At 33.0% G+C, this 142,586-nt stretch overlaps 16 protein-coding genes, 2 long non-coding RNA genes and 2 pseudogenes across 23 annotated transcripts in view; 8 read left to right on the forward strand and 12 right to left on the reverse strand.

Annotated features, from left to right (window-relative positions):
• The first annotated feature begins 552 nt into the window (after positions 1-552).
• Positions 553-1,599, forward strand: LOC106799631 (uncharacterized). Its single transcript, XR_001389320.3, has 3 exons — positions 553-793; positions 1,024-1,110; positions 1,242-1,599. It is a non-coding gene; the product is annotated as an uncharacterized lncRNA (long non-coding RNA).
• Positions 1,600-11,463: 9,864 nt separating this feature from the next.
• Positions 11,464-19,002, forward strand: LOC100301878 (lectin). The gene is made up of 10 exons (NM_001248793.1): positions 11,464-11,518; positions 11,952-12,117; positions 13,046-13,161; positions 13,764-13,768; positions 14,230-14,298; positions 14,902-15,012; positions 16,817-16,924; positions 17,391-17,599; positions 17,976-18,324; positions 18,847-19,002. The coding sequence occupies exons 1-10, from the start codon at positions 11,464-11,466 to the stop codon at positions 19,000-19,002; spliced, it is 1,344 nt and encodes a 447-aa protein (NP_001235722.1).
• A 2,769-nt stretch (positions 19,003-21,771) lies between these two features.
• On the reverse strand, positions 21,772-33,534 carry LOC100793111 (eEF1A lysine and N-terminal methyltransferase). Its single transcript, XM_014778880.3, has 15 exons — positions 32,979-33,534; positions 28,282-28,348; positions 27,842-28,023; positions 27,323-27,571; positions 26,552-26,635; positions 26,406-26,453; positions 26,244-26,308; positions 25,837-25,885; positions 25,167-25,425; positions 24,103-24,224; positions 23,832-23,912; positions 23,631-23,705; positions 23,017-23,207; positions 22,718-22,868; positions 21,772-22,254 (listed from the first exon to the last, which is right to left on the reverse strand). The coding sequence occupies exons 1-15, from the start codon at positions 33,447-33,449 to the stop codon at positions 22,057-22,059; spliced, it is 2,292 nt and encodes a 763-aa protein (XP_014634366.1). The 5' UTR covers positions 33,450-33,534; the 3' UTR covers positions 21,772-22,056.
• Positions 33,535-34,867: 1,333 nt separating this feature from the next.
• LOC100793642 (geranylgeranyl transferase type-2 subunit beta-like) lies at positions 34,868-38,260 on the forward strand. Of its 2 annotated transcripts, NM_001255107.2 has the most exon segments (10): positions 34,933-35,024; positions 35,187-35,252; positions 35,355-35,505; positions 35,594-35,710; positions 35,982-36,048; positions 36,136-36,284; positions 37,055-37,188; positions 37,264-37,362; positions 37,477-37,552; positions 38,005-38,260. In NM_001255107.2, coding segments are annotated over 9 exon segments (954 nt in total). In that variant the 5' UTR covers positions 34,933-35,024; positions 35,187-35,198; the 3' UTR covers positions 38,112-38,260.
• Positions 38,261-38,533: 273 nt separating this feature from the next.
• On the reverse strand, positions 38,534-41,243 carry LOC102668981 (cation/H(+) antiporter 4-like; annotated as a pseudogene).
• Positions 41,244-42,364: 1,121 nt separating this feature from the next.
• Positions 42,365-63,293, reverse strand: LOC100780184 (protein NO VEIN). The gene is made up of 13 exons (XM_003532696.5): positions 62,757-63,293; positions 61,978-62,318; positions 60,548-61,412; positions 59,845-59,949; positions 58,752-58,926; positions 56,203-57,977; positions 55,528-55,740; positions 51,726-53,984; positions 50,893-51,008; positions 48,699-49,092; positions 48,312-48,629; positions 46,298-46,555; positions 42,365-43,953 (listed from the first exon to the last, which is right to left on the reverse strand). The coding sequence occupies exons 1-13, from the start codon at positions 63,180-63,182 to the stop codon at positions 42,841-42,843; spliced, it is 8,358 nt and encodes a 2,785-aa protein (XP_003532744.1). The 5' UTR covers positions 63,183-63,293; the 3' UTR covers positions 42,365-42,840.
• A 2,760-nt stretch (positions 63,294-66,053) lies between these two features.
• On the reverse strand, positions 66,054-72,120 carry LOC100527736 (uncharacterized). Its single transcript, NM_001249700.1, has 8 exons — positions 72,003-72,120; positions 71,840-71,905; positions 71,691-71,743; positions 71,460-71,487; positions 67,711-67,785; positions 66,798-66,902; positions 66,625-66,714; positions 66,054-66,273 (listed from the first exon to the last, which is right to left on the reverse strand). Exons 1-8 carry the CDS (start codon positions 72,003-72,005, stop codon positions 66,184-66,186), a joined length of 510 nt encoding a protein of 169 aa, NP_001236629.1. The 5' UTR covers positions 72,006-72,120; the 3' UTR covers positions 66,054-66,183.
• A 1,466-nt stretch (positions 72,121-73,586) lies between these two features.
• On the reverse strand, positions 73,587-78,599 carry LOC100780720 (TBC1 domain family member 13). The gene is made up of 9 exons (XM_006586308.3): positions 78,081-78,599; positions 77,878-77,970; positions 77,133-77,237; positions 76,556-76,705; positions 75,915-76,013; positions 75,681-75,809; positions 74,853-75,032; positions 74,253-74,369; positions 73,587-73,988 (listed from the first exon to the last, which is right to left on the reverse strand). The coding sequence occupies exons 1-9, from the start codon at positions 78,366-78,368 to the stop codon at positions 73,827-73,829; spliced, it is 1,323 nt and encodes a 440-aa protein (XP_006586371.2). The 5' UTR covers positions 78,369-78,599; the 3' UTR covers positions 73,587-73,826.
• A 1,506-nt stretch (positions 78,600-80,105) lies between these two features.
• Positions 80,106-81,843, reverse strand: LOC100306317 (uncharacterized). Of its 3 annotated transcripts, none has more exons than XM_006584430.4 (4): positions 81,700-81,843; positions 81,447-81,548; positions 80,941-81,090; positions 80,106-80,298 (listed from the first exon to the last, which is right to left on the reverse strand). In XM_006584430.4, the coding sequence occupies exons 2-4, from the start codon at positions 81,540-81,542 to the stop codon at positions 80,224-80,226; spliced, it is 321 nt and encodes a 106-aa protein (XP_006584493.1). In that variant the 5' UTR covers positions 81,543-81,548; positions 81,700-81,843; the 3' UTR covers positions 80,106-80,223.
• Positions 81,844-84,044: 2,201 nt separating this feature from the next.
• Positions 84,045-86,854, reverse strand: LOC102666016 (small ubiquitin-related modifier 2). 2 transcript variants are annotated; one of them, XM_006585093.4, is made up of 4 exons: positions 86,535-86,854; positions 85,503-85,586; positions 84,680-84,829; positions 84,045-84,320 (listed from the first exon to the last, which is right to left on the reverse strand). In XM_006585093.4, exons 2-4 carry the CDS (start codon positions 85,575-85,577, stop codon positions 84,249-84,251), a joined length of 297 nt encoding a protein of 98 aa, XP_006585156.1. In that variant the 5' UTR covers positions 85,578-85,586; positions 86,535-86,854; the 3' UTR covers positions 84,045-84,248. The 2 variants fall into 2 exon arrangements, with proteins under 2 accessions (XP_006585156.1, XP_006585157.1); XM_006585094.4 differs by having other exon boundaries at positions 85,503-85,624.
• Positions 86,855-87,834: 980 nt separating this feature from the next.
• Positions 87,835-91,088, forward strand: LOC121175289 (uncharacterized). The gene is made up of 2 exons (XR_005892541.1): positions 87,835-88,883; positions 89,465-91,088. It is a non-coding gene; the product is annotated as an uncharacterized lncRNA (long non-coding RNA).
• On the reverse strand, positions 89,409-95,939 carry LOC100794161 (UV radiation resistance-associated gene protein). The gene is made up of 6 exons (XM_003531181.5): positions 95,566-95,939; positions 93,290-93,496; positions 92,645-92,825; positions 91,970-92,118; positions 91,165-91,386; positions 89,409-89,815 (listed from the first exon to the last, which is right to left on the reverse strand). The coding sequence occupies exons 1-6, from the start codon at positions 95,746-95,748 to the stop codon at positions 89,693-89,695; spliced, it is 1,065 nt and encodes a 354-aa protein (XP_003531229.1). The 5' UTR covers positions 95,749-95,939; the 3' UTR covers positions 89,409-89,692.
• Positions 95,940-99,585: 3,646 nt separating this feature from the next.
• LOC100794687 (UBX domain-containing protein 1) lies at positions 99,586-106,066 on the forward strand. 2 transcript variants are annotated; one of them, XM_003531182.4, is made up of 12 exons: positions 99,586-99,894; positions 100,005-100,158; positions 100,605-100,700; positions 101,430-101,506; positions 101,704-101,783; positions 102,404-102,464; positions 103,506-103,573; positions 103,664-103,745; positions 104,251-104,337; positions 104,416-104,493; positions 105,449-105,568; positions 105,693-106,066. In XM_003531182.4, exons 1-12 carry the CDS (start codon positions 99,727-99,729, stop codon positions 105,867-105,869), a joined length of 1,248 nt encoding a protein of 415 aa, XP_003531230.1. In that variant the 5' UTR covers positions 99,586-99,726; the 3' UTR covers positions 105,870-106,066. The 2 variants fall into 2 exon arrangements, with proteins under 2 accessions (XP_003531230.1, XP_040874039.1); XM_041018105.1 differs by having other exon boundaries at positions 99,589-99,894; positions 103,506-103,745.
• A 1,291-nt stretch (positions 106,067-107,357) lies between these two features.
• Positions 107,358-111,434, reverse strand: LOC100795214 (PLASMODESMATA CALLOSE-BINDING PROTEIN 3). Its single transcript, XM_003531183.5, has 3 exons — positions 110,780-111,434; positions 110,654-110,687; positions 107,358-107,899 (listed from the first exon to the last, which is right to left on the reverse strand). The coding sequence occupies exons 1-3, from the start codon at positions 111,099-111,101 to the stop codon at positions 107,677-107,679; spliced, it is 579 nt and encodes a 192-aa protein (XP_003531231.1). The 5' UTR covers positions 111,102-111,434; the 3' UTR covers positions 107,358-107,676.
• Positions 111,435-118,474: 7,040 nt separating this feature from the next.
• On the forward strand, positions 118,475-120,850 carry LOC121175324 (gibberellin-regulated protein 12-like; annotated as a pseudogene).
• A 2,991-nt stretch (positions 120,851-123,841) lies between these two features.
• LOC100499687 (uncharacterized) lies at positions 123,842-125,111 on the forward strand. The gene is given in 3 exon segments (NM_001251433.1): positions 123,842-124,207; positions 124,448-124,546; positions 124,851-125,111. Coding segments are annotated over 3 exon segments (582 nt in total). The 5' UTR covers positions 123,842-123,870; the 3' UTR covers positions 124,997-125,111.
• Positions 125,112-127,462: 2,351 nt separating this feature from the next.
• LOC100797337 (uncharacterized) lies at positions 127,463-129,558 on the reverse strand. Its single transcript, XM_003531187.3, has 2 exons — positions 128,917-129,558; positions 127,463-127,786 (listed from the first exon to the last, which is right to left on the reverse strand). Exons 1-2 carry the CDS (start codon positions 129,397-129,399, stop codon positions 127,742-127,744), a joined length of 528 nt encoding a protein of 175 aa, XP_003531235.1. The 5' UTR covers positions 129,400-129,558; the 3' UTR covers positions 127,463-127,741.
• Positions 129,559-135,022: 5,464 nt separating this feature from the next.
• Positions 135,023-135,764, forward strand: LOC100797883 (uncharacterized). The gene has a single exon (NM_001254328.3). It carries the CDS (start codon positions 135,072-135,074, stop codon positions 135,546-135,548), a length of 477 nt encoding a protein of 158 aa, NP_001241257.1. The 5' UTR covers positions 135,023-135,071; the 3' UTR covers positions 135,549-135,764.
• Positions 135,765-136,856: 1,092 nt separating this feature from the next.
• Positions 136,857-138,839, reverse strand: LOC100796276 (berberine bridge enzyme-like 8). Its single transcript, XM_003531185.5, has one exon. The coding sequence runs from the start codon at positions 138,680-138,682 to the stop codon at positions 137,075-137,077; it is 1,608 nt and encodes a 535-aa protein (XP_003531233.1). The 5' UTR covers positions 138,683-138,839; the 3' UTR covers positions 136,857-137,074.
• Positions 138,840-141,235: 2,396 nt separating this feature from the next.
• LOC100796811 (F-box/kelch-repeat protein At1g55270) overlaps positions 141,236-142,586 on the reverse strand; it is a 4,872-nt gene continuing 3,521 nt past the window's right edge. The window contains exon 3 of the mRNA XM_003531186.4: positions 141,236-142,586. This exon is cut by the window's right edge and continues 287 nt beyond it. Coding sequence (XP_003531234.1) covers positions 141,623-142,586 — 964 coding nt within the window. The 3' untranslated portion in view covers positions 141,236-141,622.

Consider the following 142,586-nt stretch of genomic DNA (forward strand, 5'->3'; position numbering starts at 1 on the left):
TTCAGAAGAATGGGGAAACCAACCTCGACGATATTGAAGCTGTCTTTAAAGATTCTGAAGTATGTTGAAGATAATTAGACATGATATTGATATTGATTTTCTGTGAGTTCTGGAATATTATCTCATAAAGGATTTTGCATGTGTTTTCAGGAGCACCATGTGACGGAGAAGAACGAACAGCAGTCAACAGCAATGAATGCATTTGAGTTAATTTCTATGTCCAAAGGGCTGAACCTTGAAAACTTGTTTGATACAGAGCAGGTATCAAGCTGATATCATTGAATTGGGGAGGAAAATAACAAATGACAGGGACTTGTTTCATTTAGTGAACTAAATGAAAAAGTCAATTTGATGAAAAAGGTAAACAAGTTTTATTAAGTGGAGTTGTTTCTCCTTACCCCCTCTACCAAACACACCATTAAATAAAGTTTCTTCATCTATAAAATTTCTTATTTAAATAAAGTACTTAAAATTATATTTTTATAAATTTCTTTATTCTGGAACACATTCTGATTTCTTGATTTTCTTATTGGTTGCAATGTGAATAGAATAGTTTTTAAGTGTTATATTTTCTTTGATTTTCCAATCAGTTTTTAAGTGTTTGATCAATTGCTTTGGCACTTGGCTGAATTCAGGTGCTTATGGGCAGAGAGCAGTTCTCAAGTTTGCTCAGTACATTGGTGCTTATGCCATTGCTGGAAGGCATACCCTTGATACTTTCAACAATTAGCTTCAAACTTCCTTCAGTGAGCATCGCCTTCTCATCCTCATCGATCCAAGAACAGATCACCAGGTTAAAAGGAAACGAGTTTGACTTTAGCCACATTTGATTTGGCTTTCTTGCATATTTCGACCTCTCTTTTTGAATATTAAAAAAATGATACTGGAGTATATTAATTCTCTGTTCTAGAAAATTGGTTATGACAAGACAGTAGTAGTTTCCAAATATTACATGATGTCAAATGTTAGATTTAGACCCCTATACTAATTTACCTTGTGTTTTACTTTTAATTCACCTTGCAGTCACCATTACTTATCACATCCTTGAAACCAGTCAGTTTCAAGATTTAGACAACCTACAAAGAGGGAACTACTCTTAAGGAAATACAAGTACGTTTAATTTCTTTATTCTGGAACACATTCTGACATGCTTACAAGTATGTTTACAATTATGAAGTTTCTTCCCGTTACTAGCTTGCTTTTAGTGAGTGATACTTATGTATGGATCTTGAAACATGTAGATGAGATGCTTCAGAGGATCATCCCCCAACTTGATTTGTTTATGAACACAGTGGAGGGTAGAGATAAACTTTAAGGTGGAGCTACTGAAATCTAAGGTAAAAGCTTTACTAATTTTACCTTAGACAATAATGCAATTTTCACTCTTCATAATATTTTGCTTTTGTATTTCTGAATCATAAAAAGCTTTCTCTGGATTGTCCACTCTAAGGATCAAAGTAAGAATAAGGTTAACCATTTCTTTTATTCATTCCTTTAATTTTCTGTGTACTGCAATTCCTCAACCAACTCTTCTATTTTCTGAGTGTTTAGCTGTGTTGTAGTAAAGATATTGCCATTGGAACACATGGTTTGATATCTGTTTGAGATTTTAAGTTTGGTAGTTTACTTTAAATTTGTAAAAAATACTTGTGGCAACTCACAAGTTAATATGTTGATATATATACTTTCTACATGGTAAGATCAAGGGGACGTGACAAACATAAGGATCCATTTAGGAAAGACTCTACCAAACCGACTTTTAAGGTGATGATTTTTTCCCACTTATATAGTTTATCTCGACACTATCTATATTCGATGTGGGACTTCAACATTAAGTAAACATAGAAAATGTTCTTTCTACCTTGATTATTTGAAGAACTATATCTTAGTTGACACAAAAGTTAGGACAACATTATAAAAAAATGCTCCGTAACACTTACTAGGTATAGTGTAGGCTCCAAGGTTAGAATTAGTAGTTGTATTCAGAGATGTATTGATTGGTCCTTGACTAAATTGGATTAGTCATTACTTGCTATAAATTTAATTAGAAATAAACTACGATTCTGTTAGTGCGTGAAATGAACCATTATTTGGCAATTTTAAACTATGATAGAGGCAATCTTTCCTACGTGTTATTAGTGACTAGAAGTGTCATTGATCATATTTATTGTATCAAAGTTTATGTTTTTTGTAGTACAAAAACAGATTGTGATTTCTATTGAGTCAGGGGGTTCTTTTAAGTTTGCAAAGTTGTCAGCGAAATGCAGAGATACAGAATTTGTAGTGAGAACAGAGGCAGAGTATTATTTGATGGGTCAAAGTTCTTTTAAAATAGTTTAATGGTCACTGATGGTGTAAAATAGTTTTACATCATTATCCAATCACAAATTATTGTTGATATAACTTTTAAGTTTTAAAATAATTTTAAAATAGTTTTACTATATATGGTAAGTTGTAATTGGATGACAGTGTAAAACAGTCTATAATCCTTTTTCTCTCTACAATATTAAGTTTAAATATTAAATATTGGGAAAAGGAGGAAGAGAGCATGATTGGTTAATAGCATTTTTAAAGGGCTGGTAAAACATCTCTTAGAATTCATTGTGAAATTGTAAGGAAAAGAAAGGAGGCTTTACTATGGGACAAGAAGAAACATCCAGAATTTCTCCACAATCCACTTGAAGTATATAGCCACAAAATGATTAAGTTTTTATTCTTCAAATTATGCACATGTTAATTGTTCATGCGGGTGTTCTGTTTTAGTGAGGTAAGTACTAAGTATAAGTACACTTATGATGGTGAGTTTTCTTGTGTTAAGTTCTGCACCTAGATTTTTCATGGTAGTACATGACAATTTTCTGCAGCAGTTATTGTCTTACCGAAACTTTAAACAAGTTTCATGTGTAAGAATACAATTAAGCTGTGGCCATTTACTGAGATATATATTTGAATCTCATTGCTTGTTATTTGTTTCCTTACATGAGAGGTTAAAGTTTAAGTTACAGCAAAGACATTGTGTCCCTAACATTCTACCGGTGTTATTACAGTTTTGTGTTAGAAACGTAAACAAACAGATTAGATAAAACAAGTGGCACGTTTTGATGTAAGTATATTGTAAACACATTTGGTTTTATGCATGTTAAAGTGTAAATTTGCTGGCTGTGTATATAGGGATTAAATATAATTAGTTTTCTTTTAATTTCCTGTTGTTTATAAATGTAAATGTAAATTATGCATAGGATTTAAATTATTGTGTATATCTTTTCTCAGTTTATTGCTTATAAGTTTATGTGTGGCTTTTCTAATCCAAGAGTGCAGTTTGAACCTAAAATCATTAAATTATTATAATTACAAAATTATTTATTTGCACGAAGCAGTATATCTTATACAACTTATTCTGTATATCTTTTTTTAGTTTATTTCTTATAAGTTTATGCGTGGTTTTTTTAATCCAAAAAAGTGAAGTCACATATCTCATACGACTTATTATCTTTTTATAAAAATATTCAAACTTGTCTATGTTTAGTTTTTCTTTCACACCAAAAAAAAGTTTTTCCTAATAAAAAAGATAAGTGGTGACTGTGGTGTATGAGAAAAATAGTCCTAAAGTAATTTTTTTTATAGAAAATATACAAGTAGAACATAGAACGAAATCAAAGTCGTGCTTTGTCTAAGTTTTAAATTTTTTAAAAGGAAAATTGTTAATTAAAATTTGTATTTTTAATTGACACGACATTCTTACCAAAATAAAACAGCACCTTACCAAAAAATAAAAAAATTGACGCAACATTAATTAAAATTTGATTTTATTTGGTGTCAATATACCATGTTTGCAAGTACGAGAGACAGGTGTCAGACCACCAAAAAAAGAGACAGATGTTAGTTTGGTGTGCATTTTCTTGGGTTAGTGAGATTTCCATTTCCAAATCATAATGAATGACTTTTTTTTTTTACGTGAAACACATGAATGATTTTGGATTGTCCAATTTTTTTGGGTAATGTACTAATGTCGATAATTTGAATAGAATCATCTCTATTGATTTTCTGTCCAAAAAAAATTCATCTCTTATGATTTCCAAGACAAATAAAGATAAAAAAATTAGAAACGAAGAAACCTAAAAATTAAAGGATAACATAGCTCACATTAAACAAACGTAGCTGACAAAAACAAAAGTTTGCCTAATTTTTTTATTTTTTAAAATTGCAAGTATCTTCTATCGAAGACGATCCTATTTAAATTAGTAGGAATCCGACGCGAAAGTTGATCCACGCTTGATGGTTGCCTAATATTGAAGATAAACGTTAAAATAAAAACAATGGATAAGACTAGAGCAACCCTAGATTGTCTTATTTAATAAACTTGTGTATCAGTAAGTACGGAGCTAGGAGAAAACAAGCATCCGTTTATTCCAATTATATTATATAGTTTTCAACGGTGGTTGCAGTTGCGAACTAGGCACGAAAGGTTGAAGAAGATGCTGCGTAATTCCAATTCCAGAGGAGGATTTGGATCAGGAATGGTAGTGGCAGTGGTATGTGTGTGTGTTTGCGTAGTAGCAATGGAGTATGGAGTAAGAGTGACGGAGGGGGAAGAGTATTTCAAACCGTTCAACGTGAGCTACGATCACCGCGCTCTCATCCTCAACGGCAAACGCCGCTTCCTCATCTCCGCCGGAATCCACTATCCACGCGCCACTCCCGAGGTCAATTTAATTTAATTTAACTCATCATCAGTCATCAACTAAAATAACACTAACATGCAACCACAATTTAACTCAATTATCTTTTTTCTCTTTTCCATCAAGTTGAGTTACAAGCTTGTTTGCTCTGTTTTTTTTTTTTTTTTTTTGCTTCTGTTTGTTTCAGTGCCTTAATGAATCTCGTTCTGGTTCGTTCTCAAAAGTCAAAATCCTATTTGCGTGTTTGGATTACTTTATTTTGAAGAAGATAATCACTGTTTTTTTTTTCTTCCTGAGCATCGCGTTATGACATTATTATCAGCTTTTGAGCTTTAGTTCTTCTGAATTTCTTCTTCTTTGTACGATTAGCGAATTGAAAATTCTTCTGAAACAAAATCAACAAATTAACCGCAGCTCTTATTATCAGTCTCCGTCAACGTTTTTGCCAAATTTGGAGCAGTGCAATATAGTCTAATAATAGGATGTTAAATTCTGTGATGTTAACTTTATGAAATTTATTTTGTTACCGTGGCTTATTATACATTTGGTATGATTTTAGATGTGGCCTGATTTGATTGCAAAGAGCAAGGAAGGTGGGGCGGATGTGATTGAAACTTATGTTTTCTGGAATGGGCATGAGCCAGTGAGAGGACAGGTGCAAAATTATACTTCTCACTACGTCTTGTTTCTTCCGACTGTAGATTTGATATTTGTTTATTAATGCTGAAATATTAATTTCTTTTTCATTTAGTGTGCTTTCTCTTGTGCAGTATAATTTTGAAGGGAGATATGATCTTGTGAAGTTTGTGAGACTAGCTGCATCCCATGGACTCTATTTCTTTCTCCGCATAGGCCCTTATGCGTGTGCCGAATGGAACTTTGGGTCTCAGCCTTTTCTCATATTATCATTATTTGATGTTTCCATTTAGATAAACAACTTGAAGAGATTGCATGATGATAGTTAATTAATTACATTTCTAAACAGGAAAATTCCTTAATCGTGTAGTTTCCACGGATTTTTTATGCTCCGTTCTAGGATTTTTACATTCATATCTAGTTGAAAGTCATCATCGTAATATTTGGTGTGAGACTGAGTAATAGTTTTCATTTAGTCATTTACCTTTGATGCCAATATTAGTTTATCTTTGCTGATTTATATATGTCAAATTGGAAGTTAGTAAACTTTTTGGTTTAGACTGTAAATTAATGGTGGAAAGTAGTGTTAAAATATGACAAAATAATTTCAACTTTGTCCAAAAGAAACTAAAATGGATTGTGCAAGTTGTACCTTAAATTTTGCAGAGAATTCACACACGTTTTTAGTTTTAAAACTGTGCTTTTTACTCCTGTTTAATGTTTTGTTGTAAATTTATCTGAATTGTGAATCAGCTTTAAGTTTTTTATGAAAGAAGGCTGTTTTAAAAAAGAAAAGCCAAATCAGAATAATTTATGCTTTGCAGAAAAGAAAAAGCACAGACTTTGAACAATGCAGTTAATATTTCTGGTACTTTGGTTAAAACATAAGTTAAGTTTTTCTTTGTGATCAATACTTGCCTATCTATCCTATTTCTCCATCTGAATATTGCCTGTTTTACAACACCACTGTCATGATGCTATCCATTTGTTATCTATCGAAGCCTGTGTAGAGTTGGAAAAGTATTCATAGGGATTTCAGATTGCACATCCCTGCTACACCCTTAGTTTCATCTGCTTCTTTTATTTTGTTTGTGTTTTAGTTGTTTTCTTTTTTACTTTTTTTTCTCTCAAAAGGGATTATTATTTTCACCCCTGGTTTGCTTATTTCACTTCAGTAATGCTTATTTTTCTTTTAAAAAGTAAATAACTATTTGACAACTTGTTCATTGATTTATGAACTATGTTTGCAGGGGTTTCCCTGTGTGGTTGCGTGATATCCCTGGTATTGAATTTCGAACAAACAATGCACCTTTCAAGGTGAAATCCTTTGTTGGTTGGCATTACTGTCTTTTATGTTTGTTTTGTAAACAGATCTATATCATTTGTTTATGCTTATTTGTGATTATTCCATTTATTCAGTGTTCTCAGTTTTGAACTACAATTGACATGGCAAACGCTTGTTCTTGGTTGCACTCATTACTTTATGCAGGGAATTATGTCAAATTTCCCCCTTTTTTGTGTTTTTTTATATCACGTAATGCCCCTCAATGTTTGAGGGCAGGGGTGGGATTTTTTGAACTGTCCCAAAATCATAGAATAAATGATAATGTGCTCTTAACATCCTATTTTTTTTAAAAAAAAATCCAGGAGGAGATGAAGCGCTTTGTCTCCAAGGTGGTGAATCTGATGAGAGAGGAAAGGCTGTTTTCTTGGCAAGGTGGTCCCATAATTTTGTTGCAGGTAGGAAAAGAGTGTGGGTTTTGGGCTTTATATGCATTAAAGCCATTAATTGGTTTTACTTTTCATAATTTGAAGCATATTCATAGTCCTGCCGGGGTATCCAAAATTAGCAGTGAAATTACAACTGTCTCTATACTGTTGTTTGCCTTATTGAACTTGTGCTTCTCTGCCTAGGTAACTTTTATTTTTGGCAGGAGTGAACTGCTTATACCAGATTATGGATAACTGGATATAACACATTCTCTGGATTTTTCTCTAATTTCAATGTCTATTGGAATCACCTAATGTTATATAATGTGTGTGATATACGCATGCTAGTAAAGATAGGTCTTAGGTATTAGCTCCCACATATATTAATAGAATGTGTGTGATATACTGCATGTAAGATTTTAGTTGTTGATTCTTGTTATATGTTTCATTTTTTGTATTGATGTATTCTGATTATAATATCCAATATTCAAATTACTTAGTTCTCCACCTCATCAGCAGACTTAATTATTTTGTGTTAGATAATTGTTGATTATGCTTTATTCTGTTATCTTGGAATTAGTGCATGCAAGTTTTTAATTTGATGCTTCCCTTTCTAGAATGCAATGTTTAACTAAGCTTGTGACTGAATTTTATCAGATTGAGAATGAATATGGGAACATTGAGAATTCCTATGGTAAAGGAGGTAAAGAGTATATGAAATGGGCGGCTAAGATGGCTCTAAGTCTTGGTGCTGGGGTTCCATGGGTCATGTGTAGACAGCAGGATGCTCCATATGACATTGTAAATTATATCCCTTTCCACTATTAAAAAGAACTGTTATTGGCATTACCTGTACTTAATAAAATAAAAATGTGTTCAGTTCTCTCTTACAGATTTTGAAAAAATAACAAAGGGAAATGTTAAAATATTTCGTGATTAAAATAACTAACAATTCAAGTGGTTAATAAATCAATATTGTTGTACACAGATTGATACATGCAATGCATACTACTGTGATGGATTTAAACCAAACTCTCATAACAAACCAACGATGTGGACAGAGAACTGGGATGGATGGTATGAACAATCACATCCTTCAAGGGTACATGTGTGATTATATAGTTAATGACAATATAAATACAAGTTTAGGAGTCAATATTATATAAATTGATCATAAACCTTTCAGGATAACCAATATATTTGTGTTCTGTGCTTATGTGTGTTATTGCATAAACCTATGTCTGTTGAACTGTTGATAAGAAATAGAAGATAAGAGAAATAATGTTCTGAGAGTTGATTCATTATTTGGCTGTGGTGATAAATATTTTGATTGCTTCCAGTTGACATTTGAAGGTATACACAATGGGGTGAAAGATTGCCTCATAGACCTGTTGAAGACCTTGCTTTTGCAGTTGCACGTTTTTTCCAACGTGGAGGAAGCTTTCAAAACTATTACATGGTATGATAGTTGAAGTTTTTTTTTATTTGTATTTTTGGCCTAACAGTTCACTTTTGGCTTCTTTGCTATTCTAAGCTAATGGTTATCTCATGGAGGATTCTTGTCCAATGTCTGTATTGGATGGCTTTATTATACTGCTGTACTTTTGCCATATTTTGTTCTGTATTGCCATGCTTTTGTTTTACTATTTCCCTGTCTTTTATTAATAAAATTGCTTTTTATTTTAAATATCCAATTGAAACTCTACTGTAAGATGTGAATGGCCATTACCGGTTTAGAAGCATAAAAGATCTCTGTCTTGATACTGAAAATGCAGAATAAAAGCATATTAAAAATTGAACAGGAAAAATTTGGATAGGTAGAAACAAATATAGGATTCAATGGAGGGATGCCTTTGAGAGGTAATATACAACAGCTGAGTAAATACATCCTCACAGGATGGGAAAATGGAAGTAGTTTGATCTATGCCTTTATTAGCAATTGTTTAGAATCATTTTCTATACTGCCTTAGGTAGCCATCAATAGATGTGGAACTTGTATAGGGGACTGCTGAAAAAATAGAAAAATTATACAGTGAGGGAAGGCCTCTTGAAAAGATGAACCCCTTATGTAATGTTCCTCTCAAAATCTAATTCAAGAACCATTGCCCAGTTTTAAAGTGACTGGGAAAGTGAAGGAATATATATTAATAAACATTACTAAGGTCTTTATGCCATTGATGCTTTAAATGTCTTATTTTGCTTTTTCATTCTATAGGATGCCTTGTCCTTTGTTTTGTACTTCCATTTATTTGTTTCTGGTAATTTATTTTCAATGAAAAATAAACTTAAAAGTCAGTGAGGTGATATCTTCTAATTGCCACTTTTCTTTATATATTTTAGAATTATTTAGGATGAATATATATGTATTATACAAGGTTTTATCTATATCTGATGTATATTTTAGTCTTTGAGTATCTGTAACCCAGATCTTGACAAGCCCTTTTATGTTACAGTATTTTGGCGGAACAAATTTTGGCCGCACTGCAGGGGGACCCTTGCAAATTACAAGTTATGATTATGATGCTCCAATTGATGAGTATGGTATGTAGAAGAATAACAATAAGACTGTTGTTTAGATGGTAGCTAATGGGATTCATATAGGCTATAGCAGTTGACATGATTGATGACACTCGATGAACCTTGTTTTTCTAGGTCTGCTGCGTGAACCAAAATGGGGTCACTTGAAAGATTTACATGCTGCTTTGAAGCTTTGTGAGCCTGCCCTGGTGGCCACTGATTCACCAACATATATAAAATTGGGTCCAAAGCAGGAGGTATGAGCCTAGGCTGAAATAGATATTTCATAAAAATTTCAAGCATTATGGCTTATTACATTTAATATTTTATTGGTAGTTACAGTCAGAGACCTACTCTCCTAAAGCTTAAGCTATTAGGTAATATGTCACCAATGGCTTATATCTCTACTACTAAGTCTTTTGATGCAAGTACCTTTGGGTTTGAAGTGTATACAATGCATAGGCCACTTTACCTTCTGCTAAAATTCAACTTATAAGAGTCTCAAAGATAGAAGTCCTGATCATCTGGTCATACAGTCTCTCATTCTCATAGCATATTATGAATCAACTCTCCTAAAAGCTTAAATTATTAGGAGAAGGCGCATGGATTTTTTTACATCTCAGCAGTCACCTTGATTTTCTGATCTCTGCGCTTCTTTCTATAAAATTGTCGGTTCCTGTTTTCTGATCTTATCCAAATGGCCATGGCTTGGGGTTCAATCCTTGAAGGGTCATTTGAGGTGCCCTCCAAACCTGAAATAACAATTCAACCATCTGTGGTTCATACCTGACACTCATTCTCTCCAAATAACTGCAACAGAAAAACCCAAAAGTCCAATTTCCCCACCTCAACCCAAAGCATTTTCTCCAAAATCATAAGCTTTCTCAAATCTAACTTAAAAACCCAGCTTCGTTTCCTCTGGACTCTAGCATCATCTAGTACCCTTTTAGCAATGAAAGCATTACCAATAATTTTTCTACTAGTAATAAAAGATAAAATGATTCTCAGAAATGGCGTCTGAAAGGGCTTCATTCAATCTGGAAGCAAGTACTCTTGTGTGAGTTGTATCTATCCTATAAACACTAGAAACCGAGTTAATGTTGAAAAAAATCCTTAACTTTGACTGACCTATCCTTTTTATTTGGGTTCATACAAATTCCTTCTATTGGGGTTCTGAGAGATTTTGGGGTTATGCTGGACCAAAAGGCAAAACCCAAAGACTGTGAGCAGAAGCAGGATTGTAATCTGTTAAATCCTTTATTGATTTTCAGTTTTGCACTCAGCTAGCTCATATTTATATACATAAAATAATGAATGCATCTTATATTTACAATTCAAGAACTATAATTAGGAATAGAACTGTTCCCTATGATCCTAGTGATCCCAACAATATCCTACTCCTATTATTTCCAAACTTATTACTGTTATCATTCCTCTTAGAATGTGGGTTTGACCCTAACTCAACCCCAAAAGCTAATTCATAGGATGAGGGCTTCCCCCCACTTATACACTCTATATTGGCCTTATCTCTAGCCAATGTGGGACTTGGATTTCTCCAAATAATTCCAAACATTTACATGCAATCTTCTTGTGGTGAAATAGATATTATATATTTTACCTTGTGAGAATAGTTGTGTATATTTATCTACTTTGATTAATACATTATGTCTTCACAAGAACATGTAGCCAATCCTACTTTGTGGGATAGGTATGGAAAAATATATGGGTGACTTTTTATTTTTTTCTGAATCACATTTGTTCATCAATTTCAGGCACATGTGTACCAAGCAAATGTTCACCTTGAAGGGTTAAACTTGTCTATGTTTGAATCTTCAAGCATATGCTCAGCATTTCTTGCCAACATTGATGAATGGAAAGAGGCAACTGTGACCTTTCGCGGTCAAAGATACACTATACCACCATGGTCTGTGAGTGTTTTGCCAGATTGCAGAAATACAGTTTTCAATACTGCCAAGGTTGGTCTATGCTATGGATCATTTTATTGAACATTTTTTGTTTCTTTTGCCTCTTTTGTTGAATTGAGTCAACCTCCCCCCCCCCCCCCCTCCTTTTTTGGTGTAATGATGTACAATCTTTGTTTTTTAGCTGATGGTTCTTTTGGGGGGATCTCCTTGATGAATTATAGAGTGATTTGACAGAACCTTTGATTAAATAAATTTTAGTATTACCTTTGTGCTTGGTTGTTTGCATTTTGGCTGTTAAAGTGAAATCCTTGTTGTCTATTCTTTTTGCAAGGTGTACATCTCCTTGCTAGACTTGTAGTAATGTTATATTATTTTTGAGGTTGTCTGAAACTTTCTTTCTTCTTTATATTTGTGCAGGTTAGAGCACAAACTTCTGTCAAACTGGTAGAGTCTTATTTGCCAACTGTCTCTAATATTTTCCCAGCCCAGCAATTGAGGCACCAGAATGACTTTTACTACATCTCAAAGTCTTGGATGACTACAAAAGAGCCACTCAATATATGGAGTAAGAGCAGTTTCACTGTAGAAGGTATATGGGAGCACTTAAATGTTACAAAGGATCAATCTGATTACCTTTGGTATTCAACCAGGTAATTATGCACTTCTAAATACTCCGCAGTGGTACCAGGTGTCACAAGATATTTTGTGGCTTGTTTTACTTTTAATTTCTGATATATGTGGTGTGTTGTATCATGCCTTACTTTTATAAAAAAAATAAAAATGCATGCTTTTATTGATGTTTACAGAGAGAATTTAGAAGGAAAAAAAACTGTATTATTGATGATACTAAAAAATGAATGTCTTGCATCTAAATGAAGAGATACAGAAGGTATTTATAAGCACCTAGATACAGCTGTCATAGTGACAGCTGTATCTAGGTATTTATAGTGACAGCTGTATCACTGACTTTGTAACAACCTAACCATCCGAACAGTTCTCTGTACCATAATCAGTTACTCACAGCTTTACTTGTCATCTGTCTTCTTTTAGATAAAGAGTAATTCATTATAGCTCTAGGTTTCAGGGACCAACTTTCTTTTAAAGCTTAAGCTTTTAGGTGAAAGGTCACAGTGTTGAAGTGTGGTTTGTGTGGGCAATGCACAGGCCCACACTTCCATCTTAAATTTAACTTTTTCTATTACAGTGACAAGCACCGAACTACTTGGTCATAGAATGTTACAATGTTAAGGACCAACTTTGCTAAAAGCTTGAGATAGGTGAAGGCTAATGAATGTTTTTATATCTATCAAAAGGAACATGAAAGATTACGTATAAGATATCCTCCATATCAAAATTAAAAAGAAAAGATATAAGATGCATCAAAAGACATCAAAACTCAAAACTAAAGAGCACGACAGTTTTCCCTTTGTATATCTTCCAAAGGAATTCCGCAGCAGAAACCATGTTCTGAATTCCATAATGCTGCAATGAAATTAAAAAACATCCTCAAAATTTCTTTTAAATATTGATTCAATGGTTGTCTAATTGAATATCCATTAATTTGTGTGTATAATGCAGAGTATATGTTTCAGATAGTGACATCTTGTTTTGGGAGGAAAATGATGTCCATCCAAAACTTACTATAGATGGTGTCCGTGACATATTGCGTGTATTCATCAATGGCCAGCTTATAGGTAATTGATCTGATAGTGTTATATGTATGCTGTATTTGAATACGAGCAAGCAAGTTTCTATTTTTTTTCCTTAAGTTAATGGAAGTTCTATTATGAATAACGTGCGCTCCACTTTATTATGTAGTTACCCTAGCTAGACTCTTTAACATTCTGCATTTTCTGCTTGAAGTTCAGTAATGCTTAAGAAAATAGAACTTGTGAGGAGTTATTAAGATTAACTTGGTGGTTGAGAAGGAGAGTTTAAGGGTTGAAGGGAGGAGGAGGAGGAGGGGGAGAGGTCGTGGGTTTAAATCCTCCCACTAACATTCTAACAAAAACTAGCCACTAAATTGTCTGACAAAAAAAATAGCACTTGTGATCTATGATAGTGTTTGTATGACAATTGGGAGTGAAAACTTGGTTGTCACAGCCCAGATGATAAATTTTCAGGAGTAGGTAGTGTCCTTGTCTGTTTAAAGCACTATCCCTAACTCCAGACAATGGGTCCCCTTTTTTTTCAAATCAAAACATCAGTTATATCATAATTCTTGTGCTTTAGAGGTTTAATATTTATTTCTTTTGTCTACATATTTATAATCATATAGTTTCATTTCTTTTCCAAGTGAAGGTAATGTTGTTGGTCATTGGATCAAGGTGGTCCAGACTCTTCAATTTCTCCCAGGATACAATGATTTAACACTGTTAACTCAAACAGTGGGTTTACAGGTGAAATTCCTAGTATATTTTTAACATGTTTCCTTATATATAATGCCAAAACCTTAAATTATTTACAGTCGCTAATTTGTGTGTACTGTGTTGTGTAGGTATTTGGCAATTGTGTAAAATTTCATAATTCTACTGTTATGGTCTTTGACCAATCAAATTTGGTTGTGAAACTAGTTCCTTTAGATAAGAGGTTTATTAGTAACAGCAAAGGAAGAATTGAAGAACGTAATGTCAATTATTTTGCCTACATAATGTTTTTCTTATATAATAAATAATTTAATGTCTTGGAACATGGAAGTTACTGCTACGTGTTAGTATGGCAGTTTCTTATGTTTGAATAATTCTATAACTGCTTTTTCTTAGGATGAGCAATTTAAAGCAGTTATTTCTGTAAGTATTGGAAAAAACGACTGTACCGCAGGCTCTATAAATGTAAGAACTAAACACCCAGTTCATCAAAATATCAACTAAACAGATTCTTAGAAACTCTGGTTTTTTACTTTCAATTTCTTACATTTTCCTTTTTTTATTAGTAGTATAAAATATTAACCGCGTCTATTAGTCCATTATTTCATTGCAGTTTATTAAAATTTGTATTTAGGGCTTAACTCCACCCCACAAAACTGGCTTGAAAGGCAAGGATTGCCCAAATTTTATAAGCATTACTTGAGCCTTATTTCTGTTGATGTGGGACTATATCCACCCCTCGCCTATCACAATGAAGGTGCATGAGACCGCAAATTAAGGCAGACCAAGGGTGTCCGCATCTAAGGCAACTTTCCAACACAGTTGTTAATTGATACCCATATAATTAAATGATTTTCTTTATCTGCATACCCGTTCATTAGTGAATTGATGACAAACGATTACCCAATGTGTTCACATTAATATTAACAGCATATTCCTTTCCATCTGTATGCTTTGTGACTTTTATATCTATTTTCTTATATTTCTTTCAACTTACTCTCCTATCAAACAGTTGAGGGATAAAGATTACTGACTATACATATATTTTCATTTGAAACAATGTTACAGAATTATGGCGCTTTTCTTGAGAAGGATGGAGCAGGGATTAGAGGTAAAATAAAGATCACTGGATTTGAAAATGGAGATATAGATCTTTCAAAATCATTATGGACCTATCAGGTATGTATTTAATATTTAAACCCTAAATTGATCCAAAAGAACTGTAATTTATTAGCTGGTTTTTAGAGGAAAATACTATTAGATGTAGTAGACTACAGATATATTCTGTAAATCTGTACAGTTAGTAAAAATACAGTAAATACACAAGCCAAATGCACGTGTTTTCTCTTTCTCTCATTTCCTACATGGTACCTTCTGGAATCTGGACATATTACAATTGGTCTTCTTCTGAATTCAAATGACCATCTAGCAAACATTTTCTAGGGTGAGTCAATTAGTTAGTCCATACATAGTGTAAGTACTAGGTGTACATAAGCTGTTTAGGTATACTCCAGTTGCATTCTCTTCGTAAATAAACCAGTGTAGTTAGTATAAATATTGTAAGTACTTAAGCCAAACATTTGTGTATTTTCATTCAATAGGTTCTCTCATTCTCTCTATTGTGTGTGTGTGTGTGTGTGTGTGTGTGTGTGTTCTGTGATATGGATTCTTATTTCTGGTATTTTGGCTCTTTAACCTTTAAAATAATTAGGGTAAGCAACAAAGAACACATTTCAGTTTATTGTAATAAAAAATAAACCACTTATGTAGAAGCAAATAAGAACTGCAAAAGGATGAGTGCAGTAATTATTGATTATATGTAATCCAATCAGGGTTTGGTTTTGCTATTTGGGAATTCATGCTTTAGATGTTTAGGTCTTAGTGTCTTACAATATCTATAAGCAAATGAGAAAGGAATTTTTTTCTCAATATGCTTGAGTGTTTTTTCCACCCAGCAGATTGGGCTTATTTATATTCAAGAGTATTTCAAAGACAATTAACGCCCAAACAATTTACCAGAGAACAATGAAGATACCACTACTTCCTAAGATGCATTGAACCTAGCTATACCAGAAAAATTCTGATGGCAGGCAGAAAAATTGCTGTAAGAGTTCTGATAGTGGGCAGAAAAGTCATCGTAAATTCTGACAATCACTGGAAATGTTGCTGGACAATTCTAGAATTTTTGGATGTCTGACAGCTTCAAGAGCCCAATCAGACGGAGACCATTTTTTTTGCAGAAACACCCCCTCCCCCCAGATTAGGATCTTTAATACCATGTGAGAAAATGGGGGGAAAAAATCTCAATGTGCTTGAGTTTGTTTTCTTTCCAGCAGAATGAACTTATTTATGTTCAAGAGTATTACAAAGATAATTAATACCAAAACAATTTACAAGAGAATAGTTAAGATATCACTACTTCCTTTTTATTTTAAAGGAGGCATCCACTACTTCCTAAGATGCATTGAACCTACGTATACCAAGTACCTAGGCTACTTGCTAAAATAAACATAAAAAATGCTCTTATCTCCTAAAATATTCCTAATTCCAACAATATCTTACCTTAGTATAAATTGGATTGAGATTCTATGTTCCTGTATGAAATAGGCTTTTGAATCTTAAGTTTGGGTTACATGCCCTTGTAGGAATAGGTTGTTTAAGTTGCTTATTTGAGATTTTTTTATGTCAACCTTGACATGGTAATTAAAAGATATAAATTTGAAAGGAAAAAAAAATCTTGGTTTTGATTCTTTGTTCAACATCAGTTGGTCTAGTTCTGCCTTCACTCCAAAGAAACTTAAAATGCTGCTTTAATGGCGTGTTTTCTTGGTGTGTCTCAGCTTCATTATATTTATTCTAAGTTTATTTGCTTGTTCTATAATTTTCATCTTCATGTCATCACTTTCTATACTTGTGGGATTGTACTTTTCTTAGTCCGAGGAATTTGAAAATACTAACTCCACTTTATTCATTTGTATCCCAGGTTGGGCTTCAGGGTGAGTTTTTAAAATTTTACAGTGAAGAGAATGAAAATTCAGAATGGGTAGAGTTGACCCCTGATGCCATCCCATCCACATTTACATGGTACAAGGTAACTATGAGCTGTTGAAGTGATATATGAGACTGCTTTTTACTTATCCATGAAATTAACTCAGGATCAAGAAACAAGCACCATTTAAGATTAAAAAATTTCCTACAGTGGACAAATTCATGAATAATAGAAAGAGTGTACGGTCAATGAAAAAGATGATTATAAATTTATGCACATGCTGAATTCCTTTAAGGAAAGCAGATGATTTGGAATGAATATTTTATATATGCCCAGGACATTTGTTTGTTCTCTGTGTTGCCTCTGAAATTGTTCAATTATCTATTTATTGTAATTAACTAATTATTATGCCCAACGCACTGCCACAGAGTGAGTGAATCTATAATCATATCACGACTGAGATTTCATGAAGGTGCTATTAAGCCCACTGATCATTCTTTCCCAATGCTATTTTTCTTTTTTATCACAACAGAACAAAGTATAAATAACACCTATTTGTTTAAAGCAGACATATTTTGATGTCCCTGGTGGCATAGATCCGGTTGCTCTAGACTTCAAAAGCATGGGAAAAGGTCAGGCTTGGGTGAATGGTCAACATATAGGAAGATACTGGACTCGGGTTTCCCCAAAAAGTGGATGTCAACAAGTCTGTGATTATCGTGGAGCATATAATTCCGACAAGTGTTCAACAAATTGTGGAAAACCAACCCAAACCTTGTATGTAGTCTCAAAGTAGCTAAAACTGTTGGTTTCATGATTTCATGACTCCAAAAGACTTTATCGATTAATTATGAAAAGTCACTCAAAGCATCATTTATCTCCTGTTGACTTACACCTTTATGTACAATATTTTAGTTGAAAAACTTTAAATTATCCTAACCCTAATAATCCTATTAATTACCAAATGAGGAAAATATTGAATTTTTTTATATTCCTATTATATTAAATACATCAGCTTTTTAATTTAATACTTTCCTTATAAAGTATTGGAAGAATTATTGTAAAGATTTTTTAGGAGAAATCAGCATTACTTATTGTACTATCATACTTATCATTGCACTTTCCTTAACTTGAGTTATTGGTCAATCTCCAGGTACCATGTGCCACGATCATGGTTGAAAGCAACCAACAATTTACTTGTTATCTTAGAGGAAACCGGAGGAAATCCCTTTGAAATTTCAGTTAAGTTACATTCGTCCAGAATAATATGTGCTCAAGTGTCAGAATCCAACTATCCACCTTTGCAAAAGTTGGTGAATGCAGATCTCATTGGTGAAGAAGTTTCGGCAAATAATATGATACCTGAACTGCACTTACATTGTCAACAAGGACACACAATTTCCTCCGTAGCATTTGCAAGCTTTGGTACTCCAGGAGGTAGTTGTCAGAATTTTTCTAGAGGAAACTGCCATGCACCTAGTTCAATGTCGATAGTTTCTGAGGTAAACTCTATATTGGGTAGCTTTTCACTCTTAACTATTACCTTAGGGGAAAAGAATTGTGGACATAGTTCTCTGCAAGAAAGCAAAAGCTCCACATGATTTTGGCATTGTGGACTTAGATAAAAGTGATGATGCAAGACATTTTCCAAAATGCTTATACTTTAAGTATTACGATTACAAATTTATTGTTATCACTGAATAAACATTTCTGTAGGCACTAGAAAATTGATGAGAACTTGTATGTTAAGAAAAGTGTAAGGTCTTGGCTAATGTTGATATGTAGCATGGAAGAAACAGGGCTGTAGTGTTTTGCGGCTTTTTAGCTGCAGGCTTTTAATGTTTTGATGAAAAATATTATGTGGTGAGCATGGAGATGCTCCATACTAATACATGTCTGTATCAGGCGTAACAGTTGTGGGCATGGTTGACAAAACCTAACTTTTCTAGTGCCAAAATTAGTGTGGCCATTCTAAGTGATCTTGTTGTTGACCCTCTTCATATATACTTTTTTATATTTTGCAGGCTTGCCAAGGGAAAAGGAGCTGCTCCATCAAAATCTCAGACAGTGCATTCGGGGTAGACCCGTGTCCGGGTGTGGTGAAAACATTGTCAGTGGAAGCAAGATGCACATCACCATTGAGTGATGACTTCTTTCAAGAGGCTGTTAGCAGCTTCTAAAATGAGGTTCGGTATGAACCTTGTGAACACAAGCCAACCAACTGGACAATGTTACTAACCAGAAATGGCCATTAATTGTGTTCACTCGATTGTGTATATATAAATGTCATGATTTAGTGCATAAGACTTGGTCTTTTGACATTGAACAGCAAATAAGTAATCTCTGCTGATCAATGATTCTCCTTTGTGCATGCAATACCATGGGTTCTTTGATCTGATGATCCGTTGTGGGCTAATGCTGATGAAGGTTGCATAATCAGCACCTCTTTCAATGTACAAGATCTTTGAAACAACGAAGGATTCCCGAAGCAATAAAAAAACCGAGCAATTTTAAAAAGTTATATCTACTTTAATTTTTAATTAGTTGATAATGTAATTTTTTACACTATATATCAGCTAATTGTATATAGAAATTAAACTAAAATTTCAAAACTTCCATACCCAACACGTACATTACATTTGCATATAAAAATAATAGCATTTATTGGTGTCGTCCCAAAAACTCAAACTATCATTACAAGTAACAAAAATAGGTTTCTCATACAAATCGTTTTGAAAATGTATAAATTTAAGAATTTATTTTTTATGCATCGTCTTTTAGTTTAAATTTTAAAATGTTTACATTGTTAACTAATTAAATTTTAAAATGTTTACATTGTTAACTAATTAAATTTTTATAATTAATGTAGCTTTTGAAACAATTATTACAAAATCCAATATATCATACGTGATTTCTAATAATATAAGTAGATGACAGTGAGTATTTAAAACTATAAATAATTTATTCTAAATATTCATAAAATGTTTTTCATATTGATAATCGCGAAATTTGATTTAATTTATAGTCAATTTTGATTAAGAATGATTGTAATTTATTTACTTTACTGTTGTTTTTAATGAAATAATAAATAAATTAATTTCTTTGCAGTTTTTTATTAGCAGAAGTTAAAAGAAAAAGATTTCAAGTGCTTTAAAAAAAAATTAAAGTAAAAATTGGAAGAAAAACCTAAAGAAAAATTAGAAGAATTGGACAGTCCGTTTAACGCATAAGACAGGCACACCGCGCACTCTCGCTCAGCGTGCAACACACGCTTAGCGCGGAAAAGACACACGAAAAAAGTCCCAAGGCGCGCTTAGCGCGAAGAATCCACACGAAGTGCGCCCCCACACTAAGTGTCAGGTCTCATGAAAAATTAAGCTACCTTAGGCTTATAAAGGAGTAGGAAACAGAAGGGAAGGACACAAAATCCACACACTGGGTCTATCCCTTAGGGGAAATCCTCTCTCTTTAGTCATTTCCCCTTTTCTTGTTACCAGTCATCCATCATCTTCTTTCATCCACATCAACCCTCTAAAGTGTAAAAGTCTCTCATGATAATGAAAGGTTAAACCCCCCTTAGTTAGGGCCTAACAGGCCTAAAAAGACAACAGATGTATTGTAATGTTTCATATCTATCAATGCAATCAAGTATTTTCTTTCCTATTATCATTTCTTATTTTAATTTCATGTATCATTCATTCTTGCATCATCTTTAGGGGATAATAGAAATATAATTAAGGTCTTACATGCATTAGTTTTAGGGATTAGTCGCTTGAGAGACAATAATTTCTAATAGAACTCAAAGGGAAGAGTTATCTTAATAAAATTATTGCTAGACATAGTGATTGCATTATGTCCATGCATTAAAGCAAACATCTAGAATTAGAACTTCATGCACTTTATCTATTAAATCTTTGCAAAAGTATTTGGGAGATAGATAGATAAGATAGGTTTGTCGTGATTTTCAGGGACAAGTATTCCAATAGATGTCGGTAGAAAAAAATCATCAAATTGATAAAGAAAAATCTAAAATCATACATCTTAGACAAATAACGCATGTTTGCATTCTAATTTCATCTTTTCACATTTAAATTGTTATTTGTTTTTCCTGTTATCTTTTTCATCTTTTCACATTTAAATTGTTATTTGTTTTTCATATTATCTTTTTTCTTTGTCTTACTCTAAATTTCACACTTATAATTCTTTGTTTGTCTTTCTTCTTATTGCTTAAAAGTCCTTTCATGTGAATTTGATAACTTTCATTTTAATTTTTACTACTTATGATAAAATTGATACACTTGCCAATTAGTTAAAAAAAGTTTTTGGCATTGTTGCTAGAAACTTTGGTTTTCATACTAATTGTTTACATATCCCAATTTGAGAACAATTATTTTTTTATTATTTTATTATTTTATTTAAATTCTGTTTTATCTATTAATTTACTCTAAATATTCATAAAATGCTTTTTATATCATACATCAAATTTTTAAGTACTTCCAATATAATGCTTTTTCATAAAATGAAAAATTTAAGAACTAAATTTAAAAATCATCAGGACGTAAACTCTCCGGTCTTCATAGCAAACCAGATTTTCCAATAGTTGTCCAAAGGCAATTTCCTATAAAATCTAAGTAAATGACCTAAACATCTCCTTGAGTTGCAAATACTTACCATACTAATTTTGTTCATATACACGGACAAGCTTTTAAACTATTTTCAGGAAGGATAAATTTAGATCTTCCTTCAAGATCTTTCTACAAATCCTTCTATTTACTAAATGCGAAAGAGTTAAATGCATTTATATTTCCAAAATATTAAATGCATTCACTATTTTACTTAATACTATATAAAGTATTAAGAGGATTAGTAAGATAAAGAAAATAGCATTACACTTCCAAGAATTCTAAAAAGTTTCCAGTAAAAGTTATTTAATTCTAGCCAAACAAATCTTAACGAAAAAAAATTCCTACGGGATAGTATTAACAGCGAATTATTCCAGGGAATGTTATCCATAAGACCATAACCCTTAAACGTTGAAGCAAACAACCATATGAAATAAAGGGTGAATGCGCTACAATATTATCACACGTCATTTATACTCACTCAACCAGTAATCCGCATATCAATGACAAACCTTTGGCTGAAATCACTTCCGCATTTGAGATAGCAAGCATTCACATCACACATACGAAGAGTATCATGCTCATAACGATAGCAAGGAAGGAGAGCAAGTTTCACTTTAAACGTCTGATCTTTTTTGTCGCATTGATAATGTTTTGACCTATCTCCGGGTGTTTGAACTCCAACAATTTATCAAGTTTAAGAGAAGCTTCGGAGAAACAGCTATCCTCAATACAGGACTCAGATTTGAGGGCAAAATGAACCTCATTGACGTCCTCGTCAAGCTGGAGGCAGAAGAGGTGGCTGAAAACCTATGTAAAGACAACAGAATACATCAGTGATATTACAGAATAACTTTACTCTAAATACAGTAAAAGAAAAACATAACTTTCAGTTGCCAAGACATGGTTTAAAATATCTTCCACAATCAACAAAACCAAAATTAATGCTGAATAAATATTTATGTACAACAGCATTCAGGGTATATATTGGTTAAAATTCAAAATTTGGAGATCTTTTCTTTGAAAAGTTCACCAGTTTCAGCAAGAATAAGATGAGTGAATTTATTTTAAGTGTGCTGATTGTGTATTGGAGAACAATACCTAAAGCACCTAAGAAACTGCATTTAAGTTGTCAAAAAGAAAAGGGAGAGGGGGAAAAAAAGAATAAAGATGTTGAACACATTTGTAATGAATCTCTGATTAAACAAGATACAGAGTCAGACATTAAAAATCAAAGTCCAAACTGAATATTATTGCACTCATTTGTTTTTACCTTTTTCATTTTTGAGAGAGCCATATCTTTAATGGCTTGGGACCGTGACACCAAATTGACAACAAAGAGACCATCCTCTGAAAGTCTATCCTTTACAGTCTCAAGAAAAGACTCATCCAAAAAATCCGGAGCAGGGCATGTCAATCCCGAGCTGTACAAAATATGTAATAAATAAGTAGGATTCTTTAAAATCATAGAAGATATTATTATTTCTAATCCCTTAATGGCCTAATACCAGTTTTTTTCTTGGCCATTCTATAATAGCTTAATGTAATAACCAAATGCATAATTCAATTTACCTTGGGTCTGAAGAGTCAACATCAACAATAATTATATCAACTTTTGTCACTTCTACATCAGCATGAGACACAGCTGAACTTGCATTTAAAGCGGTATCTGTATAGCTAGGATCATTACTTTTTCCATGAATCTGAGCTGCTCCAGAACTGTCAATCTCCCGGACAAACTGGATCCCATCAGCTATATGCACCTGCATTTCCCAAAAGTAAAAAGATTCAATTGCCAATGTTGTGATCACTCCATCATAAGATTAATTCAACAAAATTCTTAAATTATATGGTGGTTCTTAGTATTCTGCACACAGCCTTCACCCCTCCCAACAAATAAAAACGGAAGTCACTTTATCTGTGGTTGCCATATTTTTATTGTCATCCATATTTTAAACTGGTGTTTAAAACAGCAAAAAAATCATGAAATCAAAATAATTACTTGCAAGAATCAACATTGTATGATTCAAGTAAGAATGGATAATCTTTTCTTAAAACTAGTTACTGTTTTGTGTAGATATTTCCTTTTATGTAAGTTAGCAATCTGGCTTTATTTTGGTTAGTCCTAATTTAGATTTAAACCCCACAACACCTCAAGAGAATGACATGAATGTATATATAACAACCTTTACATGTTTATCCTCAACAAAACTGAAGTAGTCCCTTGCAATATCAACAATCATGGGGTCTAACTCCACAGTCTGTAGATAAAAATTATTATCAAGCCATGTGATATCAATCATTCTGAAAAATAAATCATTAGGGACTAGCTCTGAACTCTAATTATTCCCCCTCCCTATACAACACGGGGAAAAAATATAAATTACCTCAATTTCCAAAAAGGGGATACATCCGTGAAGAAACATGGGAAGTAAACCTGCTCCAAGACCTATTATTACAGCTTTTACCTGAGATATTGCACTTGAATGTATCAGCATTCAGCAATAATGAATGAAAGAATGTTTAAGAGCGTATGAAGAAAGTGAGACAAGTTAATTTGGCATGTATTTACAATTTCCTATTATTTGAAACTACAGTCCTTAATGTACCTAGAAAATAGTAGATTCATGCATCAGATTAAAAGTCAGAGATACTTGCCATTTTCCCACTTGATGCCACATTTTCCATGTGAGAAGATATTAGCATGAATCCTGAAATAATCCCTGTATGATAAGAACTAGCTACATAGCCATGATAGACAGTCAACTGACTGCTTGCTCCTGCAACATCGGAAAAAAATATTACAATGGCAGTTATAAACAGTGAGCAAATATTGCAAACTAGAAAATGAATAGTTTTGAAACTGCAAAAATCCTCTCTCTAATACTGCTGTTAAACCATTTTTAACATATCATATTCATCCAAAATCATTTTTAAACATTAAGGCTTCAAAACAATTGGCAAATGATGAACACAAATTAGCACTATTTTATGAAACAAACATTAAACGTATATCCATTTAACAGATTGAAAAATATAGTATATTATTATGAATTTTTTTGCCAATAGGTTTTACACTAATTGCATGTCTACCTTTCACGTGATATTTTTCAGACCATCACGAGAAATGTCTACTTTAACACTATAACAATTGCAATCAGAGTATCAGATTAGGACAGAATAATTATAGCAATGTTTTGAAAAAACACATCTAGATGGTTTAATATATATTTTCCAAAAGACCTCTCATTGGATACACATTGATATAGAAGAGATATCCAATCCAGTACTAAAATGTTTGTCCAATCATCAGTGTCAAATGATGCATGGCAAGGAAGTATGCACAACTATATAGATACACAAACACTGTCTACAATTTTTTTAATAAAAGAAAATAATTTAGCAAAATGAAGGGAAAATTACAAGAGGTCATTCCTCTTAGGCCTTGTTACATTTACATTGAAAATCAATTTCACACACCATGCACACATTCCAATGTAAAATCTACAGCTAAGATTAATTTGGACACACATCTCAATCACGTTCAACAGTTCAAAACCAATTCTACCAAAATATAAAATAAATGGACACTTTATGATATACAACAATAGATTAACAAACTCGGAATTTGACAATAATGTTGAAGCAACAGTTGCAGGAGTTGCATCAGCAATATTGAACAGTAATTTTTAATAAACCGGAGGCAAGAGGAAAATAATTACCAACACTGTCTCTCCAAGATCCACTTTTCCTAGATTTGGAAGATGCATTGTTTTTCTTCTTCCCTGTCTCACTAACCAATTTGGTAGGCAACTGTTCATCTTTTAGCAAAGCTTCAGACTGCACCAAATTTGCAGCTCTCTCGAATACAAGGCGTCGAAACATCAACTCTCCAGAAGGAAAAATACAACTGACTTCACTATCAACATTTTCATAAATTACATCTTCAACAATAATTGATCCAGTTAATGAAGATGTGACCTGCAAAACACACATAATCATAAATGATATAATGAGAATGTGGGGATCATTTTAAATCAAGCAAGCCATCACAAGAATGAGCATCCATGTAAAAAGTAGGAGCACAAAAGCAAAAAGACTAGAGAATAAATACCTTTTATTTCTTATTGATAAAAGCAGCATTTCAAAAAACTTAATAGAATGAAGAGGTAAAATTACTCTTAGATCAATCAAGCAGGTGTATAAAAAGTAAAAAGAAAAATAATAAGAAATGAGCCCAGTAGGGCCCCAACTCCATCTAATGAACAATGGAAAATCATAAAAAGAAGATTGGTAAGCAGTTAATCTCACAGCCTTAATAGACAGAGAGAGTTCAATAGATAAAAATAACAAAACAGACACAGTTTATCAATTATGTATATTGTTACAAACCTTATGAATGATGTTTCGCTCCTTGATCCCCTCACTTGCCATCATGAAACTGTAGGCATTGTATTCAAGAATTTGTGAGAAAAACTGAAATTCATTTATTGTTTAATGTGTGTTTGGTTCAGCTTATTTTGAAGAAATAATAGCCTATATTTGCCAACTTCTAGAGAGAGATTTTGACAAAAAAAAAAAAAGATTACTTCCAGGAAATAATCTGAACCAAACATGCTATAAGTATGACAACACCTGAAAAAAATGGTTTACAGTATATTAATTACTGTAAAGCATAATGGAACATGTTTGAATGTTTTGCATGAATAGAAAAACGGAGAAAAAAAATGAACATTTATGTTAAGGTTGCTCAAAATAAATGAAAAATCACAAAAATGCAACTGGTACAAGATACAGACGGTATTTTAGCTCCATTCCCATTTTCTGCAGGTGCCAACTGTGTAACCAACGGAGACAAATCCTTCTGAAAAGGGATAACGGACACAATTCAGTAAAAAGCAACACAATTAACCTGTTATAATGGCATGTCCATGAAGCATAACTTATGAGGATGTTTCTACCTGAATCTCCTCCATGCTGGTATCTGAATGGCTGGCATCCAAGTAAACCTAAAGTCACAGATTTGCTTGGAAGCTTCAATTACAAAAGTAATTTGACATACTCAAAAATACCAGCAAGTTATACTTTTATAAAATTAATAGCATACCATTATGAGACGAGCTGCTTTGGAGCTTCTGACCACCATCCACTGTCCTTCTTCAGAATAGAAAAGCCATTCACGTGCACGAGTCTGAGATTTAACATTCAGTCATGAAATTCAAACAGAATAACTGCCTAATTTGATGGCCTAGGTGTAAACTGCAGATAGATATCAAAAAAGGAAATCTGAAATCCTGTGGAATTAGCTCTACAAATGCATATTGATGCACATCGCAATCCAAAAAAATTAAAAAATAAAATAAAATTAGATGAAAAAAACAAATAAAGAAAGAACTTAAGAAATACTAGAAGCTCCATCTATCAGCCAAGTAACAACCCGGTATCCCTACCTCTAATAAATAAACAATCTGATCCTAGATGCACCACGGCATAGAATAACTGAATATATATTCAAAAACAAAACACTTACTTTGATCATTTTCAGTATGAACAAGGTTGAGACTACTAAGAATAGAAATTAAAAAGAATCAGAAATTTTGAAAATAACAAGTATCCAATTGTCCATTGTCCTTCCTAGTTTCAAAAAGCATTGTCAGCAGCAGATTCTAGTCAAAAGCAAATTAGCAATGGTTCTTTTTGTTCCGATAATAAATATTTCCCATTTATTCATTTGTTAAAACTACTGTGCATGAATCTCAAGAGAAGGATCACTAATTCATTCTAAAATTCAAGAGCATTAACAAGAATTTTTTCTCTTGATATGAAGTTAGAAAGAATGCATGAACAAAAACCTAAAGGGATCTCTGCTAAAGCACACCTTAGGCACAATGAAAACCCCACAGTGATAGGTAAATGGGTCAGCCTGTTCCTCAGCATCAAGAATTACAGCTCTGTAAGAAAAAGTGGAGTACCCTTGTCCCCCCAAAGTTAGCTGCAATCGTCGACCTTGAGAAAGCTTTGTCAACTCCTCTTGCAGATCTTCCACAGAATATAATATATCAGAGCCACTGGAGTATTTTTCACGAATTTGATTCTCATTTTGAAGAGCCTCGTGGAGTCCAGAAACCTTGCACAATTGGGGGGGGGGGGGGGGGGGGGGGGGAAAAAAAAAAAAAAAAAAATAAGACCTGATTCTCTATACAAATAGGCATTAGTACTTCATAACTTTAAAAACTACCCCTTCTCTACAACCATAACATTTAACACCCTACAGTAATACTATCTATATCACTAACAATAACAAATGTAGCATTAATCATCCATAGATCCTTATTATAAGAAAACTCTTATGCCCATGAGAACTGAACAAAAAGTAGAAATAGCCCAGATATTCTACCTGTTTTGAATTACTATGAAGTGAAGAATTATGGAGCAATGATGTAATCTGATGCACTAAAGTAGACAGCTCCTTCTCCACAACAACCATAAACGTTTGAAGGCTAGGTTTACCAGAAGACTTTAAAGGTATGGCATCAACACTCATTTTCCACCCAAGTCGAAACTTTGAGAAAAGTAGATCTGGATATTGCGAATTAGCGATATTTATCCTCTAGTCATACCAAACCAAGCACGTCAAAAAATGGAAAAGATAAAATGCAAAAACAGTTCAAGAAAATCATTTCATTGCAATGCAAAGTAACAAAGCACCCTGTCTAAGTGCAATACGATTAACTCTTAAGGTAACGATAGCTTCTTGATAGCATGTTATTATTATTATGTAATAATAACATGCTTTTTGGTCATTATTCATGGTGGAACAAAAATAAGGAAACTTACTTAGTACATGAGATTCAGCCAAGGTAAGGCACACAAACTTGCCCCCAGGCTTTAAAACTCTCTTCACCTGAAAATAAAAAATAAAATAAAATAAAAAATAAAAAAGCCAAGTTACCAAAAATACAAAATAGTCAATCCATATAAACATTCATTATTTAGATCTTGTTTGTATAAACTTCTATATAAAAACTTTTAGGGGGAAGTAAAAAGTAAAATACATTGAGCTTCTCTTATAAGTTAAAAGCAGGCTAGACAGATTTCTATTATCACCGGATTGGATGACTAGATGGCCTGATACTACTCAAAGCATTTTGGACAGAAATTTCTCTGACCATTGTCCAATCATTCTCAGATCGAAAGTCATTGATTGGGGACCCAAACCTTTCCGGGTTCTTGATTGTTGGCTGTTAGACAAAACCTTTAAGGACGTGGTCAATGAATGTTGGACATCAGGTCATCAAAGTGGATGGGGAGGCTTTGTACTTAAAGAAAAAATAAAAAGACTGAAAAGTAGATTGAAGGTATGGAATAAAGAGCAATATGGGGATACATTCAAGAAGGTAAAGCAGCTGGAAGAGGAGTTAAACAGACTTGAACAGGCGACAATGGACAGACAGCTTTCATCACAAGAAATGATGACCAGGCGGCAGCTACAGGAAGACTTGTGGGTGGCTGCCCACTCACATGAATCCTTACTTAGGCAAAAGTCTCGCTCTAGGTGGATCAAAGAAGATGACTGCAACTCAAGATATTTTCATCTCATGATGAACGCGTCTCGAAGACAAAATCTGCTCAAAGGCATCATGCTTGAAGGTTCATGGGTGACTGAACCCCAAAGGGTGAAGGAGGCAGTTAGAGAATTTTTCCAGCAAAGATTTAATGAACCTGAGCCTATCAGACCAACTCTTGAGGGAATTCCATTTCTGAAAATCAATCAGCAGCAGAATGCTATGTTGGTTGGCAGATTTGAGGAGGAGGAAGTGAGAAAAGCAATTTGGGACTGTGGAAGTGATAAAAGTCCGGGCCCGGATGGTCTAAACTTCAAGTTCATTAAGAAGTTTTGGAAAATCATCAAGCCCGACATCCTCCGGTTCCTTGATGAGTTTTATGTGAATGGTATCTTTCCGAAGGGTGGTAATGCTTCATTCATAGCTTTAATACCTAAGGTGCCTGATCCACAACAGCTGTCGGAATACAGACCTATTTCGTTAATAGGATGTATTTACAAGATTGTTAGTAAGATCTTAGCTAGAAGATTAAAGAAGGTGATGCCATCTATTATTGACGAAAGACAGTCTGCTTTTATTGAAGGCAGACACTTATTACATGGTGTCCTTGTAGCAAATGAGGTGGTGGAGGAAGCTAAGAGAAAGCAAAAGTCATGCATTGTGTTCAAGGTAGATTACGAAAAGGCCTATGATTCCGTGTCATGGCAGTTTTTAATCTACATGATGAGAAGGATGGATTTCAACCAGTGTTGTTAAATGGCGGCCATGGCGGCGCCATGGCGGATTTTCATGGCGGTTTTTTGAAAAAACGCCACCGAATAGCGGTGGCGTGGCGGGTTTGGGATGGCGGTCGTGGCGGTTATGGCGGGGTGGCGGAAAATGGCGTCCCTCCCGCACCCCACACGCGCACCCAGCCGCGACACTCGCAGCCGCACGAGCACACAGCCGCGACGACCTCTGGCAGCGACGCACCGGCACAAACGGCGGCGACGAGCTCCGGCAGCGACGCATCTGTCACGAACGACGGCCTGCAGCGAGGAGTTCTCGCAGAGAAGACGAAGCTGCTGTCGCGAAGAAGAAGAAGGCGTCGCGAGGAAGAAGAAGGCGTAGGTTTTAGTTTTATTTTTGCTGTTTGACACCCCCTGTTTTCTGTCTGCAGCTTTTTTTCCTTTTGCTATTTGACACCCCTTTTTACTTTTAACAGTCCCATTTTTTTTTCGTATTTGACACCACAATTTTTTTTTTCTGTTCAGTCCTCTTTTAAATGGCTGAGTTTATTTGAACTCTTTAATGAGTTTATTTGGTGTTGGTACTTGATTATTGTATGAACTCATGAAACTTTTTTAGTTTATTTGAATGCAATCCTTTGTTTTTTTCAATTTCAATGAGATTATATATATGTTTTTTTTTTTTTGGTCCGCCATGACATCCGCCATTTTCCGCTACGCCATCCGCCATATTTTTATGGCGGATTTTTTACTTTCCGCCATGAACCGCCATCCGCCATTAACAACATTGATTTCAACCCTAGATGGATTATGTGGATTGAAGGATGTCTAGCCTCTGCATCTATCTCCATTCTCGTAAATGGGAGCCCGACCAAAGAGTTTTCCCCCTATAGAGGCCTTAGGCAAGGGGACCCCCTTGCGCCTTTCCTATTCAATATTGTAGCAGAAGGCCTAAATGGGCTGATGAAGGAAGCCATTGAGAGAAAAATCTACACAAGTTTTTCTGTGGGGAGAGATAAGGTGGATGTTAATATCCTACAGTACGCGGACGATACCATCTTCTTTGGAGAGGCGACAATGGAGAACATTAAAGCAATCAAGATCATATTGAGGGCTTTCGAAATGGTGTCAGGGCTAAAAATTAATTTTGCCAAAAGTAGCTTTGGATCTATTGGCATGCCTGATGTGTGGAAGCAATCCGCAGCTGATTACTTAAATTGTAGCTTATTGGCCACCCCTTTTGTTTATCTGGGGATTCCGATAGGGGCAAACCCGAGAAAGAGTCAGATGTGGGAACTAATTATCCACAAGTGTGAGAGGAGACTAGCAAAATGGAAACAAAGGCATATCTCATTGGGGGGGAGAGTCACTCTTATTCAGTCAATACTAACCTCTATTCCAATCTATTTTTTTATCATTTTTCAGGATTCCTAGAAGGGTGGCAGATAGGCTGGTCAGCATACAACGAAGGTTTCTTTGGGGTGCCGGAGAAGACCAACATAAGATTGCTTGGGTCAAGTGGGACGACGTATGTCTACCGAAGAACAAAGGAGGCTTGGGAATAATGGACATCACAAAATTCAATCTTGCGTTACTTGCTAAATGGAAGTGGAACTTATTCTACCACAATGGAGAGTTATGGGCAAGGATTCTGGATTCAAAGTATGGAGGTTGGAGGGGTCTTGATGCAGCAACGAATGATAATAACGCCTCACTATGGTGGGCAGATCTTAAATTAGCCCTTCATAATCCCCAACATGAGATGGTGTTAAAGGGAGGGCTAACATGGAAGGTGGGGAATGGAGCCAAAATCAAGTTTTGGGAGGATGATTGGAGCTTTGGAGACACACCGCTGCTGGCAAAATACCCCAGTCTGTACCTAATTTCAGACCAACAGCACAACTATATTCAGGAGATGGGTCAGCAAACGGACAAAGGGTGGGAGTGGAAATTTAAATGGAGAAGACACTTGTTTGACAGAGAGCTTGAGATGGCAGATTGCTTCCTTACTGATGTTGCTGGCAGCTGTATCCAGATTCACAAAAAAGATGAGTGGATCTGGAAAACAGAGCCTACTGGACAATATTCGGTAAGAAGAGCCTATAATATGCTCAATGGAGTGGATGTTGGGAGGATAATGTGTGGGTGTTTGAGGAGTTATGGAAGATTCGAGTCCCAACTAAAATCACTATTTTTGCATGGAGGTTATTAAAGGAGAGACTACAAACGAAGGCAAATTTGAGGAGGAGAAGGGTGGCAATCAATGACACATTATGCCCATTTTGTGGTAATTCTGAGGAGAATGAAGCGCATGTATTTTTGACATGTGACAGAATACTCCCATTATGGTGGGAATCTATGACATGGGTGAAGGAGCTTTTCCGCAGAAACCGTGGCAGCACTTTTCCCAGCATGCATTCTGTTTACATAGCAGAATTCGTCTTAACCGATGGAGAAGTTGGTGGTTGGCCCTCACATGGACAGTGTGGCAGCACCGGAATAAAATCATCTTCTCAAATGAAACTTTTGATGGTAACAAATTAATGGAGGATGCTATTTTTACATTATGGACATGGCTGAAGAACTTTGAGAAAGACTTTGCTCTCACCTACAGCTATTGGTCGTCTAACATAGCATCAGGATTTGTATTTTCAGGGGGGTAGAAATCATAGACGGTGGGTGTTGTAGGTCTTTGTAATACCTAGCTTTGGTTCCTTGCGAGACTGATCTTAGTCTGAGCTTGGAACCATGTTGCTGGCAAGCTAATCTAATTACATGTACTGTTTTGTACCTCTGGTACTCACAATATATATAATATAATTTATCTTTGCTGATCAAAAAAAAAAAAAAAAGTTAAAATAAACTTATGCTCCTTAACTTTCATAAAAGTTCTCCAAAACTTAACATGCATAAGCTTTTTTTTTTTTGTTATCATGTTATCGGTATGGAGGATGCACCAGCTTTGCCAATGACTAATTTTTATCGGAAACCTGGCTGGCCAACTGTAGTGGGGTTCTCCCTCCCAACTACGTTTTTTCCATCTACAAGGGTTGAACCCTATAGCTTGTTTAAGGAAACCGAGTCTAGTCCCACTCGGACGAACGAGTTGTTGGTTAACATGCATAAGTTAATTTCAACTTAGGAAGTTACATAATTTTTTTTTTCTTGTCTTAAAACTGCTAATAGATAAGTTCATCCAAGCATGAACTAATTGAATTAACAAAATAGAGAAACCACATACCTCTGATAGGTACTGGTTCCCCAATTTGGGGCCAAGCTCGGGCTCCATCAAAGCATCGAGTCCACCTTTGTCAATGACCGCACCGAAGCTCTCGTCCTCGAACTGCATGACGGTCATGTCCATAACGCGCCATCGCATGAGGGGGCGGTCGCGGACGTTGCGGCGGAGCATGTCTCCGATGACGACCTTGGAGAAGTCGATGTTGGTGATGGCGGTGTGGCCGGCGTCGTAGAGGTGCTCGGAGAGGCGGGAGTTGCCGCAGCCGGGGACGAGGAGCTGAAGCGGGAGAGGGAGAGGGATGGTTTTGAGGAGGGAGAGGAGTGGGTCCCTGAGATGGGGCCATTCGGCGTACCACTCGAAGGAATCGCCGCGGAGGGTGAAGAAGTTGTCCCAGTTCTCTTTGCTCGTGAAGTCTCCTAGGGTTTCCAGAATGTCCTCCGGTGAACCCTTCTTCTTCGCCTTGGAACCCATTTCTTCTTCGCCTTCTTTGCTTCCACTCTCACTCACTTCTTCACAAACAAAACTCTTTTATACTGCGCTTCGCTTCACTTCACTGTCTTCTAGTCAAGACAACTTAACTTTAGGCTAAACCCTCCTAATCTCAGATATTTTAGGAAAATCACAACGGCTCACTCAATAATCAAAAAATCTCTCCACCACAATTAATTATTTTTTACTCACCTTTAATCTCTCATTATTAAATTAAACATTTCAGTAATTACATGATACTATTAACTGTTTTTGTGAGTAGTATTTAACCGCATTAGAACATTTGTAGCGCTAAATCGTTTGTTGAGTTGCCTAAGCGGATATATTCAATTAGAATTTTGATAGATTAATTTAATATTTTCTTTTATAAAATAAATATTGTGATATTGTTGAAATAATAAAAATAATCTTATAAAATTCAATTAAGTGAATTTTTTATGATTTTTACTCATCACGTCTCATCTATTATTTTTTCTTTCTCCAACATGATGAGATATTTAAATGGATTCAAATGTTCAATCAAAATTATTTATTGAAAGATAATATTTTGTATTGTAAAAAAAAATTAACTATGTGAAAACAAAATTTGCTAAGCAACATTACTTAAATAAATACCACCAACTCATTTGTTTCAATTGTGCATTATTGATTAACTCTAATGTTTTTTTTAAAATAAAATCATAGATATATTAGTTGAAAGTCTATGAGAGTCCTCAAGTTGAGGATAAACTTTCTCAATCCAAACCAAATCAAGAGTAGAAAAAATAGTCTGAGTTAGACGATCCGAAACATTAATTTTCGTTTTTCTAGTATGAACTAACGAATTGCATGTTAGGTTTTTCATAAAAAAGAATCTCAAACAATCGTTGAGTAAAAAGTTTTTAACTTTATTTTTCACAAATGCATGAAAATGCAGACGTTTAACTTAGTGTTGAACCAACCACACTCAAAGTATTGTAGGAATTTGTTGGACTTTGAAAAAAAAATCACAACAATACCTCAGCTTACTCTTAAAAATTAAAATAAACAACAATGTTGAAAATATTCTTACAAATTAGTTTTACCAAATAATATACGTCCCACGTGTCAATAATTATGTAAAAGCAAAATTTATTTATTTCTAATCATTATAAAATTAAAAAATTTACCTTTTCCTTTAATACTTTATTTATAAGATAGTAAAAAGTTTTGTAGGAAGACATAGCAAAAGGATATGACATCACTCTCAACCATGGTATCTAAAGCAAAAATTAATATCATTAATTATTTGAAAGACAATTTAAATAAAATAATTATAATATTAATTAACATTTTTTCTCATAATATTAATGTAAAGGATCTATTAACTTTAATAATAATTAATCTTCGCACTTGTGGGTAACAATTTGAAGACGATATGAAAAAAAAAATCATTTAATAAAACTTTTAATTAGGGATAATTGGTTCGCTTTGGCTTGACCTCGGCACAAACTAACAGAGCATTAGCATTTCTCCTTCGTATCACTGCCGCGACCCTTCTGGTTCTGGATTCCGACGGTGCCATTGACAACCACCACCGTAAGTTTACATTTTTTTTGTTATTATTATTGTTTTTCCTCTGTTCAATTGGAATTTGTTCACCCGGATCCTGCATCCTCTTTACTAAGATGGGTGCACTGCAAAATTTCATTTTAAATCTTTGATTCTAATATTTCTGATTTTGTTGTTGGAATGGAATAGTTTACTGGTAAGATGGGAGAGCTGGCCACTGAGAAACATGTTCGATATATATTATCAGTTGAAAAGGTGGGTGTGCTTCCCATTTATATATATATATACATACATACATACATTCTTTCTCAAAACTCTTCTTTAATGCTTAAAAGGTTGTCCTTTTATGGTTTCCAGAGGAAAGATAACTTTGAATCTGTAGTAATGGAGCATCTGAGAATGAATGGGGCATACTGGGGATTGACCACTCTGGATCTTCTAGGAAAGCTTCATTCTGTCGATGTTGATGAGGTTGTTTCATGGTTGATGAGTTGTCAGCATGAGTCAGGTGGTTCTTCAGTGTTTTATTTATTCCCTTAATTTGAGACATCGGTGTCATTGATAGTTTCTTATGAGAAATATGTGTTGTTGTGAAGGGGGATTTGGTGGAAATGTTGGACATGATCCGCACATCCTGTATACACTAAGTGCTGTGCAGGTGTTGGCTCTCTTTGATAAGCTGAATGTTATTGATGTAGATAAGGTCACAAGTTGTATCCTTACACACATATTTTGTGCTGCAGAAGAAGCTTTGTTATTTTTGCAATTTTTTACTTATTATAGTTCTGTTCTTTTATCAGGATATGTAACTTCAGTTGGCTATCATAGTTTGATGTTATGATTCAATGGTTTGATATGTTTCTTAGAAAGAAAGAAAAAATTGTTGTAAATTTTAGTACAGTTTGATACTAAAACTATAATAGTAAAATTTATAATAAACTAGAAAATATACTGGATCTTGTGTTTTCTTACTATTTATGTCAGACATTGTCAGCCTGCAAAATGAAGATGGATCCTTTTCAGGGGATATGTGGGGTGAAGTTGATACGCGGTATTTTTCTTAAGATCCTTTTTTGTTATTGATTATGTAAGAGCTTACTGTATTTTTAACTAAAATCCACTGAATTATTTGTCTTAGGTTCTCATATATTGCTATTTGTTGTCTATCAATATTACATTGCTTGGATAAAATCAATGTGGAGAAGGCAGTGAAGTACATTATAAGTTGCAAAAATATGGATGGTGGTTTTGGTTGCACTCCTGGTGGGGAATCTCATGCTGGTCAAAGTATGTCATAAATTATTCATGATTTTTAGTTTGTTATTAATTTCCCTACGTTACTTACCCAATGTGTGTACTAATACTTTTTTCCTTCAAAGATTGTGTTGCTTCTTTCCCACATGAAGGGAGTGCTTTATGTGGTGAAGGGCATAGTTTGAAATTTTAATATGTTGCTTAAATTGGTGGGTACACAAATCTGTTTTCTCCTTGGCAGCACAGTGTAGCTGATAGCAATACCACACAGAGGGGTGCAGATAGCAGCCATAGGCCCAGAAGAGTGCAGAAGCCACCCACTTACCTTCAAGACTACGTCTGATATCAGCAACAGAATCAGACCAGCTTTGCCTTGCTATTATCTTGTCAGGAGTTTGTTATAGCTAATAGGATAATTTCACAAATTCTGTTAATGATATTTCCATTCTGTTATATTCTTGTTACCCCCTCTATCAAGTGTATCAGCCCTTATAAATACCATGAATGAATGAAATAAAGCAAGGAAAAAGTTTATCAGTATATTCTTATAGCAGTAGCAGTAGAATTAGCTAAGTATAGAAGTTCACCCTATCAGTAGCTATGTAACCTAGTACTTACTTACATTATCCAATTACTTGGTAGTTTTCCTGATAGAAATGGTGTACTTTCCTTTTGTTCTTTTGCGGTCAAAATTTACTCATGTTAAGACTGAATTTGTCTGTTTGATTTTTCTATTTTCTGAATTTCAAATGGGTAGTGGACTTGATTCATCCTTCTAATATATTTGCTTTTCCTGTTGTCAGTTTTCTGTTGTGTGGGGGCCCTTGCCATAACAGGGTCACTAGATCTTGTTGACAAAGACCTACTTGGTTGGTGGTTATGCGAGCGTCAGGTTAAATCTGGAGGTCTGAATGGGCGTCCTGAGAAACTTCCTGATGTGAGTGAATCTTTTCAAATTTAGATTAAGTTCCGTAGATTGTCCTTTCTCTTACTGGGTTTTAGATCTTCTCAGGTCTGCTACTCATGGTGGGTTCTTTCTAGCCTGATCATGATTGATAGGGTTCATTGGATCAGTAAGGAGAAGCTTATAAAGTTCATCTTAGACTGCCAGGTTAGTTAGTTGAATGTCTTTTTCTGTGTTTATCTGCATGTTCTTTTTTCTTTTTGGGGTTTTAATTATTGTCAGGCAGTATTTCTGAAATATTATGTATGTTGAAACTGTAAGGACACAGAAAACGGTGGAATTTCAGACAGGCCAGATGATGCCGTGGATGTCTTTCATACATTCTTCGGGGTGGCTGGTAGAGTACTTCCATCATTTTGCCTTTTTTTGTTCCATTTGTTGTGCTAATTGCTAAACTCTTGTTATCTGGGGTTTCCTTGGTTTGTATGGGAACCACCCAACCTCTACCTTTCCCATGACTCAATGTGGGAATGATAAGAATGTATGAAAAACCATTCTTTTTGAATCCTTGTGGATTCATGTTGCTAAGTTGCTAGCATCATGTTCAGAATTCAGATAAGATTAATCATATTGTTCAACATGCTTATAATGATTCATTAGATCTGGATATTTAACATGATTCTATTTTTGTTTTAGTTGTTTGGAAGGTTTAAGTGAGCATATGTGTGAATTATAAGCTAGACATCCCTATTTATCCTTTCCTAACAGTGCCTATTGCTTTTATTCATGTGTTTCGTATTCCTTTTACACTATAAACTAGGGACGCTTAAGTTGTGTTTTTTCTTGCAGGACTTTCACTTCTTGAATATCCAGGGCTGAAACCGGTAGATCCAGCGTATGCTTTACCTGTTGATGTTGTAAATAGAATTTTCTTTACTAAAGAAGGACTTAAGTAGTTAAGTTCGATGATAATTTTCCAGTAATGACAAAATCTTGGGTTTGTAAGACTCACTCTTGGGAGTTGGACCCCCTCCTCCCATCTCCAGTCCAAAAACAGTTGATTTCTTAAAAACAGTGTGAACATTTTGAGCATCTTTTAGTTAAATTGCAGTGATACGACATGTAAAGATTGATCAGTATTGTAGTCAACCATCAAATTTATCTTACTAGTTACTACATAGCAGTATAATTTCTTTTGTTAAGTATTTAAACCTTATTTTTCTTATGAAAAAGTGTTACGTAGACAAATTTACTATTGCAGTCTTGCAATGGGATAGTTTCTGTAATTCTCAACTTCATCATTTTGACACAACAGAACTTTACATAAACATCAAACTGAACTTAACAAAAATAAAGTTCCTAACAATACAACACAAGCAAACATAAAAAGAATATCTACATTATTTGTACAAGTGAAAAGAGTAAGTATGTTGTTTGGCTACTAGAATTGCCACCTACTATGATGTTTCTTTTACTTGTTGCTGCACTACCAAAACACACGCTCTGCTCTGAAAATCTGATGAAGCAAGCAAATCACCAATGACACCGAACTCTGAAAATTCACTCCAAGTTGTAAGCCCAACCGTCTGAGGTGAGTCTAACTCGTGTCTTCTCCCAACAATGAAATAGTGATGTTCATTTACTATTTTGCCGAAGAAGAAATGTCTCTGGTCCACCATTCACCATGACTTTTTGATAACTTACATTTCCCAAGTGTGGTTTCATAACATGTTTTAGTGCCTCCTTATCTTGTATATACTCCACGTCTGGTGTTTGTTCCTTAGGAACTAGGTGGTACACAACCAAGTTGACCCTTGGATTCCTTGTAACTCGTTTGGCTAAGCACAAAGCCTCTCGGTCATCGTTTCCACCCAGAAAAATCATTGCTACCTGAATGAATGAGTCACAATGAATGGCAGAACGACCAACAAGGATTCCAACTGAGCATGGAGCTATTTCTAAAAGCTTACAATTTAAAGCCCTCGCATTCTTGTAATCAGATTCTATGGCACCATCACCAGACCATCTTAGATGGAATGGAAGAATTATAATGGATGCCACTTTGTCCAATGCTAAATGACAAACATCCTCATGCATCAGGGAGGGTGGAGATATGGCTGTGTAAACGTGTGCAGTTACTGCACCCATGTTGTCATGTTCATAGAGGTCAAAAGCAAGAATGATATCATCTGAATAAGACTTGTGGTTACTTGATTAAATTGTTCTTTGAAGGCGATGGGAAATGAAAATGGGAGAGGCCCTGACAACTAGCTCAATTAGATGCATTGCATCCACAGTTGGGGTCTTCTGTTGTTGGACAACAAAGGTCAAGGCAATCTTTCACAGCAGATGCATGGTGTGTTTTATGAAGGCAAGCAACTACTCTCAGCTCCGAGTCTGGTTTTAAACTCGCTATGTTCCTTTTCGGGTACCCAGCGTATTTCCTTGATGGATCATAGATTAGTTTCACAGACCATTTCACTATGCTTGCAATGACCATTATGTTGATCATCATTACTCCATAAGTAGGACCACTAATAGTCTGCATGCACATATAAATGAAATTTTATATTGCATTACATATAGACAGTGATAAGACTTTAAACTGAAGATTATGGCTAGTTTTAGGATAAATTAAATTTTATCCTTTAATGCTTCACGCTTTCTCAACTTCTATTTTTTTTTTTATCACTAAACCCTCTGTTTAACAAGAAGATATAAAGTGAGTTAAATGATTAAAGGAGAAAAGAAGAGGGAAAAGGTCGCCGGCAGGTTCGATCCCCTCTACTACAAAAAAACTAACATTTGCATACTAAAAAAAACTGATGTAGTTTAACAGAAATTATAAGTAACAAGAAAGACAACACTCTATATTTGTGTTAATATGAACAATTCTGCACAACAGAAAAAAAAGGCAAAATTTTAATAATTCAGCTACATGCAAGAATGGCATATGGATGAAATATGAGAAATTATCATCTCACATCTTTTTTTCCTAAACAACTTTTACATTGCATCCTACATTGCTACACGTGACAAATATTTTAAGTGACCTCACCTAGGTAGAGAAGAAGTAAAAGAAGTAATATCAAAATTTTAAATTGCAGTTCCAATTTCATTTCCATTTTATAATATTGTGAAAAATTGTGGACAAATGCAGCCGATGTGGCTACAATTGCAGCTACAAACACTCTAAAAATCAATGTTATAACTGAAATTACTGAAATTATGGTTGCAACTCGTTTTTTAAAACCTAGGGTAATAGTGAAAGAGTGTAAAGGGGAGTAAAAGTAAACATGGTGTTAAATTCTTAGGGTTCATAAAACACAGGTGCATGGCACTCATCTATCCAAGAGTTAAAAGAAAACATGTCAATTAGTTTAGTCAAAAAATTTGGCCACCTAATATTATATATATGCGTGTGCTATAACTACCTACTATTTATTATGATCTATCATATCACTTGTGTCATATATGGTGGATTGGTTTTAGGCCATGATGCGCAGACCATAAGGAAAATCCTTTTAAATTAGTTTGTTCTATATTTTTATGAGAAACATTAATTAACAATGTAAAAAAAAAAAAAAAACTTCGTACCCCATTGCCCAGAGGCTCTTCGCTATGCGAAGGTATGGGGGAGGGATGTTGTACGCAGCCTTACCCTTGCATAAGACGTTGTTTTCGGATTCGAACCCATGACCAACAAGTCACCAAGACACAACTTTACCGCTGCACCAGGGCTCGCCCTCATTAATTAACAATGTGAACAAGGAAATTTTAATTTATATAGGCTCTGGCTCAAACATAAAAATATGTAAAAGAATAATACTTACTATCATTTGTGGAATAAATTGAGGGAAGTCAAAGCTCTTTAAGAGGAATTGGCAGATTTGGGTGATAGAAAAAATTACAAGCACCTGCAACTCAAACAATGGGAGTGAAGATTTCAATGGAGTCCGGCCATTAAGTTGGCCACCCCATAAGCCATCTGAAACAATATTGGGTGGAACAACAATGCACACATTATAGGTTAAAAATTTGATTTTATCAACTGACAAGAATAGAGTCTCATTTGCACTTAAATTCATATTTGTTAACAATGTTAATTTTTTATATATATGAAAATAAGGGATTTACAATAACTAATACACCTTTGTCCAATCAACTGAGTTAGACTCATTTGACCATAATGTGAAGCTACTAAAGAGAGAAATGAGAATAAAATTCAATAAGAGATAGTTATAGGAAGATCGCTCAATAGCTAGTTGTATTGGCATCATAACTTCTGTCACCAACTTTTGCCTTTTTGTTAACATGTTAGAGATTGTGAGCATATGCTTCGATGTTGCAATGCAATAGAAAACATAACAACTAAGTTTTATGTTCGACCACGAGGGAATAACAGCATTCAATCCCATAAATAATCTTTTGAGGTTGTATAGCTATTTTCTATTTTCAACCATAACAGTATATATTTATCCAAGTACAGACTTTTTTCTATTTTCAACCATATACTATTATTAGATATCTTGTAGTTACAACCTACAGCTACCTTTTAAAAAAAAATTAAAATGTTACTACTACTGTTTTATGTCTTAATAAAAAGAAGAGATATGGAACGCCTTTTTGCATGTATACCAAAATTAATCATCTTGCATGAATTCTCTGTTGTGATTTTTTTCATATTTAAAAATATTAGAAAAAAGGCGTTTCATGACTAAAGTAGAAATTTAACTATAGATCATGATCCATGACAAATTAACAATTGGAAAACTAACTACTTAAGAATGAACAAATCTCGTGTTTAGTTACTACACTTAGTATACTATATTTTTATTTTTACCTCAAGAAAACTTAAAATAAAAAATAACTATAACGGTGTCATAATTTTATAAAAAGGAATGCATATTCCTGTAGTACTGATCTTTTTCCCCCCAACATAACCAATTTTTTTTACGGTATATAACTTTCCCCTTTGCACAGATGTCACAAATTTCTATATTGGATTATATGTAGTACAAAAGATAAGAGGTGTATGGATTTTTATGATTAATGAACTTACGAAATAGAAAAGTACAATTTGATGATAACTTTGAATGAAGAAAAAAGGTAAAGATAAGAAGAGAAAAACAAAATTGCCACTACAATATTTAGATCCGAACTAAAAAAAATTAGAAATAAAGAAATCAAAATACTACAAGTAAATGGATAACCGCGTAATAAGTCTTAATAGATAGTGGAACATAACCGCGTAGACAAGTTTGTATTTACATGCTCAGATGTGGACCTTAAGCTTCGCCCAATTAAACGAAAAATATGTTACACGCAAATGTTGCAGCCATAAACACTAGAGATATACACATACAAAAAGCTGAAACTGACAGGAACTACTTTCAAGAAGACCTGAATGAAACTGAATCTCCATGAATAAGAGAAGGCAGAAAAAATCTGCTTATTGTATTCTCACACTATTTGCATCAGGTATCTTCCATGCAAAAGTAGAAACAAATCCATGTAGCAGCAAAATGTTGTGTACAACAACTCACGTGATCAACATATCTTGCATTAAGTGATATCCAATTGGATTTCTATGGCATGCCATGATGCCAAAAGATAGCTTTTTGCAAATCATAATATGGGCTTCACTAAGTCTATCCACCCAACATAGTAAAACAAGAACAGAAGCTATGAGACAACAGAGAACTGCTTCTGTTGTCTTCGCATCATAACAGCCAATTGCAGCTCACCTCGCTGGCATAACTTCACTGGATCTTTGAATATCGTGACCCTTGCAACATTATTTCCCATTATAGCGACAAATGCAATGCTAAAAGATTGGCCTCTTTCATTTGCAAACTGCCACTCTCTCGCTGATATGTTGAACCAGTCTTTTCTTGGAGATCTGGTTGCTTTAACTTCTATGAATTCTTGGCTGTTATCCTCCCCAATGACTAAATCATATGGAAGTCCAGTTTCATTATCTTTATTAACCCACCTTACTGCAGTATTGCCAACTTTATCGACAAAGTATTTGCATGCAAGAAATTCACCTAATCTGCCAGTTTCCTTTGCTTGTGCAGCATCAAATGTACCAGTTTGTAATTGATCTCTCTTGCCAAAAGCTGGTGAACTGAAATGAGCTTCATCCAGAGATTCATCCAAACTAACAGGATCAGAATCAGCATGGATACTAAAAGCAGTGGGATCAAAATCATGACAAGATTGATCTTCAAAGTTATCATTTTCATGCAACACTAGTGCCACTGAACTTGCTGGTGGATCTTCTTTGAAGGTCCAGTCAACAGTAACTGATCCTTGTTCAGCACAAACTGGTGGAGAAATTATGCTTGCTGAATTGTCATCCTTCTTCATTTCAGAAAAGCTGCTAATCTGGGAAGGTTTGGTCTTGAAACCATTGGCCTGGGCATACCTGAAATCTGGTGCAGTTTTCCAACCAGCAGGTGGCCAGTTGGGGCATACTCCGGGCTTCCTTCTAGGAAAGATCTGTTCATTTGTTGATGGGACATGATCTGAAGGGTTCAACTTATCAGCCTCTACAATTGATGACACGGAAGATAATGTCCAAACAGATTCTTCATCTGGAAGTTTTGGTACTTTTTGGCTATTCAAAATGAAAAATTCTATTTGCTCCTCAGAGGAACCAGATTCTGTCATGGTTGTTATCATATGAAGGAAATTTGCCAAGTGCAATTCAGAAGTCCCATTTAGTAACAAACTAGAAAGCTCCATAAACAAGGAATGATAATCTGATTCTTTAATGGTGTACAAAATGTTTCCCTGTAAGAAACAACACACATACAAACACATAATATAAATAAAGGTTCAGAAGAAAAACGTTATTGCAATAACTAAACTGTAATGTGTTTGTGCTTCAGATAGACTTATAGAGCAATTGCTTGATCTGTGCAAATAAATCATCAATGCTCTCAACGATATTCTAATGGAGCAGTACTGATATCCTAAAAATCTCTTGAATTGATGATGAATTGAGAATCAAGGTTGCATTTAGCTCACTAAGATTGTCAATGAGATTTTTAGATCTAAGAAAATGCCAGATGAGTGGAGGAAGAATACTTTGGTCCCAATTTTTAAGAACAAATGAGATATCCAGAAGTGCGCTAACTACAAAGGTATAAAACTTATGAGTCACACTATGAAGCTATGGGAAAAGGTGATTGAGCATAGATTAAGAGAAGAAACAAGGATTGCAGAGAACCAATTTCGTTTTATGCCAAGAAGGTCTACAACAGAAGCCATTTATTTTTAACAGAAGTTGATGAGAAGTACAAAAGTAAAGAAAGAGACTTACATATAGTTTTCATTGACTTGAGAAAAGCTTATGACCGGATAACAAGAGAAATGTTATGGAAGACTTTGGACAATAAAAGTGTGCACATGGTTTATATACAGACTACACAAGACATACTAGTGCGAGAACTCCAAGTGGTGAAACTAAGGACTTCCTATTAGGATAGGGTTACATCAAGGCTCAACTCTAAGTCCTTGTTTAATCTAATCTTGGACGTTCTTATCAAGGACACACAAAAGATAATTCCTAATTGCATGCTTTTTGCTGATTTTTTTTTTTTTTTATCAGCAAAAATAGACAATTATATTAATAAAGTACCAGCGGTACTATGAGATACGTAAAGAGGGAACAGATTTTTGGTTCCTATGTAGACTTAATGTAGTCTTGCAAGGAACCAATTTCTGGATACAACTCGTACACTAATTCTATTATCAAACTGTCTTTACACCCTGAACTATGTTTTAAAGCCAACTGTGAGAACCATGCTTTTTGCTGATGATAGTCTTGATTGAAGAATCAAGGGAAGTAGTTAACAGTGTTAGAAAAGCCACCTAAATTATGGTCACCTCTAGATAGAGGGGTGTGCTGAAAGCCCCACATAATGGGTAGCTGTGGGCAAAAGGGGACATGATGAAGTTCCAAATCAACTAAAGATAGTGTCGAGATAAACTATATAAGTGGGGAACAATTCTCACCTTACAAGCTGATTTTGTAGGGTTGATTTAGGCTCATAACTCACTTTCTAACAAACGGTAAGCTTGAGCTCTGGAGGCAGACTTTGGAACACAGAATTTTTGCTTGAGTAGGAGAAAGACAGAGTATATTCGTTGCAATATTAACAAGAGACCAGAGGATTTTGGCTCCGAAACGAAGTTGGGAGATGTCATGCCACAGGTTTCTAATTTTAAATAGAGTATTTGGTATCAATCATACAAGATGATAGAGAAATTCAGGAGGATGTTACACATAGGATACAAGTGGGATGACTTAAATGGAGAAAATCATCGAGGATTATTCATGATCACAGAGTACCTACTAAATTCAAAGGCATGTTTTATCGAACAACTATACGTCTAGCTATACTATATGGTAGTGAATGTTGGGCTTTAAAGGGACAATAGGAGACAACAGTGGGAGTAGCATAAATGAGAATATTAAGTTGGGTGTGTGATCATACAAGAAAGGATAGAATGCATGATGACTATATACAAGAAAAATATGGTGTAGGACCCAATTAGGAAAAGATGACAGAAAACTGGTTATGGTGATTTAGGCATATACAAAGAAGGCCACAAGAGGAGGTGCCCGTTAGAAGAATAGATTGCATGGTTGTTAGTCTGGTAAAAAGGAGTCGTGGGAGACCAAAAAGGAGGTTGGAGGAAATCATCAAGGGGAATCTTAGGCTAAACAATATTTCTAAAACCTTGGTTTTTAACCGTGTCGAATGGCATCAAGTGATCCATGTAGCTGACCTAACTTAGTAGGATAAAGCTTTGTTGTTGTTGAATTGAGAATCAAATTGTGCACAGTAAGTGTCACACAAAAAAAATCCAAAAGAGGATGGAACTTTTCAGATTTTGAGTATTAAAGATGATTAAAAGTTTGAGGAAAATCTGATTCAAGCTTGTAATTAAAATATCTGGTCAAGGTGAAATAAAAATGGTCTTTCAAACTAATAGTTGCCAGATTCAATATTCTATATTTTAATCCAAGTGAACACTTCCATAAGGTTTGGTTCAGTTTCTATCAAGAACATACATCAAATAAAGGATGCACAGCTTTTAGATAAAAAGTTTATGAACTCCAACATACCTGCAAAAGACAACTACATTCGACTCGTTTTTTTGATACACTGCCACAGGTCTTTATAACATTCCTGTAGAACAGCTTCTCAACAACAATGACATTCAGATGGTTGAAAATATCAAAACCAGACTGCTTGAGTTTATCATATTTATCAATATGAAATTTATGAATGTAGCGCTGGGCATATGGCAGAGTCCAGTTTACCAATGACTTTTTCAAACTACAATCAGCAAGACCATAATATATTGGTTCCCGAGTTACCACCTGCACAAAGTCATAATGCATTAATGTAAATTCAAAATTAAATGAATATCAGGTTTAAATAAATTTTATCTATATTACAGAAGAAAACTGAATATTCTTGGAATTTGGCCTAACTCAACACAAAAAAACTAGCTTGTAAGGTGAGGGTTTCCCCCCGCTTATATACTTTAATTTGGTCATATTACTAGTCAATGTGGCATCTCCAACAAATATTATCTTTGAGTCCAGGGGGATAATTTTGAAATTTATTCCATCAGATGAAAATAAAATCTACCTATATACTCATAATAATCTTTTTAACATCACCCATTGATTGGGGAAACTCTGAGGGTAAAATGCAGAGTAATAGTGGGAAATAGATGGTTGAAGTTGTGATTAAAGGCGTTGGAGATCCCGCATCGACTAGCGATATAGCCAAATTAGTGTGTGTATAAGTTTTTTTTGGGGGGGGGGGGACAATCATCACCTTACAAGTCGGTTTTGTAAGGTTGAGTTAGGCCCATAACCCACTTTCTAAGAAAAGGCATGTCTCTGTGTAACAAACAATGAAGTGCAGGCCCAAATCCCCACTGTTTTGTGCACCAGTGTAAAACAATAAAAAATACCCTTGCTTCTCAATTGAAACCCAATGTTGTGGCAATGGAGATGGCTAAAGGGTGGTGATGGTTGGGTCAACTGGAACAAACAAACTAGTAACAATCTTTAGTTTCTCTTCTCATACTACCCTGTCTCTACCCACCCTCCAAGCTGAATAAAGATAGAACTTAACAGGATGGACAATGATCAGCTGGTAAAATGGAAGGACTAGAATCCCAAAGGACGAACAAAATTTGGCTTACTATCATAGAATTCGGATTGGAGAGGTAAAAGAAGCCCTTAAGAGGATGGATAATGGTAAAGATGTTAGTCCAAATGATTTTTCTGTTAGTTTGGAAGTGTGTAGGAGACGAAAGTATCATTTGACTCACATAGAATTCGGATTGGAGAGGTATAAGAAGCCCTTAAGAGGACAGATAATGGTAAAGATGTTAGTCCAAATGAAATGATTTTTCTATTAAAGTTTGGAAGTGTGTAGGAGAATAAGGTATCATATTTGCCTCACTAGGATGCTTAATGACATTTTGAGATCTAAGAAAATGTCGTAAATGGAGGACAAACACTTATTCCTTCCTATCTTTAAGAACAAGAGAGATTCTGAATTGTGTAAAGTACATTAGTATAAAACTTATGAGCCACACTATGAAAGTAGGGGGGAAAAGGTGATTGAGCAAAAATTAAGAGAAAATATGAGGATTGGGGAAAATCAATTTGGTTTTATGCTAGAAAGGTTTACAACAAAAGTCATTTATCTTTTATGGGAAATGATGAGCAAAGAGCCTTGGAGAAAACATTATTATATGATTTCATTGACTTGGAGAAAACATATGATCAAATACCAAAAGTGTTGTGGAAGACCTGGGAAAAGAAAGCTATACACGCAGCTTATATTCAAACTATGGTTGTAATTAACCGCTGTATACACGCCCAAGCCACTCCAAGATAATTCCCAGTGTTAAAGGAAAAATGCAAATCATCATGCATTCAAGCACAAAAAAAATCACAGAAAATTTAGGACTGAAATAGAAAATCTGGAACTGGGCATACATGTATATCAGTTATATGTATTAGTGTGAACACCATAATTTAAGAAGTGCCAAGACTACAAGAATAATATAACAGAGAAAAACGAGTAGCACAGGAGAAAAAGTGATCATACCTCTGAGATAGCTGGAATACCTAAGTTTTTCATGAGGATGGAAATTTTTTCTTGCCCCATTTCCTTATCATCCTCAACCAGTTCACCGAAATAGAGAAAGTCGAGGTTGTCTGAATGTTTAAATTCCTTTTTCAACTTCTTATCATCGCACCAGCAGACAAGACCAAAGGAAGGATGCAACGAAACCCACTTATCTTGCACAGTGGGAAGCACTGGAAATTCCAATTTTGAAAGACATTCTTTGAGATATGTGACATCCTCAACACTCAGCAAACCAGATTTTAGTCCATCTGCCCACTTGAGGAAAACTTGCAAAATCTGGAGAAAGAGCACAGGGTAAGATTTCAGGTAAAAGAAATCACTTATTATTTATAGCTCAGAACTTACTTTATCTGCTGCTTGTGAAGGCAAAGTAACAGTTGATAACTGCAACATAATTTGAATATAGCTGCATAGAGGAGGTGCCTCTTGTACTTGACATTCATCAACAAAGAAACCACGAAGACTAGGGTAAATATTGCATAATGACTTGTTTATAGGGGAAGAAGATGAGCCACATTGAGGATGGAACTCCTTCATTTTCTGAATAGAACCAGTTGAATCATGCCAATAGACTTCATTGGGAGACACAAACGTCCCACATGCAGCATCATCATGATCATAGACAGATGAGTATGGGATAAATATAAAAGGTCCAGACATCAAACCTTCCATAGTTTTCTTCTTTGAAGATGCCATTTCATTCCAAATGAATGCATACAATTTGGTCATTTGTGTTATGCTGGTGAAATCAATACATATTATTTGTGAGTAAACTTGTTAATTTAAAAATGTTAAAAAGAAAACGAAAGAAGCACTGATAGTCAATGCATAGGCAGGTACTAATATCTGTGTATTTACTATTTAGCCACTCTCTTTTTTCCCCTTCCTACCTACCATCTATTGGCAGAAAAAACTCCTACAAAAATAACAATAAAATCATCACAAGTCCAAACATCTATTGGCACTGAACCTGTCACATCCTTTCTTTTCTCTTGTATCTAATCACATTATTAATATAAGTGGATGCCAAGCAATACAAGAAACTTGAGCGCTCTTCCACTTAAGTTTTCTCTCTCAAGTAGAGAAAAAACGAAATCATGAGTTATTGATGTAATTGGGAACATAGTCCTATATTATAATTTCTGGCCCTCTTACAATGTATGAAGACTAGAACCCCTTCAGAGTTTGGATTGGATTGATCAATGTTACCAACAACAGTAATTTCCAAGCTTTATTTTAGGTCACATAATGAAACTTCATCCAACTCTTTATTAGTCTTCGTTTGTATAAGACTCCAAGGACAGGCTGAATGTTACAAGAACACAAAATAAGGAATGTAAGGGGTAATAAAATGGATGTGAAATTGCTATTGTAATCCAGTTTTTGTTATTGAAAAAGATAATAAAGACTCATCTAATGTGATTGGTCATGAAACGAAGGCTAACAAAAGTTTTGATGACAAAAGCTATTCAAATCGAGGATAGTGTGATTTAAAAGAGGTAAGAAAAGGTCTTTATCTATATTGGGAAAACCCTAAATCCCACATCGGCTAGAGATAGTGCCAAAATATAGTATATAAGTGGGAGCAACCCTCACCAATGAACTAGCTTTTTTGGGGTTGAGTTAGGCCAAAATCCACATTCTAAGAATCTAAATACCATAAAGCATAATGACATTCATTTATCTGTGTAGTCAACCAAATAAGATTGGTTGTGGTTGTTTATGCTAATAGCATTTCTGGGTCAAGTGGCATTAATTCACACTGTAACCAAATAATAGAAACATTAGAGAATGGCCCATATTTTTTAATACAAAAAGTGAATAAAAATGAATTATTTGGGATTATGTTTTATGAAACTTAATATGCATCTTGTGCTAGCACATCTATCTATGCATTTTCTGGTGTTCAGTTATATTTTCTTTATTTTCTGTTCCTGATCTGCTTTTACAGACCAAAAGGCTATAGGTGAGGCATTTTGATGGCACTGGTTGTGATATCCCTGTTTTAGGCTATTTAAATCTGTACTTCAGAAAAGTATGACAAATTATTCTTTTTTCTTCCTCTGTAATTCTCTGGTGCCTGCAATGTTAATCTTATAATAATTATATGTTTGTAATGTTAAATCTGGTGGTTGTGTCCAATTAATTTAAAATTTATCTCTCACCTCACACGTATCTGTCTTCCATGTCATATCTACCTGTGTTTGTATTGTTAAACTTATAATAATTATATGTTTGTAATGTTAAATCTGGTGGTTGTGTCCAATTAATTTAAAATTTATCTCTCACCTCACATGTATCTGTCTTCCATGTCATATCTACCTATGTTTGTAATGTTAATCTTATAATAATTATATGTTTGTAATGTTAAATCTGGTTCTGGTGGTTGTGTCCAATTAATTTAAAATTTATCTCTCACCTCACATGTATCTGTCTTCGATGTCATATCTACTTGTGCTTCCTAGATGAAAAGTGTGGCAGTTACTAAAATCACTGAAGTTAAACTTTGGATGTAAAAGCTGAAAAGGGACATGCATACCTCGCCTTGAATGGAGTCTTTGATGATTTTCTCCAGGCTTTAAGAACATCAAAAATGTCATCGAGAGTAACTCTAGTCTTAAACCCAAAATCTTTTACCAATCTTTCACTTTTCACCTGATTGAACACAAAACATAATTAGTATCAGGTTCCACAATCACTTTTGTTTTTCCAGCCAATAATGTCACATTATTCAAAATCCAAATACACACTGATGTCACACAGGTACCAGTAGCACAGGTACCAGAACCACATGGAAACATCAATAAACGCTAAAACTTCTTTCAAATATTCAAATTTTGAAATTTAATAAATCGAACATTAAGAAGATACACAAATGATATGCCTCATATACAATCCTAACTCTAGCAGGGCAAGCAATCCAACCATGAAACACAACCAAAATAAAAACTAGGAAATAAAATTCTAATACAACATAAATATAACATAACAAAAGACCCCGGTAAATAAACCATGCTGATAATTAATCTATAATTCCCCAATTACAAACCCTATTTCCCAACTTACAATTACTTAATAAACTTAAAAACAATCACTAACATCACCCACTCATGCTGAATATAGAGAAAGTACATGAGAGAAAACAAAGTTTTATTAATACTGAATACACTTGGTTATGATCTGTTACAATAGAATATGTATACACAAGCTGAATCAAATAAATGTAACAGCCAGCCTAAAACCTAACAGAAATAACAGACTGACAGCTGTTACACACTAACACAGACCAACTGAAGAAAGATGCATGCTAGGTGAATTGGAACAGAAAAATTCTACAATCTCTCACTGAAACAAATGTACCAAAAAACTAACCTTTGGAACAGCATATGGTGCAAAATCTCCAAGGAGCATCCGGACTGTTTCACAATCATAAAACAAATCTTTAGGATAGTGTAGCTCATCATCCATGGTTGAAACCACCCACTGGATATCACACAGGCTGCATATAAAAGTAGACTTAAAGGGATGGCCATCTCCAACAGATTTAAGATAGAAATAACCCGTAGTTTTATTACTATAACAAACATCCCATAATGTATCAAGAACCTCCAAGAGATATTTACAATTTTCTAGATTGCCACTTTTAGACAATAAGGATACTAATTGCACAATTTCAGAGGATTCCCAATCTTTGACTATTGACTCAGCAGATATTAGACCCCTATCCCACATCATCTGCTTAAATGTGACATCACATATATCGACAACACTCTTATCCACCTGAACTACTTGAGCAAAATCTGTGATGCCAAATTTCTCAAAAAAATCCCTCCACTTAATCAGTGCAGATGAAACTGATTCATTTACTGGGTGGCTTAAATAGCTTATGTCAACCTCATGCCACCTCATACTCACACTATCAGCCAACATTTTTGGAGTGACAGGATTCCCAAATCCAGTACAGAAATGAATTGGTATCTCAGCAGGACACTTGAAACCATAATTTGTCAATAACAAAGATTTACATCTAAACTCGGATATTATATGCTCCCTTTCAATAAAACAATCAGAACAGCTCGAGTTCAGGTGTAGCATTACAAAACATACATATTCAATCATCAGCACTCTGTTTTTGTTTGCCATTGTTTCATCAGACAATGCAGGTAAAATATGCAGCTTCACAACATCATGTACAGACAACTGTTGAACACCAATACTCTGAAGTAACCGGGTAACATTGTCCAAAAATGTCACATTCAAGCTCGGAGTACCAGAAGATGCAGAAAAAAGGAAAGGACTTACAGTCCTTAGTTTAGCACATATATTAGGGAAAGCTTCAATTTTATGCTCACCATCAAATCCTGTGTTTAAATGATTGAAATGCAACCATATAGTGCCTTCATCCACTGAGCTGTATGTACCATCTGAAAGTGGAATAAATGGCATTTTTTGAAGATTTTTCTGAACATCTTTCATTTCAAAATTGATTGGCACAGAGCCAGACGAATTGAACATTGTTACAGAAAGAATATTTAGACAAGAAGCTAACCAACTCATATCCATCGATATCAGACCACTCTTCGTATGGCATAAAGATGACAGTACTCGAACAAGAATGTTAGGCCCAAACTCCTCAATGCCTAGTGCCCTTGCTAGTTCATCAGACAATACTATATTTCTATCCAGGTATATAAGCCCAAGGTGTTCAAGAAGCATGTTGTCAGGAATAAGATTACGCACCTGCTCTGTCCAACCTCTCAATACCTTGCATGGTGGGGCCCATTCATTATTGTCACCGTCCACAAGTAAGCAATTCATCATACGTAATTTAGAAATAATCAAGCGAGGAAGACTGGAGAAAAAACCATGCACTTCCCCAACTAAAGGAACAAAACTCATGAAAGCAGACAGTCCCTTTCCAGGCTCACTCCTAAAACAGGGAAGTTCACAAAACTCTCTCTGTGCTCTGACAAACAAATTAGGATACTCTGACAATAACCACTGGTTCCATGGACTATCTCCATCAACTTCCTCTCTAGATGAAGGAAGAACAAAATCACCTTGAAGAATAAACTTCAGGCCATATGTTCTTAAAGGAAGAAATGCAAAAACTGGCTGCTGATCTGAACATGGAATGTAACCATTATCTGATTCCTGCAGAGTAAACGCCATAGAAATTTCAGTTGTCTGCACATCAAAGCGAATGGAATTTGTTTGCAACTTCTGAGATACTACAAACCACACTATTTTCTCTTTCCCATGAGAAACCTTAATGATACCATCTCCTGAAATTTCTTTTTTCATAACAGTAAGTGTATCATTAAGCAAGTTTCTTAACTTGATACACTTGAGGCGGTGAAGAAATAGTAACAGTGAAGGATGAAGATCTGAAAACATAGACAAAACACTATTCATGGCCATTCCTTCTGATAGATGAGATCTGAATGGAAGCAGAATGCATGTGTTCCAGGGATTATCGTCACACAATTCAGTATCAGTAGATGCCATCCTCCTGAGCACCCCAATGTCACAAGGAGGTACTACTGTGGGCAAAACAAAACCAATCTGGCCTTCACTAATGTCAAATTTAACATGAAAACCATTGGAATGAATTTCTGGAGCATCTGTGACCTGCAGTGGGAACAAGCAAGGTTAGTGAAACTCATTAGAAAAAAATGGAGAAAAATGTTTGTAGTGATAATTCCATATAGACACTATGTGTAATCACAAAAGTGCAACAAATAGATAAATTTATATTATTTTGTCTATTTTAAGTAATGTAGAAAATAAAATTATAAATGCATATCATAATTCTAACTTGTCCTAACTGAATCAAATGGCATTGTGTGATCCATCTAGCTGACTTCACCTAGTAGGAAAAAGGATTTTGTTGCTGTAACATGTTTGTTATCATAATTCTAACTTGCACAATATATATAACTATTTAAAATTTACCTATTATGAGGAAATGCTCAATAAGAAAACATTAGGAAAAGTCAGTTTTTAATTTGATCATCAACAGATTAAAATTTATTCGCAAGTATCATTTTGCTATAAATGCAACAGCAACACCTGTCTTGTTTTGGTGAACAGGCTGATGATATATGTATTGTACATGTATGTTTGCATGTGCATACTAAATACTTACATAACTTGACACATTCAATAGTAAACTACAAAAAATGGAACCTTGATTAAACAGACAGTCAAAGCAAGAAATTATTTTCACATTAAGTGTTATAATTAGAAAAATATAGTAACAAAAGATGGCAATATATCTTATTGCATTTGTATATCAATTTTATAATGCAGTAAATCATATACCCAGTACACAATTTCTAAAGTATTGTTCACATCATCTTAGCCTGAATGAAGTATGACGTTTCTTACACATGATTTACATTTTAGCAAACAATGCACTGAAGGAAAAGCAATGAATCAAGTACAGCTTGCAAAATCCGACAGAGGGACAAATACAAACAAAACCAGAGAACCATCAGATACTCAGATTAACAGTAGCAAAATACAGCAAAGAAAAAGCATGAAGATGACAGAAAAGCAAAAAACAAATGAAAAATTACAAAAATAAACGCAGCTAATCTAGAACCAATAAGATATAACTCAGGAACAGTATTAGATGTGATAAACTCAGCATTCAAATCTGGAAAAAGCTAATTGTATTTTTATTCCCTCAACAACTTTTTATTTGTTTAGTCCCTAATTTTTTAATTGTTACAATCATGTCCTTCATTCAATTTACATTTAAATTAAACCCTCAACTCAATTTTTTTACTCAAAAAAGTAGAGGTTTAGGATGGATTTGAGATAAAAAAAATGTTTTGAAAGGTTTAGAAATAGAAAATCTGATCAAATTTGAAAATAAAAATGGTGTGAGGTTAAGGTTTCAAAGAACAAAATCTTAAGCAGAAGATGGTTTAAAATGATTTAATGGATTCATTCAAGGAAAAATTTAGAACAACAATAAGAATTTGAGAGTCTTAGGTAGAGGAAACTGATGGAGGGACTTGATTGCAACTAAAAGAATTGAAGGACTACATTGTAACAATAAAAATTCAGGAAAAACAATATTGGGGGACCAAAATCGAAGTTGGACCTTTGGATAAACTAATGATATTTTAAAGAGAACCTAAAGAAAAATGTTTCTTCAACATACTCGGAACACAGACTTGAAACCAATGCCTTTCTTCCCTATGTATCCAGCAGTAGATCCTTTCTTTGTTGAATTTCCAACATCACAAAGTGCTCTCATATTTTGAGCTGAGAAACCTCGCTCATTATTCAATACAACAATACCAGAATCTCGAAGAATAAATGTAAGAGTTGGTTCCACATTCTCTGGATAATTATTGTCATCTGCATTTTGAACCTGAATCAAAAGAAAAAATTATCAGGCACATGCTCTCAGAGCTACCAACAGTTTTACTAAGTACCAACAGGATAGAGAAATTATCCAATATAAGAATGGATGTTAAATGTAAATGATTTATTACTATCATCTGCACATAAACAGTGAAAAATGATACTGAATTCCTCTAGAATGAACAATCTATCAATGGTGTGGATATGATGTTGTCAATACTCCAAAAACTAAAATTGAAACAGATATGGGAAAAATTCTCAGCACATTATCACTGCCTTAAATCTATATTAGATTTATCTCTTCTCGCCAAAATTCAACTTCTTAGCAAATGTTAAAAGTGAAACTCATATGTCTATCAGGTAATAATGTTTGAAGTTTAACATTACCATAGATTTTCAGTACATTTTATTTATGAACAATAATAAGGAAAAGGAATCACAAGATAAAATGTCAAAGGATTATCCTCACCAATTCAAGAATAAAATGAGAATCTTGAGAATATAGCTCTTGTGAAAGGCAATGCAGTGCTCTACCTAACCGAGCATGTTGCTTCTTCAACATGCAACTATCAATATCAGAAAGACTTGAATCTAGGCCAAATTCATCTCGCCTAATAGATTCAATAAGCCGAGAAGCATCCATATCTTCGACATGTTGAAATGAATTTCCCAGACAGCAAGTGTTAGATTCATCATTAGATTTTTCTGGATCAACTGTTTCAATGATTTCTGTACACCCTTCAATAAGTCGATGGGGTACAAGAGATGTAACCATATTTGCTTCAGGTATAGGAGACTTATCCAAGGTAACTTGGTCAAGCTTCAGACTTGTGTTTATATCAGTTGTGGCATCTTTTAAGCATGAAACACGAGCACAATGAATGTCAGAAGAGTTGTTTGAAATAAGTGCATGGTAATCATTAATCCACTCAGAAATACCCAGAGATAACCCTATTTCATGAAGCATGAGACGTTGCTCCATATTGCTGCATTCACATAAAATAGTTGAAGCGGCATCCTTGAAAACAGATTGCATCCCAGAAAGCAACACATCAGAAGCAAAACTGTGAAATTCAGCCGGTAAGTTACCAAGACAATCAAGGACAAACCTTGACAGAATGGATGCTACCTTACTCACTTTATGCATGTGTTTGCTAAACACACTTCTCATTTTAGCAGTTGAAATTTCAGTTAAAAATTTTGTTTTACTTAATGCTTCCACAGACTGGTGGAGAGCATTCCCATCATTACTAACTTCAACATCTTCTACAGAGTTTCTGAACATAACTTCAAATGCATGGCAGGAATGGCATTTTAGAAGTGACAATGGAACATATTTTTCTCCCCCAACAAGTGAGATCAGAGACAGCAAATGCACTGCAGTTTGGAAAGAGGATCCTTGAACTGCAGCCTCCAGGAAAGAGTCCAAGGTAGCAGAATGATCTATCCGTATCACCTTTCCATCTCTGGTAACTAAGCAAAACAGTTCCTTGGTATTTACATCATTCAACAGCCACGATATAAATGGACCTAGGAAGGGTGCAAACCTAAGATCCCAATGAGACCACTTGCTCAAGTCAGACAACATTGGCGCCTTCAGCAAGACTTCAATTGCATTTTTTGCTATAACAGTTTCAGTGCTTTTTTTATGGCTCGTTTCAGACCTATCAGTGGGAATTTCTGACCAATTGTTATCTCTATCACTTGATGAGTCTCCATTATAGTTCTTTTCTATAATAGTAGCAGAAAATACAACACATTTTGAAGTCACGCTAGATGTATGCCCCTTAACAGTATCCAGCAGATCCACAAGAGAGCCATTTTCCACAAGTTCAAAATTAATTGAAGGGAACTGCCTCATAAGCAGCATGGATATCATTTGCTTGGTTATTGTTTCATTCTCCCACAAACCACTTAGAGCCTGAGATACTAGAGCAATCAATTGATTTGAGGACATACAGGCCCTGAAAGAGGAATTTTCGCACGTGTCACCAACCAACAACTTCAGTAGTTCATGAGGTAACAGGTTAGGGTGCTTCTCAAGGAATGATAAGAAATCTCCATAACCAAGAGAATCGAATTTTTTCATACCAAACTGCTCAGCCACCCAATTTTCACAGCTGCAAAACTTCCTCCACAACATAATTCTATATTGCACTAGTGAGTCGTTACTATTTCTATTTATATCATTGCCATGGTCAAAATAAGTTCCAATTTTTCTGATGACATCATCAGAAGAAATACCTGTGACGTTCAAAAACAAAGTTTGCAATGTCAGCAACAATATAAAAGAGAACATATATAATGAGGAAAACTAAGAAAAAAAAATAACACAATAATGCTCAAATCCTTGGAATTTAAAAGAGAAGAAAAGAAATTTCTTAAGTGCTCATCAAATAGATTCTAAATCTGGAAGCACAGAAATAATATAGTGGCGGTTAGCATTGACATGGACTATTTGGAAGCACAGAAATAATATAGTTTTCTCCAATAACACTTTCAACGCAAATAAAATGATGGATGAGGCAAGTGTTTTTGCTATGGACTTGGCTGAAATATTTAGAGAAGGATTTCACCACTCATTATAATCAGTGGTCTTCAAATCTAAGATATGGATTTTGCCGTAGTTGACGATAGGAATGTAGGTCAAATATTTGTACTAGTCTCTTTATGCGGTTTACATTCTGGTTTGGATCAACCAATTGGCTGATTTGAACTACAGCAGAATTGTAATCTGAAACTTGTACCTATTAGTACCTCTGGTACTCATTTAATTCATACATATTATTTTGGATGATAAAAAAAATAGATTCTAAATCATCAACATATAACTCTTAACATTAAAACTACTCAGCAGATTAAGCTGTATTAAGTTCCAATTGCAATATTTGTGAAACAGATTGACTAGTTAAAATTCTTTACAATCGAAACTGAAGTATAAAAGAAAAGATTGTAAATATTAGAAGATAACTACACAATAAGTCAGCCAAAGCTTGATTTAAAGGCAAATAGACTCACACTTTGTATTCTCTGTGTTATCCTTAGTTATGACCGGTACATTTTCCTGGCCTGGTCCAACGTCTATAGTATCGTATTCAGAACCCTTGGTCGGTGAGTTGCCCAATCCATTATCGATGATAGCTTGGAAGGTATCATAGATGTTGTTCCTCATTCCAGATTTGATAGATGAAACCTAAAGCATTGAAGAGTGAGAAATTTCAAAAGATGATGATATATCTTTAACAAAAAGCCTATAAGTAAAATACATCTGTTCTATAAGGATATCACATAATCAAGCAGAAAAGATCATATAGATCAACAAGATAATAATTGAACTATTTATACATAATATAACTATTAGCATGTAAAAAATGGAATGTGTTATGAATAATAAGTCCTAGCTAACCATGAAAAAAAAATCAACATGAAAGATCTTTTCAATCATCAATTGCAACTAGCTGTGAAATCCTAAAATCATCAAATACTTACAACCAAGAACACAACAACAAGCACTCAATGTGTTAGATATTACTCACAAAACCTCTTTCTCCTTCCAGATTTTCATATCTGTGGTCCAAGCTCAATGTGGCTGTGGTTGACATTTCCTTCAATTCTCACCCACCTTGAGCTTGTTGGGGGTGTGAGAATATACCTTTTCTCTTTGTAATATAGTATTCTGTCCGTAAGTTTATATAACAGCCGTCTTTTAACAGCTGTTAGTTACTGATAGTTACAACTTACAACTGTCAAATCATTATGATTCAGCACATGTAGCTATATTATATATTCTGTAAACTGGACTGAACTATGTGTGTTTTCATTTTTCACAAATCAATAATATCAGATTCACATTGACAAACAGTTTTCTCTCTAATAGGGTGTCAAACATGTTAATATTAGCTCACTAAGATGGGGATATATAGATGAAGCTGAAGCAACAAACCAAAACTAGTCATCTTTTAGCACTGTCAACTTAGTATATGTGAAAAGGAGATTAGAGCTAAATTCAAAATGTTAATTAAACTATAAAATTAACTAATTTGCCATAAAGTAAGTAAATTAAATTACATATGCAGAGATAATATGATGAAATGGATAAAAAGAAGCTTACAGCAGCATTCAGTAACCCAATGAAAGGATATGATGAGAACAAATTTTTGATTTTCCTCTTCTGGAAACGGTTTACTTTAGAGAATTGAAGCATCATCTCCAAAACCTACATTTGTGCGTTAGGAACAGAGTTACACATATCTAAAACAAGTACTCAAAAAGAGCTTCAAAATTGTTCCTAACTGAATATGTACATGAATGAAAATTCATAGAAGAGTATTTGTTTAAGCTAAAAGAAATTCATTAAACGAGAAAAAAAATACACAAATACAACATACAAGGATAAGCCATCATAAAGGGGAGAAGGGGGATAAAAGAGACGGAAAAAACGAGAAAAGCACATTGAACTCTCAGAATAGAAAATAAAAAAACTCCTAAAATATGAATGAATAACCTGGGCACATAAAAAAAGATTCAATAAAGCCTAACCAATGGTTATATTTTGTAAATTTCAATATTGCTAGTGGCTATTGATATTCAATACAAGAGAGAATAATAATTCACAAAAATGAAAAAGAAGAGAGACGTTCAAATCAATGGAGCACCATGTAAAATAAAACCCTCCAAATATATTTTTTAATAATTAGAGGGCAATTTAAGACCACAAAGACAAAATAAACCTATCTCCAGGGAGAGGTTGGGGAGAAGTATTGCTATAATAAGTACATTGCTATCATCTCATTTAAGTGATCTTAAACACCTACCTCGGCAACCTTGTGCTCCGAACATGCCATCTTCCAGGTTGTGACAAACATCTGCAAAGAATCATTAGAAATTGAAAGATCTTCATCAATATTGGTTGATACCTTGGTTTTGTTACCAGTATTGATTGGGGTTACAACTCCAAGTTTGTTTCTCTTACGCAACTTATAAGGAGCAGATCTTGTAGAAGTTGCATTTTCAAATTTTCTTTTTTTTCTAGGTTGCTCACTAAATCCTTTTTTAAGGTTGCTATTAACAAGGGAGTGCCCCGCCATATCACTCCTCACCCCAAGTCGAGCCTTCTCTTCAGTTGCAGATGGGTAAGGGCAACTACTCACTCGTTCTGAACTTCTAGTGAATTGTGATGATGGGTTTGACTGGCTACCCTTAATGATGTTATTACTTTGTTCATCTGTAGAAGAATCACTATCTTCATCTTCTGAGGCTGATGACATAAATCTTTTATGCTTTCCACAAAAAGACTTTTTTACAGGAGAAAAAGACTCAACACGCTGAGTAATGGCATTAAAACGTTCATCTAACTGTTTTTTCTGAGAGGAAGGAATAGTACGGTACCGGAACTTCCCATTTTTCAAAAATGACTCCAAGCATTTCTCGTATGCTGATTGCTCTGAATTGCTAGCTTCCTGTACAGCAGATTGCTCTGAATTTCTAGCTTCCTGTATGGCAGATTGCTCTGAATTTCTAGCTTCCCGTCGAGCAGATTGCCCTAACTTTCTAGCTTCCCGTCGAGCAGATTGCCCTAACTTTCTAGCTTCCCGTCGAGCAGATTGCCCTAACTTTCTAACTTCCCGCATGGCAGATTGCTCTGAATTTCTAGCTTCCCGTATGGCATATATATGCATTCTGCGAATATAAAATCAGTAATTTGGATAATAAAGCCTATCTAAATCCAAACAGATAACAAAGAACAAACACCCTGACAAGATAAAAGCAATTATTTCTATCCTCTATGAGTGTTTTAAGGTGTGGGAGGTGGATGTTGTGACCTAATATTAATATACATTGCCATAGTGAACTGTCCATGCACATCTTTTGTCTTCACAAACAAAATTTACATGTGAAAATTGCACTCAAATATCAATATGGAACATTGGAACAACTATATTTATCAAGCAAATAAATCCAGCAACAACAGGTTCCAACACTGATACTACATATATTAAGTTTTTATCCACCACATAAAATATCATCTAATATATAATCCATTGAGAAATTTTACTGGCTTACTAACTGCTCTCGTATATTTAGCAATAAGGCAAATCTCTTGTGTCATCAATTTCTGTGAAGAGAGTTAATCAAATCATTATCACATAAAAATCTTCAATCTATTACATTCACTTCCTCTTTCTAATACCACTTATAAACACGCCCTTCACCAAAAATATAAGAGAAACAAGAAATAACATACCCCAAGTTCTGAATCCGAATCCCAAGCCATTCCTTGCATTCAACCAATCGCTTGTTGGCAATAAAATCCAAAAACTGTTCAACCTTGATGAATTCATTACTTCTAGAAGCATCCAAAAACTCAATTAGCAACTGAATTATTTCCTCAGTGGTAATCTTATACACCTGGGTAACATCAGAGCGAAGCGAGAAATAATGAATAACCAAGGGGTGCCGCAAGAAAGGTCCCAACCCTAGCTCTTCAAAGTCATCGACACCCTCATTCTTGCATATTGCCACTTCCAAATCATACAATGAAGTGATCCTCTGGACCCCGACAAAGCAATGGACAAAAGCATTCACCTGCACGTCAACCAAAACACAATAACCCCCTTTCTTATGTAAAACTAAACCCACCAATATCATCCTTCAAGTATTATTCTCTCTCAACTTAAATAGTCCTAGAAGTATTGGAAATCATGTTCCTGTTTGGATATAAGCCACAAGTGCTGCTTTTGAGAGCCTTTCTACTGGAAATATAGAGCTTTTTCCAGTAGAGAAGCTCTCAAAAGCACTTCTAGCCTTGTATTCAAACAGGCTCTACAGTCTCCCAGATATTAAAAGAACCCTTCAAATTGGTTCTTAAAGTTTACTTAAATACATCAACTTAGGACGAAAGTGATGGATATTCAATATTTGATGGTTTATTCATTCATTATTCAATTCAATCACTAACATAATTAAATATTGAATAACCATCACTTTAGTCCTAAATGAGTGATATGATATGAAGATATATACCTTGCCTTCGGTCATCATAAGCCGATGAAGTGAGGGAACTTGCTGCATTTTGATGCCCAACGTGTTCCATGAATCCACCTGGAGCGTGAGGAGAGCGTTCTGGGAAACCGTCCACGCCGAGACGGAGTCGCCGGCGGCGAGAAGAGCGCGGCAGGCGTTGGCGATGGCGCGGTCGGCGTGTTCGATTGCGAGATTAGGGTTTGGAGGCGGAGGCGGAGGAGGGGATGGGTTCTGAGGAGGGAAAGGGCAAGAGGTGTTTGGGAATGAGAAAGACGGCGGCAGCGGTGGTTGGAAGAAGACGCTGTTGGGGTTCGGGACATTTGGGAGCGCCGGTTGTTGGAAGAAGTTGTTGTTAGGGTTTGCAGACTGCTGCGGCGGCGGCGGGTGTCGATAGCCGCCGCGGAACTGGAAAGGGTGGCCGTACATTCGCGGGAAAAATAAGAAGCGAAGGCGGCACAAGCAGACCACGCTAACTACACTACTAGTAGCAGTGAAGGAGAAACATCAGCATCATTACGGGGTTTTGTTTAGTACTAATGTAATTGTAAATTTTGTCATGGCGCGGTTCGGCTTTTCATAAATAAATAAAAATAAAGTCCTCTTGAAACACAACTAAAAACACATGGAGATTTTTCTTCATGCACCCACCCTTTTTCTCGTACATCCAACAAATTTAAGAATTTTTTAAAATTATCCCTGATAATAAACAAATTTGTAATCCAAAAGAAATTTATGAATTTATGATATATAACAACATTAATTATTTTATAGCATAATTTAAAATTAATGGTCCATGTAAAACTTGAACCTATGATTTTTGTATTATTAACTCGATACCCTAATCAATTGAACTAGTAAGTCAATTATCATAATTTGGATTCACAATCCATTCGAGCCTTATGGAAGGGTGTTTTTGGAATTCCCCTCTCACAGCTGATTGTACAAGAAAAACGTTGGATGCACAAAACAATTCTCAAACATGTGTTTCAACTTGGGTCGATTTTTTCAATAAAAAAAAGTACTTGAACCCAACTAAAAAAAAGCATATATTATTTGATTTTGATCGATTTTCATTTAAAATAAAATATGAATCAAACCAAATTAATGTTTCATGATTTGATTTAGTTTGATTTTTTCAATTTTACTAAAATGTTATTTCATTAAAAAATTGTACTTTTTAAATTACATTAAAAAATTGTTAATAACAATTTATGAAACTTATTAATATGTTAAATCTTCTATAATAAAAATTTGTTAAATTTTTTATCAATTTTAAACCAAACATATTTTAAAGAAGTCATCTGAAAAAAAATATTATATATATATATATATATAACACTACGAATTACTGTGAAACTCAAATTATATACACTTAAAAACACAACATTAAAATAATATGTGTTGTGATTTTTTTTTTTTGTTTCAAAAACACAAACCACAAATTGAGTTAATTTATTTGAGAAAAAATCATTCAAACAAATTAAAAAGAATCGATTTGGATTGATTTTTAGTTTTTATTAATATTTTTTTATTTTAGATCAATTGAAAATTTGAATACCTTTAACATTGAGGTGAGGTGAGATTTGGATAGTTTAACTTTGACTTATTTACTCATCCAGGTGGAGTGATTCAGAAAATTTTATTTTGTAAAAGTAATTAGATTAAATTAAGTTAGATCAGATTAAATTTTTTCCGTAAAAATTTTATTCTTGTGTAGCATACCTATTTTAATTTAAGTATAATCAAGCCATGCTAAATCATTTTTTCTTTTTAATTAATTCAGCAATGCAGATATTTGAAGGCAAGAGTTTTTTCTTTTTGCTTTGACTCAGACTTATTTACTCGTCTGCCAAGCGGTGTAATTTGGGGAAAGTTTACTTTTTAAAAATAATTAACTAATAATTAGGTGTTTTTTAATATAATAGTTTATAAATATTAAAGTATATAATAAACTATATCAATATATACCTATAATGTTTTTTTTTTCAAAACTAGGTCCATCTTAATAGGTTAAACAAGATAGGTAAGTTATTATAAATCCAATCCATTCATTGTTTTTCGATTCTCACAAATAAAACAAAAATAGGAAACATTTTTTGGAGTTATATATAGGCAACATTGAATTTAGAAAAATAAAAATAACTAATGAGATGATTCAATGAGTTTAATTTCTATGTAATCATATGTAAAAATAAAAATAAAAAACACAATCAACTATCAACTATACTATATAAAACATAGTTAACTTGATTTTTAGCAAATTTATTATATATTATGATAATTACCTTCTCAATGCATATTGTTACACCCCTTGAGTAAAACATACACATTGTTACACCGCGCGAGTAAGACATTACTCGTCTTAATTTGATTAGTTTAATCAAATTTAATGTATCATACAAACATTTCAAATACTAATATATATTATTACAATCATTTTAATTTAAATAAATCTAATTATTATACTAAAACTTATAACAACATAATCTTTTTAATATAACAATATCATATGCCATAAATTTATTAACTTTTAAAATAATTATATTAAAATAATTTATACAATAATTTATGATTAAATAACTGTTTTACATCATGATTGTATAAACATTACACTCTAACAATAATTTTATTAAAAAATTAGATTGTTCCACATATACATATACTAGTTACTCTAGTTCATAATTAAGCTTATGTGAAATTTCCACATTTTTGCATTCTCTCAACACATTTCGCATTCACTATTGCACTGTAAAAATATGAAAGCTATTAAGCTAGTCTCCCTTGGCAAATGACCATTCACATGGATTGAGAGGAAGAGAGGAGGTCTCACAAAACCCATTTAAATGGTTTTGAATTCCAAGACCCAGAAAACTCGGTTAGGTAACTTTCCTTTTATTCTTCTCATTTCACCAACAGACTTCCCTTCTTTCCTCTTGGAGCCATTATAAAAATTCAAATTTCAAATATCTTAGATATTGTTTAGATTTAAATATATTATCCAATATTTAAGATGTTTAGATTTAAATATTATTTAGTCTTCAAGATGTTTAAATTTAAAGATATTGTCAAATTTGATACAGGTGGAATCTTTCAGATGTGAAAACGATATATAAATTTTATATCGGAAAAAGAAAAATTAATGACTCGGTTTATTTTGACAAGTTTTTACTAAACCGAAAAACCGTGGGACATGGGAAAGGAAATGTGCTAACTGCTAACTTCTGTAGCTTCATCTTCTCCGCGTGACATACAGGTTTGTCATTTTTCTTTATATACTGTACTAAACTCTACAAAATTTATTCTGCACTTCTTTAAATATAATTAAAACACAAACCATTGGCTCAAAGGACCAAGCACTTCATAAGTGAAACTAGACCTGCAATAGTAGAATTTACACGGATTTGGCAGTTCTAACTATTCTAAACCATCAGATAAACTGCTTCAGAAACTCTGTAGCTACAAGCCTCCCCCTTGTGTTCACCGACATTTTGAGCTCGCTTATCTCTTTATCAATGTCCTGTAATTTGACGGCCATTATTATCAGCAAATCTTTTAAGTCGATTACACTAAATATCAACCACAAGTACAAGCAATTGGCAGGAAAAATCTGTAAGCAAAACCATTACAAACCTTACCCCATTTGAAAGTTGTCGTATAAGGTCTAGTACCTAACATCTAAAATAAAGAATATCAAAATGTGGTTTGATTTTTTATATTTTATTTATACCATGGGAGAATCATGTTCCATAGGACCTTATCTGATGCTTTCCATAGTCACTCCATAGATACAGTATCTCTAATTTAGATAATTACTACAAGCCACAAAATAAAATGCAAATCCAAGTTATAGGGTCAACAAAATTCTTGCCTCCATAAATTGCACAATAAAGTCAATGAGTTTGTGCTTCTGCATCTCCTCACAGTGGTAATTTGTTATAAGGAAGCTAATGTCATATCCCTGCCAACAGAAGCAACAGGATGACACCAATGATCACTAACACGTTACCAAAAAAAATGGAAGTATATAAATCAATGCTAAACCTGAACAGGCTTTCTCCTCAGTACTTGGAAAGCCTCGGCTCTCATTGAGAGAAATCTTAGAAATTTTTTGGTCAATATGTTTTCAAGTTCATCAGCCTGCTTCACCTGCACAGGATGAAACAGAATAAAATTAAAACAATGAATTAGGCACAAATTATAATGAATATTGGTATATTTCATATGTGAATTTAATGCTTGAAAACAAACTCTCATTCAAAGATTAGTTTGATAAATTGCTGATAAAATTAAATTGTAAGGTGATATAAAGAAGTCTACCTTTATAATAGAATATAGTCAACTTGTTCTGACAAAATCCTATAACACTCGTTAGCAACTTTGCATTAGTCATCATATATGGACCTCAAATTGAAATTTCTAAGATTATCAGTCCTGACCCTGACACTAAAGGTATTAAATTGAAATTTAATATTTTTTGGACAGGTACCAGTTGCACAAAGTTTAAATGCTCCTAGTGCCTGAGTATCAATTCCAGCCATCCCAGCTGAATTTAGTTTTAACTTCAGATTCAGCCACCTTATTGGTGGTCCATCCAAGCACAGTGAAACTATTTTTTCTCTTATTATTGTCAAATTCTACTCACCTTCTCTACCTACCTATTCTCTATTTGGTAATTCCAAATTTCCAACACACTAAGTAGAACATGTTTCAATATTCAAGAGAGGTACAGACTGGACAGCACATCATTCTGAAGCTCTATACATTGTTGAGATGTACATTAACAGCAGCGAACTATAAAAAAGGAAACTTTTAAAAGAGGAAGAAGCATAAAGAAAAATCATTAAGTTAATAGCCTTCCAGTTAGGGGAACAAATTGTTACACCATTGTGGACAGAGACTCGATTTTAGATCATTTTAACAAAACATTAGTCTCACAAAAAAGAAAAAGATTTACCTTGAGACTTATCCGCAATGAATTGATAGATGTTTCTATTAAGCATTTTTCAGCCTCATTTCGGCATATCAAAACCTGTAACAACAATTGCACACATTTTTCCATAAAGCATGGATGCAAAAGGCACTTAGGAAGGAAGAGTAAAAGAAGAAATTATTAAGACACAACTACCACCTACAAGAGTCTGCTTGATCCTAATGAAGTATACATCATTTAGAAAGGTAAACTAAAAGAAGACATTAATGCATAACAACACTTGAAATGTTTGAGTATGAAAATATGCACACAAAAAGGATCCTCAGCCTTAGTTTGCTGAGAGATGTTTGTGTGTGTATATTATATATATATATATATATATATATATATATGAGAATTGACAGATAGTACAAAAAATAGTTCATGATGAAGGCTACAGCCTAGCCTATGGTGACAGATTACAGGACAGCTTCTACAACAAGCTAGAAATATAAAACATTATCAAACAACTTTAACACTCCCCCTCAAACTGGAGCATATAAATTGTGTGCTCCAAGCTTGGAACATATAAAGTGGATCCGAGGACCTCTCAAGGACTTCATCAGGATATCTGCAAGCTGGTTGTTGGAGTTAATAAATTCAATACTGATTTCTTTGGACTGCAGTTTTTCCCAAACAAAATGGCAATCAATCTCTATATGTTTAGTTCTCTCATGAAATACAGGATTAGAAGCGATGTGAAGAGCTGTCTGATTATCACAATACAACTTCATCTACTGAACATCACAAAATTTTAATTTTTTAAGAAGTTGTTTAACCACACCAATTCACAAGTAACAAGAGTCATAGCTCTATATTCTGCTTCTGCACATGATCGGGCAACAACACTCTGCTTTGCTTGCAGGAGACTAAGAAGAGTGACATTGATAGGGGTTTATGCCAAGCATTATGGGGTGACAGCAATGTAAGGTGGGTAGAATGCCCAGCTGTTAATGCCTCAGGGGGGGGTGTTGTGTATTTGGAGTGATCAGTTCTTTGAGCTACAGTGTGGTGGGAAATGGATTCAATCTGGTGCAGGGGCAGAGGAAGGCTGGCGGAATAAAAGTATCAGTTCTGAATATATACTCGCCTTGTGATTTGGGTATGAAGAGGAGGCAGTGGGCAAACATCAGATAGCTATAGGAGACCCTTGATTCAGCCTTTTGGATTTTCATTGGTGACTTTTACTGTCTATGCAGACCGTCGGAGAGGAGGGGTTTTAGTCAGAGGGAGTGTGGTGGAGGGGTGATGCGGAAATTTAATAAGTGGATTGAAGCTTTAGAAGTGGAAGATATCCCTTGTGTGCGAAGGCAATTTACGTGGTACAGGCCAAATTTTGAAGCAAAAAGCAAGCTGGGCAGGGTGTTTGTCTCAGATTGGAAGGTGTTTACCAAAATCCCAAGGAGGCTTGGGAGTTAGGGATTTGGAATTGTTTAATATGGCACTGCCAGGGAAGTGGAGATGGAACATGCTTCAGGAGGATGATTCTCTTAGGAATGGAATTCTGGTTTAAAATTGGATGTGGGAGTAGGGTGAATTTCTGGACTGATGAATGGGTGGGGGGCTGGAGCCGCTAGCAGAAAATTTATTGCGCCTTTTTGTCTTGTCTGAACAACAAAACTGCAAAGTAGCGCAGATGGGCTTTATGGGGGGATCTTCTTGGGAATGGGCTTTTGTTTGGAGAAGAAATTTCTTCAGGTTGAACTGAATAATTATAGTATTCGGCCAAGTGAACAGGATAGGCGGATGTGGGTGGCTGTGAGTGAAAATCTATACACTGTTAGCAGGGCTTATGCATGGCTGTATGAGGCGGTAGTTGGATCTTCTGAAGAGGAGATGCTCAAAAGGGTGTGGAAAGTTAAATTCCCAAATAAGGTAGGTCATTTCATATGGAGGCTGGTGAGGGATAGGCTGCCAACCGGAAGAAATCTATGTCTGAGACAAATACCTGTGGGGGATCTAAACTATAAATGACCGCTATGTTTGAGGGTTGAGGAATCAGCAGGGCATCTATTTTTTAGCTGTGAAAAGGTAAGAGATATATGGCTGGAGTGTTACTCATGGATTGGGGTTGCCTCAGTGGTTCAGGTGGTGCCAAGGGAACATTTTCTGCAACATTGGTACTGTGAATGCGGCAGAATTGATGGGCAGAGATGGATGGTGTTGTGGGCTTCTGTAACATGGTGTATTTGGCGTCATAGGAACAATTACATCTTTAACAACAAGGAATTTTGAGGGGAAACAATTCTTGATGATGCAATTTTCTTCATTTGGTCATGGCTGAAGACACTGGAAAGGGGTTTTAATGTCCTGTTCAAAGGATGGAGTAGTAATGCGAGGATGAATTTTGTAAGGGGAGGAGTGGGGTAGAAAAGCACTAGGGGGATTTTCTGTTGTGGGAAATTTTTTTGAGGTGGGGGCTATCACTCAGGGATAAATCCACAGAATCTTTCTACTATACATATCAAATGTATTTGTTAAGATTCTCTGGATTTTGTGAGGGGGGATGCCTATGGGCTGTGTATACCAGCACCACTGGTGCTAAATTGTTGTATCTACAGTATATATAATATATAATTCATATTTTCGCTGATAAAAAATATCTACTATTATCCAAAAAAACAACAATTGCATCCGGTCATTCTAATGATATATTATTTCATCCCACATCCTCCCCACTAAACAACCTTCTATGTTGATCTCTCTCTCTCTGTCTGGCCTCTTGAGTGTGAGAATTCATTTATGTTGCAGTTATTTTTTCTCCTTTGCATTTCATGTTATTTTCCCCCTTTCAGATGAAAATTGCTTTGGAAACCAATTATAATATCTCCATAAGCTAGCATTATAAATTGCATAAAGCCTCCATCACAAGGAAAATGGTGGAATAAGATATGTCTTGAAGTCCAGCACTCCACTCAATCCAGAAATGCTGGACTTTATAGAATATATAGCACAGTGCCTACAAGCTCCAGCTTTCCTTCTAATTGGAATCTGTGAAACAGCTCATCACAACACCATCAACTAAACTGCTGAAGCACAAATCCATTCCTTCCAACTAAAAGCAAGCTATCTGCACCAAATTTCCCAAGCTATTACCTCTGCAGAAACAGACGGTTAAGCCTCTCCCACTTATTGGTGCATGTGAAAACATATAAAGAAAGGGCATTTACAAGATCTTCTAATTTGTCAAACTCTATTGGCAACAAGTAACAACTTGATTGTGTAGCACTTCGCAAAAGCTTTGAGCCATGGCCCTAACAAGGACCTTATAATTCCAAGAAAAACATCTGAAGAAATGAACAAAGTCAATAAACAATATGAGTGCAAACAAGGCTATCAAGCAGAAGCTTGGTAGTGAAGTATCCCAAATTTCGAAAAAGCTAGACCCCACAATCCTAAATACTGGTCAGTTAGAACACTGAAGAAGGAAGGGGTTTGAAGAAACAGAAATAGAACACCAATCTCATTCTTAACATAAAACACCCAACAATAAATCATCATTTGCCTTATCTACTTTCTTTGGCCTAAGGACAAATCTGCTATCAACTAGTTGCGACACAGAATACTTGAACCCTAATTTCTCTTTTCATCAGGCTTAATAACTATCAAGGAAAAAGAAAAGCAAAGATCATCTTAAATCACACACCAATTAGCACTAGTAAAGCAAGTAGGAAAGAAAAAAAAATTCCAAGCAGAAATCACTACATAGTAGTATGAAACGAGATGGATCTTACGGGATTGAGCAGGAGTTCGGGGCTGGTCCTGCACATAAACCAACAAAATTCACAAACTCGATCACTTCGATTTTTTAATAAGAATCGTCGTATTAAAAATGGAAAATGTGGAAGTGAAATGGGTAATTTATTTTAAATGGTTTTCCATTATCAATTAGATTTAGATAAAAATATAAAAAGGAAACAATAAAATGGAGCAAATGTGCAATGAAGCAGAGAGAGACAGCATACTTGAGTTCAACCTCGGGCTTGTTATGCCTTTCGACTTCTTGACACGGAAAGTTCTGGAACCATAGCGAAGAAGAACAACACAACACGTGATTATTTATCGATGCGAAAATAAACAAATATTGAGAGTGGCGTTAACGAAGAAGTGATACCTGGAGGCACATTGCGGCCTCGAGCGTGTTCCGAATGCAGGTCAAGTATAACCGCAACGTATTTGCCTGAAACGCAAAAACGGTGTGTTTATATAATTGTACAAACAGAGTTTAGTGTAAAGAAGATACGATGATTGAGGGGATTGATAAGAGCGTAGCGTACCATGAGTTTGGGTCTGAATCTGAAGAAACGCTGCGTTTCGTTTCGTTTGGGAATGAGTGACGATAGAATGGAAGAGTAGTCGTAGAGTGTAAGAGAGGATTAAGGAAATGAATGAGAGAAAAAAGCAACAAAAACTCCGTCCAGTGGGGATCAGGAATTTCACCAACTACGCTAGATTCGCTTCGGTGCGGTGTGCCTTTGACGGATTATGACTGACCCCAACACAAAAAACAACAATACACCTACTTCCATAGCCTTTTCTATTTTCATCTTTGATCTTTCTCTTTAGTTTTTTTTTTTTATTCTTATAAGCTTACTCTTTTTAAATTTAATAAAAAAAATCATTTGTTATAAAAAAAGTGTTGAATTACAATTAAAATGAATTAATTTTTAAATAAATATTTTTATTACTTGATGTCAATCATTGAATTATTTACTTGTTTTCAAATAACTCTTATAAGGTAAAGATTATCTCTACTTATATATTATTTTTTTATTATATTACTAGTCGATGTAAAATCTTAATACACAACTTTATATTATGATTAAACATCTCGTGCCTAAATAGAATTAAACAAGGTGGTCTTATAATGATTTTGCAAGTGGCTCAATGATAATTATTTATATATTTTATTTTGATCGCATTATTATACGACTAAATATATTTGAACGGCTAGCTTCAATAATGGTCCGATAACAAGTGATTTGATAAGTTTAACAACAATTACTAATATAGGTTTTGATGTCATTTTAGAATTTGAATTTGAGACATTTGTCAACCTTTCAAAATTGATTTTTAAAATAAAAATTATCTCACATATATGCTTTATTTTGACTATATCATTAGTTAACGTGGGATTTTTGACATATTTTAAAAAAAAATTCCTTAAGATAGAAAAATAAATAATTATTCATTTAAAATAAAATACATCGAACACAAATTAAAAAATACATATTAGATAGAACATTTATTAATTAAAATGTAGAACCATTTTACAGCATTATCCTTTCCCAATTAAATACCTTCACATTTTTAAGTTCATAGATTAATTTCAAAATAAAACCTTGTTTTAATTTTTAAAATCAAGGGAATCTAATACAATTAATTGAACAAAATATGTGAGTATTATAAATATTCTAGTATTATGTTTAAGAAAAAAACCATAAACACTAATCACTTTAATCATTAACTTCCAGAAAAAATTATTCATTTAATTTTTTATTTTAAAAAATTATTTCTTAAATTTGATTTCAGTTTGCTTAATTTAAACTTTAAATATTGATACATTCCAAAGTATATCCTTCCTTTCTAAATAAAATTATAAATTATTTCTATAATTTTCTCCTCAATTTTAAAAATTTAAATATCTTATTGATGTGTTAAGATTTTGATAACTTATTTCTATAGTTTTCTCCTCAATTTAAAAAGTCTTATCACTTCAATTTATTTTATGTATAAATTACATTTTGTTTAAATTTAAAAATATCTGTATAATACATGGATAACTTGCCTTACCTAATGTCCTAGCAATTAATTGTTCATTTAAGAGTGGACAGTATGCGCATTTCACCAAGCTCACGAAGTGAAAAAGTTAAAATAACCTAGAGTAAAAATTAAAAAAATTAAAATAAGTTCCTGCTATTACAAGCGTATTTCACCAAGGCCCAAACTCACATTGACCCCACCACCCAAGAAAAAATACGTACAAATTATAAGTAAAAACAAATAAATAAACCGGCATTGCTGTGAGTCTCACACTTAAAAGTCATTTACAGGCATTGAATTTGAAAGAGAAACTAGAGATAGAAGAGCAAAATGCAACATTAGACTGACTGTACACGAAACTTGTTGGCAACATAGAGCAAATGACTAATGTTTGTGGTGGGATAATTTTGCAGCAACTTGAGATTAGAAGTGAAATCACCCGCAAGGAGGCGCTTACGAACGAGAACCAGCATTGCACAGCATACCCGAAGAAGAGTCTCCTGCAGAGTGGATCACCATTATGAAAAAAACAACTTGTAAAAGCAGTCTAATAGCAAAATATACAGTTGATAAAAACTTAAATTTGTCTTCATCTTCTAGTTAATGGTTTGCTCCCTTGAACTACTCATGTAAAGCCAAATTTTCTCCTCTTTCTTTTGTCAAGTAAAAGTATCAAGTAGCTATATAGTTTTTTATACAAGAGGCAGTGGGCCATAAGTTTAAATGCCTGTCGATTATAGTACAAGGTTAAATATGAATTGTACCTGAGGACCATCTGGATCGCTTAAAAGAGTGTCCCAAATGTGAAGGCTGTCAGCAAAATTGAATTCCTGAGTCAGCAGGAGAGTAATCCACCTAAATGCATAGAATTGAGGATTGACCTGACATTCAGAACCAGAAAACATGACCCATCTGATAAACTGTTCAATAACCAAAAGCAAAAATACATTGGTTGAATCATCCAGCAGGTGTGCACGCAAAAAAGTATTATGATGATTAGTCAAAAGACGGTCACTTAACTAGTTGACAAACATAAAACAGTACTGACAGACAGAAAAAAAGTGGCCAAAATAACAATTCTAACATAGAGAAGGTCATAATGAAGCAGGAAGGAGCCACACTCTCTTGTTTATTTATTATTTAGCTTATTAAACAAATTTATAACAGAGCAGCACACAATGTTAGCATAACAGTAGATATTGCAATCATGCAATGTACAAATAAATAACTAATAACTATAATATCAAGAATTAAAATACTTAAACAGAAATGCCTATCCTCTCGTAATATTTCCAAATTTAAACTGAAAGGGAACTGTGAGAAGATAGAATAATATCAAGAATATATACTAGAAACTGTCTTGCCTTAGAAGTGACCTCAAGATGTCGCCACAGCTCTTCATCATGTTCTCTCAAAAGCTGGGACAATCTCGTAATAGTTGCACGGATTCCCACAACACTATTGTCGAGTTGCTGAACAAAGTTATCTCGAAACCCACTCAATAGCTCAACAAAACAAAAGAATGCATCTGCTTCAGCAAAGGCCTGCAAATTATAATAGGGAACTGTTGAGCAGAGTTAACCAATAATACAATAGAAATACAAAGGAACATGACAGTATTATGAATCTACATTACTCCACCATATTGCCACCTATGCAAATTGTTTACAACAAAATCAACATTCCCAAGGTCATATTAATTATTTCACATATTTTCTATTTTATGTATACAGGGCAATGCTGTATTACATTTGGTAAAATTTATTGTCCCAATTCCCCTAAGTTAGCAATGATTACTTTTTCACTTGTCACACCTGAATTTTTTATTTGTCTTCCCTTTCCCCATTCTTGCAGACCATTCTTCTATTAAAGCATACACTGGAAAGTATCAGGCAAATGAACGAGGAAACATGAACTTTTTAGAATGTATGCATACAGTGCATCTGATCAGAAAAGAATAAGAGGAAAAACACTTTTTCAAATGAAATTTGCAAAATCAAAAAGAAAAAATGAAATTTGAACCAATTAGTCTTTAGAAAACACAAATACAATTAAAATGAACATACTATGGCAAGTAGTGTTAACAGAGAATGAATTCAATCAAGGACAATAACAGAGAATCAGGTGTTTGATAATGCAAACCCTTGATAGATCATAAAACAAAAACTTAAAATAGTTTATCAAATACTCACTGCATTTTCCTCATCTGGGTCATTTTTGAACACGTAGAATAGAGGAGCCAATATCTCATTCATTCCTTGCACATATCTTACACCCGGGTTTAACTTTGCAAAAATAATTAATATATTCTTCAAAGCCTCCTGAAAATCCCCCCCGAAAAATAGTAATAATTAATCAAGGGTTCACTCAAGAAAAAGACTTGAACTTGGAGTTTGTATAAATTTCAAGACAAATAAAGGAAAAACCTGATTAGATTTTGCAAATTGGGAATCACCAGAGAAAAAGTGCATATCAGGATGAGTGCGCTTTACATCTCGGTCAATTTGATCTATGATCTCTGTATCCTACAAAATGCAAAGACGGAAATTTGCTTCACAACAGCCATTGCACAGAGTATTATAGTGCATTAGCATGAGATTTATATAATTGTGATACAATAATGGACACGAGTTCCTTAAAGATTAAAATATTGACAGCAGCAAGACCATTAATGGAATGTATGCAACATTATCAAAATGCATTGGTAATATTGTGCTGTCCATTATTATCAATAAAAGTCAATAATTGTTGGGACTCTTTACCATTGAGTTGTGACTCTTTTCTCATTGTAAATTCTTGTAGTTTAAGAGTTATCTATTTATAAATATATGTGTATGTGCTACTGAAATGTGAAAGAGAATTCAGCCCCAAAAATATTCTCCTTGTTTTATTTTTCTGCATAATTTTACAGTACCTACAGTACAGTCCACCATGTTCAATAATTCCTTGAGCGTTTTGAGACTTTCACCTACCTCTAGATTATAGAATACCACCAACAGTTTTAAGCTGGAAGGTATCTGATGGTTTTCCCTTTAAATAATAAGTACTAGTGCACTTTGCATTCTACCTGGAAGAACTGATTCCATACGCTGGTCTTCCCCAGACTCAAAGGATGCTCCCCATGAGTGATTTCTGATCTAGAGAGCAACGCCCTCGCACAGCTGGCATCATCAGTATCACAATTTGCCGAGTTGTACATCTTCCTTGTGATTTCTGACTAGCTAGCCACAGAAACATTCAGAGAGCCAAATAGATAAAGCAAAGAGAATAGAACATGCATTAACAATCAATAATTCCGAAAAAATTCCACTTGGACACACATGCACCCTATCATTGTGACAGAAAGAACAAAGTAAATTACAATTAAATTCAAACAATTAATGTGACAACAGATTCCTTAGAATTATCTCTCTTCTACAAACCATAGTCTGTCATAAGAATCAATGTGATAATGTGCAAAGAAATGTTATCTACAGCTTTAGTTCAACCACTGGCAGTTTTCAGTTATTTATCATATGATCTTATGCCTTCAATCCCCGCCACCCCCCCCCCCCCCCCCCAAAAAAAAAAGTCAGTTTAAAGTTCAACAAAAACAATGAGATGATAACACTAAGGCACCAGACCTCCCAAAGCAACTAACTTACAGGATTCATGAAAATCTCCTCTTTGAATTGTTTGTACTGAAACCGCTTCTTTGCTAATTCAGCTGACCAAAGCCCTCGATCTGGTGGAAGATATCCAAGCAAAAGCTGCAAGTATCAATAAGCATAAATTGCAACAGCATTCCATGATTTCACTTCCATCTTTCCATCAATAATGGAAAACACTCTTGACTAACCAATAGCAACCAAACCATATCCTTACTTAGACTTATGAACACATGACCAGTTTGGTTGGATTGGAATGGGAATAAGCCACTCGCATATTCAGTTAAATGATTTCAAACACACATCCCTTCCATTTTTCCTAAATAAACCTAATTCACCTAAAAATATCAGAAATTAATTTTCTATTCCTTTTCTTTATTTATTTAAATATCAACTCAAGCGTCATTACATTCCTATCCACACCAAACAACCACTTAAGCTGGATTTAACGATAGTATCTATTTCATCACACACAAATAAAAGAAGACATTAAAAAAATTAAATAGAATGCACTGACACTGTAATAACTATTAACTAAAATACACAGAGTGTGAATCTATGATCCAATTTCAAATTGTCACAAATGGTAAGTTTATAGACTTTCTATTTTAAAAGTCTTATTTGAAATGATTTTTCATCGGTTGATAATGTAAAAATCTCTACAGTAATAGTGCAAGGAAATTAAACTCTAAAAAAAAAGACTAAATGTAGGGAAAAAAACAGAATGAAAAGGAAACCTAACCTTCCACACAGTAGAACGTATCCCAGCAGCATCAGGAATACCTTGACACGCGAGGCTCCGCAACTCGCTCATATCCACCACCTTCTTCGACAACTGAACCAAACCAAAAAACCATCACAAAATCAACACTCTTACTAAACGCACTAATCAACTAAACTTTCAATGTCGTTTTACAAAAGCAAGCGAAGGCATAAGGAAGTAACCTCGGCCAGCAATTGCGCCTGGCGAGACACATCGTGCGCGGAACGAAAGCCGTCGCCGTGATCTTCCCGCGGCGAATCATCGATTCTCTGCGTCGGCGGAGGATCGTGGACGGAGGGAGGCGACGGAGGACGCGGAGGCGGTGGTTCAAAGGGGGTCACGACGGCGGGAGACGGAGGACGCGGTGGCTGTTCGAAGGGGCTGGCGACGGCGGAGGAGGGAGGGGACGACGGCGATGATGAGGACCATATAGAGCTGTTGAGCCAATCGGGGACCTTATTCTTCACCATGCTGGTCGGGTGATTAGGGTTAGGGTTAGGGTTTGTCAATCGTGATGGGAGAGATGAACAGCGAAGCACATTGCATTGGTAACATCAACATGGCCGTGCGAGGTTGATCACATGGATGAACTAGCAACTCTCCAATTATTCTCACCAATCTACTTTGATTCTTAATTTAATTTCTAAAAATTTAACTATATCATATGTCATGTTAGTACGGAATTTATAAAATGAGTAAATAGTGCATGTAACATTTAGAATGAAGAAAAAATTAGTTGATTATATTATGAGTGTTGCATAAAATTAACTAATAAAATAATTGAAAAGTATAAAATCACATAAAAATAATAAAAATATAATTTGTTAAAAAAACAGAAAAAAATATTGAGATAAAAGTAAAACAAAATATAAAAAATTAATAACTAAAAATTAACATTTTAAAAAATATTATTTTAGACAACATTAAAAATTATTAAAAAAATAATTTATCCAATAACTAAATAAGTTTTCCGTTAATAAAGAAAAATTAATTAAAATATCTTATCCAAGATAATCTTATTTAATCATAAATATAAAGTTTGCTTAAAATTTTAAGATTTAATAGATGAGGATGTTCCTTATCTAATTAAGTTCTTAAACTAAAAAAAATGATTTTTTTATCTTTTATAATTTGTAATTGAGTTCTTAGAGTTAATGAGATTGCTATAAATTGTTGTTTTTGTTGCCATTTTCCTAACTTAGAAACTCAATTACAAAAATTTTACAAGACTATAGACCCAATAAAAATCCAAATAGTTCAGGAATCAAAATAAAAATTCCTGAAAAAATTCAGGAAAGAAATAGTACGTGGTATTAAGTTGTTTTGAGGATTGATATTAGCAAAAGCTTAGCATAAACTTATTTAGGGTTTCTTGAAGGCTATGATGGGGATATGAGTTTTAATGAACGTTGGATTAATTGAGTGATGCTTTGTATTACTTCAGTAAATTATATATGGTTTAGATTCGTTATCTCCTTAAAGAATATTATTCATGTATTATTATACCAGTGAAGGATGAGGTGACTGTCATGGACTAGAAGTTTGTAAAGGTGTTCCTACAATATCACATGTTTCACTCGCAATGATTGTTTTATTTTATTTTATTAGGCTTTGATATTGGAAGTTTGTATGGATACGCCCTTAGTATGCTTCAAATGCTAAAGGTTTTAAGGCAAATTAAACATTCAATTTACAAGTGAATTTTTCATACATTACGCAATGTTTTTAAATTTAAATGGAATTTAAAATTAAATATATATAAGATAAAAGATCATTATTGTTTTTTAAGATAAAATATAATTACTATAATATAATAATGACACCACGTATGTCAATAAAAAAAGTATGATAAAGGTTATTCAAACTAAATAAATTAAATCAAACTTATAAAACTGAAAAATATATAAAAAAAATAAATTATTCAAATCAAAATACATTATTTTGTATTTTAATTTCATTACAATACTACAATATTCAAGAGTCAAACTAGGATGAATTAACTTTAAATAATAATATTTAAAAGAAATATATAATATATCTTTCAAATCATATCAAATAAAAAAAGTCAGTAACAAATTAAAAAAACCCTAAAAAATATTCTCCTTAATTAGTCTTCAATTTTGTTTAGTACATCCATTTTTTTTAGTGTTTAGTACATTCATTAGTTTTTTTTTTTTATCAGCAGTACATTCATTAGTTACTACTACTCAAGTTTAACATGTAAGTTCCATTTACAAACAGTTAAATTGCGTATTATTTTTTTTCTGATAATGTACCATATCAGTTAAACAAACAAACTCCAAGCACTAATAAAACAACCATGTCCTAACATCTCATGTCACCACCACCTCCAACTTGATGTGTCGCGGCAAAGATCTCAGCATCATCTTCCATATTAAGCTGAAGTCAAGTTACATAAATATAAAAATTTAAACTATAAGTTAGTTGTTTGAAAAAAATAAAGAACTATACGTAAAAAATGAGATCTGATCGAATATTACTTCTACACAAGCAGTAGATGCACACTAACAAAGGGAAATACGGATGATGCACAGCTCAATATTAATTTTGAGTAAGAAAAAAAGTTCAATATTAATTTTCATTTTCACAAATTAAAGTGTCCTATGAGACGTAAAGAAGGTAAAAAAAAATAAAAAAATCCACGAATTGAAGTAAACTGAAGGGGTATTCCCAAAAAAGACAAAGTCATGCAAGAATATTGAACAGGGCAAGCCTTTCTGATTTCCTGTACATTTTCATGTCTTATTTATATTAATCATAATCTCAACTAAATAAAGAAGCAAAACAAATCGTGTGATACTAGAAAGTATGAAAATTAAGAAGAAAAAACCTTATGCCAAGATACTTTTTTTAAGAGCCTTATGCTAAGCCTAATCTCCTAGAAATTGAAACAAGCACCAAACATGGACCCTGAACAGATGAAAACTGAGCACATCTTATGAATTGGTTCAACGTATAGCACAGTAAAAAAAAAAAAAACCCAAACTTTGTGTGACATGACATGTTACGAAAGAAACTAACCATTTTTGGTGTATGTTTTCCCTTAATGTGAATACCATCGCATAGGAACTGCATTGTCTCGTATTCCAAGTTCTTTCGCTCACAGAAATCTTTGAATACCTTAATTAACTCCAAGTTGTGATTCACCTTGAAGTACATATGGCGCCCATCCTAAGGGAAACAAGAAAAAAAGATGAGAACTCAAATGTTGTATTAAATTATTAATATACAAATTTTAGGCACGAAAATGGTTTTAGGAGTTATAAGGTTGTTTTGGTGATAAAAAGAGAAGAAAGGAAGAAAAAAGTGGTGAATTCAATTTTCCCGCTAGCAAAAAATTAACATTAACAACTTCAATAACATTTTGCCCATCCAAAAAAAAGGCAAGTAATTTTTCTATTGATTCTTCAATAAGATATAGGGAAAGGTAGTTTTACTTGTTAGAACTTTGAATCTTAGAATCAAGAGTTTTTCCAAAGCAATAGTTAGAAAATAAAGGATTATTGTAGAAAAAGTAATGCATACACCTGATCTATGATAGAAAAATTGATTTGGATATTATCAGTAGCCTCATTATCATCTGGGGATTTTCTCTTAGGTGGTCGACCTCTGGAGGTAGCCATGTTCTTCTGCACATGCAATTGAAAATTGCACAAAACATTTTAGATGAGTGGGAAAATAGAACATTAATTCAAACAAAACCACACTAAAGTTGAAGAGGGGTACATGCAATTTGTTTTATTCTTGAATCGGTGACAAAGGAAGAGAAGAAAACCACACCAGTTGGGGAAAGTTGAAACTCTTGATTGATATATATGGTTGTGGTTGTAACTTGTAGTGCTTCTTTCAGTTTTCTAATAAAAGGTGCTAATGAAAGAAGTTACGTGAGTGATGTATTGTTTCATACAATTTCAAATAAAGTCTCTGCGCGGCACATTTTCAAATTGGTGTTCAATTGCTATTCTTACTGCAGAGGGAATTGATTCTCTTTGTGACAGAGCATGACAGCTTTCAATGTTGTCATTCTTTCTATTATTGCTAGTGCAACAAGCCTATACTAAACAAAGGTACTTGAAGTTGACCTGTGATTAATTAAAAGCGTTCTCAATTTCTTTAAAACTTTGCTTTTTTATACAAAAGAAGAAAATGGTAAAAATAAATAAATAAATCAAAATATAAGCAAACTTTTGAGGTTCTATTTTACAGTGTAAAATGTAAATTTAATCAGAAGTAAACTTTTTATTTATTTATAGGGATTGATTTAGGGAGTTTAGAATAACTCACACATCCTACTCAACTAACTAAATTAGATCTCTTAACTAGCAAACTTTTATTTACATTCGGATGATGTCATGAGAATTCAAAAATAAAACAAATACACTGTGATTTTTACATAGTTTTTGTTGTATGAGTAATGTGCTGTCTATTATTATCAATTATTGTTGTGACTCTTTATCTAATTGTAACTTCTTGTAGTCTAAGAGTCATTCATCTATATGTGCCTGAAATGTGAAAGAGAAAAGAAAGAAAGCAGAAAACTATTCGATCAGCCACCAAAATACCCTCTTGTTCTATTTTTCTGCATAATTTTACAGTACCTACAGTCCACCATATCCTATAATTCCTTGAGTGTTTTTGGCAAGTTAGCCTGTGTTATACACCCACATACATGTCATGTTATGCCCATTTCTCTTCATTATTCCTCATTCATATTCATGTGAAAATGTGACATCATTCCATTGCACTATCTACACTTCAATTACTTATTATTCAAACCTAAGACCCCTTCCCTTGCACTAATAATTAATGAACTTTAATTACTATTTTTTCAAACCAATATTTGGGCAGTAATTTTCACAGACCAATCAAAAGAGAGAGAGAAAGAGAAAGTGCATAGCATTTCTTGTTTTAGATGGTACCAAAAAAATCGTTCCTACCCTAATGTAACTTTAATAACAGTTCTATCATTTCTATAACTTCATATAAAATATAATTTTTATTGATCTAATTGTTAAATTATATTTACATATTGTTAAGATTGTCAGTGTCAAAATTGAATAACAACAAAAAGATAATCAAATAATTCATATTCTAGTATATTTTAAAACTTTTATATTATATCGATTTTAATCTATATGAATGATGTAGCAAATAATTTATGATTAATATCAAATTTTGCATATATAATATCTATGTAATCAAATAATAAATTTTAAGAAAATATTATCATATATATATATTATTTCTTTTTTTGCTAGAATCTTGAACACAATACTTTTCCATGTAAAAGTGCAAATTCGGGATAGTGAGCTTGGACACACCATGCTGGACATAACATATAAAGCCAATAAAACACAACAAACACAACTGTGGAATTTGAATAAATGATCAAAATTATATATTTTGAAGAAATTTTAAAACTTAATATATCAAAATAAAATAATTATAAAATATAATTGTCAAAAAATGACATTAAATTTAAATAAAACAATAGTAGACGCGATAGGTATTATCTTTAAAGTATTTGGGGGAACCTTGGTCCTCGGTGGCATTTAATAATAATGATTTTTTATATAAAGAAAAAAATCATTACAGGGGTAAGTCTGTCTAACCCTTATATGAAATCACTACCAAGATAATAATAAGTACACAAAGGTTTAAAGAGTAAATGTGTTAGATCGGAACGTAAGAGGGAAAAAAAAGTAAATTTTTTCATCAAATAAATTATTGTATATAATGATGTTTAAATTAAAATAGAATTAAAAATATAAATATATAATATTAAAAAATATCATTATTGTTATATAATGAAGACAATATGACATCAACTATGTTAACAAAAAAAAACTCTGGTGAAAGATATATTCATTAGTTTTATTTCGTTAAATAAAATTAAAACGATAAAGCTTATTATAAAATAAATTATTAAAATCAAAATACATTATTCTACGTCTTCTAAATTCATCGCAATACTTCAAAATTTAAAATTCAAATTCAAATTAGGATGAATTAAATATAAGTAATAATATTATTTAAAATAAATAAATAACATACCTTTGAAATCAAATTAAAAATAAAAAAATGCCACGTAACTAATAAAAATGATAATACTAAAAATTCTCTCCTAAGTCCTTAATTAGTCTTCAGTTTTGTTGAGTACATTAGTTACTACTACCTCTCAAGTTTAACATATAAGCTTGGTATACAAGGAGTTAAGGTGCGTATTTTTTTTTTTTCTGATAATTAATGTACCATATTAGTTAAGCAAATTAACAAACTCGATCCAAGCAATATTACAACAACCATTTCCTAGCTAATGCTTTCAAGAGTCAAAGTGCTGCAGCACCACCTCCAATTTGTGATCTTATGGCCACGATCTCAGCATCATCTTCCATATTAAGCTGGAATATCAAGTTACAGTAATATAAAAAATTAAACTATAGGTTAGTTGTATGAACGAAAAAGGACTATAAGTAGATGCACAGTAACAAAGGTAAATAGGTTGAAATAAAATGTCATGCACAACACTAAATAAAGAAGAAATCATGAGGAGTGGTAGCATCATTCTCTCCAGCACATTCAATTCATTCTACCACACATTTTACTATTGATTAGAAGAAAGACACATTAACATAGAGAATGTGTTCAAAAGAATAAATTAGAGAATCTATTATATTATTAACATTTCTCAATTATGAAATATTAGAAAATATATATGAACACTAAGAATTTTGTGTGACTTCATATGAAAGAAACTAACCATTCTTGCTGTATGTTTCCCCTTAATGTTAAAACCGTCATAAATGAACTTCAGCGTCTCGTAATCCAAATTCTGTCGATCACAGAATTCTTTGAATACATTAATTAACTTCAAATCCCGGTTCACCTTGAAGAACAAATTACGCCCATCCTACGGTTCAATGAAGAAAAAGGTGAGAACTCGAATCTTGTATTGAATTCTTAATTTAAAAAATTAGCTTAATTCCATTTTTTTTTATGTCTCTCAGTATAACAATGTATGATTGTAATCTCATAAGTTTTATCGGTGTCAATTGGGTCTCTTTTAAGTGTTGCAATATATTGTAGGATTTTAGTCCTTGGTTCCAATTGTGTTTATTATATCTCTCAAATATCACAATTATACAATTTTAATCCTCCATGTATATATATTAACAAAAAATTGGTGTTGATCTATTAAACAAAGGAATTAAAATCATACAATTATGATGCATTAAAAAATTCAATTGGCGGAACGTGAGGACTAAAATAGTAAAATCACATGCATATAAAAAAAACTAAAAGTACAATTAGCCCTAAAAAAATTAGGCAGGAACGGTTTTATGCACAGTTCCATATAACATTTGTTATAAAAAAAATATATCATGTAATATTTGATGCATGAATATAACTTTTGTTCAATATGACAATCAGTATCTGTATAGACATTACAGGTCTACATCAACATGCCAATACATATTTATAGAAGATTGGTACATACTGTTTAATTTATACATATGTGTAGACTCTGCTAAAAAATTATTAGGAAAAAAAAAGGATTATTGTGGAAAGAGTCATGCATACACCTGAAGTTTGATTTTTAAGTTGACAGAATCATCATCTGGTGGAGATTTTCTCTTAAGTGGACCATTAGTAGCCATATTCTTCTACTGCACACACGAGGGGAGAGATGTAAGATTTCACAAACCTAAGGCAAAACCAAAAATTCCACCAACCATGAGTTTCTTTTTGAATATAGAAGAATAATTTTTTTTTCTTAATTATATTTAAACTATAAAGACCAAAAAACTAGGTCTCATTCCCAAATAGCATTTGAAAATGGCCCAGAAACTATTGAGATGGGTAGGAAAAATAAACTGTTTTTCTGTCAGAATGTGAAGCAAAACCTCCAAAGCCACACTAAGTTGAAGAAGGGTGGGTACATGCATTTTCTTAATTTTATTCTTGTATCAGAAAGGTGCGGAAGAATAAAGAGATAAAAAACAAAACACACCAAAAGGACAGAGAAGTGAGCACAATAACTTTTTGGTTTCAAATGAAAGCCGAAACCATTTTATTATGGTTGTGCCTGTACGTTAGTTGTAGTATTTGTTTCTGTTTTCTAAAAGGTGTTAAGAACGATAAATTAATAGGACTCGAGAATTTATTATGATCCCTATTAATTTTTATAACACATACAAATATTTTTTTGGTCTTCAATGTTATTAATTATTTTTTTATAATTGAAAATTCTAAGTACTTATGATATAAAGATTGGTTGAGATTATATACTTGCGGACTACCTAAATAATTTTTTCATTAATGACAGAGAGGTTCCTTGAGTAGTGCTGAGTTTCAATTACCAACGAGTCACAAAAAAACTGATTATTCGTATGATTAGAAAACAAGAAAGTACTTTATATATTTTCAAGGTAGAACATCAAATTTTTCACCAAACATTGCAATCCACACATATAATATTGAGTGAGCTCTTCACAAGAGCTATCAGCAAATTATTTCAACTGAGTAACGAAAGCAAATCAAACGATGAACCTGGCATAAAAATAGGAAAAAACACAAAAATAAAAATGAAAAGTAAAAAGGAAAAAGAAACCCACCTGTAAAAGAGAGGGTTGAAGGCTTGAAGCTGAGATAAAGGCTTTCAAGAAAAGGTGGAAGGAGAGAAAGACAAATGTGATGTTTAAATTAACTTCTTCAGGTAGTTTTTTCTCTTTCAGAATTTTAAAATGAACTGGGAGAAAATATATTGCTATTTAGCAAAGGCTGCAATTTTTCAAAGCTCCTAGTTCCCAGAATCTCTCTACTGTGTACATTTTCAAATTGATGTTTAATATCCAATGTTACTTTTCATAAGGTGATGACGATATATTGCTGCAGCCTGCAAAGGGAATTGATTCCCTCTTGATAGCTTTCAATGTTGTTGGCCTAGCTCTTCTTTCTTTAGATTTTTTATGCAAGAAGCTACAAGCCTACTAAATTAAATGTAGCTTCCGAAATTGGCCTCTTATTAAATATAAGCTCTCTCAATTTATTCTGCACTTTGTTTTTTTTATAAGAAAGAAGAAGAAAACAGTACACCTTTGCGTTTCTATTTAAATTGGAAGTATAAATATTACCGTGTAAATTTAATTAGAAGCAAAGTTTTAGGCTTTCATGGAAACAAATTTTATTCATGTTTTGCTTATCTCTAGACCAAATTCTAGATTAATTAGTATTTTTTGTCCTAATGAATCGAAGAATAAAAAAATTTAGGCTTTCACATTTGTTATTCAATTACCAACTGGTTGGTTAGAGTATAGTGGGGAGTGGAAGTTGTCTAACAAAAAAAATATTATTTTGGAATATCACATGTCCACATGTAATTTTGAGTTGTTTAAAATTTGAGAAATTTATTTATATAAACCACTATTTTTCATGACTTTGTATTAAATATAAGAGAGAAAAATAAAATATTTATAAGTTTTTGTTTGTTTTTTTGTGAAAAAACATTTACAAGTTAAACAACTTGTTAATAGAAATAATCATTAGAGAGAAAATCAGTTAAGTTGTTTAAGATTAAAATAACATAAATTAGATTATTTATATCAACACTGTTGGAGATATTCTTAGTCAACTTATACAAAACCTATTTTAAAATTATATTTAATTTGATTTAAAAATTATATCTATGATACTTTTTTTTACTAGTTGACAAAATAATTTTTTCACTTATAATGCATAAAAAAATCAAATTAAAAATGAAAGAAATAAGAGAAAAGACAATAGAAAATAAAAATAGGGAAATTTTACTTTATTTGCTTGGGTAAATAAAAAGTGAGTGGAAAAAATAAATAAATTATATGAAAAATATTTTATTTTAATTAAAAAATGAATAAAACTTAAAAGAATTATACTTTTTAGGATATTATTTGTTAACGTAATTTTTTTTTATATTTTTTATGTTACAAGAAGATTGTATTTTAAGAAAACTAAAACAAAAAATTGATGCCATTCTCCTACTATATCCCCTCTCGAGTGTAGAGAATATATTATATTTTTTTCTGTTTTTCTTGAATAGCACCCCAAACGAAGATGAATCTTTAAATGCATGTTAAAATTAAAGTTTACAAACTTAGGTCCCGTTTGAGGTGATTGTGAGTTGAATTTTTTTTCTTTTCAAACTTAGTTTCAACTTATTTCAAAAACAATAAAAATAGGTTTGTGGGTTTTAGTTGTTGGTTTATTCTAACCCACACTTCTCCTTCACCTTGTTGTTCGTCTCTCCTCTACCGTGGAGATCAGCAAAATCTCCCCCTTCTGTGCCACGGAGACCGACAACACCACCATCGAACTCGCCTCTGCCTCCTCCCCAATCCTCAGTCTCACCATCGGAACACGCACAACACCCTATGCATCCATTGTATCCCTCTCTTCATCATTTCCCAATCCTTTATTCCCACGCTAGCTCATGAAATCCTTTATGGAACGTGCGAGCTCCTACACGATCTTCCTGCCGCAGTGATTCTCGACGAGGAAGCGCGTGGCGGTGACACGCTGCGAGGCACTGAGGAGACAGATCTCATAGAGGAGCTCGACACTACAGGCCTTGAAAGCGACAAGGAGGTCAGGGTCGACCTTGGAGTGGATGAGCGAGCCACGGACCTACGCGCCGACGATGAGACAATTCTGCTTGACGCTAAAGATGTCAATGGTTTCTTCTAGTCAGAGAGGAGAAGCCCTCACGAATTAAGGAAGTAATTAAGGGTGCGTACTCGTACCCAAGGCCGAGGCGGTGGGCAAGGATGTCAATTCGGCCCAAGATGTCAAGGGTGCCAAATTGCAAGGGGAAGGGCACCGGGGGAGAGCGAAAAAGCTAGAAGACTTGATGCTCCGATGACCGCACTGCTAGGACTTCTTGAAGGAAGTGAGTTAAGGACGTCGGAGATGGGTTTCACAAAATAGCAACGGTGAGGAACTTATTAACAACTTCTAAAATTTCAAAACTAAAACTCAACACTCAAAACTGAAACTAGATTTAATTTTTAATAATTTCAAAATTGAAAACAGAAAACCATCTCGAACGGGACCTTTAGTTTGCAAGTTGAGTTTACAAAAATATCTAAAATCTCACTTCACCGAAATTGAATTTTTAGACAATTTTTCTCTCAAACATACTTTTCAGGGATAATCAAACAAAACCCCAAATTAATTTTAGTCTCAAACATATTTTTAGATCCTCTCACCAAAAATCTAAGCACACCCTAAATCATTATTAGTTGGTAGTAACTTGCAACAACGGCACGGATACTAGGAAATCAATTTCTATGTGAAGCACATTCCAGGAAAGCCTTTTCACACACAAATAATAATAAAAATACAAAATTAACTGAAAAAAAATTCAAATAAACTATTCACATCACGTACTAAAATCATCAAAATTTGATAAATCGTTACATCTCCGTTTCTCATCCGAAGAGGGATTTCATTCTTGATTTCGCAAAATGTATGAATTTCTCCAAAAGTTGTCTTATACATGATATCCTTGCAGGAATGCACGACATTTTATGTTCTTCTCAAAGAACAATATTTTCAGCAGCGGTCTATACTCTATTTTTTTTTTTGAAAGAATACCAAATCCATTATAGAAAGTTTGACTCCATTTTGATAAAAAAAATGCTACATTGGAAGGTGCACCAAAAAAATTGCACCCGGACAAGAATTAAAAGAAAAGAATCAAATTTACAAGGAAGTTACAGACTTACAGTAGAGAAAATTATTAGATCAAGTTGTCTATAAAAGCTGAAGACTGGATAGTCCTTAAAAGCTCCCTCAAATTAGCCAATACATGGCGTGGCCCCAAAGTCTTGGCATCAATGAAATTCAAAAGCTGTTCTAAATCCTACAATCAGAAAATCACGAGAGAAACGAGCAGTAAGTCAAGGTTAATTAGGACTGATAATGTGTACACTGTACACAGTACTATATATATCAGATATCGTTCAGACAACCACACTTCAAGAAAAAAATTAATGAGAAAAAAGGCACCAAGTATGAGAAACCATATTTGAGTTATAATACAGAATTAAAAGTCTAAGCCAACCTACCAGCCAACACCAATGCAAAACCAAAAGCCTGTCAATATAAGTGTTAATCTTGCTACTCAATTTTGGGAACAGGATCACCTGCAGTTGTTTGTAAACTGCAGGGTCCTGCAGTTAAAATCAAATGGTCTAAAATATTGTAAGGTGCATTTTATTATATTTTTCAGTGTATGTAATGCATTTTTAATTGGTGATGATTTCTTGACAATGGAAATTCAACTGCAGAACAATCATAATTATGTTTTTTGGTAGGAGTAAACCTTTGGGAAGAAAACATGAGATGAGTTCTTGAACAGATGTTTCTTAGAATTAAAGCATCTCATGTAAGCATAAATCAAAAACAAACTTCTAATCTTTCATGTCATGAAACGAACAAAGGCATTTGGCTCCTCTAGAGTAAGTAATCTCAGCTGTTGATAAAAAAAAAATCAACGGTTAATATTTCAATAAATCCACAATTGGTTATGCACTTATGCATGCACATGTAATATTTACTGTTGATTTTCTCATTGACAACTGAGATTTGTTACTTTGCCCTCTAAAGTGAAATTTCAAACAAAGGGTTGGGAAAACAAAAAAAATAGAAAGAAAAAAAAAACTAATTCTGGTGGAGGACCCATCCTCACTTCCAGTAAGCTAACATACAGGACTTAATTCTCAGAGTAAAATGGAAATCTGCCAATTCAGTCTCTCTTCATTAAACAGAAAAACATAAAAGCAAGGTCAAAATAATTTCTTAAAATCAACCAACATGTTGGAAATTTTGGGCAGAGTCCCAGAAAAGTAGAATACTTTGTCTTACAAAAAACAACACAAAAATCATAGCCAGAAAGCTAATTGCGTGAAACAAATGGGAAGTAAACTGCTAACCATTCAAAAGCAAAACGCAGATCCGGCAATCTTGCAAAATATGTGTAATGTATAAAGTCATCAATGAATATAAAAAGTCCATGATCCAAACAAACAAATTAGACAAATGATAAGGGGCAGAAAGTGTCAGCAAAAAAATGCACTAAATTGTTTTCTCAGGAGTTCAGAAGAAAACAATGAACAAGATAAGACTATCCCTGTTATGTATTGCCTTAGTTCAAACAGAGCACTTAAATTCAAAGATTGAGAGTAACTACAATGCAAATATAATATATACCTTATTTAGTAAGAAAACAGCATAAGCTGCTCTTGTTGTGTCTTGACCTTCTAAAAAAAGGGGAAATTTCACATGTTTGGCATTTATGTTTGCATTTGATGAAGCTTCAGACGATGTTAGCTCTGTTGAAGGTGCATTGTCAATAATATATGAATGAGAAGCACCCAACCGTAAAGGATATCGCAAAGGAACTTGCAAGTATGAGGCTATAAGTGAAACAGCCTGCGAGAAAATCAGTCTAGTAAAGTACATTTCAATAAATAAAAAAATATAAAAAGGGAGACATTTCAATAATTATTAGCTCAACGGTCATCCACATGAGCTACAATAAGAAATGCTGCAGCTGGAAACACAGAAGTTTGGTATATGATAAGAAAAAGCATTGACGATTAAGTTTGCCATATATAAGCCATGTCAAAATATGAAGGCTTAAATACATTCTTCATCCCTGCAAATATACTAGTTTTCACTTTTAATCCCAGTAATTTTTATGTTTCTAATTTGTTAACATTCAAACCTTTTAGTTTTGGCTCTTCCCATTAGTCATGAAAGCATTTTTGTAATGGAAGAACAAAAAACTGAAGGTTTGGACATTATAAAAATGTATTTAAACCACGATCTGTATATGACAATTTAGAAACCACTATATTAGTAAGGATGAAAAAGGTATTTAAACCAAATATTATATGACAATTAAGAAGTTGTACATCAAATATTTTGGAAATGGATCACAAAAGGCATAAGATAGAATAACAAGAACAGTTCTGAGGCAAAAAAGGGCCAGGTAGGTTCTACTAATACTTACATGTGCAACATATCCTAGGGCTGTAGCAGAATTCTGAATTTCCTTTTTATCAGTGAAAAAGCTCATCTTCCTAAAAGATAGCACATTCAAATGCAGACCATGAATTGTTAAGGATCCTTGATTAATTGGTTTAAGTCCAGCAGAAGTCCCTGAGTAATGAAATATATGAAACTTTTAACAATAAAATCCAGAGAAAGTATCCCTTAGAAATGCAGTGAATATTAGCAAAAAAAATTGTGATCATTTAAATGAGCAGAAGATAAACTATACTTAACATTCAATGAATAGCTATGATCTTCTCGAGCATCCAAAGGATCAACCATATCAAAATCTACTGTACCAAACTAAATTATAAAATTACAATTTAAGGTCATTGTCAATAATCAATACTAGTGCAGAAGCATCAAAGAAAAGAACAAGACATGAAGCACAAACATCAGACAGATGAAGTACAGAATGAAAGACACCCTTTCAACACAACAGCCCAACTTAAGGAAGAACTATATCCAAGGTGCCAGTAAGAAATTAAGGGATAGTGATTGAACCATCCAGTATCTCAAGTTTCTTAATTTATTTAAATTGCAAGTTTCTTATTTTGCATGACCTAAGCTATTTTTTTTTACCTTAGGGGCACTATCCACATAGAAAAAAGACTATTATTGAGCTAATCGTTACCTGCCAGGCTACCTAAAGGATATGCTTCAAGCTCTTGCTCTTGTGCTGGCCCAACCAAGATCTTAACAGGATAGAGCATTGAAATTTGAGATGTCATATATTGTTGCCTCTTCCTGAGCATCTTTTGCAATTTTCTCAGATGAACATAACCATTTTCTTCAGACAGTAATCTACTTGATTCCTATAATAAAAGCATCATCAGCCTTCTAGCTACAATAACACCAGTAAAATACAAACAATAACCCCTTTTCCCCAAAAACAAGAAATAATGATAACTTATTTAGGTTCAGCTAAATAAATTCATCAATATCATTTCTCACACGGACTAATAGAGAAAAGGAAGCTTTTAAAAAATGAGGACATTTGAAAGAAAACAAGAAGTTCATTTCTGAAGGACAGGTACAAGTGGAACAAGGAAGGTATACTCTATTCAATTGAATATAAATTCAGTCAAAAGCAAAAAAGAACAATACTCCAAATGTCAATTTGCAACACATACTTCAGCATCAATAAAATGAATCAATTTTTTTAATCAATACAACAATGCATTCCCCCTATAACTACTGAACATTTTACATTTAATTATGTCCAGGAAAAAAAAAGGATATTATATCAACAATCAACTACAATATGACATAAACTCACCTGGAGATTTCTGCTGGTTACAGAAAGAGCACCCCCTGACACCAAAAGAGATTGCACTGCACCACTAAGCTGCTCCTCCTGCTTGCTAGCTTCCTCCTTTGCCAGCCTAGAACATATAGACATATTCTCCATCAACATTTTCTTTGATTCCAATTTCTGACGCATCTCCTCAAGTTCATTCAACCGACCCAATGATTCAGCATTGACCTGTTAGGCAGGCTCATTAATTAGGGACAAATAAAAAAACAAAAAATCAACCATACACCTATATATTGGAAACTTCAACATGGCTGATGTCAACTGAAAACAGCAAATACCGCAAAAAAGCATCCCAAGGTGAAAACAAAAACTAAACCACTCAACACCCTGACAAGACTGAACTGGTGTGCTAAAATAATCTTAGCAGCATAGTTATCAATCCCGGATAATGGCACAGAGCAACCAACCCCAAAAACGGTCACAGCAAGATAGACGATAGTGGGATGACTACTATTACAAAATTTATTCATATAATTATAAATTAAATAATGTGTGTGTGCATGCACTCTCAAAAACATATCCATAATTAAAAGTCATAATTTTAAGCCAAACACAGAAGTTAATAGCTAGAGTAAAGAGAAAAAATGTACAGCAAGAAAGGGCACAACAGTGAAAGAAAGAGAAAACAAAACACATACATGCTCACATATATATACCCCTCTTTGAATTGAATGGAACAGACCCCAAAGGATGTGAGTAGAGACCACAGAACAAGAGTTCCACAGATTGTTAGTTGGCTGGAAACACAGTTGAGAGCTTTGGGTCAGATGGTTAACATCGAAGAGAGAAGAGGCCACCCCTTTTGATGTGAACAGAACAGACTGCAAAGGATGTGAACAAGGTAGAGACCACAGAATGGTGTGCCAGAGTTCCACAGCTTGTGGGTTGGCCGGAAACTCCAGAGTGCCATGGTTTGGCCAGCAATGCAGTTGAGAGCTCTGGGTTAGATGGTTTGCGTTGAAGAGAAAAGAGACTAATGAAAGTAATTTGTTATTTAACCTTTGAAAGGAGTGAGAGTGGGAAATAGTTTGTGTTCTGATCAAATATAAGGGGGAAGGGGGGAAAATCCCAAGATTGCCCCTCATAAACAGCACCAAATGACATTGTTCAAGGGGATTTCGTCTTTGATGCAATAGCAGTCGCAATTCATGTCACTCCAGGCACGACGGTGAGTTGCGACATGGCAGGCTTCCATGGAGCAGCCCATAGACATGACACTCTGCAACACCACTATAGCAGTGCTATAGCGTGACTGACTACAATGTTTTGCAGGATATTCTGAGTTGGAATATGGGAATAAAGCATTTCCCTTTGTTCGGATATCATGGATCTACTCATGTTGGGCACACTTACCAGTTAAGATCCAAGATACGCAATAGAAAAAAGTCGTGACACACCAATGATTGTACACCTACTCAGACCCACTGATAAAATTTAAAACACAAAATGATCCATGTAAAATCAGAAAATTATTGCTCTTAAATCCTCTCCCATAAAAGGTAAAATATGCCTCATGTTATAATTTATAATCAAAGGTATGTAGTTACTTGTCCTTATTCTGATAAAAGAGTAAGATTAAATGGTAAATATTTATATTAGGACAAAAGAAGTGCCTGGTCAGAGATAATATGCGTTCATAAGAAATCAAAGGTTAAGAAACAGACTGAAAAATACACATCATCTTAGAAAAATGAGAGATCATCCAGTCCAGCCATAACAAACCTCAACATCACTAAACAGTGGTCGAGGTCTAAAGCCTCTTGGTCACCAACTTTAAAACCACAATCCGAAAACAAAATGGGGATAAAATAGCCTACGCATAAACCAATGGATCCGCTTATAAGGTAAACCCTAATTTGCGAACAGGCCACAAGTAAGTAGTAATAAACAAAAAATAATAAATAAATAAACAGTTCGCTTCTAATTCATTTTCATGATAAATGCAGTTACATTCATCTCCCCTCCCCAATTCCATTTCCTTCCGCCAAGAAATTTCGTAATCAAACACAGAACGCGATTCCATTCGCCACTCGAGCTCACATTCTCCACGACACCAAACGCGCCGTACCTCCGGCCACTAAATTCCAACTTCATTTCCATTTAATTTTCATTCGTTACAGTAAACTCGTCAAAAATGCAAACACAACTCCCGAAATTCAAGAAACTTAGGATAACACCGTCATCGTAAACCTGGTTTCGGTATTTAGCAATGGCTAAACCTAAAACTAAAACCCTACCTGGATTAGGGACTCGAGCTTGTGCTGAAGATTCCGCTTCTTCTCGTTGGCTTCGTGGAGTGCAGAAGAGAGACTCGCCAACCTTGCAAGATCGTGCTGGAAGTCGTCCCACTGAATGACTTTCACATGATCGGGATCAGTCGTGGTAGTCCGCAATGAGACAATCTGGCTTGGTGGTTCCATCACGGATCGAACTCATCGTCTTCGAGTGAGTGAGTGACTGATCAGGGTCTCAAGCTCTTCATCGACCCCTCTTCTGATTTTCTCGGGAAAATGACGGGAGAGAAGGAAAATCGCGACTTGGTCTTCGAGAATGGATGTTGCAAAAGTTAGTTTTTTTTTTTTTTTTTGGATTATTGAGCCGCGAAATAGTGGACACGTGGAAAACGTTCGCGGTACTTTCTTTGCCTTTGAACATTTGCTGCTTGATCCTTCACTCCTTCGCGTATTTGAAAAAATTGAAGTGGTGAAAAAATTGAGGATTAATACTCTTTTGACTGAGTATTATACTCTTAGATGTGTTTAGTGGAGAGGAAAAAAATAATATTGGAAAAAAATGTATTTTTTTAATTCACATTTTTTTTACTTTATTTTAATTTTTAAGTTTTTATTTTTTTTTTATTGTTCAAATCAAATACATAATTTTAAATATATTGTTTTTAACATACTTTCTTTCACCTAACCTATAGATTGTCTCCTTCTAATGCATAAAAGTAAACCATGGATTGTCTTAAATAGATAGAAAATAATTTGATTTACTAAATTGGTTGTGCATTACCTATAAACGATAAAGACTTGTAAATTTAAGAGTTTAAGTGAACTAATTTTAAAGTTTATAAAATTTCTTTCATTTCTATTAAAGAATATAAGGGTCCAAATAATCTTCAACATTTCTTGTGTTCTATCTTAACTTTATGACATATTAGACACTTAGACATAGAGTTAATCATATGTTTTTTTATTGATGATCTCTAATACATTTTTTAAAAATTTTACTACATCTTGATTATCCCTAAGTATAAGATGAACTTATCTTTAAGAGTTTATTCAAAAAAATCCTGGAGGTTTTTCTTCTTATGAACGATCTTCCCTTTCTTAAATAAAATTATATCACGAATCAATAAAGTATAACTTTGTTGGTTCACAAGAGATCATGAATCTTGTTTTAAAGATTTATTTCTCTTAATTAACTTCCTAAGGTTGCTACCAAATTTAACCAGTGCATCTTAACGCTTAAAGCATTGAGAAACATTCAAATACACACATTTACACTCTTCTTAATAGGTTTACCTCTTACACCATCATACAAGTCACTTATTTATTTTTTTGAACCCAAATTTGATATGAGTCTAAGACTGGTCAGGGAATCAAATTCACTAAGACCTTTGAGTGTATATTCAATGACGTCCAATTAGTTTCTCCATTAAAAATAAAAGTAACACATGTCTCATTTAGATGTAGATACGTTGAATAAATAAATATGTCATCCTTAATGGTGATATCTCTCGTTTTATTCCAATGATTTAATGTGTATTATCATTACTTCTCAAAAAGTAATATATGACTCTAAGAATAATAAAAGTACATCATCTTTATAATTAACAATTAGATTCTCAAATCCAATTGCAAAATTCTCATCAACTAAAATAACCACAAATTAGATTTCAACACACAAAAGAAAGTCACCTTCAAATCCTTAAAAATCTTGTGGAAACCTCTTAGAAAATTGTATTCCCCAACAAAACACAACAAATGGGTTGCACAAAAATTCTCAACATTTTCTTATCAATAACCTTAAATAAATCACATCCAAAAAAATCATTCCATGAAATTTTTAAAATAAGTTGTTCTACTCATTTTTTGAAGAACTCTAATTAAGCTCCAAGCATATGTCATTGTTGTGTTAAGATTTTTTTTCCAAAAAAAATGCTAGAGCTCAAGAGAGACTAATTAAGGAAGTTAAGAGAGGTTTTCAGAATGGAGAAATAAGTGGTTCTGATGATTTTGGCTTTGTGTAAGTGGTTTTAGGACACACAAACCGGGGCGCAAACAGGATAGTTCAAAACCCATTTTTTTTTTTTTTGTCAAAATATACATTTCCTTCGTGCATATAACTACCACTTGTTATTATCACAACCCTGACTTGAGCTACAAGTGCTAGTTAGGCATTCTGGGTGGTGTTGGAAAGTTAAAAGAGAGATCTATAAGTTGTATTTGTGATAGAAAAGCCTAAATTAATCTGTAAAATGATGCAGAATTTATTGTAAGTTTGCCTTGATGTAATGCATTTTACACTTAAATTGTGTTGAGCTTATTCTAATAAGCATATCTCAAGTTTTAAATGTTGTATTCCAGTCAAACTAAAAATATATGAAAACTAAAATAGATTTACAACATGAAAGACATCTAAAATATAATTTAATCCTTAAATGTGACGACATTAGAGAAAATAATTAAACGCGTGAGTTGTCTTTTAACAAGTTTTCATGCAACTAGTATTTATTGAATCAGTCAATGACTAATGGACTCACACATGCATCACTTTAAAACAACAACATTAATTAGATTTGTGTCCTACAAGATACCATCCTCCACTCCTTTCACTCGAGGAATAACAACCACTAAACACACAAATGGGAGTTTTTTGGGAAACCCAGACTTCTCAAGCTTCAAGTGAGCCATTAAAAATACACATGGAAAATAAATATTGATTAGAAGAATGCTAGTAGTAAGAAGCTCGCGTGTGTATAAAATTGAAAAAACTTCACTTGAGCTTTTTATCAAGGATGGTCTTTCTTTTCATCCGCAATGAGACTTTCATTTCCAAAATTAAGGAGTACATGACTACATGTCATATGATTGGTAGTTTTTATTCTAGCACATTTATTGAGCAAGCAACTCACACGCGAACTAGCTTGTCAAACATGGATCATCATTTTTTTTCTTCCCTTTACAAATTTAGGAATTTTGTGCCCTACCTTGTATAGACATGCTTAACCGATGTAGTAGACATCTCCACGGTGAGAGTTTGACTTGTTTTTCTTTGTTTTCCTACCAGTAAGAAGATATTATTAGCTTGTTTCCATTAAACATTAGATGTCAGGTTAATAGGTGAACCAAAATTATAAATTAAAAAAATGGGATCAAATTAAAAAAAAAGTTATTAGATTGTGAAATGATGTTAGTAATCATAAGGGTAATTAAGAAGAAAAATACACTGTAAATACATCATTTTGTCAGTGTAAATTAAAATAATTAGTAATTTAGGCTAAACAAAGAATAACTAGTATTTTATCGGTGCATATAATAAATATTTTTGTATAATTATTAGATACTTATTTTATACAACAAAAAATTATAATTCATATATAAGTCATTGTAATTAAAATTTGTAATAAAAAATATTTTTAACATGTAAATTATATTTTAGATTTATTATAAACAATTTACATGGTGACATATTATCATTATTATTATTATTTTATTTTAAGAAATATTCAAATTAAAGTTATAACTAAAGATTTTGAAAATGATAGTTTGAAAGAGATATTGAATTAAATTAAATGGTTTAGTTTACATTATCTTATCTCAAATGTTGTTAGAAACGTATCTAAAATTTAAAGATAAAATATATATTTAAAATTTATTTTTGATATATATATATATATATATATATATTATTTGAATCAACAATTTTTTTTAATCTCTTATATCTTTTAATTTATTATTTTCACTTTAATCGTAAATTTAATTATAATTTATATTTAAAAAATATTTTTATCATGAATTTAATTATAAATTTATTTATTATAAATTTTATGCATTTTAATTGTTTATGCATTTCACAGGATAAAAATACCAGTTTTATTTAAATTCATAAAAAAGAATTAACTTCGAAAATTAATTTGTCGCAATTTTTAGACGTCCAACAATTAAAGTTGGTATTTTCATTTTTTACATGCATTTATCATTGAATTAGAGGGATTATTTACCCTAATAATAATAATAATAATATGGTAGCGGTGTTGTTGGCATCTGCATTTTCTACCCGAGAAAGCAAAAAGCCCAAGCAGTCGTCTTGGTGCTGCCGATTGGTCAAAATATATAAATCCATTTGTTGAAATTTGTTACTGTATTGCATTGCGTTTGCTGCACCCATCAATGGCAGGCGTTTCTCTCAAGTGCGGTGACTGCGGTGCTCTGCTGAGAACCGTAGAAGAAGCGCAAGAGCACGCTGAACTCACCTCCCACTCCAACTTCTCCGAATCCACCGAACCGGTTCTCAACCTCATCTGCACCGCTTGCTCCAAACCCTGCCGATCCAAAACCGTCAGTTCCACACTCTCCGATCAACAATTCCCGATTCTCATTTTAGGGTTCAATTCCTTTTTTTATTTGATTATTATTAACTGAATCTGTTGGTTGGATCATGAACACAGGAGAGTGATTTGCACACGAAAAGAACCGGCCATACCGAGTTCGTTGACAAGACTTCCGAGGCCGTTAAACCGATTAGTTTGGAGGCTCCGAAGGTGGATGCAACTGCTTCATCGGAAAACCCTTCCGCTGCTGCATCCACTGACCAAAATGAAGGTAGTTTTTAGTTTTAAGTTGAGTTAATTACAATTTAATATTCCTAATCTAAGATTGTAAAGCTATAAAATAAAGGCGTAATTATTCGTTTGGTTATCATACCTGCACAATATTTACGTTTTAGTCCCAATACATACACTTTTTAACTCGTATTAGTTCTTACACATACTTTTTTAGTGCTTACACATACACTTTTTAATCTGTTTTAATCCCTACAGGTTTGGATGCCAGGAACTAAAACTGATTAAAAAGTGTATGCATAAGTATTAAATCGAGTAGTAGTTTTAGGTGTAAGAAGAGACAAAAATTGGAACAGAAATTTTCACCCTTATTCTTTCAGATAATGAATGATGGCATTGGATGTTTGGTTTATAAGCTCAGTGGTTAATGGTGATGTATTTTTAATTGGCGGTTTGCCTGATTGCGATTTGTGTTGTAAAATGCAGAAATGGTTGTTCCTGAAGTGGACAAAAAGCTGCTTGAGGAACTTGAATCCATGGGGTTTTCAACGGCACGGGCAACGCGGGCGCTTCATTACTCTGGTGAATTTACATGCAGTCCTATTCTTTTGATATTGACCATAGCTGTGTAGTGCTCTTTACTTGTTCAAGATAGTGATATTCTCTTATTTCTAGAATTTTTTTTCTGACTTGTTTTTTGCTGTCTCATGTGAGAAGATTAATAGAGGCTTGTGTAGTTTAAGTGGATCAAATGCTCCATGTAAAAGAAATAGAGGAAGAACCAATTAAGTTTACCTTGGTCTGAAGTGTTTTATTGAGAATATGATTTGCAATAGAGCCTAGTCTAGTATGTTGATTGATCCTGAAGCTGATCCCACCTAGTGTGATAAGGTTTTCTTGCTATTGTTGCATTTTATTTTTTCTGTCTGCCTAAGTGTTATAAATGGTGAAAGGCCAAATTCTTCCATATAAACACGCCTATGGCGCCTCCAAAGGAGGCCTCTCTTCACAAGTTGCTTGTGGCGGTTGCCAATCTGCCATGGTGCTGCCATTTAACAACATCGTTCTGTCTTGAAAATTACTTTCTTCTTTTGATTGGATAGTTCGTGGAATAGAGATCTGTAGTTATTAATGCATCATGGGGCATTATGGAGTATGTTAGCTGTTTCATTATACGCATGACAGTCTCTAGGATACATGTCATAAGTAGTCAATTTATAGGGCATTTTCAATACACCATTGATGTTATTTATATCTGGACATTGATAATTATTGAGTCTAGATATTAAACCTGGGTTCTCCCTTCTACAGGTAATGCTGGCCTTGAGTCTGCCGTAAATTGGATAGTAGAGCATGAGAATGATCCTGACATAGATCAGATGCCCTTGGTACAATATTTATTTTTTTAATATCGCTTATTGTCATTATTTGCTTAATGGCTTATTGCTTCATAAGTAATAGATCTGATGTTGCAAACTACAACACAAATAAGAGTAGTTCATGTTATGAATAAATCTTAAAATGTATTCAGTGTAATTAAGTCGCAAACTCTAGTTCCTAACCTGCTGATTAATGATTCACTCAGGTACCTACCAACACCAAAATTGAGGCTCCTAAACCTTCGCTTACCCCAGAAGAATTGAAGGCCAAACAGCAGGAACTAAGGTATAAAGCTGAATTCAGATAACATTCATACTAAAGGGGGAAGTTATGAAGCTATTTTAGGGTTTTAATACTGTTATGGACAAAGTTCTAGAGAATAATTTTAGATATGCATTGATTCATTTGATAGATGTAATGTATGATGATGACCTAGGGTAATCCCTAATCTGCTTTCACCTGACCTGTAAAGGACACATTCGATGCATTCTGTTATTTTTGTAAGTATCATAGGCTGATTAAGTGAACACCTAATATTAATATCATTGTATATTGTACCCTGATTTATAAGTCTTGAAGTAGTTAACTGTTAGAGATTAGAAATCTTTCTGCAGATTTCTGTGTCCTCTATCATTGTGTGCAGGTTATATACTTGCCATTAATACACGACAGTATTAATGCTAGCCAGAATCCATGTGAATCGTGTCAATGTATTGTGTTCTGGCCTTCTGAACTTTTGCTCAGTTGATATTGTCATATGAAGATTTTTGAAATTATGTAGTTTAACACATGCTTACATGTGTCCAGAACTATAGTTTACATGTGGCTACTTTTTAAGCCACTTTATTATTACTGGTATATCTGTAGTCTGTGTAATCATTGATTTTTTAAACTATAATCTCAAGGGAGAGAGCTCGTAAGAAGAAAGAAGAGGAAGAGAAGAGAATGGAGAGGGAAAGAGAAAAGGTATGTTGCAGATTCATCCATTTGATTCTCACTTATTACTTGTGACTTTCATTACCGATATGCACGTGTATTGAAAATCTTTACATAATGGAATGTATGAGGATGTGCATATATGTAGATTTTGTTAGAGATATAAAACCAACCATGGGTCCTTGACATGGTATATGACTCTATGACCCATTGGTCAAGGAAGGGTTCCATACTTGCTGCTTTGCCCACCTGGTCAAAGGTTGAATTTCAGAGCAAGATAGAGTGAGCTTGTTAGTGACATTGCTAGCCCAAATGACTCTTCTGAGAGGCATGTTAGAGATATAAATCATTTATGAGCCTCCACTTAAGAGCTTAAGCTTTTGGGAGAGTTGGTCCTCGACACATGATGTAGTATTGCTTCAAAAATCAATAATTTTTTTTGTCAATTATTGATTTCAATTATATCAAAGTCTATATCGTAAATGAACTGTTGTTCCTGTCATGTGGTAAGTTTAGGTTGATTAACAGTAATGGATTACCCCATCTGTGTATTAGTATATTCTTGAATTGAAGTTTACGTTATTAAATGTAAAAATAAAATAAAATTCTAGGCTGTTAAAAGTATTTTGGAAAGTGTTATTGTTTTCTTTTCTAAATTGTATCCAAGGTGGTTTGAGGGTTTTGGTATTAGTTTTATGACCCCTTTGTTTTAGATTTTGGAAAAGACAATGTGTGCATGCACAGAAAATGAGATACTTTTGGAAGATGCTCAGCACCAGTTGGGGTTGGTAGAAGAGTAATCCAAACAGGTCCATAGTCTTATTATAAATGTATAAGGCTTGTGTTTGTAAGTTGTAACCCAACTATTCAAAGCACTTTTAGTGAATCTAGTTTGCATTCCCCTCAATTCATATTAATCTTTTCCTATTAGCTTTCATGGGTTAATTTTTGTTGTGTATATGTTCTTTGGTCAGACCAGTTAATAACATTGTAATATAGTATTTCTTGACACATTTGTCCATATTTGTTAATTTGGATTTTCATTTCCTTATCTGTCATGTTTTTATGCAGGAGAGAATTCGCATTGGCAAGGAGTTGCTGGAAGCAAAGAGGATTGAAGCTGACAATGAGAGGAAACGGTCTGGCTCAGCTAGTAAATTTATTGTCGCACATCTTGTGTTTTGTTTTGAATGCACTCAGCTACAAGAAAAAAATGCTTCCTCTTGCAGGTTGTTGGCCTTGAGAAAAGCAGAGAAAGAGGAAGAGAAAAGTGCTAGGGAGAAAATCAAGCAAAAGTTGGAAGAAGACAAGGTTCCAACATTTCTTAACCATTATGTTCTCTCTTGTTCTTTTATCAAACCTGTTCTTATCTGGCTCGAGAGTCAGATCATATGAATGGTTTTTTGTTGGGTTTGCTTTTGGAAGGTGGCACCTTGGGTGCCTTGTATTTGCTATACTCAGTACTTCTGGTACTGTTATGTTTCTCTATTAATAATACTATACTTTTGCCTTCCAAAAAAAAAAAATATGAATGGTTTTTAATTAGAATTAGAATATGAATCCCAAATACTTAAATCCGTGTCCCTGACCTCTATTTGATTTTGTTTTACCTTATGCACATTAAATCTTATTTTTGTCATTTGGCTGTAGTTGGATACTGATAATACTTTTTGAGATTTGTTTTTATTTTCCCTCGTGATCATTTACTTTGAAAACATACTTTTGAATGATGAGTCTTTCAAAAGATGGCATGACAAATCAATTATCTTCTATTGGGAGATTTGAATGAAGTTCCTTTGTTTCTCTATTATGACAGGCGGAAAGAAGGCGGAGACTTGGATTGCCTCCAGAGGAACCCTCAGCAGCCAAACCTTCACCTGCACCTGTTGTGGAGGAGAAAAAGGTATGAGCTTGGCCAAAAATAATAATGGTTTCATTTTTTTTCCCCAGCTACATGTTTATTTGAAATTTGTGCATGCAGAGTTTTGTGCCTGTTAGGCCTGCCACAAAAGCCGAGCAAATGAGAGAGTGCCTCCGTTCTCTCAAGCAGAACCACAAGGTACATTCTTGGGGAAATTTGGGACCTCTGTTTAGTTGACAATATTAATAACTGTTTGATAGTTGTTAATGAACTGGTATCAATTGAATATCTAATGGTAATAGCATAAGAGGTACCATAGAAGCCTCCATCACTTGATGCTAAATGATACATTTTTAGTACAAATTATGCAGATAGCTTTACATCCAAAAAAGTTTTTGCCCCCTGAATCTTTCTATTTAGGTTCTTACTGCAAGCGCAATTGCATAACCTTTTTGTGTTCATGAAGGACAACTGGCCTACCTCGGCTTTTGAAAGAATACTTTTTTTTTTGAAAGCCAAGAAAATAATTTTATTAGAATGAAACCAATACTAGGTACAAGAAGTACCAGACTGGTTTGGTAGCATACAGCAAAGAATACTTACTTTTATATGCCTAAATGTTGCCCTTTTATTCAGTCAACTGGTCCAGTGCATGAAAGAGAGAGGGTGTTTTTTGGATAGAAGCGAGCAGATGTACATCTGGAGATGTGCTATTGATGAATATTAGTGCACTTTAATAGCATCGTTAATGAATTCACTGGTTGTATTATATCTGAAACTTCTTTTAGCTTCATAGATTATCTTTATGTTTCTCGAAGGCAACAATTTGGTTGTATATTTCTTTGAAGGACTCAAATTTATATTCTCTTATAAAAATCATAAACTTCTTGGTATGATTTCAATTATTTTCATTTTGATTTCTATTGCTTTTATTTTGGATGGCCAGAGAAGTATATTGTATACCACGTCCCATTTAATCTGGAAAAATGAGGCCATTTTTTTTATATACAGTAGTGATAACGTTAACTGCATTTTACATTCTGCTAAAGGAATTTGATTGCTTACATCACAGCAATGCTTCTCAACTATCGTTTGTCTGCTTAAATATTGTGACACCTTAGCCTATTTACGTGTTCACTTATTCTTGGAGCAGGAGGATGACGCCAGAGTGAAGAGAGCATTCCAAACTCTTCTAACTTATGTAGGGAATGTTGCCAGAAATCCCGATGAGGAAAAGTTCAGGAAGATACGTCTTAGTAACCAATCTTTTCAGGTATATGGCCCCATCTTTCTCTTGTCTGAACAAAAGCAGGGCTTTCAATACTAACTTACCGCTAGATCATTTAAATACGATATATTTATGGTAAGTCTGTGTTTATGTTGGGTGTGTTTTACAGGACAGAGTTGGTTCCTTGAGAGGGGGAATTGAATTTCTAGAAAATTGTGGGTTTGAGAAGATCGATGGCGGCGAGTTTTTATTTTTGCCTAGGGACAAAATTGAGATGGCCGTCCTGAATTCAGCTGGATCTGAACTAGACTCTGCAATAAAGAATCCCTTCTTTGGAGTTCTTTAGATGAGGCAACTGTTATAATCCAGAGTCTCGATAATTATAGTTTCATGTTTCGAAGTCTGAGTGCTACCGTTTGTTTATTAAACATACTGTTTTTTTTTTTATTTACCTTAACTTTTGCTCAAAGGTATCTATAGAGAGATTTGTTACTTGACTGTCATAAGTTTACGAGGTTTATACAAATTTGTTTCATGACTTCATCTTATGTCTAATGATTCAGTTTAAGCAGAATTTATAATGTAAAAATTGAACTAGTGCACATTGAATCTAAAGTTTTTAAGACGCTAGAATTTGAAAGTTTAGAAAATAATTAGTTTTTTATTGATGTATTTTATAGAAGTAACTATTAAATTTTGTGGTGACTTAAAAATCAATTGTAAAAAAAGCGTAATTTTTTTCTTTAATAATAATTATTGGTAAGACGATTTTGGATTATATTATATGAACTATATAATTTCACTTGTCCTGTATTTGAAGGGTTTTATAATTCTAAAGAATTTTAAATTTTATGAATTTTAATTGTTTCAATTAAAATTCATTCATTTTTTTCCTTTGGATAAGAAAATTATTTTTTTTTTCATTTTCAGAATCTTGTGTTTGGAGTTAAATTTCTTATTTTGTTAAACAATCAAAATATTTGTCTAAAATTTCTAAATCAGAAGTATTGTTCAATTAACTGTTATAGTCTAAATAAAATAGAAAAGAGCATGCTTTTGTATCATCCTTTTTCTTGTATCATGTTTCTTCCTTTACGTGCTCATCAAGACGTGTTAGAAAATAATTTAGTTAATTAATGTTTTTGTTAACAAATACACTACCAAATTATAAAATCAATACTTTCTTGAATCCTATATGCATCATTAACTACTTTTTTGTCGTTAATAAAAAACTTAGCTCATTGAAGAAATTGTATGAATATTATAAATCTGTATTACCGTTGATTTTTACGGGTAAAAAAATTTACTTTTTTGTCACTACGAACTTGAATGCAATATTAATTATTATTTCATCCCAATCTCGAAAATAAGTAACAAAAGTCTAATGAAAAATAGTTTAGGAAAAATATTTATTTTTTAATTAAAATAATACAATGTAATAAAATTATCTAATTTTGTTAATAAGTGTGATTTTTTTCTCTTATAATCGACAGAAGGGAGTAGCCTTAAACATTAGATATAAAGCCTCTCATTTTTTTTCTTCATATTTACACGAATCCGTATTCACAAATCCAATTGCACCAGCTACCAAGGATGGTGCTGTTTCAGTATTTGTTGAACCCCAGATTCTTTTGACATTGCAATCAACAATCCGTGTTGATAAGAGCAAAATATCCTTTTATTATTTATTTATTTGATAGTCAATATACATATTTTGCCTCGCACCCATTAAAGAGTTGGGGTCATAATGTAATTTCGGGACTAGAAGTGCTTTAGGGATAGTGTTTACCAAAAGAATGATATGAAGAAGGAATTGAAAAAAATGGCATGAAAAAACACTAAAATAAATCCTTTATATAAGCTACTGTTGCACTACTTGTGAAACATAATGTTTGGGAAGGGGACAATTAAGCTGAACTATTGAATTAAATTTGAGCCTAACAAGAATCACATCAGTAAAGGCCTTGCTACAACCTAGCTCTGCTCTTTCCTGAATAAACCATGTTTGCCATGCTTAACATGTTCATAACCTTATAAATTAAAATAGTGGGGGATATAAGAGGTAGTTGCATAAAATAAGGTTATAAACAACAAAGGCTCGCCGCTTTCAACTTCTGACAAAACTGTAAGCCTGGTCCAAGATCTTACATAGGCTAAGAGATAATGAATATAATAAGAGAGGAACATAAAGCTAAAAACCATGTTGCTGTTGCCTCTGAATGTGCTCTAGAACTGTCTGGGAATGGAGTGCTCATTCCAGGAGTTAGTCCACCAGTGTTGCCCCCACCAAAGATTGGTGTTGTTGTGGTAGATGTAGGCACATTTGGGTTGTTCATTGGAGGTGTTGTGGTTGGTGTATTTGGTCCTCCAGCAGCACTGAACATGATAAGAGATCAAATTGTTAACTTTTAGACTCCATAAAGTACTAACTATAATTTAAGTTATCAATGAAAAGCATTCCCATGGCTTAACACAAAAATCAGTTCCCAAAAACTAGTGTCTTCCACTGAAAAACTTATATTTAAAAATAAAATAAAATTGTCCTTTCTTGTTCTTCAATTGCACGATACACCTCCATGGTGAAGAAAAAGTTGTACTATATTGTAATAACCATGTGGGTGTGATCCCTCAACTGATCAAAAGCACTCACGCATAAAGGTTCATCATGACACGTGGGAGGGCAGAATAAGCCTAGAACTCGACTACTATGGCCCCATCATTGTCCCTGGTCTCTATCAGCAATTTTCTTACATGCCGAGTCATAATAGATCAAAAGGGGTCAAACACATTCCAAGTAATGATTTGATCACAACTAGCATCTTTATTATGTGATCGGAGCCCTCCATTGTTGTGTACAACAGGCATGGGTTATGTCTAGGTGCAGCTCTTTTTTAGCACATTAATTAAGTACACTTGCAAATCAAATAAACATTTAAGGTGATTATTTAGCTCAATTCAGCCAGTAACCAATCATTTTTACTGAGTACCTAATTGTAATTATCCATCTAAAAATTCCTTTCATGTAATGTAAGTTACCCTACTACAGTACTACCAAAACCATATCTTCAATAAGATACTAAAAAAAGAGTCATGTCAAATCCTTCTACTATGTACCTTGTATCTTCTTCTTTGTCTTTCTTTCTTTTTAGAAAACATCGAGTAAAATTTTGATGGGCTAAATTTTACGTGATTGAGATTAATTTACATATACTTTTTAATCACGTAAAAAAAAGTAATGTAAATTAATCTCAATCACAGTTTTCTATATTCAAATATATGTCTCGATGTGTGAAATACACTGAGTGCTGACCAAATATGTACCAATTACTCTTTAACATAAATTAAAGTTGGTGTTTCTACAATGAATTATACCAAATAAAGATTCGATTTTTTTCGAATTGTGTCTCCATGAACTACACTACTACCCTAGATGAAGTAAAAAGTCAATTATAGCTTTTCTTTCCCACCTCACCATCACATGCAAATGGATGCTATAACTTGCTACAAAGACAAAAAGCCTCAGAAACAAGAATTAGATGAATGGACAAATGAAAGAAAGTTGTAATATGGATGAATTGATGGATGAGAATATTTCACCCATTGATGAAATGTGCGCATCTAACAATGCTCATATTTATATGGAAATGTGGATAGGATCATGGATGGGTCAATTTCAGGATTGAGAAAGAACATCTGAACAAGGTGCTGGGTATGGCATTTTCCGCAGATTATTATTTATTAATGGTAAAGAAAACAACAGCTTACATAAACGTCTGCATCAATTACTGCTACACTACACAGTTGCATCAGATTCCCAGAGTCACTTTACCATGCTATCAAGCAAAAAATATCGCACATAATAATGTTGTATGATTCACGAGTGTGTGAAGATCAACAACGTACGATTAAGGTGAACCTGAGCCGTTGGATGAAGTGGGCCACGCAGAAGACTCATCCAACGGTCTAATCGCAAAGTGTAGAGTGTAGAAAAAGTAACCAACACACTCTGGGAGAGAGCACACAATGTGTCAGTCAAATAGTACTAGTACCACTCAACCAAAATTGTGCAACCCAAGATTTTGAAAATTTGAACTTCGAAGAACGAAGAATCAGACACAGAGAACACAAATTGCGTGTTTGGTTCCAATTTTGAAATTTAATTGGATCCATGTTCATATGGAAGCTACTGAGAGTAGATTCCTTTGTTTTTATTCGATTTTGAGAACACAAATTGAGTGTTTGGTTCCAATTTTGAAATTTAATTGGATCCATGTTCATATGGAAGCTACTGAGAGTGGATTCTTTTGTTTTTATTCGATTTGATGCCGTATAAAAGGATATACGCACATTTTTTATGCCCAAAAAAGGTTATAAGAATATCTTTAACATCCATCCAAACACACTTGGTAGCATAAGAAATTGATTTTGGTATTAACTAACTTCAAATTAATTTTAGCTTCAAATTTGATATTATAATATATGGCATCATCTGTAAAATTGATTGAAGGAGGCACACAAACAAGGCATATTTATACACTTAACTGTGATTATATCTTTTATTTCTGAAAAATCCAAACTTTTTTTACTCAAAAACGGTAAAGTAAAAAAAACTTGGGTAAGTGCAGAAGATAAAACAAAGTTTCAGCAGAAATGGAGGAAAATTACGTTACCCACATCCATGCACAGTGACAAGCGTCATAAACCATTCAAACAAACATTCTCTCTCTTTCTTACAAACAACATCCTCTCCACCATTCTTCGGGGTTCCATGCCGTCTCTATCGTATATTCGTATTAGGGACGCCATATAAACCAGACAAAAGAAAAGGTACAAAAGAGAAAGAAAGGTAAAAATAAAAATAAAAATAAATGCTGAGAATGAGAATCCATTTACTTCACCATCAAGAAACACAATAGGTTTCACTTTCACCAATGGTAAATGCACTCTACAAGCCACACTCAGTAAAATAATAAGCGTATTAGAAACACATTTTTTGTCACGCTTTTTATAAGAAAGACTTGTTATTACACAAGAGTTAAGATATTCAATAGATTTTAGAGAATAATTAGAACATTACTTTAATAATAATATGATACAGTATAATATTAGGAACAGAGAAAAAGGCCATACCTTGCAGAAGAAGGGTAAACACAAGATCCATAGCCTACAAACACAAAAAAAAATAAAAATGAGATCACACTGATCCAATAAAAAAAGAAAGAAAATGGAAATGAAGAGAAAAGTTAGTTATAATACTGGGATCACTAGTGGCAATGGTGGCAGTGGCAGCAAAATCACATGAACCAGGAGCTCTGGTCCTGCGCTGGTAGTAGCTGTTGAAGGCATAAGAAGCGTGAGCTTGAATGGTGTTAGGGAGAAAACAGAGTCCATCTGGTTGAAGAGGAAGACAATCCCCACCGGCCCCACAAGCATAGTCCAACGCCGTTTGCAGTGCGTCGCTGCTGGCGTCACTCCTCGCTACACACCAGCTCGCTGTTCCTCCTTGACCCAACACATTCTTCGTTGTTGTTATTATGGTTAGTAATAACAATAAAGGAACCAGCTTTGGTGCTGCCATTGGAGAAAGTTGTTATATTGAGGGAGTTTGCTAGCTATAGCTGTGATTGTTTTGCTTTGCTTGGTTGGTAAAGGTGGAGAGAGAGAGAGAGAGAGAGAGAAGTGTTTAGAGAAAAAATGGAAAATTATATTATGGTGAGTTGAGGGAATAGAAGCCGCTTTCGCTTTCCTTTTGGCTTCCCTTTTTCTTTTTATGAGATGAGATCAGAGCATGATAGTGTATGTATCTCAGGTTTCTATGTTCTAACGTTAATGTCTGTCTCTCTCTGCAGTGTACTTTACACGCAGCATGAAAATCAAATCAAACCTCGCTCGCTAGCTTCTCAAATACAACTCCCACTGTCTCTCCTTCTCTTTGGTGAGAAAATAAACACCTAAGAAAAATAAAATAAAAAATTTTATATTTTATGGCTCTCAACTTTTCTCAACTTTTATTATTTAAGTTTTATTTTCGGAAGTTTTATCATTAAAATTTTTAATTTTTGTATATTGTATTATAATTGATAAAAATAAATATTTTAACATCGGTTTAGGTATAATTAATATAGAAAAATTATTTTTTTATATTAATTATAACCACAACCGATATAAAAAATTATTTATTTATATAAATTATAATTATAACTGATATACAAAAATTTAGAAAAATAAAATTTATATTATTTTGTTATTAATGTTATGGCAAAATGCATGAAAATAAAAAAAATTGGATGATAAAATTTGTAAAATATTAAAAGTTAGATGATAAAATTTATAAAAAAAAATTGAATGATAAAATCTATAAAATTATGGAAGTTAAGTACTAAAACCCGTAAAAATAAAATTTAAGTGATAAAATTCATAAAATATTCAGACATCTTTATGGATTTTGAGTATAATAATATTGTAAAAAAATAATATCATGATAATTTTATTAATTTTTATGATAATTATTTTAAAAGTTATATATATTATTATTTGTAAGTAATTAATCATGTAAAAAAAATTGACACTAATAATGTATGGAAATTAGTTTTTTTAATAAAAATTTAATTTTTATGCAGCGAGCTTGTAAGAAAATTTATACTGAGTAAAAAAATCATTAATGTATTTTTTAAAATAATTATTATAAAATAAATAAACTTATTTCATGCATCATCGGTTTGAAATTTGAATAATCGTTCAATTTATAAGTTAAACATGAATGACCATAAAGATATGGTTTCACTTTAGAAACTACATTGAAAAATAAAAACACATGCATAATGGTTAGTAATTAAATGTCAGTATAATATTTTTCATAATTTCACTTACATTATTGAGTTTAATAAATATGCATAACTAATATAATTTTTTTATATTACCAATCAATCAAAGATCACTCTTAGTCATACATGACTATATATTGTTAGAGTAAAAACAAATTAAAATGCATATATGTCATTTATTTTATATTTTCTACTTGTATTTTCCTCCTAGGTTATAAAATTTGTCATAAATTGATAAATGAATAGCATTATTAAATATTAAAAATAATTCGATGAATTTTAAATAATTTTTATGGAAAAGACAAAATCATTGGACTTTGATGGTAATTTATCACCCTTTAATTGATTGATTCCTTGATCTTGAACAACAAATAAGATGGAAAAGGAAATGATATTGATCTTGAAAGCATTAGAGAAATTATGTCTAAGAACTTGAAAGCGATCTGCGTGAGGAAAACGGTAAGTTGGTCGGTGAGGGTGTGGAATGTGTAAATCTCGTAAAGGATTGCCATCAGCATGTTCCTGCACAAAATGATAATTGGCTGCAATGTGTTTCTTATTACTTTGTTCCGTAGAAAAAAGATCTGGGTTTGCATATTAATTTAGGTGACTATAATATTATTCACACAAGATTGATGGGTCCATTAAAATCATTCAATCCTGACAGTTCATCAGCTACGGTTAAAGCAAACGGGTGATACTAATTTGCTTTCGTTTGATGCGTTCGCTAAATGAAAGACTCGTCTGATTATGAGAACTGAAACTTGCAAAATATGAATAGCAGCTATTTGATCTAGCTAGCCCTACAACTGTTATTCTTGCCCATTGCTATTCCAATAAATGTTTAAATTAGTTATTAAAATTGGTAAAGTTTATTATTTTTAGTCTCTGATATTATCAGTTTGTTAAATTAAATGTTTGGTCTAGATATTTGCTAACAGCCTCAATAACAATCAATATATTATTAATGCTATGAACAAACAGTAAAAGATTTTGGTTTAACCAAGGGTAAAAGATTTTTGTTTAAAGCTAGTGTTAGGAAAAAAAATGTCCCTAGCATTCCTCTTATCTAGCGGCTTGTAAAAAAATTTGCTTTTAGACCGAAGAGTTTCTAAAGGTCCACAAAGTTGTTAGAACAAAAGAACTATTCATAGTCCAATAGAAATATGGGCAAGCTCATTGAGATAATAATAACAACGCATTACCTATAATAGAAAATTCATTAAGCGATAAGTTTCCTATTATAAAGACCTTAACTTCAAGTTCGTAAACTTATAAGTATAACTCCTGAGTTGTACTATATATTTTGTATGACATTTGACTGAAGTGTAATATATGCATGACTCTGTGAATAAAATTAATTACTTTAAAAGGACATTGATGTTTTGTACAATTGCAATAGAATTGCTCACTTTTTTACACAAAAGTTCAGTTATAATGTCCTTTTCAATTCTTTAAAATGCTTATGTCAGCTACGGTCAATCTTTGATTTTTTTAATAGAGAAACATTTTTTTTACATCTATTATTGAGTGAACCTTATAATAATTTATTCTTTGACATTTATTATTGAGTGAACTAAATGTAAATGTCATAAAGAGTTACTGAATAAGAATATATATATATATATATATATATATATATATATATATATATATATAATATACATTCTTAACATTTAATGTTCAACAAGTTAACTGAATAATAATAGAGGTACCTACTCGCCTCGGACATTTTACTTGTGGAGTTTCTGGTTGACCCCCTATTCTTCGGCGCAAAATCTGCATAAGTCAGTTCCTTTTTTTTTTTTGTTTCCTTTTCCACATTCTTCCATCACAGTGAAATGAGTGAACAAGTGATTAAAATAAATGAACTTGGATCCACTAGGAATTATAAATGACTTAAATAAATTTTGAATCAGATTATGATTATCGATTCGCTTGTTTAAGTTTTCTAAGAGTATATAAAAAGTGTTTCATTATTAGAGATTTTATATAAAAAAAAAAAGCAGAAGTTGTATTTTGTTTAATAGAGTGTTTGATAACTCGTTTGCAGCTTCCGGACGTGAATCAAGCATAAGTTACAAAGGATAGCTTTTGTGTCTTTTACTACTTTTTTACGCGGAAAAGTGGCTAAACGTACGTAAATCGATGATGCCAACCCAAACACGAGTCATACATATAGCAAATTCTTTTTATTTTAAAATGTAGGAGTTGTTTAAATAAACATATTTAACAGCTTAACGAAGCACTTAATGAATATGTGTTAATTATCACGCAACCATTCATGTTACAAAGTTGTTTTTATAATCGAAAGAGGAAACTAAGAAAAATTACTTTCATGTAAGTTATAAGTTAGTTTCATAAACTGTATTAATGAGGTTATTATAATTAATAAACTGACAACAGAGTATAAATTAAAATATCTTTATTTATTTATAGAAATTCTCTCAATACAAATGTTTGTATCATAAAATAACATAACAGGTAGATCATTCCTCTGATGTTATTGAGATTAGCTTGGGCAGTATTCAATCCTCCTTGTTGGTCTGGTCTTGTAATGTCTTGCTGTTCATTGGAAGCCCCGTGATTGTTGTATCAACTCCTCCATCAGTGCTGAACATTAAAAAGGAAGAAAATCTTTGTCATAATCATAAAAAAAAAAAAAGAGTGACAAGAGATAGCAGGAAAAATTACATAATTTCTTTTTAGAACAAAAATTAATTTACTCCAAGATGGAGCAAAAGAACTAAACGGTTTGACCAATTAAAAAAACATTACAAAAAAAGAAAGGAAATAAGCCATACCTTGAAAAAGGTGGGTACACACAACGTCCAAAGCCTAAACACACATAAAAACAAAGCAGAAAGAAACAATATATGGTTAATCAATGATTTTCACACATATAAATAGAGAGAAAAGGGAAGATATATATACTGGGATTAGTAACGGCAATGGTGGCTGTGCCACCAAAATTGCATGCAGCAGGGTTTTTGGCATGGGTCTGATAGTAGCTGTCAAAGGCATAAGAAGCATGGTTTTGAATGGTGTTAGGGTTGAAGCAACTGCCACCGGGTTGAATTGCCCTGCAGTCAGCTCCATGTGAGCATGCAAAGGCCAACCCTGACTTCAGTGCCCCGTAGCCAGCGTTGCTCCTTGCCTCGCACCACAATGTTCATCATCATCATCATGCTCCCAACTACTATTAACACTAGAGAAACCACTTTTGCTGCCCTTCAACAAATTACTATTAATATTGTTTGCTTAACTGGTAAAGAACAACTGATTGTGTGAGGATATTTGTTCAGCACAAAGGAATTAAATTTATAGTGGTCGTGGACACTTTTTTTTTTTGGTGGAGTAAATAAGCATATATCATTTTAATAAGAGAAACGCTCCTAACATGAATCATGAACTTTTTTTATTCTAATTTTTCTTGGTGACGGTGGTTTCAAATTTTTGTCCCCGAGATGATTTAATACAGTTTACATATTTATAATTCACTTAAATATATTTTTCTACTTATAACTTAATATTTTTTCTGTAATTTTTTTTTTCGTTTTAGTCATTATAAATCATGATGGTTTATTTTTTATTCTTAAAATGTTTTTAGATAGTTTTTCTTAGTGTAAAAAATATTATTTTTATTGTTTAAAATACTATTCAAAATATTTTAAGAATAAAAAATAAAATAAACATATTTTGTAATGACTAAAATAAAAAATTCTTTTTTACATGAATGAAAATAAATAAAAAATATCAAAAGAAACAAATATGTATTTAAGCCTTTATAATTTAAATCGGAGCCCAATCAGTTATGATAGAAGAATCCACGCTTTCGGTGATACTAATACTTCTCTTATAATAAATTACTATATTTGTCAGATATTTAAAAAATTATTTCTGATTATTTATGTAAAAGATAAACAATCAATTCATTAAAATTAATAAAAATAATTAAATTAGTCTATCTTAATTAATGCTTACAAAATTTTCATTTTATTTTGGAAATTTTTATTAAATATAATGAGTTAAGTAAGCGTTATATTTAATGATGTTGCTTATAATTTAAAAGTTAATTTTTTTTTCAATAATAAAACTATTAATGCATTTATTCACTTAAAATAAAGAATGGGTGAATTTTATATTAATAAATTTTACAATAAACAGTCGTCAGCATTTTTTATACTTAAGTTCCGTTATAACTGCCCTGCTTAATTCTTTATAACCGTTTCGTTTGCAATGTCAAATGGTCAACCTTTTTCGTGATAGTGAATATATTAAGAATATAATAATTTTTTACGTAAAAAAAGTATATAATAATTTTTCCGTTAAAAAAGATATATAATAATTTTTTAAGAGTTTAATATCTATATATTAATTACATAAAATAATTTTATACAGTTATATGATCACAAATTATTATTTGAATTATTTTAAAAGTAAAAAATTATATATGATTAATTGTGGTTAGATCACTGTATAAACTTTTTTTACACTTTTTATTCATGACCTTTTTCCTACTTTTTAATACTTATACTCTTAAATAAATTTTATAACCGTTTCGTTTACTGAGACATAATCTTCCTCTCTGTCTCTCTTTTTTCTCCTCCCGCTGCCTTTTCTCAATTTGCATTTCCTATTTCCAGCTTCAGTTTCATACCTACTGATGACCTATAATAAATGAACTTTAGATATATTAGTTTTTTTTTTTTCATCACTATTAAATGGGCACCGACTCTTTTTATGTTCAGTCCAGTTACCTACGAAATAGTTAAGCCATTCATGTCCTTTATTTTAAAAATAATAATTAATTATTTATTTGGTCTCACTATGATCTACACAATATTTATGTTTTATTCTCTATACTTAGAAACAACTCGAATGAGTCCCCATACAAGCAAAATCTTTACATATTAACCATTGATGTTAAATACAATTTAACATCGTTAATAGTGAGACAATGTAGTGTTGACGTAAGTGTTTGTATTTTATGTTTTAGTTTGTATACTTGTACTATTTTTACGATTTAGTCTCTACGTCCATTATCTTTATGTATGATCAAATTTTTTTTATATCAAAATAGAAATTAAGGAAAAATAGAGACATAATTTGTTTAATGTGAAAAATCCTCCAATGCAAGGGTAAAAATCACGGATCATCCAGACTAAAGAAATAATTCTACTATAATCAATGAAGATACAAGAGAATCTCTAACAAGTACACTAAAACGTGTTACAAACAGTCAAATTGAAACAAATCCTCACTTGGTACAATAGAGACAAGAAGATAAAACTCAAAAATATAAAACAAATAATATGAAATACTTATCTCTCTTTACATATATTTGTTTTCCGATCTAACTGGATAATTTGAAATATCGCGTGTGTAGAGCCTCCTGTCCAAAAATTAGCCCGATTCAACGGTGAACGAATCCGCAGTTGCAATCTGAAAAATGCTCTCTAGTGTATGTGAAAATCACAATAATTTCCCCTCTCCTTCCTTCTCTTTGAGTGATTTATAACTGTTCTTTCCTCTCAAATGAGTCTCTCTCAGTGTGTATCTCTTTATATGTGTCTCTCTCTAATCTGACTCCTCTCTACTTAAATAAGTGAGACAAAATGAGTCTTTTTATTTGGGTCTTTACTCAACATAGGAAGAGAGCCCAAAAAACTCAACAAATCTCCCCCTCACAATTATGTGAAGGTGACTGCCAAACCGGCAGATCTCACAAGAAACTTCAAACTTCCCTCTTATTAATGCCTTAGTTATCATATCAGCACCATTATCATCAGTATGAATTTTGGTCAACTCCAACAGCTTAGCATCAAAAGCATCTCGTATCCAATGATACCTCAGATCAATATGCTTAGACCTTGAATGAAAGGTTGAGTTCTTACCAAAATGAATAGCACTTTGACTATCGACAAACAGTAGATATTTATCCTGAACAAAACCAAGCTCCTACAAAAATTTCTTCACCCATAGGAACTCCTTGCATGCTTCGATAATGACAATGAATTATGCCTTTATAGTAGACAAAGTTACACACTTTTGTAGCTTGGACTACCAAGTCACAGCTCCCCCTGCAAATTTAATCAAATAGCCCGAAGTGGATTTTCTAGAATCAATGTCTCTCGTCATATCTGAGTCAGAGTATCCAACCAAAGTAGGTTTATCACCACCAAAACAAAACCTCATATCAACAGTACCATGAAGATACCTCAAAATCCATCTCACAACATTCCAATGCTCTCTACCTGGGTTTAACAAGAATCTACTAATTGTACCAACAACTATAAAAAAATTATAGCATTTTTATATAAACAACTTTGATCTTGTGATAGTTTTAAAGAGCCTTACATGACATCTGATAATAAGGACTAAAACATATGAAAAAATTTCTCACATCATTAAATGTTTTAATAATTACTTTTAATTTATATATATATATATATATATATATATATATATATATATATATATATATATATATATATATTCATATGATGTATTACATTTATTAAATCAAATAAGTATATTATATGGTAAATATAATATTTAATAATATTACCAATTTTAATTGTATATTCTATTTAATAAAAATAATTAATGCTAGTCAATTTTGAATACGGATTATAAGCTAATTTTTAAATAATAATAAAATAATTTTTATATAAAATTAATTAATATATTATTTTAGATATTAAACTTTTAATATTTTTTCATTTAGTTTATTGATTTTTTACTATACATAGATTCATATGATATATTACATTCATTAAATCTAATAAATACACTATATTTAGTAAATATAAAATTTAATAATATTATTAATGTTATTTATTTATTAAATACAATAATTATTACTATGTAAGAAAAAATCACTTTCAAATATGTTTTATTGGCTAATTTTTAAGTAAAATAAAAATAGCTAATATTTTAATATATATATATATATATATATATATATATATATATATATATATATATATTCATATATTAACTTTGGTTAAAAGATAATCTCATTCTCGAAAGTCTAAAATTCATAAGACTAACCTTAAGATGTAGAAAATATAATAATTTTTAAGGACTGTTTTTATTTAAGAACATATTTTAATAAATATTTACATATTACTAATTGTAATAAATTTATTTTAATAATGTTTTTAATGTTTAGTATATATTATTATATTATATTTAATAATATTGTAATCAATAGTCAATACAATATAAGAAAAAATCTATTTATTTATATGTCTATGTAAGTTATACATTAATAGCATTTAATGTTATATTAATGTATATTTTCAAGTTGATTTTACTTGTGGATATAAATATAAATAAAGGTAGTAAATTAGCATCATTGGCTTAAAATGTTTTATTCATAGAGACTACAGGTATTTTGTAGAAAACAATTCTATTTTCTATGAAGAAAAAAAACAATTCTATATGATTTGAGAACAATTGTTATGAGCTACACGACTTCTCCAATTATTTAAGGAATTTATATATTTAGTATTGAAATTGGAGAGGAATTGAAAACAATAGTAAAAAATTTATAATACTAACACACTTTATTCTATCATTGAATTAGATTTTAACTTAATATCACTCATTAAACTGAAAAAATTCTCCACTAACTGATCCATGCTTCTTTTTTTTTTTTTTTTATAAAGCTAATCCATGCATTTAATAGTTGACTTAAAGCATTTGCATTAATTGAATGGATTTTGTTGCCACAGTTAAACAAAAATCTGATTTTATCCCAAAGTAGGCGTTTAAAGTTAATGAATTGCCATATGCAGCCTTTCTTTGTGTGAAAGCTTGATGACATCACGGCTTATAAAAGCAGAAGTACAGAAACAAAAAAGATAAAAGTAAAATAAAAGTAGAAGTTCTTGACTAACCTTGGCTAAAATTGTTTGTCCTCGCCATAGTTTCTGTGTTCCAAATCGTTTGGGTGAGTTTCTTACGCTTTCCTGCGTCATATAATTATATATTTCTCGCCCCTTATAATTAACTATTCTTTTTACATTGCATACAATTATCTTTGTTCTTTATATATATACACGCACGTACGTATAAATAATGTTGACCCCTGGATTCATCATTTTGATATCAATTTAATCCTTTTTTCTTTTGAATCCACAGGCTGGTAGGGAAGGATCACTTCTTCTCGGAGGTACTAGTTCAAAACTTCTTTAAATTTAAACTTTTTTATAGCTTAATTAGATGGAAAAAAGGAGGAAATTAAAAGAATAATATATTATCTGGTTGATGTTGATCACGACTCAAATCTTGATTACATTAATTGCTCAGAATGCGGAAACGCATGTGAGTATCGTTGCTCAGAGACTCATCACAGGAAGCCATGTCTGTTCTTCTGCAACAAGTGTTGTAAGACATCTTTATGTGTCCCATCAGGAACCTATGGTCACAAGGAGGAATGTCCTTGCTATATAACAATTGGAATACCAAGGAAGGAAAACCCAAGTTCCCTTAATTAATTTAAGATCAATCCTTCATATTTACATGGTTATTAATTCTATTTCATGGATGTATTTCTCTGTATAGCTCAAAAGATAGCGAAAAAAATATGCATGAATTAAAGTTAATAGTATTATAAAGGATAATTAGAAATGTCATGAGGCAATTAACAGCTAGAGACTGATGAAAAGAATTAAACATGCACGGCGCTCATATACCATATCAGAAATTAAACTGTGTGTGAATATGTTGCTGAACTTCTGTTCCGGAAACATTCAGAACTACTTAATAATTTTTTCTTGTCTATATATACATTTATATTTATGGCTAACATACTGCAAAACTGAATTGTTTTTTTTACTAACCACCTAATTCGTGATTATAAACAACCAAGCAAACTTTCCCCTATTGATTTTTAATTATGTTAACCGCAAGAACTTTATTTTTGGTGGGTCATTGAAGATGATATTAAGGACAGATTTTTTAGGACATTGCTTCTCTCAGTGTTATACCATCACCTCCTTCAACGCCCCCTTCTGACATCAAATTTAACCAATATAGCACATTTGGAGAGAGAGGGTAAGGTGATGGTGATTCAAATCTTAATTCATGCATGCACTCTCTATATGCTTTAATAATGATAGGCGTGAGAGGCCAGCTGAGATCGTTCCAAGGCAATAATGATGCGGATGGGAACCATTATTATAGAAAACTGATACTTGCGCCACAAAAAGCCTCAGATCTCCACACATCAATCACAAATGCTTCTCCATGGACTTTGTTCTGTTGTTGTTACTGTTACAATAGCCTCTCAAATTAGACATTAAGGTAATTGAGAGTGAAACTATGAAAGGGTAAAAAGGAAATAGGAAAAAAGAAAAAGAAAATAAAAAAACCACCTATTTATTGAAAAAAATATATATGTTGGGATGTGGAATAACTTTCTAAGTTAAAAACATCCACTTAAGATAATTATTATCAAAATTAATAAATTTATAAGATATAATAATTTATAATTAAATAAGAATATAAAAACATTTTACACTTCATGTCCTATTTTTCCTAAAAGAAACTACTATATAAAAAGTAAGTTTAAACCATGAAGATCCAATTCCAATTTATATTTATTCAGTAGCTCTTAAAATTAAATTCTTATTAGAATTTTGTTAATCCTAATTTATAGACTAATATCTTTTTATTAAAGATAAGCTAAATAGTGGTTATAATGTTTTTAGGCTCTAAGGACTTTCATTCCATAAAAATTAATATAAAATCCTAAACTCGGCATGGTACATTTATATATCAGTCATTGTCTGATTTCAATTAAACACCCCCACCTACCTTCTTTTCATGATCCTCTCATCTCCATGCATCCATAGCACCTTGTTCTATAGAATGGCTGCCTTGTTTTCAAACTAGAAAACATTTCACTGATTCCGTGGTCGATCTCATTTCTCTGGAAAGTTCTTAATTACTAGTCTTTAGTACTTCCTAGTTAGTACTATGGTCAGAATTAAAATCAATATTTCTATTTGTATGCATATTGAATGGAAACTCTTGAAAATATTTCACTTTACGAAAAGTTATCAATAGTATTTTTCTTACTGCACCTAGTCCACGACCGTGTCTAAACGATTAAAAGTGCAAAAAAAAAAAAAAGTTGGCCTTATCAAAATTAAACTATCATAATTTATTTATTTATTACCACTAACACTATATTTATTATATTTATTACAAACTTAAATACATTTACGGTACTTTAACCGATTATTCAGGCACTCTCTCTTTAACCAATGAAACTTAACACCCAACCAAATGGATTAATATTGAACCCAATTCAATAAAACTAGTTTAATGTCACCGTTGTATATGATTACCAACCCTACCACCAGTTTTGTGATCAATGTGACAAAGCCACCACCAATCACCACCTAATTATCCCTTCGACATCGCTGTCACGCCATAGTTAATTACCACCACTCTACCAACTTTAGTATGAAGAAGATCTGAACATGTATTTAGTATAAATAAATATTTTTTAGTTGTATTAAATTGTTAATTTAGTTATATCTGCAAGCAGTTTTTTATCATTTCATCTGATCATGTAGGAGTATATATATTCTATTTTTTACTTAAAGTTGGGATTGAACGCCCAATCGAACTTGAATTTATTAGAAGAAACTAATCTTCACAAAAATAATAAATCACATCTTTTACTAGGATGGTGATGATGAATGACTCCAGTTAGACTCGAAAGAATATTGAGATCCTTTAGTTGCACATTAATTTAGTCTACGCTTCTAAAGCAGCCTTTACTCCTTTCACGAATTTATTGAGTTCAAACTTATTTATTGTTTAATTATTATTCTATTTTGAGTTCAATGCTGCATTGCTGCTTTCTTATTTAATATTTACTATTTTTTCAATGCTCCAAAATTATAAGGCACAGTAACATTTAGTACTTTTTCTTATTATTCATTAAATACTTTTTTTAAACATAGATGAAATACTTCAGATTTAATTCATATAAACAAAAAAAATATATGTTGAAAGAATCATTAAACTCGGATTAAAATTGAATTTAAAAAGTTTAAAAAATCACTATTAATTATAGAAAATCTTAAAAAAATATTGAAAATGATTAAGTTATTCTGTTTTAGAACACATGTATATTCCAATGAAGACAATCATGACAATTTTTTTCAAGTAGTTATTTAGAACAATCCGACGTCAGTAAGTATTATTTTTTTTTTAAAAGCAATAAGTGTTATTTCTGACTATTATTTGTTCACAAAAGCAAAAAAAAATAAAAAGTAATAAAATAAGTGTTTTGGTATTTATTAAATGAATTTAAAGAGGATAAATATACAATTAAAAAAGGAAGTGCAAACAAATGTAGTTACGACCGTGCAATAAAGTTGGCAACTGGCAAGCAAGCAAAGCACTAGAAAAACTAGGAAGAGAGAAGAACCCAGTTGCAACACTAATTTTCTCTTTCCCTTTTTTTGGACTTATCCTTCTTTCTGCAACTCCAAAATGGGTTCCAAAGGGGCAAAAAATCTAGCACTCTCTTCAGCCTTGTTGCTCCTTTTGGTCGGTTTTGCAACCTCAGACATCAATCAAGACAAAGCAGAATGTACGGATAAACTTCTTGGTCTAGCTGGTTGTCTTTCCTATGTTGGTGGCGAAGCCAAAGTCCCCACCATGGATTGTTGCTCTGGTATCAAAGAGGTTATTAACAAGAGCAAGAGGTGCCTCTGCATCCTCATCAAGGATCGTGATGATCCTAGTCTTGGCCTCAAGATCAACGTCACCCTTGCTTTAAACTTACCAGATGTTTGTGAAACACCCACTAATATAACTCAGTGTGTTGGTAAGTAGTCTATAACTATATGCCTATCTCTTCATGATCTTTTTTTTTTTTTTTTTTATGGATAAATGTTAATAGTTAATTATTTTGTTAGCATGAGAATTTGAACCTGTGACATCTCTCTCATTTTATTCTTCCTTTATGATTAGATCAATTTTATATCTTTCATTCATCGCACTTGTTTTGCTACCCTTATGTTGTGCCCGTACTCAATTTTGATGTTTGATATGTTGCTGTTTTCAGATCTTTTGCATTTGGCACCCAAGTCCCAGGAAGCTAAGGTGTTTGAGGGGTTTGAAAAAGCCTTGACCAACAAAACTAGTCCCTCCCCGGTCCTTAGTGGTAAATATTGTTGATTAATTTTTATTATACACAATTCCACTTTTAATTGATTCCTTTAACCCTCGTGGAATTTTTTAACCTCATCAAGGTTTTAAAGTACGATTTGTGGTTGTGGTTTCGGCTCATTGCAAATGCATAAAAAAAATGATGTTATTGTAAAATTGGCCATTTTTTTTATCAAGAAAGTCCAACCATAGAATCCAATTTACACGAATGAAAATACGAGGAAAATTATAGAATTGTGATAGTTAAGAGACCAAAATATAATTGTACTGTCTGATTTAGAACTGAAAATTGACCGCAGCTAATAACACAACTGCAAAGGGAACAAGCACAAGCGCGAACAACAACAGCGGAGGTGGGTGGGGAAAGAGGTGGTTAGTGGCAGAGGTGGTGTGTGTGATTTTACCGATTGTTTTTATTTCCCATTTTTTCTTGTTCCTAGTTTGAACCGTGATCAAGAGTAGAAGGATGATGTTTTAGTGGTTGTGTCTATTTATTATTTCCCGGATTCATGACGTGTTCTGCATATATATATGTTTATGTTATGCAATTTGTGATTTATTTTTACTAGGTGTTGTACTGTCTGTTTCCTTTAGTTATTTTTTGCCTCAGTGTGTGCCCATCTCCTGCTGTCTGCGTGATTAATTCTCCAACTAATTAAAACCATTGAAGGGGACCCGTCACTTGACCTCAACAATGTGTATGCTTTAAATATCCTTCTGCTAGCATCTGCTAGGACCTTCTATTTACACTTGGTATTATGTAATTGGTAGGTTCGATGTTGACATCTTTTACAGTATATAAGTGTTCATTTATTTATTTAGTCGTACCATAATGAGATTAATTTGGCATTGAATAAATGTAATAAATATTAAGAAAAAAATGGGGTTGAACATGTAAAAAGAAATATTCAGTATATGCGTAATCTTTTTTAAGAATTAGTAAAATTTTATAAAAAAAATATTTTCTATTTTTTTTTAAAAAAATAATGAATCAATCATATCATTAAATCATTACTTAGTAATTTGTACGCGATCCTAAAATCAAGCTTATTTACCATAAAAGAAAGTGCATCATTACTTATTGCAACTACCTGCAACGAGGATACTCACACAATGTGTAGTTATAGCCAAGAGTTTTTCTTTTCTTTTTTTCCTATTAGGAGAATCTCGCGTAATTACATAATTACATTTTCTCATAATATGACTTAATCTTGATTTTTAAATATATATATATAATACTCTCTATATGACTGCAAATATATAAACATTTTTACTGCAATTACATAATTTACATGACTTTCTTTTACTGATTATATACATTTTCTTAATAGTCGCTAAAGATATTTTTAATCAATAGTGAGAGATTCATCTTTTTCAAAAGTATAGATTATTAAAGTAGACTTTGCTTACTTTAATAAAGCATTTATCATACATATTAAAAAAAATGAATCATAATCAGTATGTTTATGAGATTTAAATCATGTCAAACTTTTTTGGTAAAACCAAAAGACCTAATGCCTATTTTTAGTTCTGCCTTTTTATTGAGGATTTAGCTTATTTAAAAGAATAAAACTTAAATACAATATTATAGTTTTTTATAGTATTATTTTTAATTAAAACCAGCATTTCATTTTGATATTTAATGGTTATATTGTTTTCGTTGTGTAAAAAAAAACATTATAGAAACTAGTTCCATAATGAATTAAAACATAACTACGCTACAAAAATTAGTTTTTGTTGAAGATATATTTGTCAAAAAAAATAAAGATAAAAAAAAAACAGGCGGTACAAAGAATAAAGAGGGCAATGTGAGTAGCATCACTCGGAATGCCATATGGCCCAAATTCAAGAACAAGGTTAATGGTAATGTCATGTTTGATTTTATGTTAAAGAATTAAATCCAAATTTAAAATTGATTATAGATAATTATTCACATATTTTATTTTATGTCGGAGAAAAATTCATAATTAATTTTAAATTGAAATAAATTTGGGTAACTTTTGTACTAAATAAAAAAAATTATACTAAATTTTACTCATAACTTATTTTTACAATAAAAAGTTAAAAACATTCAAACACAAATTATCTTATTTCAAAATCAATTTTAATTAAAATTAATTTTATTAATGCTCGTTCAAACACGCCAGAAGAAGAATTTTCAGGCCCAACATTAGACATGGCACCAAGTCAAGGAAGTTAGCACCTCCCCCCTGATGAGCTACTAAGGACATTTTTTATTATCTGTTCAAAAAGTAATTTTGGGTGCTAAACTTATTTTTGAAGAGTAAACTCACTTTCATGATCTTCAAAACTAAGTTTTATAAAAGTAAGATTTAAGTTGTTTTTGTAAACTTAAGTTTAAAAACTTTAATATAAATATGCATCAAGGGTATATTTGAATTTTTTGAGAGAATTTCAAAAGTACGTTTAAGAATAAAATCAGTTGAGAATCATGTTTGGTTACTCTATGTATGAAAGTATATTTTTGCTTGAAAACTTAGTTTGGGAGAAGTAAGACTTGAGATATTTTTTCAGACTTATAGTTTGCAAATTCATGTTTAACTCAAACTTAAGTTTGTAAATTTTAATAATTCAAACATGGACTAAGTTGGAGGAAAGTATGAGTCTAAAAGCATACACAATAGTAATATAGTATCCTAACCAAACTGGTGCGAGTGTCCTGCGTAACATGCAGTAAACATATTTAAAAAAAAAAGTCACAAATAGTCCATTATATTACAGATTAAGTATTAAACTTTTAAGAAAACACTAGGTACAAATGAGGAGGTTATAGTGATTTCAATTATATTCAATGCCTTGTAAATCAGGAAAGTAATCACCCTAGTACACAGAAAAGATCACGTGGAAAACAATAGAGGGTAGTCAGGTAAGCGCAGCATGCAAATCGTTGTTTTAGCAAGACCCTACTTTGGCATTCATTATTAAGCACGTTTACACCTTACCAGCAACTGAAAGTTCAGCAACATACATGAAGTTGAAGTCTCAACTTAAATATGTACATAATATCATGTTCATAAAGGTCTCCCGTGGATATAATATAACGTAACCAGACTGGGTTTTGCGAGTCTTAACACTTTGACAGATATAAGCTAAGGCAATAGAGGGACAGTGACAGGTTAAAACGTCATATATTCCATTATGCCATACAACAGCTAGTATGAAACTGGATCTACTCCGTGAGAAGCATGGGAATTTCATCGACCGGAGCAGGAAGCTGCAAATTGCAAAAGATTTCTACAAGTTAGTATTTCTCTGACTGCATTTAGAAAAAATGTCAAGACTAAATGAAGAAGGATATGCAAGGGAAAAAGGTTGCAGATGATATTAATTTGTATGATCATATGGACAAACTCAACTAGTGTATGCCTCTAATTAGTGGAAAACTGGTAGTTTTGGGAATTTGTTTGTTCATTTACAAGGGAGCAGATGATTGAAAAGCTCATTAAGCATCCTAAGCCTCCCATGCTCAGACCATATTGCACACACAAAAAACTCATATTCGGTGATATGATCAAGAGCGTTTGTCAGCATGTCAAAAACTCAAGCTATTAGCATAGGTGTTATTCTGCACCAAACACTGACCATTACCTATTTGTATAAACTTCTATAGAAACAATTATAGAAAAAAAATACCCTAAGCCATTATAGAAAAAATACTATAAACTAAAATTAACTTATGCTTAAACTAATTCTCTCATATTAGCTTCTCTAATTTTAACTTATGAAAAAGATCATTTCATTTTTTCTTCTTTTAGAAATGTTTCAGCATGTTTATCCAAACATACCCTAAGTCATTAATGAACCCCAGGGAGAGTGAACTCTATAACATTACTTCCCCTTGGCGGCAAGACAAGATCAATGGCTACCTCCGACTTTAAATTTAGGCAGAAACTGCTTAAAACCAAGGAACTGGTGGGACAACTAGCCCATATCCCAACAATTTTTTGTGAACTCATAGGAATCAAACTCAAGTATTAGAGAACTTACCATAGGTTCAACCAACTAAGCTAGAGACTCCTTAGTAATCCCAACAATATTATTCAATGTTGTACTGCAAACAATATTAGTAATCCCACTTGTAAACCCCGAATCTGATGGCATAAATCACACCTCTCATGAAACTAATTACAGAGCATCAAAGGTTTAACCATTCAAGTAAAAAAAAAATTAAAAAAAAAAAAAACTTGTTGACTCTTCCCGTATTAGCTTCGATGTTTAGTTAATTATATTTGAAGCAGTTTCTGGACTAGTCCAATTAAACCCAATATAGTGTTCGAAAAGGCTAAAGCAGTAAAAATAAAGAAAAATGGAGCGTCTAAAGGAGAAAATAGGGGAAGAAGGAACCTGAATTGGACGTGGAAGGCAAGGTGGGCAAGAGAGGGATTTGCGGCAGGAGCGAACGGTTTTGAACTGGTGAACGTCGAGTTTCTTGTTGATGATGCCGACCTGGAAGTAGATGCTGTTGGAGGGAGGCAAATCGACCTTGATCTCATCGACGTTGAACCAGATGAAGAGGCGCTGGACCTGAATGCCCTTGAGGTTGGTGATGGAGCCATAGCTGAGCTTGCCGGAGATCTTGGTCTCGTAGTAAACTAAGTAATCGAACTGTATGTAGCAGGGCTTCGCCAAAACGACGACGAATTGCCCGTCCTCGTCGAGCGTGTAGTCGGTGACGGTGTCCGGTAACAGACCGCTCGGGAGGCCGTACTTGGGGAGTATCTCGTACACGCTCTCCTTCGCCGCCACCGCCGTGCAAAGCAGAGTGCTGAGGATTGCCATGAGAGCAAACGCCTCTGATGATCGGTTTGAGGGTGTTGTTGTTGCCATGGCTCAAATCGTAGAGACAACTTATTCCGGTTACCGCTTTTGTTACGATTCTCTCTCGCTCTGTGTCTCCTTTGGGGAAGAGGCTCGGTTTTAATTTTAAACACCAACAACCAACAACCTCTATCAATTGACTTATTTCAAAGAATATTTTGGTTTTATCACAAATAAAAAATGTTTTCGGTTCTTAGTTTAACTCTGATTTGTATCTTTTTAGTCTCTTAAAAGGAATTTTTTTATTCTTAGCATTTATATTTTAATTTTTTTATCTCTATAATTTATATTTTAATTCTTCTTTAGTTTAAAAATACTTTTTTTATTTTTATAATTTATATTTTAATTTAGTTTTAATCCATATAATTTAAAAATAATTTTTTTAATTTTTTATTTTATATTTTAATTCTCTTTTAATCCTAAGTAATATTATTAATCATAATTAATTATAAAAATATTAACAAATTATTCGTAACTAATTTATTACAAGATAATTTATAATAAAAAAATAGTTGATAATTTATAATTAATTATTTTTATATATATTTTTTAAAAAAATTAAAAGATAATTAAGATAATTAAAATACAAATTATAAGAACTAAAAAAATCATTTTTAAACTATAAAAACTAAAAAAAATTAAAACATAATCGATAAAAACTAAAAGAAATACTTTTCATATTATAGGACTAAAACATTTCAACTAAATGGTGAAACTATAACCAATAAAAATTAAAAACTTTTTTTTTTACCATGATGACTTTCAGGTATGACTGACAGGTAATACACCAAATGATTACAAGATTAATCCTTTAGTATATAGGCAAACTTAACTTGGTATCGTTACAAAGGAAGATATAAGATTTATAGTTACGATAGAAAGAAATAAGAGAAAAATTACATATTTAATTTTTTCTATTAAAAAAATTAATAATTAACCTTTATTTACAAAACATATTACTATCTAAAAATGTAGTTAAGAGTTTAGTTTTAAAGTTATATGTATGGAAAAAAATATTATGAGATATCAATTTCTTAAATAAATACCAATAATTCAAAAGAGTGAGATGTGATTGTTTTACAAGATTAATATATGATTCTTACTTCAAAGATATCATGCGTTTATCCCAAAAAAAAATGACACACTAGTATTAAGAATAATGAATATTGTAATTTTGGTTCAACATTAATGTTGTATATATGTTGATTGTTAATGGTTAACTAATGAGTGTTAATATTGTGATGAGATGAAAATTAATATTTGATAATTAAAAATTATTTAATTAATTAAAATGTAAAACATAAAAAAGATAAACGTATATAAAATTGAAAATTGAAAGAAAAAAAAAAGATTATCTAAAATATGAGGACTTGATCATAATATGTTTTCATTATTTTCTAATCTTTGTGGAATTGGTTATGCGATGGTATGTTTGTGTTTTACTGTCGATTTTTGTGCTTAAAGGCACTAAATGTAGATTTAAGACTCAGTGGAACTCTAAGATTGAAGAAAAAACGTGTCCAAAAGGCTTGATGTTAGTCACTGCGGTTAGCAGCTGCATGCTTATGCATGTTATCAATTGTTCGTGTCTGTGATAAGCTGTGTTCCAACAGATTGTGCCTTGACAACTGTGGTTTCGACTATGAGCAAACTGGTCACGATTGTGATCGAGCGACTTTGACCCCGATATGTCATCGTTTTACACTTTTAATTGTATTTTGAGTTGGAACCCTTTTATAGCTCATTGTTTTTATTTGTGTTCTGAACTTAAGATTAGTGTTTTCAGAAGGGTGATTAGTAGATGACACATATTGTGAGAGTGGGAGATTATATTATTCTTTGACTCTTTTAAAGGTATGTTGTTTATTTTTTTGCTGTTTATTTTGTTTTCATGACTACAACTGAGTAATCATCGTGTTCTAGGTTAGGAGTTTACACCATGACTTCTTATTTTAAGATTACTGCCTATATAGTGTTAGTGTAAAACAAATTACAATGTCGATCAATAAAAAATCAACATTAATGTACTTTTTTAAAGTAGTTTTTTTTATAAAGTTCAGTAAATTGATCATATATTATGATTTATGATGGAATAATAATAATAATAACTATAATAAAATAATTATATAGTGATATAAAATTATATTTTATCATTAGCATATCATTTATTTTTCTTAAATTTAATCTAATATATTTTTACATAATTACATGTGTCAATCAAGAAAATTTATCTTAATTGATTAATTAATATATATGAATTATTATAAAATTAAAGATAAATATTAAAAAAATTATAATAATTTACATATGTTATTCAGCTTAGATTTTCTTAGTAAGTCTTGTTAATTGAATTACTGATATAATAATTTCTAAATAAAATAAAATATTATATCGATTAGCACCTTGGTAGTTGGTAGAAATCCAAATATACGAGTTTTTTGTTTTGGTGATTTGCAATTTTTTTTCCGGAGCTTGCTAGGTATTTTTAGTATAACAAATCATATTTCATCTTTATATAATAAAGTTTCTCTTCAAGAATTTTTTATAACATCCAAACTCGTGGGTCGCCTCTTATAAAAAAAAACAACTCGTGGGACGCGTGGCCGTACCAACAATGCAAAACTCAGGACAACAGCTTTCAAGTTTCAAATGTGACTTTTTTCTTTTTGAGTTTTGCATACAATAAAGTTATATTTACGCAAACAATAAGCATTTTTTTTAAATAAAGTTTGTTAAGTGCGAGTTTTAATTTATTTATTTATTTAAGGTAAAATAAATAAATATTTTTTTAAAAATAAAAATATTTACTAATCATGATATCTTGTTACTATATTATTGGATGTTCATGATTTAATCTAATATCCAGATCGAGTATAAAAGTAATATATCATTTGATTTTATTCAATTTAAATATTTTATTATTATATTATAAAAAAATTTACATCAGGGGTGCTCATGAGTAAGCGTAACCCAAATTGATTTCAATAGTTTGGTTGAGTCATTTGTATGTTTTATCAAAATCAAATTGAACTAACTAATCCAAATTGTTCACATATGATTTGGGTCATCGATTTACATTTATAAATCCGATCAATACCGATAAAAAAATGGAAAATTGTTTGGTTTTTTTAGATGTTGGAACTAATAAAAGTGTTAGGACAGCTAGTGTTGGAACTCCTTGTATTACTTTTAATTATTTGTTTCACATTTATTGTCTTATTACAAGAAATTAGTTTGTAAGAAACGATTGTGATTTAGACTATTATAATAAATCTAGTGAAAGAATATTTTGTTTTAATTCGTATTAATCTATTTTATAATATTATATTGATGATATTAAATAAATTAATTTTATTATTTTTCATTTATTTGATTATATTTTGTTAATTGTATTAGATATTTGGTTGAATCATAATATAAAATTGTAGTTTTAAGAAAAAAAATATCAAATTAAAATGGGTAACCCATTGGCATGAACTTAACCAAATCAAATTGTTTATGAATAGGTTGAATTAGGTTGAGTTAAAAAAAATTATAAAAATTGACCCGAAACAAATCTATCAAATTTGATTAGATTGAATCCTGAATTTGACCAAACTCAATCCGACCCGCGAATACCCCTATTTCACATACTACAATTATTATTTTTTATGGAACATACTACCATTACTATAGTTTTTATTTTAAGAGATAATATTACTAAAGTTGGATATACAGATACAAGGCTTGTTGTTAAACTTACAACTTGCAAAACTTAAAGTTGTGATGCTTATTAGCCCATTGTTGGCTTATGTATGTTATAATATTTTTTTTTACTCATAAATATAAAAATTTAAAATTTATTTTTAGATTATTTTTTTATCTATTTTTTGTTCTCATAAAATTAATTTTTTTTTCAAAGACATAGGTTCAGATAATTTAAACTTACATCCAAACCTACATATACGCACGTTGAAGGAGGTGATACAGGTGACAACATGACAAAACGCATAGGAGATTGGATATGGTGGTTGCCTGATTGGTGGCATGACGAGCAGGGCTATGGTGGTGATGGCTTGTGATCAGGCCGTGTACAGACATTTTGGGGCCTAAGGCGAAAATGTTTAATGAGTCTTTTTTTTTACAAGAATTTTAAAGAGACTTAGTATATTATATAAAATATCAATTTTTATATTAATCTTCTAGCTTTTTTAGCTGCAAGATCATTTATCAAAGTTTTATAATCAAGCAATTCTAACACTTCACTTTCAATAGATAAAATAGCTAATTCATTCAATCTATCTTGTAACATTGTTGATTTTAGATATGATTTAAACAATTTTAATTTTGAAAAACTTCTCTCAGCAGTAGCAATTGTTACAGGGATTGTCAATAAAATTATATATGCAATGTAAACATTTGGAAAAAAATCTAAAGTTTTAATATAACTCAATACTTCTATTGATGTGCTAATTTCTTTTCTTAAAACTTCTCTTAGTACTTTCAATTTTGAAAATAAATCAAGATCATCAATATCAGAGTATTCATTAAACCTTAAAAACTTTTTAAGATTAATACAATATTTTTTCAATTCATCCTCATCTAAAGCTTTAATTTTTTTGGAATCAAATAAAAAACAAAAAATAGTCTCATATTATAAAAATTGTTCAAATCGTGTCTCAATAGAATTAATTGATTGATTTAATATGTATAAAAAATACTCAATACGAAAAGATTCTTCACGTGAATGTGTGATCTCATTACTAATATTTTTATCAAAATGAGGTTTTCTATGAATTTTACATTTTTCACAAAATTTTGGCGAAGAAAAAGTTTGATCAATAGACAATAGGTTTTATTCAAGGGAAGGAGAAGAATAGATTTTTTTTATAAGAGATGAAAAAACGTGAAGAATGAAGTTTAGAGAGTGAGATACGTTAGTTAGTTAGTTAGTTAGTTAGTTAGTTAGTTAGGAAATTGAGATGGATTAAAGGAAACTTAATAGGGATTTATTTTTTTGGGATGAATAAAATACTTTAAATGATATTAATTGTGATATTGGTTAATTTTTTTTAAAAAAATATTAATTGACTAATTTTTAGGAAAAAGAGAGATTCTAAACTATTTTATTTTGATCAGTTAAAATTTGTTAATAGTTAATAATAAAAAAAATTTAAAGACTTAATTTTTTTTTTGGACCCTAATTTACCTTATAACTTGCCAGACCCTACTTGTGATGGTGAGGGAGTGTTGCTTCTTGCTTGGGTGTGGGTTGATGACCTCACGGTGACAAAGGAGGATGTCTGGGACAAGGGAGGTGGCTGCGTTTATTTCTCAGTTTGTTTGGGCTATGATTTAATGGGACTAAAAATTTGTGAGAATTATTAACCTCTAAAAATTATTTTTTAGAATTCAAATTAAAAATTATAAGTTCAGATTTATTTGAATTATTATATCATTTTACAAAGATAAATTTTAAACATTTTTATATTTATATTTATATTTATAATTATAATGATAAGAAAAATATATTTTAGTTTTTATTTTACTAGCTTAATGTGTTTTTTCTATAGATTTTTTTTATATTATTTATTTATTAATTAGGTGTATGACTATGAAATATATGTTCCAACAGCAACTTATAGTATATGATCCTGATCCAATCCTTGACAGCTAGGAAGCGTCTGAGTCCGAGGGAAGACATGTTCCCACAAACCCTAATATTGTTCTCAGCACTCATAATCCTCTTCCATGGAGATCTCGTCTTAAGCACAACAGCACCAGATGATATCCACGATGTTCTCCCTCAGTACGGTTTCCCAAAGGGTCTTCTTCCCAACAACGCGGTCTCCTACACCCTCTCCCCCGACGATGGCTTCTTCACCGTCCAGCTCGATGCCCCCTGCTACGTCCACTGGGACGACCAATTAGTCTACTACCACAGCCAAATCAGTGGCACTCTCACCTACGGTTCCGTCTCGCACGTGTCGGGGATTCAGGCCCAGAAACTCTTCCTCTGGCTCCCTGTTACCGGAATTAAGGTCCACCAGGATTCCGGCATGTTAGAGTTCTTCGTTGGAGCTTTGTCCCAGACGCTACCCGCCAGCGACTTCCAGGATGTGCCTGGGTGCTCCCGCAGAGGATCGCTGCTCGCTACAAACCTCATTCTTCCTCTCTGACCGTATTCATCTCTGTCTATTCTCTCCTACTCATCTTGTTCAACTTCAAATTAATTGTTTCATACTCAAATACTACCTACTAGCCTACTACCATGTTAATGTTAATTAAAATTATAGGGATTTTCAGAAGCGCGTCCCCTGTTTCGCATTCAGGGAATTAATCCCGTTAATGTTTGTTTACATTTTTTGGACTTTAATAAATTTACTTTTTTTTAATTAGAGGGCTCTTTTTTTTTTTCTTTAAAAATTAAGTATGAAGTGATTTTATTTAATGGAATGTTCCTGCATTAATCGCAAGAAAACCAATTATAACTATATTTTCTTTTCTTAATTCTTTTTTTAGTAGACAGGTAAAGATTAACCCCTTTTTAATCGTAGAAATTATGAAAGTGATTTTTTATATTTTTGGTACTCATAGGCAATTTAAAAACTTATTTTTAGCAATTAGATAGCTGAGCAACTTTTCCGGTTTCGTAAGTAATTATAGTTGAAGTTTCTTTGCGCCAATACCAATATGACTATGATTGATGATTACATTGATCGACAAAATCACACGCAAACGTGAAAGCAACAATTATCCACATCCAATAACAAAACAGCGTGAAAGCAACAATTATCAGCTTCTGTCAGGACGTGATTTTTCACGGCAAATGTCCCTTTAAAATCGCTTGCCAACATGCTGTAATATTAAATTAACAGGTGCCACTTGCTAACCTAAGTTTTCTTCTTTTAACACCAAGACAAACATAAAACATTCGCTTCAAGTCTCTCCACTTTCTCTGGCTTATGGTTATGGCCATGCTAAACACATGACATGCTGAGATTATAAGTATAAATAGTGATATTTCAGGATCCAAGAAGCAATTCTACAGAAAATTCTCTGTTTCAGCTTAGAGTTTTACTCTTCCTTCTCTAATGGATCGTGGAAATGAATGACTTCACTGGCAGTGGGCACCAACAAGAGGAGCAGCATTGCAGCAATGAAAGTTCAGATAGGAATAAGTTATTGATGAACAAACAAATAGTTTTGATCTTTTGGAGAATAAGAAAAAAATACTTCAACAAAATTTCTGATGCATTCATCAATCAATAACTTCCACAAACAACTTAGGATTGAGGGAGAGAATTCGTTCACACGTTTTCAGGATATGATAAACAGGCGCATGAATGATTAGAGCTGAATGGAATTGCTGCATTGGCTAAATAGTACTGCGTTTGTTACTTCACACGCACACATAAAAAAAAAGTGTGATTATTTCTTTGTTAAAATTTATCTAAAAGCATTCAATAAATTAAATTAAACAATCATTTTTCTTAATATAGCAGCAATCTTAGTATAGAATTGAAGTTAAAAAAAGTCCCTTAATAAGGGAAAATACAATTGCACAACAAATAATTCTCTAACCAATCAAATTTTATGGCACACTTGTACGTAAGTCTGAACTGGTTTTCCAAGACATGCTTGCTTCTAGATAACTTTTTGTCCTGAATCAAACCTTTTATTTTATACATCTTGAAGGCATCTTCTATTCTGACATTATGCTTAGACCAGATGCAAGTGATGGAATACTTTGTTCATATCTGAAAAAATTGCTTGGATCAACCTTGGTCTTTACCTCTACCAGTCTATCATAGTTTCTTTTGAAATACTTCTCACCCCAGACTCTAGCCTCTGCATAACTAGCATTTCCAGGTCCATTGACACCTATATCAACGTCTCTATAGTTGATATATGAACTTCTAGGTGAACTTGACACATAAGGTGTCATATAATCATAGAGCCTCCGAATCCGATCTAGATATCTGTTAGCAACATCTTCACCCTCCTCTTTCCAAGTCACAGAGTATTGAATTTTATAAATGTTACCAGCTCTATGTGGAAACGGTGTTTCCACCTCAGAAATCTCACCCATTTTCCCACCATAGGGATTCAATGCAAGAGCAGGTTTTTCTAGCTCCATCATCTTGTTCCATATACCTTCAAGGCCAGTTTTGGAAATTGGTTGCTGCACATAATCTGATTTCTTCTTCAAGTATTTCTCCTGTGTATTATGCCTTTGAAGCAAAACATCAACCGAAGTCCCCACTGGATAGTTGTCCCAAAACAACACCGAATCGATCCAACTCATTTCAATGCACTGTTCAGCAACCAAACCAAGTTCAGGGAAGCTCTTATTCATCACACCAAGCAACTCTTGTGAATTTCCAAGGAACAAGGCATTGAACTTGGCTCTTATTGTCTTCACACCCTTTCTTTTGACAGAACTAAGAACCACTCTAATAAACAAGCCATCATGTAACTTATCAGCAACATACTGCCACTTATGAACAACATCAGTGGCACCTTGTTCCAATGTTCTTTCAACTCTGAAAACAGTTACAACCTCAGGAACAGGAACTAACCTAATTTTCCACGACACAACGACTCCAAAGCTAGCTCCCCCACCTCCTCTAATAGCCCAGAAAAGATCTTCCCCCATTAACTTCCTATCCAAGACTCTACCTTGAGCATCCACAATTATTGCATCCAAAACATGATCCACAGAGAGACCAAACATTCTCATCATGTTCCCATAGCCTCCTCCACTGAAATGTCCTCCAACACCAACACTGTGACACACCCCAGCTGGGAAAGCATGGATCTTGCTCCTCTCAGCGATCGCATGATAGAGTTCACCAATCGTTGACCCCGAGTCAACCCACGCAGTGTCATCATCATCATCCAAGTTGACTTTGACTGATCTGAGCATAAACATGTCAAGAATAACAAATGGGGCTTCTGAAACGTAGGAGAGGCCATCGTAGTCGTGGCCCCCACTTCTGATTCTGATCTCAAGGTTGAAGCTTTTGCAGCAGATGATGGAGGCCTGGATGTGGGACACGTGGGTTGGTGCCACTATGAAGGATGGTTTTGGAGTTGTGGAGGAACTGAATCTGAGGTTTCTGATGTAGGAGTCTAAGATGGGAGGGTATGAGGGGCTGTTGGGGAAATAGGTGACAGCAGAGATTGGATTTGGAAGAGAGGGGTCAGAATAGAGAGAGAGGCACTGGAGAATACTGTCTTGAAAAGGTTCTGATTCTGAAGCAGCCATTAGAACGTGGAGTAGAAAGGGTAAGATCGCAATCGCAGACATCTATAGGCATGGACGGATTCAAATTTCAGAGGTTGCTTGATTCAGTTGTCCATAGATAGATCTTCTTCCGGGTTACGCGTGAAGGATAACATGGAGGAAACACTAGAGATAAAAAGTAAGCAATATCTCAAGCTAGGGTCCTTTTCCTACGGTGAAAAGAAATTAAAAAAAAAAGAGGTTAAAAATTTTGAATTAACATAAAATATAAAAATATCAATCTCGTTTTATTTTACTGTTTTTTTTTTTTTTCTCTTTTGCTCTCTTTCTCCGCAGATAAACATTCTAAATTATTCTTAAGGGAAAAAAAGGATAGAAAAAAAAGCACGTGCAAGAGAGATTATGCAATATTATTAATCAACTAATTAAATTACCGAGTGATGGACGGAGACTTTAGTTTCTTATAGGAAAAAAAGAGTTATATGTATAATAAATTTGTCAAATTTTTATAAAAATTATTTAAACGGTGATATGTGATTAAATAGCATGCTAAAACTAAAACTAATGTATAGTTAATAAACTTCTTTCTATTCTTTTTTTCAAATATTTTTAATTTTTTTGGCTGTATTCCATGTATTATAGATGAGTAAGTTATAAGGATTTGAATTATAATTAAGTCATTCTATTTTTCTAAGAAGAATGGCTTACATGATCATCCATGATTGGTCAAAAAGCTCCGAACACGTTACTTACAGTCTTACACCATAATCTTCACTTCGTCTTTGTTCCACTTCTACATATTTTCAGTGCAACTTCCCTCTTCAACTTTTACGTAAAACCTTTTCTAACTACCATCTTGTAATCTACTATCTACTTATATTATTATTCGGAAAATAAACTTACATATCTATAAAATGGCTCTCCAATCTCCAGTAGTGTCTTTTAAATATGTGCTTGATATGGTGTCCTTATTATTGTAATTATAAAGAAAGTAAATTTTGTTATTCGAAAGACTCTAATGGCATGCCTGGCTATATTCTTAATACTATATGATATACTAATTTTGAAAACATACATATAAAGTATAAATAAGAAGGATATAGAGAAAGGAATAAAAAGGAAGCAGAAAGGGCTCCCTTCCATAAATGAACCTCTTTTCTATGTTGCTTCACTGTTGGAACTTCGAAGTTTCTAACTTGCATGGAAATTGAAGGAAGGTTTGTCCTTGGTCCATGTCATTTAGCCCCTAGAAAACATTTCTTGAACATCAAATTGGATACAAAAAAGTTGTATTCTTTGATTTCAAGGTATAATTTTTATATGCATGAATAAAATAAGTAAAAAAAAAAAAAAGATAATCGTATGATACATAACATATGCTGTAAAGCTATGTTCAAACAATGGAACCTTAAAGTTTTAGAAGTAGGCAATTATGTATTATTATCTAATACATATCTTGACCAAGGGTCAATTCTGGCCACCTGTTTAAACACGTCAAAAGTCTAACTAAACAACAAATTACACGTTTAGTTTTAAGAAAACTACCAATTAGCATGATTAACAATGTTCCCATTGAAGTATTTCTTATTTGAAATCAGGTTTACCTGAATTAACAATAGCTCAAAATGTATGATGCCTCTCCAAGTGGACTAATATTAAATAGGTGTCACTCACAAAGCCAAAGTTCTCTTTTCACGTGAAGACAATCATAAAGACATTCTCTTCAAGGCTCTCCACTTTCTATGTTTTTTCTCTGGCTTATGGCCATGCTATACACATGCTAGGATTATAAGTATAAATAGTGATCTTTCAGGAACAAAGAAGCCATTCTACAGCAAAATCGCTCTCTCTCTCTCTTTCAGCTTAGAGTTTTACCTTATCTTCTATAATGGATCATGGAAAGCACTTCAGTGGCAGTGGCAGTGGAATCAACAAGAATGAAAGTAAAGATAGGAAGAAGTTATTGATGAGCAGACAAATAGTTTTGGGGAATGAGAAAGAAGACATCAACAAAATGGCTGATGCGTTCATCAACAACTTCCGCAAACAGTTGAAGATTGAGAGAGAAAATTCGTTCAAACGTTTTCAGGATATGATACACGGAGGCGCATGAATGACTTGAGCTGAATGGAATTGCTGCAGTGGCTAAATAATAGTATGATTGTTACTTCACACAAGCAAAAAAAATGAAGTGCGATTATTTCTTAAAATGGAGATTCAATAGTGAAGGATATAATTTTGGATTTATGAAAATTCTTCAGTAGTTCAAAAAGTTCACAGTTTCTCTAAATATTTGTGTTCCTCTCAATGCCACCAAACATTCAGGGAAAAGACTAGTTGTGCATATGCCTTTTATTTTTCTTAATTTACTTTTTATAAATTTGTCTCACAAGTAAAGAAGTAAGTTTGCTCAAATTATAGTTAAACACTAATTGCATACGTCTCTCCCAACAAGAATCTCGAACTATAGTTTCAATTTCGTAGGACTCCTAGACTTGATTCACGCTGGTATTAGAAAACTGTATTTGACACTACGGCTTTTGGAAAAATCTTATCCAAGCATAGCTTACACTTCAAAAACAAGCAACTGCTTTTCAAACCATACATTGGAATGACTTTTGCCATAACATGGGATCTGATAGGCTCTTCCCCCTGCTTACTAAATAAATCAACTTGACCAAAGATACAAAAGTTTTTTTGATGTTTTCTAATAAATCATATACACCGGAAATGCATGTCTTACAAACCTAATATACTGTAAAGAAAGGAAAAGGCACAGCCTTAGAGTGAAACAACATTTACAATATCTGCCCCCTATTCATAATTGTAAAGGAATGACCTCATTCTATAGCCAAAATCATACAATTAACCTCTTCTTTACAATGAAGCACAATCTCTTTCCCACACAGGAAAGTGGATAAACCTGTTTCAATTTGATTTTCCCAAAATACCAACAATTTCCCTAACTGTATAACCAAGATTATCATCAGAGGAGTTTGGATCTCAGGCTTGAAGAACCTGACAGTGAACAATATGACTCTTCAAACTACCACGTCCCGCTATAGTTGACCATAAATTTCTAACTAAAGACCTGACATGACCTTTCCCAGCAATATTTTCCCAAAGTTGAGGATTGCTCTCCACGCGTCTGTTTGGACTCGAAACATCAACTAGACTGATGCTCATATTGTTGCGTATAATGCAAAGCTTTCCATTAAGGGGAACAAGAGCAGCAGCGTCAAGAGCACGGGATCTACCTAAATGGAGTTTGCTATCAATGAACTTCTTCCATGAATCTGATGCTCTGTCATATACTTTGAGCTTGCACCCATCCTGGCAATCAAGTGCATAGAGTTGTCCGTTCAGCGAGATACTAGGATTACGCCAACCATTGACCATTCCATTACTCACTGGGGTCCAGGTATCAGTTTCCTGGGAATAGGATTCACATATGACATTTCGATTAGATCCAAGTCCTTTCAAAAACCATGTTCCGTTATGAACAACACCAATAAAGGGCACCATTGCTGTGGTCATCTCTGAGATAAAACTCCACCTGTTCCGGTTGGGGTCATAAACTTCAGCAGATCGAAGAGTTCTTTGAATTCCTTCACACTCCCCACCAGCAACATAGAGACAGTTATTTATTACACAAGAACCAAACAGATGACGTTTCCGCAGCATATCTGGTGCTCTATGCCACTTATTAGTACGGGCATTGTAGAAAATAACACGTCTCATAGATCCCTTCAGTGGATCTCTTCCACCAAATAAGTACAGGTGGCAACCACTGAGAACCGCACAGCCAAATCCCAATGCTTCAGAATATTCCCCAGGAACAGGAGGAAGGGATTGCCACAGTTGGTAGATGGGATCAAAAGCATGCAATGAAATTCTTCCATCACGGTCTCTTTTGATGACATAAACCCATTCTTCTGCCATTCCAAGACTTCTCCTGAGTGAATAG

This window comes from Glycine max, chromosome 8 (genome assembly GCF_000004515.6).
Source record: "Glycine max cultivar Williams 82 chromosome 8, Glycine_max_v4.0, whole genome shotgun sequence".
Classification (NCBI taxonomy): Eukaryota; Viridiplantae; Streptophyta; class Magnoliopsida; order Fabales; family Fabaceae; genus Glycine; species Glycine max.

Coding starts and splice junctions, on each gene's coding strand:
- LOC100301878 (NM_001248793.1), top strand. CDS start 11,464: ATGGTCTGTGAGTGTTTTGCCAGATTGCAGAAATACAGTTTTCAATAC. Junction 17,600..17,975: donor GGAAAACCAACCCAAACCTT/GTATGTAGTCTC, acceptor GTCAATCTCCAG/GTACCATGTGCCACGATCAT. Junction 18,325..18,846: donor CAATGTCGATAGTTTCTGAG/GTAAACTCTATA, acceptor TATATTTTGCAG/GCTTGCCAAGGGAAAAGGAG.
- LOC100793111 (XM_014778880.3), bottom strand. CDS start 33,449: ATGGGTTCCAAGGCGAAGAAGAAGGGTTCACCGGAGGACATTCTGGAA. Junction 26,309..26,405: donor CCAGCATGGAGGAGATTCAG/GTAGAAACATCC, acceptor ATCCCTTTTCAG/AAGGATTTGTCTCCGTTGGT. Junction 22,255..22,717: donor CTCTCTCAAAAATGAAAAAG/GTAAAAACAAAT, acceptor GTCTTTACATAG/GTTTTCAGCCACCTCTTCTG.
- LOC100780184 (XM_003532696.5), bottom strand. CDS start 63,182: ATGTACGGCCACCCTTTCCAGTTCCGCGGCGGCTATCGACACCCGCCG. Junction 62,319..62,756: donor TTATGATGACCGAAGGCAAG/GTATATATCTTC, acceptor GTTGACGTGCAG/GTGAATGCTTTTGTCCATTG. Junction 51,009..51,725: donor CACCATATGCTGTTCCAAAG/GTTAGTTTTTTG, acceptor GTGTTCAATCAG/GTGAAAAGTGAAAGATTGGT.
- LOC100527736 (NM_001249700.1), bottom strand. Junction 67,786..71,459: donor CCGAACTCCTGCTCAATCCC/GTAAGATCCATC, acceptor TTGTTGTTACAG/GTTTTGATATGCCGAAATGA. Junction 66,274..66,624: donor TTATTGTGCAATTTATGGAG/GCAAGAATTTTG, acceptor GTCAAATTACAG/GACATTGATAAAGAGATAAG.
- LOC100780720 (XM_006586308.3), bottom strand. CDS start 78,368: ATGGTGAAGAATAAGGTCCCCGATTGGCTCAACAGCTCTATATGGTCC. Junction 75,810..75,914: donor AATTTGCAAAATCTAATCAG/GTTTTTCCTTTA, acceptor GGGGATTTTCAG/GAGGCTTTGAAGAATATATT. Junction 75,033..75,680: donor ACCCAGATGAGGAAAATGCA/GTGAGTATTTGA, acceptor TATAATTTGCAG/GCCTTTGCTGAAGCAGATGC.
- LOC100306317 (XM_006584430.4), bottom strand. CDS start 81,542: ATGGCTACCTCCAGAGGTCGACCACCTAAGAGAAAATCCCCAGATGAT. Junction 81,091..81,446: donor ATTTTTCTATCATAGATCAG/GTGTATGCATTA, acceptor TGTTTCCCTTAG/GATGGGCGCCATATGTACTT. Junction 80,299..80,940: donor GAAAACATACACCAAAAATG/GTTAGTTTCTTT, acceptor ACTTGACTTCAG/CTTAATATGGAAGATGATGC.
- LOC102666016 (XM_006585093.4), bottom strand. CDS start 85,577: ATGGCTACTAATGGTCCACTTAAGAGAAAATCTCCACCAGATGATGAT. Junction 84,830..85,502: donor ACTTAAAAATCAAACTTCAG/GTGTATGCATGA, acceptor ATTGAACCGTAG/GATGGGCGTAATTTGTTCTT. Junction 84,321..84,679: donor GGAAACATACAGCAAGAATG/GTTAGTTTCTTT, acceptor TTGATATTCCAG/CTTAATATGGAAGATGATGC.
- LOC100794161 (XM_003531181.5), bottom strand. CDS start 95,748: ATGGAACCACCAAGCCAGATTGTCTCATTGCGGACTACCACGACTGAT. Junction 92,119..92,644: donor TCCTTTAGGTAGCCTGGCAG/GTAACGATTAGC, acceptor TTCATTACTCAG/GGACTTCTGCTGGACTTAAA. Junction 89,816..91,164: donor CTGTTTTCTTACTAAATAAG/GTATATATTATA, acceptor TTCTGATTGTAG/GATTTAGAACAGCTTTTGAA.
- LOC100794687 (XM_041018105.1), top strand. CDS start 99,727: ATGGCAGGCGTTTCTCTCAAGTGCGGTGACTGCGGTGCTCTGCTGAGA. Junction 103,746..104,250: donor AAAAGTTGGAAGAAGACAAG/GTTCCAACATTT, acceptor CTATTATGACAG/GCGGAAAGAAGGCGGAGACT. Junction 104,338..104,415: donor CTGTTGTGGAGGAGAAAAAG/GTATGAGCTTGG, acceptor TTGTGCATGCAG/AGTTTTGTGCCTGTTAGGCC.
- LOC100795214 (XM_003531183.5), bottom strand. CDS start 111,101: ATGGCAGCACCAAAGCTGGTTCCTTTATTGTTATTACTAACCATAATA. Junction 110,688..110,779: donor CATTGCCACTAGTGATCCCA/GTATTATAACTA, acceptor TTGTGTTTGTAG/GCTATGGATCTTGTGTTTAC. Junction 107,900..110,653: donor GTTTACCCTTCTTCTGCAAG/GTATGGCCTTTT, acceptor TATCATGTTCAG/TGCTGCTGGAGGACCAAATA.
- LOC100797337 (XM_003531187.3), bottom strand. CDS start 129,399: ATGGCAACAACAACACCCTCAAACCGATCATCAGAGGCGTTTGCTCTC. Junction 127,787..128,916: donor GCCTTCCACGTCCAATTCAG/GTTCCTTCTTCC, acceptor TGCAATTTGCAG/CTTCCTGCTCCGGTCGATGA.
- LOC100797883 (NM_001254328.3), top strand. CDS start 135,072: ATGTTCCCACAAACCCTAATATTGTTCTCAGCACTCATAATCCTCTTC.
- LOC100796276 (XM_003531185.5), bottom strand. CDS start 138,682: ATGTCTGCGATTGCGATCTTACCCTTTCTACTCCACGTTCTAATGGCT.